Genomic DNA, 138,744 nt, shown 5'->3' with positions numbered 1-138,744 from the left:
GGAAGCACCAGAGACTCAAAAGAACACCCCAAATCCCAGAAAAAGTGATTTTTTTCATAATATGGGCACTTTAAATCAAATCTTGTTTGGCGCTAGTGAGAAAGTGAAGTTCTCAAATTCAAAATGTCTCTTGTTGAATGCCTTTTTGTATGTGTCGACTCCTATACGCAGCGAGAAAGCGAACAGCGTACATAGGCTGAGTGGAAGAGTCATCGTGGTGCTCGTGGGCTACGGGTGACGAATGATCTCATGAACTCAACAGTGCAACATTCTCTTTCTTTCTTTTTTTTTAAACCATTTTGAGAATTTTGCCAAAAGAAATCAGCACTGAACCCAGCAGGCACTGATAGTCTTTTCTCTTCTCTCATCTGGATGAATGTGTAAGTGGCGTGCGCAGTAATGTGTTTAACAACGGCTGGTGTGTTTGATTTCGTGTCACTGCGGTGTGCCAGCCGGGGTGGGGTCGTTGGGACCGGGGACAAATGTGGGCGTTCCATCTGTCCCCTGGTTGTTCACGGGGTGACATGAATCCATGGTTCACACCGCCACTGACATGAGTTACATTTTAAGATTAATTTAACATAATTAAATGCCTATGTTGAGCTTAATGTACGTTAAATTAAGATTGTAAATTATGTGAACAGTATGTCAATCCACCTCTCAATATTTGAACAAATATTGATGCTATATCATCCTCATCATCGAGTCATTGCAGTAAGGTTGGCTGACTTTGGACCTCACATCAACTTATGCCAAGGAAATAGACAATATTTAAAATGTCATTAAAACCTTTGTAATTATACAAAACGCATTTAATGTCTTTTTTTTTTTATATGTAAAAGTGGACATCTTTAAGATTTCAGTCCGGGTTGATTTTGCGAACCCCTGGTGGTAACAGCAAATGCGGTTTAATACTACGAAATAAGTTGGGCATTTTTCCATCATTCTGTGAGCGACCGCGATCAGATTTTATGCAAAGACAGTGACAGAAACGGACACAGCGATGCCATAGACTTCGACGGAGACCAGTGAAGTCAGTCAGAAGCACTTTTCCGGTGATGGCTGAGCGTTACTGCGCAGCCTCAAACTGAGCTTGACGACGTAGATGTGACGTGAGCAACCTGTCTGAAATGTGTAAGTCTTCTGGTAGCTGTGCCAAGAGAAATCGGTTACTTATATGAATTCACTTGCCACATACCGAAGAATTTCCAATCCATCACGTTTCTGAAATATTTTGTTCCGATGCTTTCATGGACTCTCTATGGGCTTCTCCCTTGACTGCATGCTTCCACGTCCCCCCGGTTGCCTGCGAGCTTCTCCTGACTATACAGTAATTTCTCTAGTGTGTGACAGAAAGTCGCGTGGTGATGACCCAATCAATAGCCTATTTTTACAAAAACGTCTGCTACCAGGCCATAACGTGAGATACAAGGTAATGGAACCTTTTATGCACACGGCACGACAAAGTGAGAGTTGGTTACCTCGCTGAGAAGTTGCCGGTGTGCCGCCGGTCGCCTGCTGCTCCTCATCTACCAGCTCACTCTGGCTGCTCTTTAGTGTTCCATTTGTCCCTGCAATACTTCAAACTGAACTGCTGTCAAAAAAATGCCGAAAATGGTCGTCTTGTTTTGTAGACTTATTACAAATGGAAAAATTAAAGCCAACTCGTGATTCACTAGTTAAATGCTTTTAATGTGAAGCTGCAGCAGGAGAAAATGTTTGCATTACTTCATACGGCATTTTTTTCGGGTAATGTTGCCACAGACACGCAATTTCGTAATAATGCAAATATATAAATATTGCAATAGGCCATAGGCTCAATCACCTCAGTTGGCGATAGTAACATATGGCTTATTTTAATTAAAATCTTCAAAATGAAAACCCTTTAAACAAGAAATATCAATGTTTTATTAAAAAAAAAAAAAAAAATCTAACTGGAGCACAGCTCCCATTGGTTACACATGATATCGCAGCTATGGCAACTACAGATCCAACCCAACTCTCATTACATTATTGATTCTGGGCTGAGAAATCTGAAAGGGAATTACAAATACATAAAATGACATTTCACCTTGCCTCATTTTAAAGGCTAAGTAACCAAACAAGGCACACAATTTATTTATCAGTGTCAAAGACAGAAATGTTAAAGACGATAAAAATGAGTGTTGCGCAGGTTTATTTTTGCCTTGATCCAACCTGGCAAGTAAGCAGAAGATCCAAAAACAGAAGTTTAAAAGACCTCCCAAAAACAACAGCGAAAATATTGTTGGTGTAAACCTATGGTGTACACATGCAAAGGTAGTCAACCTTGAAACACATTTTTTTTTCAAAAATAACATTTAAACAATCACACGACATTAACATTTAAAATATGTTTTCATCTCACAACTTGCCTCCCATTAAAGCCCCTGACTCACCAACCCGACCGCCGACCGTCGGCAGAAAAGCCAGTCCGACTGATCAGTACCCCCCCCCCCCCCACCCACCCACACAATTCAGTTGTGTGCGCGCTGTATTAATGTATGAGAATGCGACACATAGGACCTTTTAATACGCTGTAACTGCAGGCTCTGGTGTTCTCCAATGCCTCCCACATTACCCTACCCCCCCCATCCATCCCATTACCTTACAAATGACTTGTCTAAAGAGGATGTAGTGGTGGTGCAAGGCTTTTAGTCCAAGAGAAGCGCAGAGTCTTTGTTGTCTTTACAAAATGGGTGGGAGAGAGCTTTGGGCTTCCCAACAATGCTGGCCAGCAGCACCATTTATAAATCTTAACTCGTCAACAGCGCTGCAGCCGCAGGCTGACGTCGGCTGGTGGCAAGGTCTACGATTAGACCCACTGTGCAAGGATGACTGGAGACCGCTGGGAAATGATGACGGCTCCCGAGACGACCAATCACTGGGCGGTTCTTTCCATGTCCAGTGCAAATACCAACACGCAGCAAAAACAGTGTGTGTATTTGTGTTAACTACAAAGTTTCTTTTTCCTCGTCAGATCATTGTTAGCTTCTCCTCCTCGTCCCGAGCTGGTCACGACAGCGTAACACATTTTTCATATGGGTTAGAGAGAAAAAAAATAAAAATAAAGGCTGAGGATTGATCAGATGGCCATGGGGTCCCTTCTGGTGAAGGTGCAGTCCCACACGATGCCGTCCCCGTTGGGAAGATGGCTGGAGGGCAGGAGGACCCGTGTGAACCAGTGACTGGGGAACACAAGAACACATTACCTGAATTCATTCCATTTAAAATCAACCATTTTACCATCGTAAGACACGCTTCATTCAAAAGCCGTCTTGGTTCGTCCTTCTACTGTTCTAACAATCACGACTGGTTTGGTTAGTATGAACCCATAAATTCAATAAGCCCTTACTTCACCCATTTACATGTGAAAATATACTGGCTCCATACACGCGAAAAAGTATTGTTCATTTAAATGAAGCCTGGTGAGTTTGGTGATGGCTAATTTTTGGGCGGTTTCTGGTTAAACAAAAAAAGGATCTTACTTTCTCTGTCTACTCTTGTCAGAAACTTAATAGTGTACATCCACGACGTTCCACTTCCGGATTTCGGAGTTTTCTGTTACACGACTAAAACTACTTTTGAACGTACACATGTTCCACCAAAACAAGTTCCTTCCCGAGGCTATTTTGCAGCGGCACCGCTTAACACCGCCCAAGACGATTGTGATTGGTTTAAAGAAATGCCAATAAACCAGAGCACGTTTTTCTCCCATCCCGGAATGCCGTGTGGAAGGTCTGGCAATGCGATACTAGACACTTAATAACAAGAACAATGTGAGTAACTGTATCTACAGTCTGTAGTTACTGTAATTACCTCTCTATATAGCAGCAGTTGTATTTCTGCACTTTTTTTCCCCACCATTGTTGCCAAATCAACCACGACTAATATATATATATAACATTTTTACACGCACCATAACTGAACTCACCTCCTTTTTTCCACGCCCAACAGTAACTTCCAATTGTTTATCGTACCATGATGATATGGATTTTTGAACACCTGCGTTAGAACAGAAGAAAAATTAACAGCCGTTCCCGTGCCACTTTTATTTCCATACTAAATAACTTGGGAGTTATTTAAGCTTTTAGTCTTAAAATCCACAACTGTATACGCTCCAACGGGGGTCCAATAACGATTTGCATGCGGGTGTGCGTACCTTGCCCTTCTCCCGGAGTCTTGTGATCTCTTTTTTGTTGATGTGGCGCTCCACGCTGCTCTCTCCTCTGCTGATGAGGATGATGTGCCACAGGGTGAGTCCTCCGAGAGCCACCGCCACCGAGCTGCGGGGAGGACATATTACAACCTCCGCTTTCTGCTGGATGCCATCAACCTTTATCTGATTGAACATAAACGCGCTGAGGTGTTTTATTACCTGGTCAGCACCCAGAGGAAGATGATACTCTTGTAAGCAGTGGTCTCTTGGACAGCGTCGGGCGGAGGAGGGGTCTGATAGTATCTCTGAAGGGCACGGGAAATAGTAGTCAGCCCTTATTACTCATACGGACGCCAAATATGGAGTTATTTTCATTTCAGATCTGATCCGAGGAGGTTTCAGCTCACTGCTGTCTGAGGTCGTTTTGGCTCAGGATGAAAAAAAGGCTGCTTACAAGTATGTTTACATGTCCAACGTGCTGGATCTTGTTCCTGGTTAAGTGATCTTTGGGTGGCAAGGAGTTTCAAACTAATTGGTGTTCAAAGCCTAGAGTTGTTTGTTCATGCACAACCACTTTTGATACAAGACCCGTCCTGGTCAGAAGTGAATGTGAGAGCACTAAGCAAAGATCCTTTTCACGTCTCCTATTTCACTCTCTACTTGCCATCTGCGCTCCTGCTATGCCATCGTGCCACCGTCCGGCAGGTGCCACTGTACTAAACATTTCGTCACAGCTCCTCCCTAAAACTGGACACAGCCTCTACTCGTACCACTGGCAGCAACAAACTAAGATAACAGCTGGGTAGTAGTCTAGAGCAGCGGTTCTCAAACTGTTTTTTTTATTTTTTTTTATTATGTAACCCTTATGAAATATTTTTCAGCCAAGTACCCCTGACAGCACACAAAAAAAAAGGCCATATAAAGACATTACAGCGCTGCACTATCAGTGTCTGATTTATTTCATGTTTAGAATCACTAAATTCATCGAGGTCTAGATGTTAAAGAAAAACTCCACCCGCCGGTACTGGTGGTCATTTTTGTGTATACGTCCGATGTCCGAGACCCGGTGCCTTAACGACCGTTATCTACCAGACCGAATTAGCAACGCGGATTTCGGTGCCTTATTTAGGTGCCACTGAAATGCCTGCGCTTCTCTCTGATGCTCCGAAAACGGACGTTAGAACTGAAACATCGCCGCACGGGACGCTAGTTAACACTACACACTTCACAGGTAACGTTAGCCTACCGTTAGCTAGCAGCTGGAGTTATCAAGGTTAAAATACTGACCGCTAAACGGTGTAAAAGTGCGTCTGTATTTCACTGGAGAGGATTCCAACAACAGTCTGTAGCTGCCGTTGTCTGAAAAACAACACAGATGTTGCGTTCACTTGAAACTCGCCTCGCCAGCCTTGTGCTGCATTCAAAGTTATTGTAAAATACCCTTTTCCCATCCAGTGGTTGTTTTTGTCATTTAACAAGAATTTAATGGTGAAATAAGTTATTGTTATAAGTTATTACATTTTAATAAATCATTTAATTTTGACCTTGTGGCCTTAGCAATAAACAAGCCGTTCTTTAATGTCGCCGACTGTCGTTTTGTGCTCCTTTTTTAAATCAACTTTTTATGTGTCACCCTTTTCAGTCCTGAGTTTGCAGGTATGTGTCTAGACGTGATGGTGCAGCGTGAGAATTCTTCCGGCCTTACCTCTATAGCACTGTAGGCCTCCAGAAACAGTTCCTTGCTGCTGCTGCTGCAGTAGATGCAGCCCAGGGTCATGTATAGGCAGAAGGATAAGAAGTAGCGGTGGTTGAAATGGCCCACACAGTTGTTCAACCAGGCTGGAAGCATGTTCAGTTCAATGTGTACAACGTGGGGAATTTAAAAAATAAAAATAAAACATGAAGCTTTTATAAAACAAAAAAGTAAATTGGCTTTTTCCATGCATTCTCTTTTAAGCTTTTCTATGAGTTGGCTTGGTTGAAGGATACGACAGTGGTGGTCCATCTTCAAAACACACCTGGAATAAAGCCGAAACAGTTCAAATTAAATTTAAAAAAAGACAAAACTGACGAACTCTGTGCATGAGAACTTAATTTGGATTATCTTACGTGTTGCAGATGCTGCAGTGGTGCGTCCTGGGCGGCTTTGGAGCGATGCATTTCTTACACATGGACACTGAGGGAATATGAACTTTGCCCTTAAAGAAAAAAATGAAGATGATGTAAGTCAATCTAACAAAGAAGTAGACAGACAGCAGGGATACACACTAATATTTTTAAGCACTGGCCAACAAGCCCCTAAATTTGTCCATTTAACAAAAGGAGTAGACCGAGACATTTGATCTATATGGTTCAAAAGCACAAGTGAGGAAACATCTTTTTTTGTAAAACTCCTGATGGCTTTGAGGACACCTTTTACCCTGTGGTAAGCCAACGCGCCGCAGAAGGCAACCACCACGTAAACAATTTTTTGCGCTCCTTTAGCCGAGATGTGTCAGCGTTTTCCTCTCAACCTTATGAGGCGTTTGGTACCTTGGGCGGGTGTCCGGGGGAGGTGGTGGTGGCCTTGTAGTAATGGAAGACCACCATGAGAAGAAGCCAGTGGCCACAGCAGAGGTGCCAGACCACCAAGGGCAACGGGTAAGTTCTGAGGATTGTGGGTAGGACGAACAGGTAGATGATGAGCACAACCGAGGTGGTCAGCAGTACGACTAGACAGACAAACACCTGAGAGAGGAAGACAGAGGACATGAGAGGGTGAGGAACGTAGTTTGGGCTCGGGCTGTGCCAATTATTCAAATTGTAATCGCAATTGCGAGAAACTAAATGTGACCGAGAACAATTACTTTGCACATTAACCTTAGGGGATCACCAGAGGCCTCACGATACCATATTATTGCGATTTCAAACATATTGCATATATTCTGCGATATATTGCAATTTATTACCTTTTTTCCCCCAACTTCAAATTATGTTTCCAAAAGGAAACTCCCCCACCCATCTTAACTTTTCGGGGATGTAGGAAGAAATAAAAGCACCCAGACTAGAAATCCCAACGGCTCACCACTCCGAACCAGCGGGTGACGTTGTCCACAATCCAGTAGACGGGTTCAAACGCGCAGTCCAGCAGCGTGTCGCCGTTGCTGAGGCTGTTGAAGTACAGTGACCTGAGCAGCAGCTTGCTGTAGCTCCACAGCTCCACAGACCTGCCGCTGACCCACGGCTTGAATCCCCAGCGTCGGCCTCCTTTCTGCGGGCGGCACAGCCGGCACCAGCACAGCGCTAGTCTCATGGCCCGGGAGAGCTGCCACCTCCAGCTGCTGCTCACACGCATGCCACCGCCTCTCCTACACACTCTGCCGTCCAGACACACACACACGCACAGAAACGCACACCATCCGTTACAAACGCAGGCCGCGTAAAAAAACAGCTCGTCGTAGCGCAGCCTGATTGCTGCGGAGTTTTCCATCGTCATTCTCTGCCTCCTTATGGAAAAAAAGTCAGTTGTGAGAGCTCCTGGCACATTTCAAAAAGTTAACAGACGGCCAAGAAACAAGAGCACTGGTCCCATTCTGTGACAGAATCCCCTGTGTGACACACGTCGGTCCAAGAAAAACAAGGACGGGGTAATGAGCTCCGCCCATCAGCCCATCAGCCCCATACAAATGAACTTCTCCTGTTAATAATTCACAGCAAATCCACAGCTCCAGGCCAAAAACCTCTTAGAAACATGCAGGGGAGATGCAGAGTGGTAACCCTGGAAGAGGGAGATGTGACGAGTTGAATATCTTAAGAAGGAAATAAAGTAGCTACCTGATCCAGGGCATCATTTCATGAAAGGGGAGGATTGGTTACACAGATAAGGCTTGATCAGCTGCTCCAAAATAGTATGGCATTAATAATGAGAGATGCTAACCAGGGACCTTTGGTTAGACCGTAACGTTAAGTCAACAACCTGCCCTCGTTCAACTGCTTCTTAACTACGTATCAAGAGGTGACCGCTGCAAACACATGGAAAAGCCTGTAAGTAGAGGTGCAAAGATTAATCGATTAAATGTCAACTATCAAATTAATCGCCAACTATTTTGATAATCGATTAATCAGTTTGAGTCATTTTTATATATATATAATATATATATAAAAAGAAAAGTTTTCTCTAATTCCAGCTTTTTAAATGTGAATATTCTCTAGTTTCTTCACTCCTCTGTGACCGTAAACTGAATATCTTTGAGTTGTGGACAAAACGAGACATTTGAGGACGTCATTGAGGGAAAACACTGATCCACATTTTTCACCATGTTTTGACATTTTATAGATCAAACAACTAATCGATTAATTGAGAAAATAATCGAGGGATTAATCAACTATGAAAATAATCGTTAGTTGCAGCCCTACCTGTAAGGGCAATAAGTGATGTAGCATAAAAACACACATGAAGGGCGCTGTTTTCCATTCTATCTTCATTAAAAAGGTGCTACATCCAACATTAATAAATCATGATGACCACATTCATTTTAAAACAGTGTAATTATGCAAATGTAGAGAAGCCCATTTCATCAGGGAAATATGGACACACACACACACACACACACACACACACACACACACACACACACACACACACACACACACACACACACACACACACACACACACACACACACACACACACACACACACACACACACACACACACACACACACACACACACTCTCTCTCTACAGGCCAAAAGTTTGGACACACCTTTTCATTCAATGCCTTTCCTTTTTATTTTCATGACTATTTACATTGTAGATTTTCACTGAAGGCATCAAAACTATGAATAAACACATATGGAATTATGTACTTAACAAAAAAGTGTGAAATAACTGAAAACATGTCTTATATTTTAGATTCTTCAAAGTAGCCACCCTTTGCTTTTTTATTAATAAGGGAAAAAATTCCACTAATTAACCCTGACAAAGCACACCTGTGAAGTGAAAACCATTTCAGGTGACTACCTCATGAAGCTCATTGAGAGAACACCAAGGGTTTGCAGAGTTATCAAAAAAGCAAAGGGTGGCTACTTTGAGGAATCTAAAATATAAGACATGTTTTCAGTTATTTCACACTTTTTTGTTAAGTACATAATTCCATATGTGTTCATTCATAGTTTTGATGCCTTCAGTGAGAATCTACAATGTAAATAGTCATGAAAATAAAGAAACACATTGAATGAGAAGGTGTGTCCAAACTTTTGGCCTGTACTGTGTGTGTGTGTGTATGTGTATGTATGTATGTATGTATGTATGTATGTATGTATGTATGTATGTTATATATATATATATATATATATATATATATATATATATTTATTAGCACAACAATGTTTAATGTTTAGGGCTGCAACTAATGGTTATTTTTTATTAATCTGCATTGATTATTTTCTTGATTAATTCATCGTATAATAATTTTGTCTAAATATACCACCACCCTATGTATATAGCACATGCAGCCACACCTCTGCTTGTGTTGCACAGACATTCATTGTTGGCTGACCAAATAGGACCCTCATTATTCATTTGTGTGTTATGTACCCGGCAGTGACCGATGGACCATGAGAGAGTGGCACCGCGCCACTCTCTCATGGTCTGTGCCACTGTGGCACACAGCCGGGCACCGCAGTCTCTATGGCAACCCGCTGTGCCCTAGCTCTGACCTTTGTAGAAAGGACGATCACTGCCAGCGTGTCTCCCATAGGGGTCTCCTTTTACTTAGTCCTCTACCTCTGTGGTGTGCCAGTCGGAAGTCAAAAAGAAGGAAGAAGCCCATTTCAGACTGGTTTTAGACGTCAACAAGCTGCTGGTTCAATATGATGATAATATAATACGGACAATATTTTGATGAGAAAAGCATGCAGATGCATTTTACGTGTATTGTTTTTAAGTCATGCAAAAACATGCATTACATCGCCACATCTGCTGATCAATAGCATTTTCTTTCTCTAATAATTAAGTTCTAAAACTTGGCCAAGTATTGATGAAGAAATGCAATGCAATGCAAAGATAGACTAATTACGTTCATATTATAGGGTTATGGTTATTAGAAAATTGTTTAGAGCTGAAACAAATAGCTGGTTATTAGACAAATCAATCAAAAATGGCAGACAATATCCTGTCCCAGCAGCTCCAATATGATGATTTTGCTGCCTTTTCTCTGCTTTACTTCATTGTCAATTAAATAGCTTTGGGTTTTGGAATGCTGATGAGACAAAACAAGACATCAGGGGACTCACTTTGAGCTTTGGAAAAGTTCAGTAGCCATTCCCACTATTTTCTGACACAGATTAAGTTAAGAATTGTGGAATACAGGAAATGATCTGCAGATTAATTGATCATGAAATGATTGTTGCTTCCAACTAGAGCTGGGCAATATATCGATATTCTATTGATATCGTGATATGAGACTAGATATCATCTTAGATTTGGGATATCGTAATATGGCATAAGTAAAGTGATGTCATTTTCTGAACTTACCAGACTGTTGTAACTGTTCTATTATTTGCCTTTACCCACTTAAGTCATTATATCCTCATTACTGATGATTATTTATCAAACATTTCATTGTGTAAATATTTTGTGAAAGCACCAACAGTCAACACTACAAAGGTATTTGGTCAAAACTATCTTGATATTTGATTTTGTACATATCGCCCAGCCCTACTTCCAACCCTAATATTATGAATTCATAATTATTTACAAGTAATTTATTTTCACAGTCTAAAAGGTCACATTACAGAAGTGTCTGAGTGAAATGAATACAACGTTCCACCATTTGGAAATCATTTTGACAGTTATTAACATTAGCTCTAACAGCACACAAAGACCACAGAGAACACTACATCTGTCGAAATGGGGGCTGAAGAATTCAATATACCGAATGAGATAACGTTAAAAAAAATTGACAAACTGACTGACCGATTGAGTACTACTATCCAGTCTTAAAACTAAATATGTAACGTAAGCGTTTAGTCTTGTCAACCAGTAACGTTAGCTAGAAGACAACATTCCACCAATTAGCTAGCTAACGTTACAATCATGGTTACAATATATCATGCTTTACCGTTAGCTAGCTAACTGCTAGCTGCCTCCAGCTACCTTCAACCGGCCCACGATTAAGAGTCATTTTTAATAAATAAAAGTAAGTTCACACCAACTCGGAACAAACTTGACATTGCTGTACCTGGTCAGGTGAAGTGGGCGGACAAGCTTGCAGGTCAGGTCATAGTCAGGCTAAACTGTTAGCCACCACCAGATTGCAGCAGCAGACCCACGCATCAAGAGCGGCGATGCTCACGAAGATTGTCTATTGAACAGAAGTTCCATTAGCAAGCGGACATATCTGTCCGGCTAACCAGTCACTAGATAAACGTTTTTGTTGTTGTTGTTGTTTTGGTAAATGTAGCAGTGGAAGGTCAACTAACTGTTCCACCAGGGGTAAATAAGTTGGTGGTGGATTGGCTCCAAGTAGCCTGTTGTACACCGGAAACTTCCTCTAAAAAAGTGTCAGTGCCTGAAAAAAAACTCCAAAGTGGGACCTCGTCTTCTTTATTGCAGCTCACTTGAGAGAGCGCAATGTGTCCTGGGAAATGAAGTCGTATTTTGCTGTAAAAGTTATTTAAAACGTATCTCAATTCACACTGTCGTTGTTACAAGTGGTAAGATAACACCCTCTTCTGCATTCACAGTACCAGTCCTTACAGTGACAACAATACATATTTAACAGACCGCCCGTTTGAATCCAAAAACAGCGCTTTCCTAAAATCTGCTATAACCAGGAAGTGCTGAGGGGGTCATATGATTGTAGAAAAATGGCGGCGGTGCAGTGGTAAGATTGCTCTTTTCTTATTTAAAAAAACTCCGTATCATCGTTATAAATCGGCAAATCGTGTATTTATTGATATTGTGCTAGTTCTGAGAATGTCCACGCATTGCAAACGTGTGTTTTGAGAGCTCAATGGTAATGTAACGTCCCAAAATAAAATGCCAACTTTGTTTTGCATGTTTACATAACATGACCAGTCAACTGCAGGAATTACCAAATGGTATTCTATGGCCTTGAATGAAGTGCCCTCTTAGGCTCGGGTTTGGTTGTAATCAGGCAAAGCCTATATATGAATGTGTCAAAGTTATTACACAGGTTTTATAGCACTCCCATTGGGTGACGTTTGCCACCACATACCTTCATATTTGCGTTCCATGCAAGATCTCAGATCCTAATGGGACAATACAGTAGTCAGTGTTTTCAGACGGAAGAGTGTTAGCAGCATCAGTCGTAAATAAACCGCGTGCTCTCTCCAGTGAGTGTTCAGAGACCTCAGGCTGAATGTAACTGACCGGAGGATGTCAGTAGAAACAGCTGACAGTCTGTCTGTTGTGTACCAAGGCGATCCAGAGGGCGCAACTATGAGGCAGAGCTGCAGAGATGTCGTCCTGAGGCTGCTCTGGTTGAGTTTGGAGACTACCATCCCCTCAAAACCATCATGGTAGACCATCTGCTGTTACCACTGTCTTCCTTACCGCGCCCCTCATCACAAACACCGCTATCAGCTCTTTGTTGTCTCTTAAACAGCTCTGAACCCCTCTCCTCTCCACCCAGGTGACCGATACAAAGACCCGCCGCGGGGCTCGTAAAGGCAGCACCTCCTCGTCTTCGTCCTCCTCCTCCTCGGCACCCCCGGACCCCCTCAGCTCCATGCTGGATGGGACCGACCCCCTCTCCATGTTTGCAGCAGCCTCGGCCACTGAGACTCCTGCCATGGCACACAGCGCCTCCGCAGGGGTCAGTAACACTGCAGACACACCTGTCGAAACTGAGACAAGTGCCAAATGCCGTTCCAGGAGCTTTTCTACTCTCCGCTAGTCGATATATATATATATATATCTATCTCTATCGAAGACGTCTCATTTCCGGGATTGTTCAGGTGTCGCCAGAAATTCCGCCGGATGCCCCTAATTTTCAGCCAGATGTCCCACACTTTCCAATTTCTTTGTGTTGGCGTTCTAAACTCTGGTGGATTTCTGAGGACTATGGTTAACTGCTCCTCAGATCTCTGCAGGGTAAATCCAGACCGCTAGCTAGACTATCTGTCCAATCTGAGTTTTCTCTCGCACGACTAAAACTACTTTTGAAGTACACATGATCCACCAAAACAAGTTCCTTCCCGAGGCTATTTCACAGAGGAACCTTCATTGTGTCCGGGGCTTAGCGCCGCCCAAGATGATTGTGATTGGTTTAAAGAAATTTTGGTTTAAACCAGAGCACGTTTTTCTCCCATCCCAGAATGCCGTGTGGACTAGCATGACCCTCCTCCGCAGCGCTGTGGAGGAAGGTCTGGCAACGCGAGACTACTCTCTGATTAGAACCAATTAAATTGCACAGAGAAATGGGGAAACATCAGCTTCGTCACACATTTATTGGTACCGACCATCTTCAGAAACTAACATGAGTGTCCCTCGAATGTTATTAACCACACACAGAAGTGGAAAGCAGATGATGCCCAAACCTGTTTTTTTTAAGGAGAGATGATGTGCTTCCAGGAACTGGGGAGGAAGAAGTGGGAGAAGGAGAAGGAGGAAGAGGTGGTGGGACCAGACTTTGAGCCCTGGTCCTTAAAACGAGGAGAGATCCTGGCCAGGTTCACCACCACTGAAAAACTCTCAATTGTGAGTAGAAGGGACAAGTTGTTCTGTTACTATAAACTAAAGGAGTTGGCCTAATCAGTCTTTGTGTACCCAGCCATGCTTTGCAAAACAGAAACTTAATTCAAATTTTTTTTTTTTTTTGTCTTCGTAGAATCTTTTCATGGGTTCTGATCGAGGTAAGACCTGCGTTTATATTCATCGTAATGATTTAAAGGTCCCATGACATGACTCTTAGGATGCTTTTATATAGGCCTTAGTGGTCCTCTAATACTGTATCTGAAGTCTCTTTCCCGAAATTCAGCCTTGGTCCAGAATTACAGCCACTAGAGCCAGTCCCACAATGAGCTTTCCTTAGTATGTGCCATTTCTGTGTTTGTAGCTGTTGAGGAGGGGGGGGGGGGGCAAGGTGTAGTGTGGGGGTGTGGCCCTGACCAACCGCCAATTTACACATTTGAAAGCCATGATGTCTCTCTCTTTCTCATGGGAGGGCCAAATTCTCTGGGAGGGCAAAGCAGAGAAAGGGGAGGTAACCTTGCTCCTTATGACCTCATAAGGAGAAGATTCCAGATCGGCCCATCTGAGCTTTCGTTTTCTCAAAGGCAGAGCAGGATACCCAGGGCTCGGTTTACACCTATCACCGTTTCTAGCCACTGGGGGACCATAGGCAGGCTGGGGGAACGCATATCAATGTTAAAAAAACTCAAAGTGAAATTTTCATGCCATGGGACCTTTAATTCATACTTCACTTAACGGCACAAACTCACATCCTGATAAACACAGCGGACATTCCCCGCTCAGCACCAAACAGACACAGGCAGACAGACACAGTTAGCAACTAGCCGGGGAACATAGTGGAGCATTTATTATTATATTGTGCACTTATATTGTAGGTGGTGGGCGTTTTCATCGCGGTTTGAGCGGAATTGATAACAAATTTGTTTGCTTCACCTGTTAACCTGGGTTTTTTCGGGCTTTGACAGAGAGAGGGGGGTGTGCCTGGGAGCGAACACTTTCTGTTGACCGCTGCACTAACGCACTTATTTCGACTCACAAAGTGACTTTACATTTGGTAACTGCAGTGCTAGTTGTATTTTACGTGTGGAGGAATAAATCATCGCAATGCAGTCTCGAGCGCGTCACAGTGTGTTTATGCCTCTCTCAGTGTTTAGTCCCTCGCGGCAGCACTTTGTTGGACTGCTTAGAGCCGCAACGACAGAGTCTGTGTGTGTTTTTCCTCTGGTCGAAAGCTAATGTCACTTCTGTTGTCGCTGTAGGAAAAGCTCCAAGTCCAGGATCCTCTGCTGTGTCAGAGAAAGTTCGAACTCGCCTCGAGGAACTGGATGATCTGGAGGAGGTACGTTTTTTTTCAAAATAAATGTCTATATATATCAGAGTTTCAGCTCAATTGGGAGCATTCGTTTTAAAATCATATGCAATCCTGGTACTGTTAGAATGAAATCAGTCACAAAATGCTTTATTATTTGTGTTTGTATGAATACACATACAAACATTAACACATTAAACACACAATATGTCATTTTCTGCCGCTAGGGGTCTCTCAATCAAAACAATACCAAAAGACGGAGCAGTGACGGCATTGCAGTCAGCTTCTCCCGGTTAGGATTCCTTCAGTGTTCATTGTTCAGGAGGTTTTTACCGGGAGTTATCTGTTGACGAATTATACGCAAAAACAAACTGACCCGGTGATTTAAAGCTTTAGTGCGTAACTTTTTGATATTAATGAACGTCCGTTACATTCAAGCCATTGCCAAATGAGTTGCTACAAAGCTGATTAAGACTATCAGCTCCACACAGCTCTCTCCTTATTTCTCGGTATGGGCATGTTCAGAAAAGGGTGTCGTCCGGCGACTTCCGCCTCAGCAATTCGAGTGAAGATAATGACATCTTCTTTTATTCTTCCGTGTCCTCCTTGGCTACTAGCCTCTAGGATCGTGGAAGGCTTCTGTCATGTGGACGCGCCGACAGTTTAGTTGTCATTACTTAGAATTCCTCATGAGGGTCGACCAAAACTACGCACTATAGCTTTAAACCGACCAAAGCACTGAATAAAACCGTTTCGCTATAAAAATCGGTGTTTCTCCGACACTGTTCGGCAGGTTAGCGGAGGGGGCTGCGAGCCGAGCTGCTACCAGCTCATGTTGTTTTCTCTGATAACTTAAGATCCAGACGTTCCGATGAAATTTATAGTTAAAAATAACCAAGATCTAAAAAGTCTTAAAAATGTGGCTTCACACTAGATAAGAAATGTCAATAAATGACAGCTTCTGGCAGACAACCACAACACTGACGCGTGCACAAAGGGGATATGACGCCATCGACAGGCGTCGGGGACCAAATGATGCGGACTGTGTCCTTGATTAAAATGACAGATTTATCTGAGTTTGGGTTTGGTGTGTGCGGTTGTGTGTGTGTGCGTGTGCAGGGTTCCCAGAGAGAGCTGCTGAACCTGTCCCAGCAGGATTACGCTAACCGCATCGAGGAGCTGAACCAGTCCCTGAAGGAGGCCTGGGCCTCGGACCAGAAGGTCAAAGCCCTGAAGATCGTCATCCAGGTGATCCAGCAGTCGAAAACACTCAATCCCCCCCCCCCCCCAAAAATAGCAAAAACACTCACAAGTGCAACATAATTTCTTTATGTTCCTTCAGTCACAATCAGTGGTGGAAGAAGTATTCAGATGCTTGAAAGTACTAATAAAAACACTAGTACTTTTACAGTACTAACACTGTAAAAATACTCTGTTACAAGTAGAAGGCCTGCATTGAAAATGTTACTTAAGTAAAAGTATTCAAGTATCATAAGGAAAACGTACTTAATATTGCTGGGTAGTTTAATTCATAATAAAACAATGTATTTTATAAACTATGTGTGTTTTGTGTGAAAATATTCTTAATTTGTAAAGTAACTAGTAACTAAAGCTGTCACATGAATGTAGTGGAGTAGAAGTAGAAAATGGTATGAAAAGAAAAGACTCAAGTAAAGTACAAGTAGGTACTTGAGTAAATATACTTCGTTACATTCCACCACTGGTCCCAATACCCACCTGTCTTACCTCTGGATTTGGATGTCCTCTGTGTGAAATCATAAACACTGATCTGTGATCTGTGTTCCAGTGCTCAAAGCTTCTGTCCGACACCTCAGTGATCCAGTTCTACCCCAGCAAGTTTGTTCTCATCACCGATATCCTCGACACTTTCGGTACGTAAAGAATCCTTGTATCTGTCTCTCCAGTAAAAAAATAAATAAAAACATTGCAAGTTTTCTGACTTTAGTCTCGCTTGTCTGTAGGCCGCCTGGTGTACGATAGAATCTGGACCATGTGTTCAGACCCACGGCCCCTACCAGGTACAGCGAGGATCTTGCATATCCAGTCGGATTGAATTTGAGCATTTTAGATTTTTTTTTTTCTCTAGCTTCTGAGGTGATGGATATATTGTCTGTGTGTGATTTGTCCGCTTGGCTCCCTCCTTCCTCAGACTCGTTCACAGTCGACGATGTGAATGACACGGCCAAGGAGACGTGCCTCAACTGGTTCTTCAAGATCGCGTCCATCAGAGAGCTTCTGCCCAGATTGTATCCTTTTCTGCCATCAGCACAGCTTCAATGCTTTTACATCTGATCTCGAGGACTCTTCGCCGACGACCAGAACTAATGTCAGGCCTCTTCTGATCCCTCTTTCTCTTGACTCTAAATTTTCTTTCCAATCCTAAATTTGTTTGTCAAATGGTTAAGTCCAGAGTCCCTGCGTCAGTCTACATCTCTTCTTTTAATATTCCACATTACATGTGGAATGATTTAAAGGGATAGTTTGGATTTTCTTAAATGTGGTTGTATGAGGTACTTCTCCATAGATAGTGTATCACCTACAGTAGATGGCGTTCGGCAGTTCCGCCAGTTCGGAGAAGCAGGCAGGAGTACCGGCACAGAAGCTAAGCAATGTACTTAGTTAGTTAGTTAGTTAGTTAGTTAGTTAGTTTATTATTTTATTTCTGTGTCATGCCAAACATTTTGGCCCATCCCACATGGAATTACAAGACACAACAAACTCATTTAGCAAACGTCTTCCAGTCACATATACAAATCATTCAGAGAAATACAGTACATGAATACAAATATATATATATATATATATATATATATATATATACACACACACACACACACAGTATATAAAAACAAAAAATCCTCATCTACAGATCATCTTGGTAAAGAGCTGTTTTCCTCTTCTCCCAGGCTTTCTCAAGATAAAGATAACTGGCTAATTTATATGTTTCACATGTGAACAGCCATCTCAGCCTTTGAGCATCATCCAGATTTACCAAATCAATCTCTGCTTTTATCTTACTAAACAAAAAAATCACACTGTTCACAATTAAAAGGACAGTAGAAAACAAAATGGAACTCATTTTCTATATCATTCAAACAACACATGGGACAGATCCGTTTTTCCTCTTCTAGATTAACATGTCCTGTTTCAACAGTCAAAGGTACTGCTGTGGATGGGGGCAGCAGCTAAATGTAGTTAAGCCACCTAAAAAAAAATCTATATCGGTTTAAGTGTACACTATATTTAGAAAATTTTTATTTTTATTATTTTTTATTATTTATTTTATATTTTTATTTGTCATATCCATCTATGCTCTCTTCAAAGCCACCAGACCACCAGAAAAAAAAACAGTTATTTTACCTCGCAGAACATCTGGGTTGCTGGTCTACTGCCGCCTCGATTGGTTCGATTTTTTGTGTTATTGTGTCACTTTGGTGTTTTAAAGGGTTATTTCGGATTTACCAAAGTGACACAATAACACAAACAAAACTAACTGATCGAGGCAGCGGTGGACCAGCAACCCCCTGTGTTCTGCAAGCTGAAGTGAATGTTTTTGTCAAAAGAGTCTGGTGGCTTTGAAGAGCGCATAGATAACGGCTTCAGTTTCCCGGTCGGAAAGGGCTGTCTGATGGCAAGGTGAAAAAATTGTAAATAAAGCGTACGCTTAAACAGCAGTACATTGCTTAGCTTCCGTGCCGGTACTCCTGCTTGCTTCTCCAAACAGGGTGAGTCCCCACTGCCATCTACCGTAGGTGATACACTGCCTACGGATACCTACATACACACAACACTTTAAACAAATCTGAACTATCCCTTTAAAGGACAAATCCGGCGCAAAATGACATGGGTACCGAGTCGACCGTTCTCTGGGATATGTTTTCATGCTAATCGAATGTGACCTGTGTCATCGCAAACCGCTAATTAGCTTATAAAGCTAGTCGTTGGGGCACCGGTAAAGTAAAAAGAAATCGCTATTTCTATACCACTAACAAGGCTCAAAACAGAACCACACTTCCACGGTAGCATAATGAGGATCCCTACGTGTAAACCGAAGCATTGAGAACTTAAAAAGATAGTTTAGAAAGGCCGCACCGTTGATGTATACGGACGAGCGCCATCTTGGGAAAGCAGTCACGACCAGTCGAACGCCGTGCTTGAGCTGTGTTACTGGTTGCACGGCGTTCGACTGGTCATGACTGCTTTCCCAAGATGGCACTCGTCCGTATACATGAACGGTGCGGCCTTTCTAAACTATCTTTTTAATAAACTGTCTGTACACAGTTTATTAATCAATGCTTCGGTTTTACATGTAGGGACCCTCATTATGCTACCGTGGAAGTGTGGTGCTATTTTGAGCCTTGTTAGTGGTATAGAAATAGCGATTTCTTTTTACTTTACCGGTGCCTTGACAACTAGCGTTATAAGCCAATTAGCAGTTTGGGCTAAAACTGGTCACATTCGATTAGCAGGAAAACATATCGACTCGGTACCCATGTGTTATTAACCCCTAGGTTCATTTTTGCGCTGGAATTGTCCTTTTTAAGGTTGTCTCCATGACAACCTCGATCATCCAGGACGCACTCCTTACCTCATGTAGAATTTTGACTCTTTGACCCTCTGTGAACAGATACGTCGAGGCTGCTATTCTCAAGTGCAACCGCTTCCTAAACAAATGGTTAGTTTCCCTTATGGGCTTTATTAGTCAGTCTTTCACTTGTAAGCCTACCGTTGAATACATTTAGCTTCAGTGTTCGTCTGATATTCTGCCTTCACTTGCTCCAATGCCTTAGTTCAGCAATATTAGCTTTGTAGCATACTATGCACTTTACTCTTCTAAATTAAGAGTGACATTTTTGGGTTATTTGAAAGATTTTGTTATTAATACTTGTTACAATGGACCAACTGAATCGTCCTCTCTGTTTATGAGGTTTTTTTTCTCCCTCCACCCTTCACAGCGGTATTCAGGAGACGCTCCCTCGGCTGACAGCCATGATCAGAGGGATCGGAGACCCCCTGGTGGCAGCGTACACCAGAGCTTACCTCTGCAGGGTGGGACCCTTCTCACCTTTTTTCTTGTTGTTTCTGAGCCATTTCTTACACTATCTGTCTGCTCATTTTCACTGTTTGTTTCTGACGCTCCGACAGTGTTGTTGTCATTACTTAAAATTCCTCATGGGGGCGACAGAAACTACACACTAAGTGTCTTTGCTAGTTTAAGACCGACGCAGCTGTCAATTCCCCGTCCAGCGCCCGCGTCGTTTAAACAGCAAATGCACGTGCGCCCATCTTTGCGCCCATGGGCGTGCTGGTTTAACAGAGTGGTGTGTTCAGGTGCATTCTTGGCGTATTGCTATCTTGAGGCAGCGGGAAGTGATCGCGCCATTGACCAAAAAAAACCTGGTCTAAAGTCAATAACGCAGCATTTCATTGTTATTTTAACAGTGAATTAGTAAAATGTGCCTAAGCTTGTGCACAGCGCGCCCACTATACTTGTTACACACACACAGGGAAGCGCAGCAGCACACAAACATGCAAAAGATTACAAATAAAAATATTACGCTGCAAATCCGCCATCATAATAGCAATGCGCCAAGGTCCAAACGCGCCTGGCTTTTAAAGGGAATGGGAGATGACACTGATTGTTTTATTGCATGTTACGCCCAAAACACACCTATGAATTAATGAAGACACTAAGTACAACCCTTTTGAACCAGGCGCCTGGCGCACAGAGACCCTTTTATCCGCCATTAAACTAACAAAAGTGGATTTGGACACGCCCTAAACGCACCTGCGCCAGGCGCTTCACGCCGTGCGATTAGATCGTTAAAATAGGGCCCTAAATGTTAACCAATAAAAGACTAATGATTGGTTATGGGGGGAAAAAAACGAGATGTGGAGCGAGAGATAAGAGTGCGCTCTCTCTCCCTCCAGGTGGGCGTGGAAGTCGCCCCCCACCTGAAAGACAGCCTGAACCGCAACTTCTTCGACCTGCTGGGCGCCTTCCGGCAGATCAGCAGCGAGAGCGTCCAGAAACAGCTGGTCCTGCAGAGGGTGGAGGTGCCCGAGTACCTGACGCTTTATTCCCCCGCCATCAGCTGGATCCTGCAGTGCATCGCCTACAGAGCTCCAGAGGCACGCAGTCACACACAACACAACTTATTTAGCTTGCATTTTTTTTCAAACTGAAAGATATTGAATGTATTGACAGAAAATGGCCAGCTTTCACTAGCTTTAGTGGAAAAGTCTCGCTCGGTCAAACCCCTTCTAAAGACAGAGGAAGTGTTTTTAATGCTGTTTGTGTTTCCATCTTAGCCTCTGCTAACGGAGATGATGGAGAGATGCAAGAAGCTGGGGAACAAGTGAGTGCTTTTACAGACAGTCATACTGAGGTGGTGTTGGTGAAAGGTAACATGCTACTGTACCAGAAGGACATGGCTTCACTTTTTTCAGGAGCAAAATATGCGTATAAATATACAATAATGATCTTAGAGCCCGACCGATAAAGGATTTTTTAAGGCCGATGTCGATACATATTTGGTGATTTATTATTCCGATATATCGGCCGATATATATTTAAAAAAAGAAATCCAGAAACGCGTAACAAAACAAACAGATTTCCCTAACATTAGTTATTTATAGTTTATTTATGAGTCCTCACTAAAATAATATGACAATGCAGTTTAAAAATCAACTTGTTTGTTTTATCAAAATATATTAAAGTTCTGATAAATAAAATGTATAAAACATACAAACTTACGATATGAGTTTTGCCAACAGGGATGTTGTAGAGTGCCCTCTGGTGGACAAACTACGCAACGCCAACACTCAGAACATGGTTGAAGGGTGTTTAGTCCGTTTTTATTTAATTTTTTTAATCATTTATTGGCCATTATAAATGCCAATACCAATAGTTTGGAAAATGCCTAATATCGGCCGATATATTGGTCAAGCTCTAAATGATATATAGTCTCAGTTCAATTTAATCAAATTTCCAATGGTCTTTAATATATATTTGTTTTTCAGATCAGTTTCATGGTAAGATGATTAATAGGAAAGGAACTGCAAAAGATTTCTGCCCACAAAATAATTCTTTCAGACTTTAATATAATGGTTGCTTTTTTTATTACAGATGATTTTATTTCGATGTCTAAAATTATTCATATAAAGCACAAAACAAAATACAACTTTTGGTTGCACTGGTCACAAACAGTGGATATTAGGGGTGGGAATCACCAAAAGCCCCACGATACATATTATTGCGATTTTAAACCTATTCCAATCCAATATTTTTCCAACTTCGAAAGACGTCCCCAAAGGAAAACGTGGTCAACATCTGTTTTAGCTAAAGAAAGATCAATTTCTCTGTTTGTTCATCTCACTTCGGTTTTATTGTCCCGCCCATCTAGTTGACTGAAAAAAGACATTTATTTTATTATTCTTGTACCACAAAGTTAAATTCTCATGTGCAATGAATATAATAAAAGATTTATACAGTACATTGCAATAATTCGCTGCATCAGTTTTTTGCTGCACCTCTAGTAGATATATGCAACCACTGACGAGGGTTCTCACGACGACTTCCTTTTTTATGGGCTCACAAGTCCAAAATGATTTAATGAAGGTCCAGTTTATGGATCCAGAAAGTGTTTAATATTAATAGACTGCCAGCAAGTAAAACACATTGTACTTACCATCAATTTTACACAGCTTTTACTCTTTGTTTTAATGGTTTCTGGTAGTAGTATCACAAAGATCCAACACAAAGTGTTCCTGTTTCCCATAGTGCTTTGCTGCTGAATTCAGTTATGAGGGCGTTCAGGCCAGAGTTTGTTGCAGCCAGAGCCACCGACTTCATCGGTATGATCAAAGACTGCGACGAGGCCGGCTTCCCAAAGGTCAGGAGACACGAACAGTTGTAATACTGTAATGATCCAATACATGTAAATATGTAAGATAGCACTATCATTACCTCATTAATTACAATATTGCACTAAAGCACAAATTGCACTCATATGTTTACTTCGACTACAAATGTTTATATATATTCTATATGATTCATATATACCATGTATGTATGCTGGTTGTACATTTTTATTTTTCTCTTGTACATAGTTTTTTATTGTTTTTATTTTTATTTTTTTTATTTGAATAGATGTTCTGGCATTTTTATTGTATTATTTATTTATTAATTATTATTTCTTGTTATTCTGTGTGGATTGTTGTTTGTCTTACACCTGCTGCTGTCACCCAGTAATATCCCAATTTAGGATGTCCGTCTGTCCGTCTGTCCGTCTGTCCGTCTGTCTGTCTGTCTGTCTGTCTGTCTGTCTGTCTGTCTGTCTGTCTGTCTGTCTTGTTCGTCTGTCAGTCTGTCTGTCTGTTTGTCTGTCCGTCTGTCTGTCAGTCTGTTCATCTGTCTGTTTGTCTGTCAGTCTGTTCGTCTGTCTGTCTGTCCGTCTGTCTGTCAGTCTGTTCATCTGTATGTTCGTCTGTCAGTCTGTTCGTCTGTCTGTCTGTCTGTTCGTCTGTCTGTCTGTCGAAATATGAATGGAAGCTTGATTGTGGTCTTCTCTGCAGCATCTGTTGTTTGGATCTTTGGGCCGCAGCGTGGCCTGTGCCGACCCTCCAGAATCGGAGAGACTGACGATCCTAAATGAGGCCTGGAAGGTTGTAACCAAAGTCCGCAGTCCTCAGGTACCGTGGGAATGATGCTGCTTTCACACAGCTGTTTGTTTCCATGAGACAATATTCCGGTTGTGACTGTGTGCGTGATTGTTTGTGGTTTCTAGGATTACGTCAACTGCGCTGAGATCTGGGTGGAGTTCACCTGCCGACACTTCTCAGTGAGTACAGATCTAACTCTTTTTATTATGTGTTTTTTTTTTTTTTATATGATTACATTTTTTTTTAAACAGCATACAAAACACACGAACACATCCCCTCCCCCCCCGAATGAACGCCACCATTTTGTCACCACTACTTACTCAAAGAAAAAATAGAAGACAAGCCAACGGAACAACCATAATTGTTCAATACAATAAAATCATGACTGAATAAACAGCTGTAAACATTGTACACGTCTCTCGACAGTACATGGCTTCTTAGGAGCCCTCCAGGAAGCTCGGCTACTTTCCCCATTTTCTCGTGTAGACCTTCACTCTGGAAAACCGTTTATATGCCGCCACCCTAGCCATCTCACAAGCCCACTCTTGGATTGACGGCACCCCTTCATTCCTCCATCCTCCTAAAAGAATCGGTCTGGCTATCATTAAACTAGTTTTAGTCTCGCATTGCCAGACCATCTTCCACAGCGCCGCGGTGGACGTTCCGGCATAGGAGAACAGCGTGCTCTGGTGTATTGGCATTTCTTTAAACCAAATCACAATCCGCAGGTACGGTGCCTCTGCAAAACAACCTCGGGAAGGAACTTGTTTTGGTGGAACGTGTGCACGTAAGGAGGCGAGCTCTGGGATTGAAATGGCTGTCGAGTGTGTGATGAGAATTTTACTTAAAAAAATATATATAATTTGGATTGTCGGTTCTAGCTCTGTGGATCGACCGGGGTTTAGAATGCCAACACAAAGAAAGCGGAATGTGAGGGACATCTGGCCGGAGCTCTGGCGGCACCGGAACAATCCTGTAAATGAAACGTTGATCTAGACTAAACTAGTCTGGACCCAGCTTCTTATGTGCTCATCCATCTGGCTTAGGATAATCTTGGGCTGAATGGGATTGGCACGGTGTTATGTCGGTTAGCCTAATAGCTGGTTTGATTTGCATTGAGAGACGATTTTATGGAAAGTATCCCATGCCAATCTCTAGGTATGGTGAAGGGTATGTGATGATGTGGGGCTATTTTAATTCCAAAGGCGAAGGGAACTTTATCAGGATGCATAGTATCCTGGATCCATGAAATAACTGGCCTTTAAAAATAAAAATCTGCCTCCCTCTATGGGAATTTAACATAGGGGTGTACTGACTTTTGTTGCCAGCGGTTTGGACATTAATGGCTATGTTAAGTTATTTTGAGGGGACAGCACATTTACACTGTTATACAAGCTGTACACTTCATACTTTACATTGTAGCAAAGTGTAATTCCTTCAGTGTTGTCCCATTAAAAGATATAATGATATATTTACTAAAATGTGAGGGGTGTACTCACTTTTGTGAGATACTGTATGTTATCATGTATCCCAGTCCAGAATTTCCTGGACCTTATCACAGGACCATAGGACATGAATTAATTGGCCATCCTCTGTCTATTACATTTCCTATTATGTAGACATTTCAAGTTTCTAATCACCTTTCCTTTCCCTCTTGCTCTCAGAAACGTGAGGTCAACACGGTTCTGGCTGACATCATCAAACACATGACCCCTGACCGGGCGTTTGAGGACGCTTATCCTCAGGTTAGCAGCTCATTGGCTACCGGGACAAATTCAGCCCGTTCCCTTGGAAGTGAGGCGTTCCCACTCCTCCCGATGTCTGCTCTGTAGTGACTCTGTGTTTTTTGTTCTTCGTCCAGCTGCAGTCAGTGATCAGGAAGATCCTCACCTACTTCCACGACTTCTCCGTCCTCTTCTCCATGGTGAGCAGCAACCACCGCTTCACAAACGCACACACACGATGGAACGGTTTACACTCTGGAGACCTGAAATAATCAATGACACGTGGCTTTTATCACGCCGCCGTTCCACAATGTCCCCCAATGTCCCCCAATTGGTTTCTGTTTCCCAGGAGCGTTTCCTGCCGTTCCTGGACATGTTCCAGAAGGACAGTGTGAGGGTGGAGGTGTGCAGATCCATCATGGAGGTCTTCATCAGGTAAGAGACACCTTTAGACCTTTAGAATGGAATCTGATTGGTTTGCTTTGTGACAAAAAAAAGTGAAAAAAAAACCCTACATTTTGACATGTAATTGCTCTGCATCTCCCGGCAGACACCAAGTGGAGCCCACCAGAGACCCGGTCATCCTGAACGCCATGTTGCACATCTGCAAGACCATGCACGACTCTGTCAAGTAGGGTATTTGTGTGTGTGTGTGTGTGTGCGTACATGTAATTACTTCCATAGTTGTTGTCTTTTAGGCTCTTCAGAAAATATTTTTTAATGTGTAATTATAGTTTTTCATAACTACTTTTTTTATAGGTTTCTTTTGTATTTTTGATTGAAGTTAATGTCAGTGATTTTGAACACCTAGTTCAGTTATTTTAAAGTCCCATTTTATGCTCATTTTCAGGTTCATACTGGTATTTTGGGTTTCTACTACAATATGTTTACATGCTTGAATGTTCAAAAAACCTTGAAAAAGTCCAGTCTGCTCTGATTGGTCAGCGCTTCTGTGTCTTTCGCATCTGCGCTTTTGGTGTCTCTGCACTGTCATTGCAGCCGGGGAATGACTGTAGCGGCACTTTCTACCTATACTTAGTATAGTTGTGACATCACAACCGTACAGAAGTGCTGACGGCTCATTTAAAGGCACAGTTTCTGAATACGGGCTCTGTGTATTTTTCTGTGTAATGAGCGTTTTGATAGTTTCCCAGTATTTATACAGCACCTCGACCTGCTTTATAATAATAATAAAAAAAAGACATGGAAATCTTACGTTTTACGATGTAGATTGTTAATAAAGACAGAAATGTAATCTGACGTTTCTTGATCTGCCCGGCGACAGCCTTCAGTCAGTCACCCATCTGCTCTCTGTATTGCAGCGCTCTCACTCTTGAGGATGAGAAAAGATCTTTGGCTCTGCTGATCATCGGCTTCATCCGCATGGTGAGACTCTGGAGACTTTAGTCCGTGGTTTAGAAATAAGACCAATGGTGGCCGGGTTGGCTCAGTGGAGCAGGGACACAAATTATGCCTTGACGACCTGTGACGATTTACTGCATGTCTTCCCCCTCTCTCTCCTGTTTTTATTGTTTTAGAGAAGATAGAATGCACAATATACAATGCAATATTACAATGTCAATTATAACAAGACATCTTTCTATTAACCCCATCCCACCCACAACAAACCCTTATGCCGAGGAAAAGAGGATAGGAAGAAACAAATAAAAACAAAAGGAAAATAATAAAAAATAATAATAATAATAATAATAATAATAATAAAAAATAATGATAAAAAACTATCACTCACGATATAATAACATTTAAAAAAGAAATAAGACCAATGTTAATTTTATATTTTCTTTATTTAACTTTCTAACTTCCATACTCATAATATTTTCAAACGGCTCTGAATTACACTTTTTTAATTTTTTTAAAGTTATATAATTTCCTTAAAAAAGCTGGGCATGGTAGTTTTTAGAAATCATTACTAAATTTGGAGGAAACCGTGTATTTGTTGAGGACTATTTTCTGCTGCGGAGTAATACACATTTGGTGCTCTTGTGAGTACTTCCGGCAGCAGGTGTGTGTGTGTGTGTGTGTGTGTGTGTGTGTGTGTGTGTGTGTGTGTGTGTGTGTGTGTGTGTGTGTGTGTGTGTGTGTGTGTGTGTGTGTGTTTTTATTAAAATAAAACTACACTGCCCACGTTTATGGTAATGAGGAAACATGTCACTCGGCACACATCACTGATGTTTTCTCACTTTTTTGGGACAACAATTGAGCTCTATGGCACATTATGAATACAGTTCATCATTTACTTTGATTTCTTTAAGTAAATTTCATTTAGTTAAAGAACTCTTTTCTCTGTTCTTCCACTCGTATAATCTGTCTTTGTTTTCCCCCCATTGTGTTTAGGTGTGTTTTGGTCGTGACTTCGAGCAGCAGTTGAGTTTCTGTGTGGAGGCCAGAGCCACCTTCTGTAACCTGGAGTCAGTGATGGTGCAGCTCATCCACGTCAGTCCTGCACACACACACACACACACACACACACACACACACACACACACACACACACACACACACACACACACACACACACAGGCGTGACATTCTCAATGTTCACCTTGTTGTTTCCAGACGGTGAACCAGCTGGCAATGGAGACCAACAGGGTGATGAGAGGGAGTCACTCCCGCAAAACGGCGGCCTTCGTCAGGGTGAGTCAACACACACATTTTAACCATTTATTTATGTCCACGTGAAGAACAATGGTACAGGGACACACATATTATAGATGCAGTACAATGCATAGGCAAACTCATGGACCAGTGGCATGCCAGCAGGTCTTCACAATAGCACTTAAAGGTCCCATGGCATGAAAATTTCACTTTATGAGTTTTTTTTAACATTAATATGAGTTCCCCCAGCCTGCCTATGGTCCCCCAGTGGCTAGAAATGGTGATAGGTGTAAACCGAGCCCTGGGTATCCTGCTCTGCCTTTGAGAAAATGAAAGCTCAGATGGGCCGATCTGGAATCTTCTCCTTATGAGGTCATAAGGAGCAAGGTTACCTCCCCTTTCTCTGCTTTGACCGCCCAGAGAATTTGGCAAACCCATGAGAGAGAAACTATGGAGGAAATATTTATTCATAATTCAAATTGAAAGTCCAAAGAGAAAACAAAGCGAGATCAAATTAAAAATATATATATTTTTTTAATTTTCCATTTGGCTTTTGAATTTAATATTTGGCTTTTGAATTTCAATTTAACATTGGCTTTTAATTTTCATTTAATATTTGGCTTTTGAATTTCAATTTAACATTGGATTTTCATTTGGATTTAATATTTGGCTTTTGAATTTCCATTTAACATTGCCTTTTCGTTTGGACTTGACACATGTCAATGTAAATGAGGAGGCGTGGCCCAAAGGCTGGTGGGAGGGTCTGAAACGAAAGGGGTGCAGAGGCACCTTATGAGCAGCAGGGGGAGCAGACTGCTGAGGAGCATCTGTCTGCAGCTTCACAACCAGGCTGGCTTGGCCTCTTATTTCCCATGATAGAAAATGATGATGTAGGCTAAACACAAACGACATTTCATGCAACAACTGTGAAGTTTTCATGTAGTTACTATAATTGGGCCCGTGTTAGTGAGGACTAGATTAGGACTGGATTTAAAGCTGATTCTGGTTCCCAACTTCGCCCCAGGTGTGTCTGTTTAAAACACGACTCAGAAACTTCTCTCTTTTGATGTTTTATTTAATTAAGCAACAGTAGAAACATGGGTGTGGGTAGCTCTGCTTACGTGTGTTTGTGTGTGGTCAGATCTCGAGGACACACACACGCACACAATCTCAACCGGATCGTCATCGTCCGAACTGCGACCTCTCCTTTTTCTTTCTCTCACTTTTTTCTCCGGGTGGTGCGCGCGGTGTGAGGTGCGCGTGTCTAATTTTGAATTATGAATACATATTTCCTCCATAAGAAACAACAAGGCTTTCAAAGGAGCAAAGTGACAGTTGGTCAAGGCCACACCCCCACCCTCCACCTTGCCCCCCACCCCCCCCCTCTCCTCTTCAATAGCTACAGACACAGAAATGGCACATCCTAAGGAAAGCTCATTGTGGGACTGGCTCTAGTGGCTGTAATTCTGCACCAAGGCTGAATTTCGGGAAAGAGACTTCAGATACAGTATTAGGGGACCACTAAGGCCTATATACAAGCATCCAAAGAGAACCATGTCAAGGGGCCTTTTAATAAGCATAATACTAAGTCCTTAAGGGTATAAGTAGCAACGTCTCCGCCATATGTGGCGGCTGCCAATAATAACAGATATGGCACAGTACTTAGCAAGCTGTTTAGCCCTCTTTTTGGCCATCCCAAGTTGTTGCAGCCCTCTTACTACCAGCCTGTGTGTGTGTCTTAGGCTACCAAATATGAAAACGAGTAGTCTGCACCTAATAGCCTAGCTCTGAGATGGTGTTTAGGAGTGGTTGGTATTTAATTACCTTGGTGTAGGAAGCCTCCTCCATGCTGGAATCAAAGGTGCAGCCTACCTCCAAAATGTAGGACTCCTCATTGACAATAACAACATCTGGTGTGTTGGCAACCAGATGTAAGAAAGTACTAGGGTTACTGTTGCTTCAGCATTGCCCCTTAGGTACGAGGAAAAGTTGAGTCCAGTGTTGGCTTCGGATGTCCGCTCCTACTTCAGGGACTGCTCTCTTTCCCCTCTCCTCCAGGCGTGCGCTGCCTACAGCTTCATCACCATCCCGTCTCTCAGCAGCATCTTCAGTCGTCTCAGCCTCTATCTGCTGTCTGGACAGGTTGCGTTGGCAAACCAGTGTCTCTCCCAGGGTGAGCCAGCCGTTTGCTTTCACATTTTAAACAAGGAGTCAAATTCAAGGGCATGTTCAGCATTTTGTGTTTACATTTTTGAGGCGAAAGATAATTCATTTTGCTTTGTTTCAGTAGGCAATTACCTAACAATTCTACTTTTATCTTCCCTCCTTTCCCCTCATTCCACTTCCCTTGCTTCCTTTCTTCTGTTGTTTCCCTTCTCTCCTTTCTCTCTCCTTTCCACGTTACCTCCCGTCCTTGTTGTGTCCTTGTTACCTCGCTTCCTGCCTCCCTAACCTCTCTTTTCCCTGTCTCCATCCTTCTTTCCACACAATGCAACAGCGGATGCTTTCCTGAAGGCGGCAGTCAGTCTTCTCCCGGAGGTCCCTCGCTCCATCAGCGTGGAGGGGAAACTTCGAGGGTCCGAAAGCTTCCTGCTGGACTTCATCAACAACTTCCTGGCTACGCTGCTGGTTGTACCGGTAACACAATTCCTTTCCTTAGCCTCTCAGAGCAGAAAGATGAGGGAAATCATCCTAAGGGACTGTTCGTTATTTATTTCAGGGGCCACCGGAGGAGTTTTGGGACCTCCAGTCAAAATAGACCTGACCATCCCCTCGCCACTAATAATTTTACTATGACCCTCCAAAACGATTTGGAAAAAAGGCATGACCCTCCCCCAACAATTTATCAATACCTTCTGTACTGGTTTGCGCTTGGCAAAGATATACAGATTCCCATTGATTCCCAAAAATGTTGGATGACCCTCCTCTCAACAAAGAATAAAAAGACATGACCCTCCCCTATTTTCCTCCGGTGGTCCATTCCATAAATACCGAACGGTCCCTAAGCTGAAACTTTTGGCTTTTCCTCATTCCTCTGTTCCTAAAAGGTGTGTGTGTGTGTGTGTGTGTGTGTGTGTGTGTGTGTGTGTGTGCGTGTGCGTGTGCAGGACCATCCAGAGCATGGCGTGCTCTACCTAGTGCGCGGTCTGCTCAACATGATCCAGGATTACACCTGGGAGGACAACAGCGACGCCAAGGTGCGGGTCTACATCAGCACTCTGCCCCTGCTGGCCGCCATGAGCCAGGAAACCTACCTCTACTCCATCCCTAAAGGTACGGGCAGTAGGCGATCTAAAGGGGCGGTGCCATCCCCCCCTTGTTAGCATCCATCCATCTTCGTCCGCTTATCCGGGGTCGGGCCGCGGGGGCAGCAGCTCCAGCAGGGGAGCCCAAACTTCCCTTTCCCGAGCCGCATTAGCCAGCTCTGACTGGGGGATCATGAGGCGTTCCCAGGCCAGGTTGGAGATATAATCCCTCCACCTAGTCCTGGCTCTTCCCCCGAGGCCTCCTCCCAGCTGGACGTGTCTAGAACACCTCCCTAGGTATAGAATATTTCACTAATATCCCCGTGAACATGCAGCCGTGCAAAAAAAAGAGGATATTTTCAAAGTTTTCCACCGATGTGAACACAAACCCCGTCTTTCCTTCCCCTTCAACCGCCTTCTTTAAAAAGGTTTGCTGTTGCGATATTTGCACATATTCAAAAATCCGTGGATATCTCTTTCATAATGTTTCAAGGTAGCTGTGTTTCTTCTTTCGACCAGAAATGCTGGCTTTTCTTTAGGCCACGCATCTCTACTGCAGTCTTGCAAACTGTTGGCTTGTGTACAGCAACCATAGCAACGCGCAGAGATGACCGTAAGCAGTAAACAGGCAAGAGTCTGAAACTGCGGTTAAAAAAAACAAACAATTGAGACCCATATTCCGAATGCGCTGTATACATCTCCAAAAAATGCTTCTAAAACCTGAATAATATCGGCTTAATCGGAAAATGCTATATTCGGAAAAAGGTCATATTCGGAATATCCAAACAGAATAAGCTGTGACCTGTCCGATTCAGAATATTGTCATATTTGGATAATAGTGTGATATTAGTGTGCATGTATACCTACTCCTTGATTCTTCGTCTGACTGAGGCTTGTGCAAGTTCTCTGCAAGGCTCTGAAATACCAGTCACCGTGCTGCGTGTTGATAAATCCACGGAGCCCAACACATCTCTTTGTTAAAGCTACATTGTGTAAGAATTTCTCCCATCTAGCGGTGAAATTGTGTATGACAACCAACTGTACATTACTTTCTAGCCCCTCCCATTCCGATCGCGTTTGAACTCCTACGGTGGCCGAACCGCGAAATTAGCTCTTTAGTATCTCCATCGTTTACACGCAGCTGTTCTAGCCACTCCAATATTAACTTTGGTCAAGCTTTGCCTGGCGCGTTGTCGTTTTAATTCGCTTTTTCGCTTCCCTGGCGAGTAATCTCCCCCTGGCATTCGTCACGGTGCCACTGAGTATGTTGTATGAGTTGTATTCTTATTAATGGTGGATATATGGGACACATCTATTAATGTTAGAAAAAGAAATAACAGAAATTTCAATCACACACCCTATTGCACAGAAGACTCTGACATTTTGTTGACGAACAAGCCTATCATATATCATATCATATACTAATAAAATGGGAGTACAGTGCATGGGTTATGCGTTGATTATGTAAATGACCTAATTTTCTTTCCCACGTTTGTTTGAATTTCTTTCAACATCCAGGGGGTTGAAAGTGAGCATTCCTCCAGCTAAATTGCTCTTTTTCCCCTTTCCCCTGGTCTCAGTGGACTCCAATGAGACTCTTTACGGAGGAGACCCCAAGTTCCTACTGGAGATCAACAAGCTGAGCGAGACTCTGATTGGACAGGTTCTGGACCATCTGAAGGCGCTCGGCCGGGACGAGGTGAGGCACAAACGGCTCGCTGCCCCTGGTGACACTGCGGCGTTTCATTTTTATTTTCTCATGCCATGCTTCATTTTTCCTCAGAAGCTAATTCCGATCTCATAACAAAACAGAATCTGCAGATATTATTATTTTTTTTTTTTCCAGAGAGAGAAAAGCTGCAAAATTTAGCGGGCTGTTTTTCAGCTTGGGGTAGAGATGTGTTAACATTCTGAGTTTAAAAAAAAAAAGTTTTTTAGATGTCTTTATTTAAAAGGCACAATGCACATACATTAGTCAACATGAGTACAGAGTCCATCATGTAAATGTGCCAGATTTAACCATACAGGCTAATTTTCATCTGCATTCCCTAGCACAGTGGTTCCCAACCTGGGGTCCGGGCACCCCTTAGGGGGGCGGCAAAGATCACAGGGGGTGCACAAGTCTTTATCTGGTTTAAGGTTGAGGTAAAAAAAAAAATATTCGCACATGTTAAACAAATTATGATAATACACTAGAATATATAATGTATACAAAAGTCTGTATAAAAACTATATATTTTTTGTTCTCGCTTAAAATTGGAGGCAGGCTACTTAGTAGGCCAAACCTCCGGGACCTCTTACCCTGGGACCCTTGCTGTCATCAGGTCAGCTGCTAGCTGCTATCATCCTCGTTTTTCCTGCCGCCACGGCATCACTATTTTATGAAGGAAACATGGTGGAGAAACGTAAAAGTGCTGATAACTCCTTTGCTCAGCTTTTTTTTAGACATAAGTAGGGGGGGGGGCGCCAAGGAAAAAAGGTTGGGAACCATTGCCCTAGCAGGTTAATGGCTTAAAACGATAGATACGCTACAACAATACAACAAATGCACATAAAACAAGACAGACATAGGCATATACAAGTAAAATGACACAACTACTGTTCCAGATCATGACTACTGGCAGGTTGATGGCATGAGGAAAACATAACGCAAGTATCATACACAGTAGACACAGGTAGAAGTGAATAGACGCACGTTAGAACGCATCAACAACACATAAGCCCACACAGAGACACTGCTGTAGCGATAAAGACAAACACATTATTCTGGATTATGGCAGCATCATTTTATGTTTTAAATAGTTTAAATTCTGCGGAAAACTCTGCTGGATTCTGCGTCTGCAGATTTCCTGTGGCCCTGCTGTTAAAGGTACTGTAGTTAGGATTGTGAAGATCCAGGACTTAGCCAAAAAATATCAACATCGACAGCTTCTCAGTTCCTCCCCCCTTTCTGCTAAAGCCCAAAACGTTCTCCTAAGCCTCTCCCCCCACAAGGGAGAATGAATGAGTGATTGACACGCAGTTAGCCCTGATTGGTGCATCTGAACAGGGAGCGGTGGATTTCTGCTTCATGTAGTTCTACTGGAACATAGGGTCAGTTTCAGCAAATATGACAGAAAGTTAGTTTTATAAGACTTACCTACTGCACCTTTAACTAAAACGCCTCCTTCTTCTGGCCCGCTTGCAGCAGAGCACACGGCGTCAGGGCGCTCTGGCCTTCTCCCTGTTCGGCGTGCTGCTGGCTCACGGCGACCTGAGGAACAACAAGCTGAGCCAGCTGGCCGTCAACCTGTGGAACCTCAGCCACAAACACGGACACTGTGAGACCCGCGTCTCGGTGAGTCCTCGACCCATTTCTCAAGCAGCTGCACCCTGATCAGCATCACTTCTTTGGGGGCATCTTCAGTTGCTTCATGTCCCTTAAATCAGAATAACCGTAGCTGAAAGGTTATGTTAAGCCAATAAACCATAATCGTTTATTAAACGATTGAAATTGTCATACACAAAGAAAATAAGAAACTTTTACTAAATATAAACACAAAACCTTTCGGTCCAAAATAAAAAAAATTTTAATGTAGAAACATGAACAAATTCTATCTTAACGCTCCATAAGTTATTTGAAGTATGTACATGTTTTTAATATATTCATATGCAGAGTGTAAAGGCGTTTTTTTGATGTCACCTGCAGTAGAATAATGCCACATGGTTTTGCACCGGACGTCACGTAACACGATGTCATGACGTGTACGACAAAAAGCCTTCGCGTTCTTTTGCAAAAAGATGACTGCTCTAGCTGTTGTGGTTTTTGTGTTAGATCGATGTAAACAGGATCGTGTAAACAATAAATAATGTTTAGATGTTCCGATACCATTTTTCCTTCCAGATACCAATTCCGATACCTGAACTTGCGAATCGGCCGATGCCAAATACCGATCCGATACCAGCGTTTTAAAAACACGTATATTCGATTATGTTTAAACAGCTGAATACTACTATCCCTGTATGGCTGTGATTTGATTGCTGTGTTTATTGTTCAGCCTGGCTCGGGTTAAACTCTTTGTGAAACATCAACAAAAGCTAACGGCGAACGTCCTAGAGCTCTCTTTCATTATCTAGTTCGACACTGAGCCATAATGGAAAAAGAACGTAAATAAACTACGTTAAAGTAGTTTTTTCGGGCACCTGGTAGCTCACCTGGTAGAGCAAGTGCCCATAGAGGTTCACTCCTTGCTGCATGTCATTCTCCCTCTCTCTCCCCTTTTTATGTCTTCAGCTGTCCTACATAAATATAGGCCTAAAATGCCCAAAAAGGAATCTTTAAATAAATAAAGTCGTTTTTCTTCTGGGCTAAATTACGTGACATCGGATCGCTGCTTAAACTCCAGTAGGCTACTTGCCGAGGCCTTTAGGAAACCTCTCTAGTTAAATGTATGCTGCACTTGGTTCAAATTAAGGGCCCTATTTTAACGATCTAAGCGCACGGCGTGAAGCGCCTGGCGCAGGTGCGTTTAGGGCGTGTCCAAGTCCACTTCTGCTAGTTTGACGTTGGAAAAAAGGGTCCGTGCGCCGGGCGCATGCTTCAAAAGGGTTGTACTTAGTGTCTTCATTAATTCATAGGTGTGTTTTGGGCGTAACATGCAATAAACCAATCAGTGTCCTCTCCCGTTCCCTTTAAAAGCCAGGCGCGTTTGGACCTTGGCGCATCGCTATTATGATGGCGGATTTGCACCGTAATATTTTTATTTGTAATGTTATGCATTTTTGCATTAGTTTGTGTGCTGCTGCGCTTGTGTGTGTGTGTGTGTGTGTGTGTGTGTGTGTGTGTGTGTGTGTGTGTGTGTGTGTGTGTGTGTGTGTGTGTGTGTGTGTGTGTGTGTGTGTAACAGGCATAATGTGCGCGCGCTGTGCACAAGCCTAGGCACATTTTACTAATACGCTGTTAAAATAACAATGAAATGCTGCGTTATTGACTTTAGACCAGGTTTTTGTTGGTCAAGGGCGCGATACCTTCCCGCTGCCTCAAGATAGCAATATGCCGATAATTCACCTGAACACACCTCCCTGTAAGACCAGCACGCCAATGGGTGCACAGATGGGTGCAGGCGCATTTGCTGTTTAAACAACGCGGGCGCTGGACGGGGAACTGACAGCTGCGTCGGTCTTAAACTAGCAAAGACAGTTGCGTCGGGTGCGAGATAGGGCCCTAAGACATTTATTGATCACGAAAGGGTAATGACATTTTACAGTCTCACTCATTTCAGCGAACATGCTTAGCCTCAGCGACTTCCTGTCTCGTCTCGGCGCTGCAGGTTCGGACCCTGGAGTTCATCAAACACCAGGCTCAGCAGGCGGACATGAGCCACCTGTCAGACACGGTCCAGCGGCTGGCGCTGCAGTCCCGCACCTGAACCTCAACCTGAACCTGAACCTGAACCTCCACGACCGCGGGAGAATGTTTCTGCGCCAAGGTTTGTGTCAATAAAAGATAACAAGAAGCACAAAGAAGAAGAAAAAAATGCCCGAATGTGTTTGGCGTGAGGACACTTTGTGAACATTTCAAGGGGGTGTGAAGATTCCATTTTACATTTCAGCACTAAATATTTACAATCAGTTTGGACCAATATAAAAAGAGAGAGCTCTTCTTGTGCCAAAATGTCTTGTTTTTTTGCACTAAACCTTAAAGAAAACTCTTTCAAGTTGAGTTCATTGCTGCTATATTCAGTGTCAAAATGTGTGTGTGTGGGGGGGGTCCATTACATAAACTACAAAACCCCTAAATGAATGATCATGTGATTCAAAGTTTGCAAAGGAATGGAAAAAATGACATTTCTCTGCATGTTTTCTGGCCTTCTGTCTCGAGTCACATGAGGGCGACAACCGAGCCAATAAGCATCAGATCTTCAGCAGACTTTCAGCCCAGTTCTTGTCGTCCAACTGAAATGGCTTCAAAGTCTGAAAACACGCCGCCACGGTGCTAAAAACTAATATTTTAGCAGTGGTACGTCTTTGTCACTACTGCACGTTTTGCTGTAATTTTCAAAGAAAACTATCAACTTATGCCACAACGGTTCCGCAAAGTATCGCAACATCATCTGGCATCACACACAGTTTCTATCGTGTTAATATTATCGGTTTAATAATATCGTTTAACATGTTGTCCTCCTCATGCATTTGTAGAAAAACATTCATCCTGCTTTGTATTTACAGTAAATGACCACTAAGTATGAATCTATTTGTAACCCTGTCGTTTAAAGTGCAAAGCTAATGTACCAATTGCTTATTAAATATCTTAACTGGACTGTTTTTGTAATGTTTTACCACATGCAGCGACTTTAATACTCAATGATGCAATAAAAAGTGGACAGGACAATATTTATTTCATGACATTGTCAAACTCTTCTCAGCTGTAGTTTATTTACTCATGTAGTGAATCATGAAAAAAAAAAAAAAAAAGCAAAAACTCCCCTTTTAGTCCTGAAAGGATCAAATCTAATCAAAAACTAAAAAGGTGTGATGACACAGGAGCATTCGAACAAAACTTACTTTCAGGTTAGCAAAAGAAGTTACAGGGTTAAATGATTGACAATGAGTAACAGAACGTGTGATATGTGGAGTAGAGCAGGTTGTGATATTGTGTAACCCTTGCGTTGTCTTCCCGTCAACCATGAACTTGTCCTTCCAGGTCACAGTTGAAATCTTTTGCGCTTTTCCGATGTTTCGGTCACTTATTCCATGCTTTTGGCGCTTTTTTTTTAAACCTGAGCTGGTTTAATAATAGGTTTTACACTTATTCTTGGAATTCATGGTCAACAAACCTCATTTATAATCAAATTATACATACCTTTTTAGTTAAAAAGGCAGAAATGATGAACTATTTTGATTAATAGTCAAGATAAGAGGATGTTGAGTGGATCACAGATGGGTATATGTCAAAGTTTACTCTGGATACGGTTTTGAAACCAATAAGAAAAAAAAATGCTATAAGATTAAATAACACCCGAAAAATTCATTGAAAGTAATCATTAATTTTACCTGAAGAACGTATGGAACCATCCACATTATTTTTGGGCAATCGGATATAAAAACACTTTGACCCGAGGACAACACAAGGGCTTAACTGCCTGACATCTTGGGAGATGTGAACTGCTGAGGAACCTAAAAGTCCATTTTGCCCGGATTGTAAACGCTCACCAGAAATCGGGACTTTTCACCAACGCAATACTGTTAAGGGCTGTTCACACCAAGAGCGGTAACTAGAACCATCTCTATAAATATATAGTTTTGAAAATCGTTCTAACTCCAGTGGGTGTCAAGAGTCCGCGCCGCAACTGTTACGACAATGGCCAACGCTGATCGCTGGGATCACTTTCAGAGCGATTTGATGAACGATGGAAACAAATCAGAATCCATCTAAATTAACATCATGGCACGGCAGGGAGAGAGAGAACGCTGCGGAGAGATTGGTTTAATACAGGTAGTGGCGCCGGTAGACTCTTTTAGTTGATAAAATGGAGCATATTTGATTTCACGAATATGTAGGATATTACTCCTAGGGATGCACCGAATCCAGGATTATGGTTCGGATTCGGACAAATATTGGGCTTTTTGACGGGATTTGGTTTCTGCCGAACCTTTTAGAATTTTTTTTTCCCCCCCACTGAATCGAACCCTACTCTTGCACTACGCTGGTCGACGTGATGACGCCGCCGTTTATTACGGGAAGGTGTTTACGTAGGTGGAGCGTTCAATGCAGTAGGCTGTGAGAAAGTGAAAAATGGAACTCATGAGCAGAAAGTGTTGGCAGTACTTTCAGTCTAAAGAAGGTGATTCAAGTCCAGCCACATGTTCAATTTGCAATGCCGATTTGTCTCGTGGTGGCGAGGGCCCTAAACAACACACAACATCGCCGCTGTTAAAACATCCGAAAGAATACGAGTTGTGCACGAAGGAATCTACAGACAGCAGCCAAAATGCAGCGACTTCAGGTACGGCAAAGGAAGGACAGTCCCAGCTAAAAACTGGTGTTAACCATTTGTTTACTTCATTAATGTGTTTACTGTGTTAATGGACCGAGGATGGGAGTAGGATTTGGTATTCGGCAGAATGTTAACCAGTGGATTCGGTATTCGGCCAAACCCCAAAAATCTGGATTCGGTGCATCCCTAAATTGCTACAGACGTTCCTGTAATCCTACGTTGCAACGTTTGCTGTATCAGTGGATTATGCAGCATCAGCTGGAGCGCGCAGCGCGGGCTCGACGCCACGGTTTACAGAACGTTATCGCTCAGCAGTGTGGAGGCTCATGTTGCCGTGGTTAGCGTTCTTGGTGTGGACAGGCGTTTCAAGCGCAGTCATTTAAATATTGGCAGTTTCTCACTTGTTTTGTTATCAATCGGATGACCGCTGCGGTTCATGCGCATCGACAACTCAACACTGTTCCGTCTGTCCCTCTGTAGCACGGCCACGTCGAGCCAGCCCAAAATGGCCAATATTAAAGTTTATGAAAAACAAGCATGTCACTAGGAGTTACAGGTTTAAAAAGGAACCAATTAACCTGTGAGGTATTTAAAAAAAATAAGTCCAAACAACTAATTTTCATGGAATTATTTTCTATTTTTCCTTTTCCTTTGACTTTAGATTTTCTTTTCATTTTTTCCTAAAATATAACATTCCCAAAAAATGAGTTGAGTTTTACCGAGCTAGTTTGGTTCACACAATTATTTATTTTATCATCACTTATTTAGTATTGGCTATTTTGGAGTTTCACAATCCAACACAGATAATTACACAGAAGTGAATAAATATTATTCTACGTTGGAAGACCTTTGGACTTTCCTTGTTTCCTAGTATTAAACAGAAATTTGACCTGGACTGATCGAATGTCACCAAGACCATAAAGAAGCTGAAGTTGTGAGAAAAGAAAAAGCTGTCGAGAGAAAAGGAGCAGAGCGAGTGTGCTTTCTGTGGGCCGCTGATGAATGTTAGGCTACTGTAGGAATCACACTTCTGATGTGCACTGGCTGAACTGATGTTTGACTAACTTGTTTAAAAATCAGAAGAAGAAAAAAAAACGAAGAAAAACAGAATTGAACAAAAGCCAGAAATTGTCAGGTACCTTGAAAAGCAAGATTCACTCAAACAAAAAGGTTTTCACAGTGTCTCACTTCCCTCCTCTAAGAAAGATCACTTTACAGACTTGGAAGGTATAACCCCAACTTTGACTTTTTATTTTTCACAGCGACACGTAGACAGGCACCCAGAGCCAGCAAAACACAAACGCTTTAAGTGCTTTCAACACCTTATTGCCAGAATTTATTTTTTTAAAAAGCCCAAATTGGATTTTTTTCACATAATTCCCCTTTGGAGATGCAAACAGCAGCAGTTCAGCGAGTGCACGGTAAAAAGTGGGACCTCTACAGTGGAGCTATTTGTATACAGACAGCTGTATGTTTGCAGTAATTCACTAGAATAGAAGTTACAGCCCCCCCACTATAATCCGTGGGGGGGTGGGGGGAAGGTTTGTTTGGTTGATAATCGAGGTGCTTAATGACCTCTGATAATAACTTACAAAGAGCTTTGTTGTCTTTTTGTCCATATTGCTAAAAAGGACAAAGAGCACGAGAAACTGACAGCTCGCTTTGACTACATGTACAATATTAAACTTATTACTGAAAGAACAAGAGTTATAAACGGAGAAAGCGCCAACAGCAGCAACGCCACGGCTATGATCCGAGCTCAGTGTGGCTGTCGGGCAAACAAAAGCAGTTAAGTAGTTGTAGGGCGTTGACTAAACCCTCTTGTAATGACGTCGTTACCAACGTTATGAAGAGAACTTTCACTTGCGATGCCATCCTCTCCTCTGGGAGACTCCGACCCGTTCCCCATCTCTTGGGAGCAGGTTTTCACAGGGAGAGGGCAGTTTGTTAGCTCTGGTTTAAAAATCCTACACCCTAATCAGAGAGCAAGAGTCTTAAACTAACAAAACAAAACAAAAAAATGGTTAAAATAATATAATATAATAAATCTTACAACAATTCAACACGGGAAGAGTTTGCAGTTTGGGCGCAGTCAGTCCCGGCAGTGCTGAGAGGGATGTTTGGGCGGCCTGATACTTTTGGATTCTGGGATTTTAAGACTGGATGGGTGGGAAGAGGGGTTTTTTTTGGAAACCGCACGCCTCTGAAAACATGGACCGGCGCCTCGCCCCCCCCCCCGCCCTCTGTGTGGAGGTGAAGGAGGGAGGCGACGCCGTCTTCCTCTTTTTGGGTGTGTATGTGTGCGTCTGTGTGTGTGTGTTCGTTTGTTCTCTTTGTCCCGGGGGCAGGCTCAGTCCAGCTCTATGGGGCTGCTGTCCTCCTGGGCTTCTTCGGCGCCGTCATCCTCCTCGCCCGAACCCATCAGGCTGTTCAGCAGGTTTCCTGCAGGATGCAACACAGTCAGCATCCCTCTGTGCATACAGTAGTGCAATGGTCTACGGTACAAAATTGGGAAATGCACTCCCTCACTTTCTTCCAGAGAGTTCGGTGACAAGATTGATACCACACTCTCGTATCTATCTTTCTATCTATCCATCTATCGCCAGCAGCCAGTTCAAAAAGGTAACTAAATCTTCCTCCCAGCACATTTTAAGCTCACAAAACCTGCAGCACAATCTAACCTACCTGACAACAGGAAGTCACTGCCATATTTGCCATACAGACACGAGAGTGGTCAATTAACTTAGCAAGAAAGTGTTCTTTAATATCTATAATAAACCATCATACACAAAACTTGAGACAATATTACGTTTGTGTATTTGATTAGAACAATTTATTGCGGCACATTTGTAAAACCTGAGGGGTTGAACAGTGGGACTCAGAGTGAACAGTGATGGAAAGCTGAGTCACATCAAGACACATACAGGGAACAAAACTTAAAAAAGGTCCCATGGCATGAAAATTTCACTTTATGGAGGTTTTTTTAACATTAATATGAGTTCCCCCAGCCTGCCTATGGTCCCCCCCCATTGGCTAGAAATGACAATAGGTGTAAACCGAGCCCTGGGTGTCCTGCTCTGCCTTTGAGAAAATGAAAGCTCTGATGGGCCGATCCTTATGACGTCATAAGGAGCGAGGTTACCTCCCCTTTCTCTGCTTTGGCTGCCCAGAGAATTTGGCCCACCCATGAGAAGAAGAGACATCATGGCTTTCAAACAAGCAAAGTGACAGTTGGTCAAGGCCACACCCCCACCCTCCACCTTGCCCCCCCCCTCTCTCCTCCTCAATAGCTCCAGACACAGAAATGGCACATACTAAGGAAAGCTCATTGTGGGACTGGCTCTTGTGGCTGTAATTCTGCTCCAAGGCTGAATTTCAGGAAAGAGACTTCAGATACAGTATTAGGAGACCACTAAAGGTCTATATAAAAGCATCCAAAGAGAACCATGTCATGGGACCCTTAATACAAAACACGCACAACTTCAGTGACACAAATACAGCTGATCAGTAACTTTTGTGTAAATTATCCTCAACGTCGGCTCAAATGAACAACGTCTTGGTTCACTCACCTAGCAGTCCACCGTACGATGGGGACTGTTTGGGCGGAACGCCGAAGAAAACCTGTCCTATTCTGTCGAGATACTGAGGAAACGGGAAGATGTCCAAAAGAAGAGATGAGGAGGAGGAGAGAGAGAGAGAGGGGGACACGGTTGTGAAAGACGTGTTACAAAAAACAGGAGGGAAATATTCCATCACAACATCGCAAGCATAAGAAATATTTGACATACAGTATGGTGTATTGCAGCTGCACTCACATCAATGAAGGCCATTTCATACATGATTCATGGGAGGAAATAACTTGAGCATCAGCTGATTTTTTTACGCTCACCTCATTATACATGGGGTCCCTCTTCAGGGAAGGTTGATATTGCTCACATAACACTGTGAAAACTGTTAATTTACCCCTGGAGAAACAAAGAGAAGAACGGAGAGAACGCTCTCCGTTAAATTTGCTTATTACATGCTCAGGGCAGACTGCTGAAGGAGTCTGTAGAGACGTACGACAGAGTAAGACATTAGGTCATAATACATTCAATATATATTTTAGGCAAATACATGTTATCTATACCTAGGTTTTTGAGGGTGTATACAAGAAATACAACTCACCCATCCACTGCCAGCAGCAGAAACCAGATAAAGTTTAGTAGGGGCTGGACGAAGGGAGGGCCCTTCTCTATGGACGGGTGTTTCTCTGTGTATGTGCTGAACACCACGGAAGCGCTGTTTTTGTTCTTTAAGCATAGGAACCTGGAGGGTGGAGGTTGAGAGTAGGGAAAGGACAGAAATAGAAAAAAGGGACAGAGGATAAAGACAAAAAGGAGAAGATGGGACAGAAGGGACATTAGAGAGCCGGCAAACCAGAAAACACCGAAAGATTAACAGATACTTAAAAATAATAAAATAAATACTGCTGACAGACAGAAAAGGGATATGACTGCAGACCAAACATGCTGGAGGAGGATGCATCAATACCACTATCTCCACAGATTGTGAATACAACCCCTTAAATCCAACAAAAAGTTCAGATCACATTTAGTATCAATACGGACTACTGCTGTACACATTTCCAGGTTAGAAGTTTGTTTAACTAACGAATATTGGCATTTCACTTACTGTAGGACGGCCTGCGCCACAAACATGTCGATTTCGCTGCGGTAGCCTCGTGCCGCTGAATACTCCACCAGCATCTGTGCACAGCCCTCCCCGTCAGACGAATGCAGGAAGTGGTAACGAGACTCGCTGTAGTTTTGCTCTGGACACACAATAAATATTTCCATAGTCAATAGTTTAACTGTAATGATATTAACACACAGGGACAGGGCAGCTTGTAAAATAGTAATGGCAACACACCCCCCTCGCCCGTAGCACACAACGGATATGGCATACTGACGGAAAATGCTGAAAGCTAGGATGTGACAATCTAGGGGATGAGTGGAATACAGTCTGCGCTTTCCTGGAGGGGTAAGGCCTCTTTACAGTCGCCGTTCCTGACCTGTCGCGCAACAACGTGACGCCAAAATAACTTTGATCTCGCTGGTGCGCCAGGATTTAAAGTACACGACCAGAGGTCGTGCACCACTATTTTTTTTAGCAGCGCACGACAAAGCGGAAACAGGAAGCATGGACGAGTTAGAGGGCAAGCTTTCCGAGCAAGTGCGCCAATAGCAACTGCATTCTGAGTAACTCTGAGAGCCAGGACTCAAGAGTTCTCTTCTAAACTTACTGGATTAAGGAGTTCTTTTACGGTGAATGAAAGGCTCGAATCGTTGTGCAGACATTCTGAAGTATTCAAAGAACTTCGTCTATCGTTCTCATTTGTTTCACAAGGATATTGAACTCGCCATATTTAGGTCTGGCGTTATTCAAAAGGACGAACATTCCACCTTCATTTTCTTCGTTTCTTTGCAAGCATGCTCAAAAGCAGTTGTTCTTCCTCATCCATTGACTCCAATATAGCCTTAGCCACTGGTAACATTGACGTCCATGCTGTTGCCGCTGCCAGTTCTGCCGTTGTTTACCTTCTTCTTGTCGTCCGTAGAAAAAGCAAAGTCGGTAGCCTTTCCTCATTAGCAACCCATCTGTTCAGGAGAAGACTGCAACTAGTGTCGCGACCACCACACACGAGAACACGAGTTACATCACACTGTCGCGCGACAGGTCGGGAATGGCGAGTATACTCAACACTTTAACATGTGTCAATGCGGAGAAAGAGGACAGTTCCTAATATGACGCGGGTTGACACACCATCATGAGGCTGCTGGTGTGTGAGCTTACAAAGCAAACAACTGGCATGGGTGTTTTGATGCACATAATATGCTGCCTTTGAGTGTATGCTTCAGTTGCATATGTTAGGATGGTAAGCATGTTGATGACTTTGACTGCTATAGATATTTGGATAATTGATGAAATTATTTGAGAGATTCAAATGCTTTTAGTCAATTACTAAGTAAAATTGCTGTTCCCAGCCTCTCAACTATCTGTTTGTACATCATTACATTCAACATTTATCACAACTTGTAATAAGCATTTTCCTCTACACTTTATAAACTAAATAAGTCAGTCATTACCTTTCCACAAGGTGACAGCTAGCAGCTGGTGTAGTTTTGGGTGACCCAACTTGCCAGACCCTCCTGTGGACCATTTCAAGGCTCTGGACACAAACGCTACTCTCTCTGGAGAGTTCGGGTCCATCCGGCTGAACAGCTTAGCCAGGCATTCTGCTCCACACACACACACACACACACACACACACACACACACACACACACACACACACACACACACACACACACAGTCAGAGAATGTCCCTTCTACCCTTCTTGTGGAAGGTGGATTTCTGAATATCATGACAATGTAATGCTGCAGCGTTTTTAAATGATTACACAGACAGATCCCAAACAAATCCATGATATGACTACAGTATCAAGGCCAATCAATACTGGATCTGTATTGGCTATACATGTAAAGCCCAATCCATCACCTACTTTGATCTGGGTATGCCAGGTGTCAAAAATGCAACCGCATTAATAGAATGGTTCTTTTTGATCAGGACATACTGTAAACAATGTATAATGTATATCTTTTTACATTTCAACATTGGCCATTTTTTCCAATGGTTACATTATTTTTGTAAAGCATAATTCAATTCCATAAACAAACTGAATTGTACTGCCATTTAATGGCACATTGGAGTCTTTTAAAGGCTCAAGGCTGCCACTTACCTAATACTTCATCGTCGACTTTAGTCTCCGATTTCTCAAACACCTCCAGGACCAGCATGGACAGGTCCGCTGCACTGTTTTGCTGGAAAGAATTTGATATTTTACATAAGCGCATCGCAGGATGGAACAGCTACTTGGAAATAAGACATCATAATTTCCCTATCTGGGGTGTTTTCATGGACATGTGCACACATGTCACATTTAACACTTGGTGTGGGATATACCAGGCCAGCTAATAGAGCAGAAATCTAGTACAGCATGTACCTGGTTATAGCTGAAGAAGAGCAGAGCGCCATTGTACATCAGCTCCCTGGCCTCAGCATGTTTCGCCTGTGACATGTACCTGATGGAAGACATGGGTGTCACATCACACATGAGATCTGCTTATCGAGACACACACACACGAGTTTTTTTTTTACGTCACTTAAGACCATTTTGGCATTGGGCCGCAAGATAAGATGCACTTAGGTTTTGCTTAAGATACAAAACTCATTCTGTGCAATGGAGAAGGACCGCCTTTAACTGGACTGGATTCAGAACAAATCACCTATTTTGGTAAACTATGTGTAGGCAGATAGCCAACCAACTAATCTATTCATTACCCCAAACAGCATCTAACGTTAAGGTTATATACTGCATTAGAGCAGGTAGCTACAACGTTATGTACACAAGTAGCAAAGTGTCTGAACGTCCCTTATGAAACAGACAGATACTGGAAAACAGATTACACTGATGATGACTACTTAGCTAGACTTATTTAAAATTCGTGACGTTGAACATAACTAGCTGTTAATCAAGATTTAATTTTTTTTACTAGGCAGTTGACAAAAACGTGTCTAACGTTAGCCTTCATAGTTCAGACTGCGGCTATTTGGCTACATGCTATCACCAGCTGTACCTTAGCTAGCTACTGCTTCAACACACGTTTAAGAAACGACAACGGTTAAAAAAGCAGTAAGCCGCTATAATCTGTTCTTTTACAGTTCAAGTATATTTACCACGGTATTAACACTGCCTTGTATTAGCTGTCCAGCTAACTCGGCTTCGGCTAATGCTATTATCACTTCTGTTGCTAAACACATAGCTAGCTTGCTAACTAGCCCTAGTTAGCAGTCCCATTTTGTGATTAGCTATAGATCGACAACACAGCTGTCCAAACAAACAGACGGACCAACATGGGTGGGCGGGTCCGCGGTGAAGTTTACCCAATCACAAACGGCCAGGCATAGCAGCAAGGTTGAGTGTAGAATGATCTGGAACAGAGAGGCCCCAAAGCCAACTGACAATTACAACTGCACCTACTGACATGAAACGAATTCTTACCTAAAAAATAAAGTCCTGTACATCTGATGTGCTTCATAGTAATCCCCTTTTTCTACACTGGCTCGCAGTTTTCCTTCGACCCTCTGTACGCCTCCACGGTTTCTGGCACTTGAGCACTTCAGAGACTCCTGCTCCGACATCGTTGTTGCTCTGCACAGCAGCGCTCGAGAGCCAAATGTTGACAGTGGAAATCCTGAAAGCTTTAACAGACCCTCTTCGCTTGCCGTAGCCGGCGTGTTGTGGTGTAGGTGTGTACCATGGCTGTTTTATATTAAGGTGAGTACACAAACTGACACAGTTCATAAATGCGTGATTTGGCTATGCTAATAACGCAGAAGGCAGCATTATTATGGAAAATAAAACTACTCGGTAGTTAGTGAAAGGTGCTTAATGTGTCGAAACAACACACCTTCCCTGTAATCCAGAGAATGTCTTCTCATTTAAAAGGGGAACGCCACCTAAATTAAGAATTCGAAAATGTTATTTCCAAGGCCTAGGAAAGTTCAATCAATATTTGTGAGCAAAGCCAGAAACCAGAGAAGTAATGGTGTGTTCCATTTAAAATGAGTTCCCAGTTGGAAATTCCAACTGTAGCTGGAAATGTTAACTGTACTTAATCCTTACCCTCACCAGTTATACAAAATGAACATGAAAAGATATTCAACCATTTGCATCTCATTTTCTTCTTACATACGACTGCATTGACATATTCAAACATTTAACTGCCAGATAAAAATGTTCCATTTTCTGTACAAGGACACGTAGCAACTCATAATGTAATACCTGCACATGATGTAATAATTTAAATGTAATAAAAGCTCATCATGTTCTAATCAAAACATAGGCTTAATGCAAGAAAACCATGAGCTCATTACATAATAAAAGTTGTGTGCATAATGTAGTAGGCCTAATAAGTTATTACATAATGAGAAAATGATTACATTGTAAACTAAGCACAAAAACTTGAATAATGTAATACATTCAGTGCATAGTGTAAGTACTCTCCTCGTCTTCTTAAAGCATAGAACCCTTGTAGTTTTACATGACACAAGTGGAGTCCTTAATTTAAAGCAACTGGACATTTTCATCAATCAGTTCCAAAGTGATGAAGCCTCTTGGATGTGCGACAAAATTCAGGACTACAAGATATCCAGTGACCTGGACAAATAAGAACCTTAACAGAGATGATGCTGAAAGGCATGCCCTATCTCTATGTTAACATTCCGGACTTGAGGGGATGTTCACATGACTTTTCCCAGTTGGTAACTAGTTTATTTGATTATTCCATCACCTCATGAATGGAGAACAAATGCCACATCTCGCAATGTTGACAAAAGTAAAATAATAAATCTCCGTGATTCAGATCCCCTCCAAAGTTTAATGGACTATCCCAGGGCCAATGCTAAACCCTTCCACCAAGTTTAATGAAAATCAGGCCAGGAGTTTTTCTGTAACCCTGCTGACAGACAGACAGCCTTCAGACAAACAGAGCTTTGAGATTGATACGAGACTAGATATCACCTTAGATTTTGGATATCGTAATATCATAATATGGTATAAGTGTTGTCTTTTCCTGGTTCGAAAGGCTGCATTACAGTAAAGTGATGTCATTTTCTGAACTTACCAGACTGTTGTAACTGTTCTATTATTTGCCTTTACCCACTTAGTAATTAAATCCAAATTACTGATCATTATTTATTAAAAATATCATTGTGTAAATAGTTTGTGAAAGCACCATTAGTCAACACTACAATATCGTTGCGGTATCGATATCGAGGTATTTGGTCAAAAATATCGTGATATTTGATTTTCTCCATATCGCCCAGCCCTAAGAAAAGGTGTGGCAGACAATAGCAGACCGTCTGAATGATAGTCTAAAACATACATTTTAAAGGTAAATTTTTGGGGCATTTTTTGGCCTTTATTTATATGATGAAGACATGAAAGGGGAGAGAGAGGGGGAATGACATGCAGCAAAGGGCCGCAGGTCAGAGTCAAACCCGTGGCCGCTGCGTCGAGGAGTAAACCTCTAAATACGGGTGCGTGCTCTACCAAGTGAGCTACCCAGCACCCTATAGTGTAATTCCTGACTGTGATCCTGAAACTCTTTTTTATTATTTGTATAAAAATCAACTGTTATTTTATCTTAGTGGATTTGTGATTCTTTCTTGGTTGGTCACAGAAACTTACAGATCCCATAGTTTTGGGTTAATTTCCTAGGATGTAACTGTTGGATGATACCTGGAAAGGACTTTGTAATTTGGTAAAGGAAATGGACAGTATTCAATTGGCACCATTCCAATTAATTCTAGCCAATTTGTTCCTAGAGAAATTTGTCTAGAGGCAATTAACAATTCAATATAGTATAATACAGTTTAAATGGAGCAGATATTTTTAAGAAAACTCCTTTGGAAAGCAACTTAGTCTTTCCCTTGTCATTAGTGCCAACAAGACATAATTCTTTCATGGAATCTTGCAAGGAAATTGTTAGAATATAATGACCCGAAAACAAAGCGTCTCCAAACTTTCTTGGTCACAACAGGAAAGACCTTCAAGAGGTCAAGACTGTCATTCTTGAATTTCTGTTTGTGATCCTGTTTCATGGTGCTGCCTTTGAGGGCATATATATTCAGATGACAGCAGTGTGCTAACCTCTATAATTCTAGCATACAAGAACACTCAGAACAAGGCTTAATCATAGACCACCTTGTTTTTTTGTCATTTCCCAAACTGATACACTCCCTAAATTCCTGATCCACAGAGAGAGAAGAGCATTCTTAAGGGAGGGCAGATCTGGTATGTAGGGCGTCTGTGTTTTCCTTTCCTCCTATCTTTTATACTCTCTCTGTAGTAACAGAGAGAGTGTAAAAGATACGTGGCCTCTTCTGTTTCGGTCTTCACCGTGTCGGAGAGCTCTGTGAGGCAGGGAGGAAGACAGATGTGCATGGTGTGGTATGGTCAGGGTGCGGGGGCTGCATTAGGGAGTTACCGGAGCCATGGGTCAGGCTTTTCAGCGTTGCCAAAATGTCTGGCAGCATCCATCATCGGCATCCGCTTATCTGTGGTCAAGTCGCAGGGGAAGCAGCTCCAGCAGGGGAGCCCAAACTTCCCTTTCCCGAGCCACATTAGCCAGCTCTGACTGGGGGATCATGAGGCGTTCCCAGGCCAGGTTGGAGATATAATCCCTCCACCTAGTCCTGGGTCTTCCCCGAGGCCTCCTCCCAGCTGGACGTGCCTGGAACACCTCCCTAGGGAGGCGCCCAGGGGGCATCCTTACCAGATGCCCATACCACCTCAACTGGCTCCTTTCGACGCAAATGACCAGCGGCTCTACTCCGAGTTCTTCACAGATGACTGAGCTTTTCAACCTATCTCTAAGGGAGACGCCAGCCACCCTCCTGAGGAAACCCATTTTGGCCGCTTGTACCCTGGATCTCGTTCTTTCGGTCGTGACCCAGCCTTGATAACCATAGTTGAGGGTAGGAATGAGAATTGACCGGTAGATCAAGAGCTTTGCCTTCTGGCTCAGCTCTGGTGCGGTGTCTGGCTGCAGGTTGTTACAATTACATACTGCAGTTAGTAGTGTGCAGCCACCAGCCTGTCAAGAGGCCTTTTTCCGAATGAGTTATAAGCAGATGCATTTGGGTATGAACAGATTATCAGTTGGTTTCCATCAAAGCAGAAGCAAAACAAACGGTACCCAGTGGATGATGCTGAAGGTGTGGATACTCTTAAAAACTCCCTCATGAACTCACTTAAGATGCTTTTCGTTCCACAATAGAGAGATTATATTTATTAATTTCTTCTTTAAAATCTTGGGAAACGTTAATTGTAGCTCTTGCCAGTCTGTGACAACAAATGTGGGCTCTTATTCCTCCATGACATCGTGGACTACTTTTAACAACTGCAGCATGTGCTCACACTATGATTATAGTGCATTTGCATCATGCTACGCTCATCCTCTGTTATCGTAGCCTTCTATAGTTCATTTAAAAAAGTTAAATGAACTATAAATAAACAAACAAAGCACAGAAAGCCGCTTTCATGCCTGCATTTTTATTCATGATACAAAAAAAATCAATAAATAACACAGTATTACAGAAATCTAACGTGCAGATCCTTTCTTACCTTTTTGGTGACCATGGCACCTGATTTAGGAATCAGTCAAATAAGGAACATTAGGGATGACTAATTCCGAAGTCAATAGCCCCTTTCCGACCGGAGGGATTTTTGCAGTTCCTAGAACATAACGTTCCCAGAACCCTTTTTTTTTTCTCCTGTTCCGACTGGACCAATTTGGGGATTATTAACTTCCTCTGGCCACAGTTCCTGTAAAAGCCGGTACACACCAACCAGACGGCCGATCCTCGGCAGAAAAGCCAGTCGAGATGATCAGTGGGGTCCCCGAGGTCCAAAAAACTGCCTCGGGACACACTGAGGCGACACCGACATGAGAAACGTAATACGTCTCCATAGCAGCAGGCGGCGCTACTCTGTATTGTTGCCCAAGAAATGAAAACCGACAGCTTATTGGACGAACGCGTCACATGGGTTTGTTTTCTCCGGAAATTCAAGGCCAGACTGTCATGGCGGCTCGTTCAGAATACGATCTCATATTGGACTAAAATAGTTCACTGAAACCGGTTTCTGAAAACATTTTAAGCGAGAAACAGGCCATTGCTGAATCTGTCTTCATTTCAGCTCAACAAAGGTCAGTTTAAAAGATTTTTGTCAGATTTTGAGAGACTCTAGTCGGGTGACTCCCGACTGCCCTGCCGCCGACTGAACATGTCAGGTCGGCCAAAACGAACGCCGACAGCCCCCCAGACAGACACGGCACGGGACACACTGAACAGACTCGAGTCACTGACCTCGCCAGACTGTCCAACGGCCGATAATCGGCCCTGTGTGTCCCGGCCTTTACTCTTTCAGCTCCTACTTCAGGGCAGGGTCATTTCCCTTTTCCGCATAGTGGTGCAGGCTGTGGGCTGTGATTATAATAACAAAAGGTCAGTTCCTATGGCCACTTGGCAAATGCAAATGGCAAACCGGTTTTGGGGGAGAGTAGTTAGTAGAACTGTTTTAGAAGTCGACTGTTGTTGAATACGTTCCTGTAACTACTTGGTCGGAAAGAGGCTATAGTCCCTATCCTAAGATAGATAGTAAAAGAGTATTACACAAGAATCCTAATTTCCCCAAATCCTAAAAAAAACTTTAGGGTAACCGTTGAGCTGTCCCAACTTTCACTTTTCCTCCAGGTATTGTTTGTTAAAGTCAGTCTATATGTATAGGAATCTTAAAGTGCTCATATTATGCTTTTTGGCTTTTTCTTTATTGTGTTATATATCTTTTTTTGTGCATTTTATAGGTTTACAAAGTGAAAAAGCCCAAAGTCCACCCCAAACGCTGTTCACAAACTGCTCCAAACAGCTCTATTGTAGTCCAGCCTTTACTTCAGAGACAAACGTGCGTCACTTTGTAACACACGTTATAATGCTCGCCTAGCTGCTGGCGTGGCACCCCCTCATACTCTGCTTCTGACTGGCTAGTAGTCCTTACCTAGGTACTGCACATGTGCGACTCCCAACAAAGATGGAACAGAAGTGCGATGCCTCACTCTGTAGCTAAAACAGAGAGCTCAACACACAGGGTGAAAAGAGGAGCTGCAGCAATGTGCAGTACAACAAAAATATGGTGTTTTTTGAAAATTAAACCATGTAAACCTATTCTGATATTCTCTAAATACAATTATGAACCTGAAAATGAGCAGAATATGAGCACTTTAATATCATAAGTATACTCTCTACAACCTTTACACGTCCTGCCAAAATGAATGAATTGCAGTCCCAAAAACTATGATAATATTTGGAATTCACAAAACCACATTGTCTGCAGCAAGTGAAGTCCTCTCATAAACTTTTTTTTTTCTTCTATGGAAAAAGTGTATTACATTCTTCCAGCAATAATCTCTCCACTTCAGAAAGGCGGTTGTTAATAATAAATAAAGACTCTCATGCTTTCTCTATCAATGTTAAAATACATCATTGTTCCCATTTCTTCTTTCACATATGCTGTAGAGATTGCTTTCTGGTTCAAAAATCCATTGTAGATTTTAGAAATAAATTCTGTTAGGCTTTGTGATCCATAAGATGAGTAAAATGCATTCATTTTGCCCTTTTGTGTTTCTTCTATATCCACCTATGATTACTTAATAAAGAAAAATGTAGAACCTTTTTATCACATTCCATGTTTTCAGAGGTAGACTGGTCCAATGTGTTGTCCTCAGTCTCATATTTTGAATTAGGGTATTGTCTGTCAGAGCAATCTCAATATCTTTCAATTGTTAAATTCATACTCTTATTGGGCAGCCCTGTGATAGTCTCTCAGGCATGGCAGTGCTAAACCACAATTTTTTCTTGGCAGTTGGAGAGTGTTATAGCTCCTCTTAGTTTTTTTGCCCTGCCACAGGTACCTTGATATAAGTCTGTCTCACTCCACAAATTGCTTATCTGGAATATCAACAGGCAAGGTTTTAAACGGATACAAAAGACTTGGTAATGAGTTCAATTTAGAGATTTAGGAGATGGGTCTGTCCAAATCTTTCGGCAGAAACACCCTGAGATATTTCATTGATTCTGCCTGCCATTAAAGCTTATAATCAGACTTTATGTAATCAGGAGGGTCTTATTTATATTTATTTATATATTTAAATTGAAAGAGAAAGAGGGGTCACTTAATTAAATGTTTAATACCCATTCCTTTTAATCCTAGCAGATGACTTATCATATACATTCTTGATAATACTTATAGCATCATCATGAAACATTTTCCTAAAACCTTGTATAAGTATGAACAGTTCACCGAATCATAAGCCTTTTCAGCATCCGGCCCAAAAATAACATTAATTCAACTCTGTATTCATTTTGAATCTTAGCAAATTATTTTTATTGAAAAGAAAGAAACAATTTCATTTTATCAATGTAAATAAGTAAAGGAAAAGTCTATATTGGCTTGACAACAAGCTCAGAACCCCCCAGGACAGTGAAAAATTCATGCTTGAGTAATAATTGGTGATGTAGGGGAAAAAGCCAATAGGGGCAATTGTTTTTGCAAGATGGATGAATGATGACATTTAACATGTATTATTGAAAAAAACACACACAGAGCAAAAATAATTCAATTCAATATCTTTAGTATTGTAATTCGACTTCATTTATTCCAATTGAATGATCCAATTAAATCCAAACATACGCAGTTCACCTGCATGTGTGGGAGGAAACCGGAGCACCCGGAGTAAACCCACGCAGACATGGGAGGCTGCATTCACACAGCCACCACGCCACCCTAAGAGTGAAGGTAAATCAACTGCAAAACATCTGGGAACATATCTTATAGATTTGTGTTTATGAATCCTTCCCTCAACTAGTGGAGGCAGATGGCCACCCACCTAGACTCGTGTTCTGTTCAAGGTTTCGGCCTGTTAAAAACAAGTTTTTCCTTGTGTCGGCCGGACTAAATGCAATGGCTCTTGGGGGAATTGTTGAGTCTCTATAAATTATAGAGTATGGTCTAGACCAGTGGTTCCCAAACCTTTTCACGTCAAGGACCCCTTAGTCTGGATCAGCGGAAGTACATTGCCTCTTGCCTTCCGCTCTCTGTGTGTTGGCATTCTTAAAATCCCTTCAATACGGGAAACAACAACAAACTTTGAGCTAGCAAGCTACATGCTCAAATGGCTAACTAACAGCTAGTCTATATCCTTGACGTTCCACCTCCGGGATTGCTCCGTTTTCTCTCGCACGGCTATTTTGCAGCGGCTCTGTGTGGAGTTTACCACCGCCCATGACGATTCTGATTGGTTTAAAGAAATGCCACTAAAGCAGAGCACGTTTTCCTCCCATCCCCGAATGCTGTGTGGACTAGCCAGACCCTCCTTCAGCCAGCTTTGGAGGAGGGTCTGGTAGGACACCGAACATCGATACTTTTATGGCACTGAAAAAAATCCCCAGATCCTATGAGTATCGAAAAAATAATTTATCTTTCGGTGCCAAATTTCCGTTCCAAAATCGTCTGAGCGCATATTTGACATGCTTAAATCTAATCTTTTTAGCTACAGGCACTTTATTTAGGGTTTCAGCCCTTGGTTGCATATTGTGGCGCCGTTTGTTTCCCCTCGGGTGGGCATGGTTTTTAAAGTATGACGCGATGTGCTCTGAGGATTCTTTAGGGCGTGGCTACACGCCGACCTGTCAATCAGGACAGAGGCCTAGCAATGCGTATCCATGGCACTGTGTACATTAAAATATAATTTATATTTCATGTGGTGTTTTCTTTTGCGGGGTGCAAATGTTCCACCAAAACAAGTTTCTTCACGAGACTTTTTTTGCAGAGCCACCGTCACAGCGTCCAGAACTTAGGGGCGCCCAAAACGATTGTGATTGGTTTAAAGGAATGCAAACTTCCCAGATCGTTTTTTTCTCCAATCCTAGAATGTATGTGTGATGTAGCCAGATCTTACTCCCCAGCGCTGTGGTCTAATGGCAATGTGATACTAAGGACCCCTAAACCGACACAAATTAGACCACAGACACCATTTAATAAGATTTTGTCCCAGTGTCCCCCCATCTGATAGGACTTTTGCTTTTAGATGTTCATAAAGTGTATAAAACCTATGACCAAAATAGTCATAATTGCTGTTATTGTGTTACTTATGGATGGAACTGTAGTAAAAATAAATGATTCCCCTTTTTGCTGGGGACCCCCTGGAGCCCCCTAAAGGTCCGGACCCCACTTTGAAAACCACTGGTCTAGACCTACTCTAACAGGAAAGTGTCCTGAGATATCTTCTGTTATCATTTGACACTAAAATGAAATTGGTTTGAATTGAATCGAAATTCTAGTCACTAAAATATAGTTTTTCATATTTTGTCCACCTCCATTTACAATATGTTTTAAAATGCTGATATTTTAGTTTTTACAAATTAAATTACACAAAGCTAGATTCAGGCGAATTCAGGTGTTTGCGGTTGATTTACCTTCAGCTTCAACAATCTTACCGTGAACCCTGAAGCTGTACAGGCAGGTGTAGTCTATGTTTCCCCAGTTGCTGTCAATCTGTAGCTTCACGCATCGGAAGACTCCTTTGTCTGGATTCTGGTAAGAGACAAGAGAGAGAAATGAACAAAGAGAGTCAGAGAGAGAAATGATGAAATCCACCTCTATAATACAGTTAGTTTGACTACCACAGTTTGCAGCCATTAACATGGGAAGGGAGAGCTTTCATTCTCAGAAGAATCTCTACTTATTATCCTATAGCCTACATGTTCATGAGAGCTCTGTCATATCATACTCACAGGCAGTTTAAAGGTCTGAAATGCTGCGCCGTCTTCGTCATAAACCAGTGTTCCCAAATAGGTTCCTTCCTCGTCAGTGGTCCTCATTCCCTGGAGAAGAAAAAGAGAAGAGCTGAGCCTTTTGTTGTGCACTGTGTGAATAAAACTGACAAGTATGCTGGATATATCCAGGCATGGAATGTAACTAATTACATTTACTCAAGTATAGTGTTGCAAAGGGGCGAAAATTTTCCGGTAAATTTCCGGAAACTTTCCATGGAAAGTTTAGCTGGGGAATGTTGGAAACATTCCAATTTGGAAACTTTCAAGGGGATAATGGAAATTATGGGAATTTGGATGAGATGTAGTCCTTGGGCTCAAATGCAGTACTGTCTTCAATCTGTCTTCAATCAGCTTCAATCTGCTGTAAAATGTTGGATTCTAGAAATGATCTGTGCAGTGGGTGTGGCCTCAATAACCCTGCAGTAGGCTAGTAGTAGCCCAAACCACTGACCTTTAGCTTAACATGAAGGTAGCTAGCATCCTGCCTTTGATTTACTATGATTATGGTTATGGTTATATGCGTGCTAAGCTAACCATCAGCGCTGTCTATTGTTTCCAGCCTATCAAGAACAAGTTGGCTATACAATTAACACACATAGGTTAATAGCAATGAGTTATGTATTACCACTCCCCCCCCCCCATTCAACATTCAGGACATTCAACTGAAGTTGCATTAAATCAGGTTGTTTTAACCAGGATTATGCTGCAAGATTTTTTCAACTAAATTTAAGTTCCCTGTTATAGACTAACAGTATTATAACAAGCAATATTAAAAATATTCAGTTTATTCCCATTAATTCCCGTTTATTCCTGTTAATTCCCATGGAAAGTTTTCAACTTTGAAAATTCCCGGAATTTTGCAACCCTACTCAAGTACTGTACTTAAGTACAAATTTTGAGGTACTTGTACTTTACTTCAGTCTTTTCATGCCACTTTCTACTTCTACTCCACTACATTTCAGAGAGAAATATTGTACATTTTACTCCACCACATTCATCTGTACATCATCACAGCTTTAGTTACTAGTTACTTTACAAATTAATATTTTTGCACACAAAACTCATGTAGTTTATCAAATCTGATGTTTTTATATAAATCAAACTACCCATCAATATAACGGCCTACAAGTACATCTGAAGTATTAGACGATTAAAACACAGAACTGTTTGGATCATTTCCGGTTTCTAAAATAGGAGGATTTTTCTGCATTGAGTACTTTTACTTTTAATACTTGAAGTACATTTTCCTGATGATACTTACATTATTTAACTTAAGTAACATTTTCAATGCAGGACTTTTACTTGTAACAGAGTATGTTTACAGTGTGGTATTAGTACTTTAACTTTAGTAAAGGCTCTGAATACTTCTCCCACCACTCCACATATCGAGGATAATAACAGAAACTGTGTGACTTACATAGGTTGAAAACTGCCTCGGTGCACTGGCGACGTGTCCATACGGAGACTGGCTCTTTGTGATGTGGCCGAGTGTCACGCTAGTGATGGAGACTGGGTGGGACAGGGCGATGAATAAATGCCCTTGGTCGCCTGAAAAGGACCAGCATTGTCCCGGAAGTAATGATTCATGTCCCTGAGGGGAGAAAATGTAACATTTTAGTCTCCACAGTTTATAAACTACAACTGTTTCTCCATGTTATTTCATATTAAATAACAGAAGTTTTGAAAGTGTGATTACAATACAGTGTTAAACTATCTTTACATGTTCCTACCTGGATAACTCTTCGCTGCGCTTTGGATGAATACAACCATTTGTATATTTGATCCCATATTGTTTCAAGTCCTGGAGGCCAATGTGTGTCCGAAGATAAATGATGTAAAATTCTGGCACCTGCATTCACACAAATCAAAGACACACATACAAAGTTAGAAATCGAGCTCCAAACAAATTCCACCATAAAGCGCATGTATATAAGTCCTTATGAGACAGATGAAGATGACTCACCTTGCGATTCTAATGCAAAGTTTGATGCCGGAGGAACAGACATGATTGCATGTTGTCTGAGTATCTCCACCTCCTGCTGGACCTCTTTCAGTTGCATGCTCATCGTGATCATTTGTTGCCTGAGTATTTTCACCTCCTGCTGGTCCTGTTTTAGTTGCATACTCTGTATGCCATGTGTGAGTCCTGAGGGACACAAAGCACAAAGGTTAGAAATAAAGTTTGAGGATCTGGTCAAATTTAAGACTGCACAAATAATTTAAACCAAAAAATATACTGCTGCCTGGGAACATACAACTGTTCACAGATAGAGAGGGGGGGTTATAACTTAAGCGGGGAATTCAATTTAAAACAGCAGTATGCTCGGACCAATCGCAAAAGTATGTTTTTCAATTTGCAGTGTGGTTTTGTGGAATGGTCTTGACGACATGATCAAACAGTATAAATATAATGCAACTGTAAAAGAATTGCAAAAATGTACAAAAGATATATTTTTGAAAAATACAGAAGTGACCAAGGAGAATGTCAATCAAAATGATGCTTGTTTTTTGGTTCTTTTTTTCTTAATAAGTAGGACGGAAACTGGAGTAGTATGTTCGTATTGTTTAAAAATGGTCTGTTTAGTTTATCTTATTGGATTGTGCCCTTGCCTGTGATAAAGACTGGGGGTAGGACTTGACATGCCTAGGCTTCCTATACCCTTTTTTCTAGTGTGTGTTATGTTGAAGTTTTTTTTAATCTTTTTTTTCCATTATCCTTTTATTCATTTTATTTATTTTTGAAGCGTTCAAAATAAAGCTATTACCATTTCTATTGACTAAGGGTGTAACCATACATGGATCTGGATCGATATATATCGATTCAATCCACAGCGATCCAATATAAGTGGAACTATCACTACGTATCCTCATCTTTAAGATGCGCTTTTATTTTGAAATTCACTTTACAAGAGTAGTTTTTTTTTTTTTTTTTACTTTCCTTTATTGCTTTTTAAAAGTATAGTTAAAGATGGAAAGAGAGCAATAAAAATAAAGAATGGAAGTTGAGAAATTAAGGAAGAACATTGTGAACAGCGCCTGTTGGGGGACAATATACACTACATACAAGCAATATTTTACTCTTATGCCTTTTTTTTTTTCGAGTACATTTGCCATTTAGCCCAGCCTTCAAAAAATGAGTCTTCCATAGTTTTTAATCAATATGTGAGTTTCTCCATTGTTTGAATGTCACTGATAGTGGTCAGCCATTGTATGTGTTTAGGCGCATCAGTCTGGAGCCAGTTCTTAGTGATGGTCTTTTTTGCAGCCGCAAGAAGAATCTTGACCAAATATTGGTCTCCCTTATGCACAGATCCTTCCAAATATCCAAGGTATAGAACCAAACAGGTTTGTGGTATGTTGTAATCTAATACCTCACATATCACAGTGTGTATACGAGTGTATACGATTCCAGAAAGGTTGTATTTTCATGCAGCTCCAAAACATGTGTGTATGATTTGGATCCATATAATTGCATTGTCTCCACCAGGGTTGTTGAGTATTTATGCGTTTGCTAGTAATCTTGGGTGTGATGAAAAAGCGAATTTGGTTTTTCCAAATGAATTCTCTCCATCCGTGTGACTGTGTAGTTGTCTGGTGTACTTTCCACATCTCATACCACATCTTGTCCGGGGTCTTCACTCAGTTCTTTTTCCCATTTAGCTTTGACATATAATGTTGAATAATTTTTTGCTTCCATCAAAGTAGTATACAAAGTCGACACAGCTCTGGGTATAAGATCCTTTTCTTAACCCTTTTTGTATAATAATCCCTCATTTGTAGGAACCTGAATAAATCCTGATTATTTAAGCCAACTGTATTTTTTATTTCTTGAAAGCTTCTCATTTCCCCCTTATGAATAACTGTGCATATGGCTGTTACGCCCATCCTAGTCCATTGTTCAAATCTGGTGTCAGACCTTCCTGGTGTGAATTCATTATCAAAAGCTATCCATTTTAAAAGTCCTAGTTCCCTTCCCACTTTCAGTTGTTTAATAATGGAATACCACGTTTCCAGGGTGAATTTTGTAATTATGTCTAATTCTTCCCCATCTTTAATTTGGGCAGGGATTTCTCTTTGCCCTACAAGTGGTAGAATCAGGGGCCCCGACCCAGAAATTTCGATTTCTTTCCATCGTGCTACATATTCGTTATTGCACCAATAGATAAGTGGACGTATTTGAGCTGCATGGAAGTATTCCTTTAGGTTTGGAAGTGCCAGTCCCCCCTTGTCCTTAGGTAGCTGGAGAGTGGTATAGCGTATTCTTAGTCGCTTGCCATCACATATAAATCTAGATATGGATTTATCCCATCTATGGAACTGGACCTGTGGTATACTCACTGGCAAGGATTGAAACAGATATAGTAAACGTGGCAAAATGTTCATTTTTACTGCGGTGATCCTGTCTATAAAACTCATCGGATAAGTTGACCAGTTTTGGATATCCCTCCTTATGTTGTTATCAATATGTTCATAATTATTTCGGTATAGGTTTGATAATTTTTTGGTTATGTTTATACCCAAATATTGAATTGATTTAGCTTTCCAGTTTAATTTTAGTTCCTTCAATTCTTGATTTGGAGAGTAGTAGAACATGAGAATTTGTGTTTTAGACATGTTTAGTTTGTAACCCGAATATACTCCAAACTTTTCTAAAACTTGCATAAGTTTCATAAAGGAGCTTAATGGGTCTTTTAAAATGACCATTACGTCATCTGCAAACAGGCTTATTGTATGTTCTTGGTTATTGATGTCTATTCCTTTGATTGTTTTATCCTGCCTGATCATTTGGGCTAATGGTTCTATATAAAGAGCAAATAACGTAGGGCTGAGGCAGCAGCCCTGTCTGGTTCCTCTCTCTAAAGTAAAGCTGTCCGATAGGGAGCCGTTAACTTTAATTCTAGCTGTTGGTTTGTTATAGATAGATTTGATACATTTGATTGTTTTCTCATTATAGCCAAATTATTCCAAGGTTAGATATAAGAAATCCCAATTGACCCTGTCAAATGCCTTTTCCGCATCTAGGCTGATCATTGCTGCTGGTATTCTATGTTTTTGTATCCTATGTATAATGTGTAGTATTCTTCTAATATTATCTTGCGTTTGTCGACCTGGGACAAAGCCAGTTTGGTCTTCTTCTATCAATTCTGTTACTATAGACTGGAGCCTGTTTGAGATTATAGTGGTATATAGTTTGTAATCTACATTTAGGATTGATATTGGTCTATAATTTTGGCAGTATTCTTTATCCTTTAGTGGTTTGGGGATTACTGAAATTATTGCATCCTTCCATGAGGGTGGAGTATTCTCTCCAGTCATGGTCCAATTAAAGGACCTGAGTAATAGTGGCGACAGTTCTTTTTCAAACTTTTTGTACCACTCTGATGGGAACCCGTCGCTACCGGGTGCCTTATTAGTCTTTAGTTTCCCTATTGCTTTATGGATTTCATCTATAGTTATCTTTGCTGTTATATGTTCATTTTGCACTTTACCTATAGAAGGCAGATCCAGGGAGTCTAGAAATATTTTAGTATCTCTATGATCCATTGTTGTTTGTGAGTAGAGTTCTTTGTAGTAATCTCTAAATATTTTTTCTATGTCTTTTGGTTCATATTTTGTTTGATTGGTCTTGGGATCATGCAGTTTATTGACTGCAGTTCCTGCCTGTTGTTTTCGTAATCTTCTCGCCAAAAGCTTGGCAGCTTTGGGTCCTGACTCATAGTAATTTTGTTTTAAATACATTGCTTTTATCTCCATTTCCTGTTGGAGTAATTTGTTTATTTGGTTTCTCACCTCTTTCATTTGTTGTTGTATCTTTAGGTCTGTTTTTTCTTTATGTTTTTGTTCCAATTGCTTCCACTTCCCATCATAACATGACTAGCTAGATTATCATTTTCTCTTAATACATCAGTGGACTATAATAACTTTCACCACTGCTCATTTTATAAAGGCTGCCGCAAGAAAACGTGTCTTTGTTTACGTTGTATAATGTGCTGTTGGATTGCTTTTTATTTTGCATGATTGCAGCGCGCTAGCAGCGAGCTAACGTTAGCGTGCTAACATTCGCTAGCTCTAACATCGGCAGTCAAACAAACATCAATGATCAATGAATGATGTCTTTTTAATAATCTATACGTTTTTCTTGCAGTAGCCTTTCTACAATAAGCCGTGGTAAAAGTTACTATAATCCGTTCAGGGAGTTGATAAGCAGACAGATTAGCTAGCTAGTTGATAAGTTATCTACTTCCACTTTATAAACAGATAGCCATAGCAGCTAACGTTAACGTTACTTCGCTGCTGGAGCGGTCAGTTACTTTAGCGATGTTTAACGTTGGCTACATAACGTCAGCAATATATCTTATGTAGAATCCAGAGGGAAGGGTCAGGGAGCAGAGACACAGTATTTAGATGAAGTGAGCTGGTTTGACCATGGAGCTGGGACATGCTCGCTTAGCTTCACCGCAGTTGTGTGCGTCAGAGGCCGTGGGAGAGGGTGTAAAAGAGGGGTGTGGCGATGACATCATCGATACGGATCCGTATTTACCATCCATACGAAGCCAAACGAGAGCCGTTTTCGGATTTTTTCACCCTGAGACCAGGTTTCAAAAAAGTGCGTTTTCAGGCAGTGCGTTTGCAGGATTCGTCTGGACAGTCGGCCCAAACGATGCAAAACGTGCGTTTGCACAAAAAAGCGTTTCCGTGTGGACGGCCCCTTAACCCATAAAGGGTTGATCTGTCCATACTAGGTCTATGTTGTAAGTAGCTGTTCTTCTGTTTCCTTTAAACCAACACGTCAGTTATCTGTTTCCCTTCAGGTCAAGTCATACTTAATCCTAACATTTTCTTTTTGACTCGTATTACACTTACAATATCTATTCATCTCGTTTATACTTAGACAGGTCTGAGCAAGTGATCGTCATGCGTTGTAATCCTTGTGTTGGAATTCTTGCAGCCGTCCTTTCGCCCGTCTGGCTGTCAGCTGGGATCGCTCTCTCCCGACGCATGTCCAGGCCTCCCTCCCAGTCGACTGGGTCCCACCATGGGCTGGGGTGTCTCCTGTATCGGTGGCATCCTCTACTTCATACCCTCTTCTCCGCAGATCGCTGGTCGCCTCCTCCGTGCTGCTATATGTCTTCATTCCAGTAGCCCAGTGGATGCGGATCTTACTGAGGGGTGTCTGGAAGCGAATGCCTTCCCTCTTTTAAAATCTTCTTAACATTCCCGTACGCTTTGCGTTGTTTCAGCATCCTCATAGTGTAGTCGTGGTCAAAATAAATCCTACTTTCCCTGAGTTTGATTGTTTTCTTTTCCCACGCCCTTTTCAACACCTTCTCTTTTATATCAAACTGCAGAAAGTTGAGGATAATCGACCTTGGTGGTTGTCCTGTCTTAGGCTTCGGTGTCAGGGCTCTATGGGCGCGTTGAATCTGGAGGTCTGTTTCCATTGAAAGCTCATCTTGCAACCATTTGGTCATAAAAGTCGCAACCGAGTCGCTTTTCAACTCTGCGTCTTCTGGGATGCCGTATACTCGCAGGTTGTTTCGTCTGGATCTCGATTCTAGATCATCTAATTTATCCATCATTATTTTCTGTTCTTTTATTATGTCCTGCAGAGTACTTTTTGCGTCAATGCTCCACAGCTCGACCTCCTCAGTGCGAGTCAATACGGCGTCTATCTTATCATTTTGCTCTCCTACCTTGGCGTTTATTTTTGCCAGCTTCTGGTTTATGTCCTCTTTGAATTCAGTCAGCTCGTTTTTCAATTGGGTAGCGATGTCCTCTTTGAACGTTTTCAAGTCCATTTTCAGCTCGTCTTGCATGGCTCGGATTTGTTTGCTAATGCTATCTAAGCTCGCTTGTGATGTAGCCATAGCGTTAGCTTCTGTTAGCTGGTCTTTTCCCTTTTCATCACGATTTATTTCTTTACCTTGTCCATCCGGGATTTTTTTGGTCTTTGCTTTAGTTATCCCTCCGCTCATTATCAACAGCCCTGTGTCTCTCTGCGTTTAATTATCGGGTTTTGGCGGAGTTTATTGTGTTGGCTTAAAGGAGCACCGTTCTCAAGCAGCCATACTGTTCTACCGTCACCGGAAGTCCCCCAAGAGTAATTTGTTTTTAATTTAAATGAATGGAAGAGTTTAGTAATGAAATTATCAAATGTTATTTTATTTGCTTTTTGTCAGTGAATATAAATGTAACTGATTGTGTTAAATGGGCTTATGTATCGTCTTGTATCAGTTGCAGGCCTCTGAATTGAATCAAATCAAAATCGTATCGTGGCAGACTTTGTGATATCAGTAAATATTGTATCGTTGTCTTAAGAATCAATATATCATGATATCGTGATTGTTTTATTTACACCACTACTATTAACAAGGAACCTCTTAAAAACTTGGAGCAGGGACTAAAATAAAAGCAGCGGCCCCAGGTTTTAGTGTATTAGAAATTACGTTAGCGTAAGATTTGGAGGAAACTCACCAATGGCCAGAAGGAGCAGGACGCAGAGCCAGCTGATGATCTGTACTGCAGCGGTCCGAGTGTGATTGGCCTGAGTGGGGACTCCGGTCCATGTCTCTATGGCCGGAGTCTCAATATTCAGATTTTGTGTGTCACCGGTGTTACTGGTGTTTCCGTCATGGCCTATTGACTTGTGGTGATGACCACGGTGACCTTTCCTCCTCTGAAAGATCCTAAAAGACACAACAGAAGTTAGTAAAGACTGACGTGCGATATGTCGTCGCTGTCGGGCAGAAACCTTGTATCTCCATATTTCGTCATTTTAATTTCTTTTCATATATCAATGATACAGTATTGATCACCCTTTACGTCTATCTGTGGGTTTTACAAATATTTTAACAGTGATGAGACAATTTCATCAGACTTTGTCGGTGGTAAACAGTTCAATATATTGTTTTGAAATTAGCCTTTTTGTCATTTCCTAAAATTTGAGAGCGACGATAATAATAATAAATTGAATTTATATAGCGCTTTTCATAGACTCAACGATGTGTTCAAGGTGCCCTGCCACACGTATTTCATTACTTTGTGGTAATGTCTGAAGTTCTACCATGTACTCTGTAACATTTTTTGTGGAAAAAATGCCTTGGTTACCTTGTTTCAAGCCATTCTAGCATGGTGTAATGCTTGTTATATGTTGTTTGTTAAGTTTCTATCTGTTTTGATAGTATTATCTGTATTGTCTATATTGTCCTTTTATCTCCCTTGCCCATGGACCACAGATGTAAATTAGCTGTATAGCTAACTCTGGTACAGGGCTTGGTCCCTGACAAATAAACAAACAAAATAAAAAAATAAAGTATAGAAAGCTTGCAGGAAGACTCAGCTCGAATTGTGCCAGTTCTCATTAATATTCAACGAGCTAAGCTGCTTGACTCTGATTGGCTAACAGCTAGCCAATGAGAGCCTGGCTATCAGCATCCTTTACCCAGCGCAACTGGGCGAGCTCATGAATAGTAATGAGCTCAGGCAACATCACGTCAGACTGACCAGCTTTTGTAATTGGCCTGATTTCTACGCTTATTTCAGTGGCTAGAGCTGACAGAGGAGGTAACATTCACGACATAACACAAACACATATGGACCTAACATATTGAAAAAAATACAAGTAAAAACGGTTTTGTGTGGCAGGGCACCTTTAAGATTTTTGAAGTGCTGACCTCACAGCATATGCACTATACATGACACAACCTGTGCACACAAACACAGTCCGCTACTTACCTGTGCAAGATCTCCCTGTAGGAAATGATTGGAGTCCCCTCCTCCGTGTAATAGCCAGCTTCCTCCAAACGAGGACTTCTTCTCGACATGACTGGAAAATGGTAGAAAGACCTCCAATGTTGAAATGAAATCTACGTCCTTGGTCATGGGTTTGGTTTAAATACATAGCGTTACATTTTAATATCCCTTTTTGTTGCAGCAATTAAATATTCATTCCAGGCATATACGTATTTGATTATTTGCAAAAATTGTCTTTTTTTGAATGCTGACGACAACATCGCTGAGTTTTCTGCCTTTATGCCTGCGGCGTAAAAGAATTTTAAATTTGACAGCCTGAAATGTGTTTGCCCTCTGGCCAGCTAGTCTCAGAGGTCCAATCTAAAATGCCTTCAAGACTAAAAATAAACTTCATGGTTTCAAATTGGAGAAAATGTCATGCTTTAGCTAAATGCACAATACTTTTCAGGCTCATCTTTATATTGTCAGTACGAACAATAGAAAAATGTAATTAATCCCAGCTAGGAAATACAATTGCTGGTAACTTACCTCTTATTTTTATGATGCAAGAAATGAATTAGTCAAAATCCTTGATGACGCGAGTTAAAATGTTTAGATAAATGGGTTCCTTCATCAAAGATCCTGTCTACACTTGTTAATGTTGCAAACAGTATGAAAAAGTCAACTCTGAAGATGATTCTAGAAGGGTCATTATGATTCTAAATCATAATGACTTCATAATGATTTTATGAGGTCATGGAACATTCCTGCATTCTATATGTTAATTAGGTTTGAATCACATATGACATAAATGAATATATTTTTTGATTTTTTTTGACACATTATCAATAACGTTTTAATCACTGGTATTACTTGCCCCATAGTTCCAAGTAATTTCATAAAAATGAACTGATTTGTAACTGTTAAAACTTTGTACAGGAAAGCAGACAATTAAACAATTATGGAGAGCAAAGTTTTTCAATAAAACTAAAAATGACAAAATATTTGTTGTTTATTGGCTGTTTGGTTAAAAATGTGTCACTGTTAGCATAATTGTAATCCCCTGGAATCCACTTTATTTTTGAAATATGATCAGTAACAAAGGCAGGCACAGTGAGCTTGTTTAGCCTCCTTAAGTAGACTACATGTAGTTTGACACTAGATGGAGACAGAGACTGTGCAGGGTGTGTGTGTAGCTGGATGTGCTGCATACATCTACCTATAATTTATTTTCTTCAAGTTAAAGTTAAATGCTACTTATGGGCTACTATTAGAGACATTGTTGTGTCAGACATATGCGGACATGACTCTGGTGTATACGTCCTATTACAGAGAAGTAACTTAGTAGTAAACAAGGTGTTGTGAAGGAAGTGGGTCTCTGCGTCCCACGCAGAGGAGGGTTTTCCGGTTAAAGTTTTCCTTTGTGGTTCGGAAGTGGCGGTGTGATGTCAACGCCGCTTATCCTTACAGACACAACACACAAGTGGCGACCATGAAAAGTAAGCGTAAATACGCGTAATAACTTTACATTGATAGCGTCGGGTCATTCGTTAGCTTCCCCATCAGAGAAAACCGTAACGTGACAGACAGGAACGACGCTGAACAGCTAGCGGTTTGTTGTAATGCCTGGGAGATGGAGCATGCTAACGTTTAGCTAGCTAACTTGGGATGTCTGGCTGTCTGCAGTCAACAGGGATGCCGAACAGCTTTCAAACGTAGCCAGCGCCAGTATTAAGGACGTTATTCTGTAGTTGGTAACCTTTCACGTTCATTGTGTCGTTTGTTTGCGAGTTTTACCTAGCAGCCTCACTTTAACTTGCGTTTAGACTTCAGGTTAACTCCCACCCAGACAAGCTAACAATAGCTTAGCATGTCTGTGTTTTGGACAGTGACAGCTGTAGGCTGCTGCCCCATGGCATGTGTGGAAAGGCCTCCTGCAACGTGGGCTCGTTTAGCCCATATTATCAGTATTCATTTTTTTTTTTTTTAACCTCTTTTACTCCATGAGGTGCATTTTGCACATGCCATGGTTACACTGATAGCGACACTGCTGCTCAACATTATCAGTGGGCTAGAATAAAAAAAAAATGGTTTGTCAGAATAAGATATTGTTATTCTTTGTTGAAGCTGTGCTTTTTTAATTTTCTTTAACAGAACCGTTCAAAGCTCCGTCCTGCTGAAATGGGAAAACGCCCCTCCAAGATTTAGTTCTACAGGTAAGCAACAAGCCTGGTTCCCATACAGCCTAGTTTATCACAGGCCAGGTGGGAGCCACATCCTTTACCTTGCTGCTGCTAACTGGAATGATGTGGTAATTATTGGTAGTGTTTGTGTTTTGTGCTGTGTAATTGTGATACATATCTGTAAGGCTAGTGTGGGCGTGTAGAGAGGAATGCTGGACTACTTTGTGTCTCTCTTCAATGCATTGCACCACAACAGTAAACGCTGCATGTCTGAACAGCAGCCCTCTGTTGGGAAAGTAAGAATAAAGTTAGCATCATCTCTGGAAAGCCATCTATTTGAAATGGTTGGGTGGATTAACACCTTATATCTAGGTCACTGTGGAGTCCTGGGCCCTGCTAGGCTACATTATCTGTCTATCTATTATATAAATAGACCGAGATATAAAGCCACACATACTTTCAGATGTCTTGTGAACAGGAGATATGCATCTCGAAGTGATGTGTCACACAGAGATCACATGCGGTCTTGAAGCCACTACAGACATGACCTCGCTGTCAGTGTCGAATCATGACATCTTGCACTGTTATCAAGCATACAGGATGTCCTATGCTTGTAATGCATTATTCAGTGTTAGTCAAGGTACTGGCTAATTTCTCTCCAGAAATGGTTTGCCATACTGCAGCTGTCTGACCCTCATTTTTTATTTTAGCGCCACTAAATTTCACCGTCATGTTATTTCCTTCTCTTTCTAAACCAGTTTCCTCGTTTGTTTTTCTCAGTCTGAGCGGAAAGACTTGTGACTTCCTTTGTTAGACTTGTTTTGGTTGTTAACATCTGTAACATGTGATTTCAAGATTATGCTTGGGCTGAAATGTACATGCAGAACTCATGTCTGTATGTTTTTGCCGCTCAGTTAGAGCTCTTTTTTTTTTTGAGGATATGCTCACCGCTGCTGTTATGAGAGTGCAAAGGCCAAGGCTTTGCATCAGAAAACATGTGTATCAATATTGTGATAATGAAGTGTATTTAAACAATGTAGGAGGATGTTATGTCACTTGTATAAACCAAGTAGCCTGAGCTAAACAACATGCAAATCATTTAGCTAAAAGCATGTATTGGTTGTTGTTTTAAGTTGTTTAAAGGGGATTTTTCAACCTGGACCCTATTTTCCATTTGTTTTTGTGTCTAAGAGACTGATGGGGACAAAAATCTTTGACGTTGGTCCAGTATTAATCAAGATCGCTGCAGTCGGCAGCGGCGAAACAAGCTACAATGCAAGTTATGGGGCAATTGTGCAGATTCTATTAACGTTCACAAAAGTGCTTGTTTTGCTACCGACAGTCACAGATTAATATTCTAAGTGTCTGACAACATTATGGAAATGATTTTAAGGAGGTCGACCTTTCTGTTGGAGCAAAAGATCCTTTTTTAAAACATAAAAACATCCGCGAAATTGCGTTTGCTAAAGCCACCAGACTCCATGTAAATAAACAGCAATTTTAGCATCGTAAAATACACTTCATTCAAAGTCGACAGACACAAAATATAACTATAAAAAAGCCGTTTTGGGTCATCTTTCCACTTTTCCAACAATCACAACTCTAGTTATGGTTGAAATAAACACATAGTTTACCGATTTACATCTGAAAATACGTTGGCTCTATACACGCTAAACGTATTGGGGCAGGACTTCTTAACCATTGTGCTTCTGCCTGCTCCTTCTCAAACTCATCCTCTCTTTGTTCTTTGAAAGAATCTGATTGATTTGTATATTATCGTTTTATATTTGTGTTTTATTTTATACTCTTTTAAAGTTGGCTGATTGTTCGAGATAAATAAATAAAATAAATATTTTCTTTTAAATGGGGTCTGGTGGGTTTAGCGCTAGAGACCTCAGAGCTGTTTCTGGTTAAACAAAAATGTCTTAAAGAGGTTTTTAAAAGGCCTATCTCTGTAGGGATCCTTTCCATAATGTTGTCAGACACTTATAATAATAATTTGAGCCTTTTAGCTAGAAAAAGCACTTTTAGTGGACCAAATTGACGATGCACGTTTGCCCTATAGCGTTACATTGCAGCCTGGTCTGTGGTTGCCAGTTACAGCGTTCTCGCTTAATACTGGACCAATTTCAAAGATTGTTGTTCATATCAGTCACTTGCACAAAAACATAGGAAAATAGGGTTCAAAACCCCCCCGAAATTACCCTTTAATTTCATGTTGGATCCAACACATGTATATTAATGTAGGCTACAAAGGAAAATCTACATTATTCATATTGGACTTGAGCTCAGAATGACGTGATTCCAAGGAGAAGGCCGTAACATATGTAGCTGAAAGTCTGTAACTAGTGGTCTATACTAGGCTACCAAAGGTTCTCTGTGGCTTTGTTTATGGAAGTGATTTTGTCATTTTTCCTTTCAATATTTTAGTTAGTCTCTGAACAGTGAGCCCCATTTCAACTTTCAACTTTACCATAATTGTCCCCAACAGGGGAATTTGTCTTGCAACACAAAGCGCACACAGACATGCACTTTTTGTTGTAGCTTGTTTTATGAAACCCCTCCAGCTCTGAGGGTAAGTTGTTACACAGGGTTTAAAGGTATGGAAATTGCACTGAGGTTGTTAAGAAGTAAAAAAGGGGGAAAAGTTCTGCCTTTTGTTTTTTTTTAAAGCAGAGGCCACAGCAACAGTTGTAAAAGCTCAACCATTCAAATTCTTCCCTGCTGGCTGATTTAATTCCCTAGCCTCCAGCCCTGCAGAGAGACAAACACAGACAGAGAGGAGAGAAGTGACATGCTCACTTTCCTTGGACCAGCTTTTGGACTTGTAGCCTGTAACAGTGCCCCAAGTACCATTTATCTTTCTTTTTTTTGTTTGTGGCTTTGTTGAATACTTGACTCTGATTGGCTAATAAAGACAATCTGATGTATTACATTTCCAAATACATAACAGTCTTCAATGATGAAGTAATCAAACAAACCCTTTTGTGGGAAAAAAAGCAACAAATGGAACAAAGCAGGGCCTAAGGTTTTAGAGATTAGATCCAGTGTTTCTTCTAGGATTTTTTTAGCAGTGGGGGCAGATCTGTCGGAACCCCCCCTCCAGTCCCGCCGCCAAATGTTTTACGTATTAAACGGAACTGACACTTCGCAGCAACAAAAACAAATATATTTATTCACCTCTATTCACACACAATGAGGCATATTTTCATTTCGTTTTGATTGAACTGTATTTTTGAGGAACTGTAGGTCTACAACATGAATTTTACAAGAACTTCTTCATAGGGAAACCAAAACCCAAAGTTGGCTATAGTATGAAACCATGCATAATGAAACTAATTGCATATTTGCCTCAGTGGCAAAGTTGGCAGCCTTGCTGTGTGCATTTGACTTTTCTTGGCTTTTGGAAAAATAACTCCAAGGCTCGGTTATAGGGGAATTCAGAAAGAGGTGGCCCATTAATGCTGAGTAGCATAAATGCTGTAGATGGTCCCCCTGTGGCCGGTTTAGCGCTAGAGACCTCAGAGCTGTTTCTGGTTAAACAAAAATGTCTTAAAGAGGTTTTTAAAACTTCAATTACTTTAATTTCATGTTGGATCCAACACATGTACATTAATGTAGGCTACAAAGGAAAATCTACATTATTCATATTGGACTTGAGCCCAGAATGACGTGATTCCAAGGAGAAGGCCGTAACATATGTAGCTGAAAGTCTGTAACTAGTGGTCTATACTAGGCTACCAAAGGTTCTCTGTGGCTTTGTTTATGGAAGTGATTTTGTCATTTTTCCCTTCAATATTTTCAGAATTCAGAAAGAGGTGGCCCATTAATGCTGAGTAGCATAAATGCTGTAGATGGTCCCCCTGTGGCCTGGATGGTCATTTTGACCGTTTTGAAATTTATATGTGTAATAACTTTGCAAAATAAAAAAATACAATCTTGCATACCTGACTTTTCCTAAAATAGTCTGTATTTTCATTTAAAATTGTTTTTAGGCTATATACATTACACAAAAGGCAAAGAAAATACAATCACTTTTACCTATTTTGGCCATTTTCGCGGTTTTGTTTTTAATCTTTTGCGTGGTTGAAGATGCATCTTGGTTGCTTAGTAATAATCATAGTCTCTGTCAGAGAAACGTAACTAGCGGTCTCGAGTAACAAGTGTGGGCATTAAGGTGGTAGCCTAAGTGGGCAGAAGAGAGATGGAGAAAGAGGAAGCAGACGTGTTGTAGATGCAACCGGAGCAGAGTTGGTGGTTATTCATTTTAGAACGTCAGTCCTGGAGGTAACGAGTCTCCCCTGGTTTTCTGATCACGGTCGGAAACGAAGCGATCAGGAGAGATTAACCCATTGAACATTTTAACAGCTTATTAATGTGCGCTTGTTGCCCCATGTGCGCTGATGCGCTCATCTGTTGACATTTTCGAATGCCTTCCTACAGTTGCTTAATAAAAAAGGGCTTTCCACGCAAACAAACGTAGCCTACATGTGTCATTAGTATGAGGAAAAAAATGAGATTTTAACTGTGTCGGGCTCGGACACAAATTTCTTAATGCCTGTGGGGCTCGGGCCGGGTTCGGTCACGGCTCTGTTGGACGCGGGCCGGCTCGGACAGAAAAATTCAGCCCGATCCGGACTGGGCATCACCGATGGGCCGAAGGCAAAGCCAGAGTCTGTAACGCAGTGGCGCACGGTCCGAGCAGCGCTGCGCACCGCAGCGAACACCAAAATGGAGGCAGTGCCAGTTAGGTTATGTTCAAATAACATAGCCTACTTTTAATTGTTATTTGGCTGGAATTATGTTGAATGAATTTCCCCCAATATGTTTCGGGACATGAATGTATGAAATAATCACGGTTTAGCCTACTATGCCATGATATGATATCAAGGGCGTTGTATTGAATCAACACCCACGTGCAATTTAGCTAGCAGGTGAAGGTGAAACTAAAAATGTGCAAGCTCTATAGACTAATACAGGCTTAAATGAACTGACAATATAGGCTATACGACTTACAGTTCTCAAGGATGCACACATGCCAATCTCAACCGGGGGCCTGTTTCACAAAACCAAGATAAGGGATTAAGCCGGGATTTCCCAGTTATCCTGGATGAATTAAGCCTTGATTCGGTTTCACGAATGCGGAGGCACATAAATCACCATGGAGATTTATTCTGTACCGCTAGCCTGCTCCTGATCAGGCTAACAGTCAGGATTTATTTAATCCTGTAGCCTTTTCTGATCACCCAGCAGTGGTTTTACCCTATTGTTATTTTCAGCCTGGATTAAAATACAACAGGTGCATTTAGCTGTTTATTTAAGTACTGTTATTATTTAAAGTTGTGACCATTATTTTTTTATTTATAATTATTCATGTAACAGTCATTGTTACTGTTATATTGCTGTATGAAGACTGCTGTTCATATTGTATGTAGAAGTTTGATGAATATATTATGGCAGTTGAGATAATTAGAAAAGGCTGATCAAATTTCAAATGTGTTTTAAATGAAGTCTGTTACTAAGGGCAATACATACAATGCTGTACATTTCTATAGTTGACCAATGCACCTTGAATTATTTCAGTTGATTAATCTTTTTTAAATTCTTTAACAATAAGGATCATGTTTGTTCCACTTCCATGTGCATTGTATTTGGTATTCTTAGCACACAATTTATGTTGTCCAGTAAACTGGGACTATAATTTGGGAGGATTGTACAATTTTAAGAACATATCCTAATTGTACAATCCTCCCAAATGATAGTCTTAGTTCACTGGACCAGTAACTATCTAGTGATGTGTACATTCATGGAACAACAGGGAGAGGACACCTCAATGGTTTTTGACCTTATATTTGGGGGGAAATAACATGTTCATGTTTACAGTGTGCATGGAATTTATCACTTAATTATCTTCATAGTTTCTAGATTTTAGAGTCCAATTTCTTCAGTGTCTTTATTTTCTATGTCCATATATACAGGGAGCAAGGCATATAATATGTAGAGAAGGAAACTCGGCCTCTATAAAAAATAAAAAAATGAAACGCGAGAAAAAGCGTGGCAGATAATAGCAGACCGACTGAATGATAGTCTAAAAATATACATTTATGAAATACTGCTCTTAACTGAAACCATTCAATGAGTCACTGTCATTTGCAAAAACGAACCGTTGTACAATTTGCATTAAAAGCGAGCAGTGGAAGTTAATGACTTAGGAAACTTATATTTTAGCCCATGAGAGAGAGGGAGGAACAGAGTGAAAGAGATATTTACACATCATATTCTAGCGTTGTAGAAAATTGATCTTCATTGTAAATTTCCTGAGTAACATTATCTTCTGCTTACTTTTAAGGCAAAGAGTACAACTGTTAATTTGTGAAAATGATTAGTAGCCTAATCCTTGAATGGAATGATTATGACGGTTTCAATTCAGAGCCGTGGTCAGTTAATGTATATATTTAGGCTACAATTACGCATTCAGTCGGTCCGTGATCGTCTGCTACGCTTTCGAATGCTGTTTCATTACAGCGGCCGTGTTTCTTTTCTTTTTAAACAAATAATGTGTTTCACGTTGTCATACTTCCACAATAAGCTGCTGCTCACTCTGTATAAAGTATGTACAATGCGTATTCTCCATGTTGGCATCAGTAAATCTGTGATCAACCTCGCGGTCTTTTGAGGAAAGCCGTGGACGCGCATCTATCTGAATTACTTCAGCCTGGCTCGACCTAGTCACTCCTCCTCAGCCTGGCTTGGCCTTCGTGAAACGCACCAAGCCAGGATGCACAGATTAGACCAGGTCAAGCCTCGCTTTATCAGTTATCCTGGATTTATATATTCTGCTTTTGTGAAACAGGCCCCGGGTCCTCCTCCGGACAGCCTGTCTCTTTTTTTCTTTCTCCCTTTTCTCACTCGCGTTGTGAAGCGCGTGTCCGCGCTATTCTGCGACTCTAACAATCACTGCTGATAGACGGCTTTTTTCTGATACCGTGGCGGGAGAAATCTAACCGTGGCGGACCGCCACTTGCCAATCAACATAGAGGAAACACTGAGATCCATATCATAATATTTACCAGCGATACTCCATTTTGCACTGGGAAAACAGTAAACAAACTGGTGCCACATTGCTCAAGCTAGCAGTAAAAGCTATGGCTTTTTCCTCTCGAGTTCCATCTATGGATGGACTCCTGTGAACTGGCAAAAGGCTATTAAGACCAGTGGCGGCCTAAAGGTTAAAGAAGCTTGTGACCGGGAGGTCGCCGGTTCGATCCCCAGACCCACAAAATCTGTATGGGGAAAGTGTCCACTGAGGTGCCCTTGAGCAAGGCCCTTAACCCCCAACCGCTGCAGTAGAGCTGCTCAGTGGCCAGCAGGTCAGACTGTGGTTGTACCAGGCAGCTGTGTAACTGTGTGAATGTGACAGGTCGTTGTTGCAAATGAGAAGTTAAATAAATAAATAAAATTGTTTATGTGATTCTGTGATGACCTGATGTTTGCTATTTTGCATCAGAGACAAACATTACCCAGCAAGATTATGTGCTCAATAGCTAGATCATAAGCTGCTTAGCTGTCAGATAATAAAATGGTGCGTCAGTACTGAAGTTTGTTTATGTCTGAAGTCCCCGAGCCTGTTAACTGCTACGCTGATGTTTTAAATTAGATATTGAAATGAAACTGAACCAAACCCCCAGCGTGCGGTGCATTTTATATTTCAGTTTATTTTTGACAGCGAACCAGAAAAGTATTGCTGATTGCACCTTTTATAGATTAACAATACCAGTTCATTCATTTTTGTCTTAACAGCACATGTAGCCTTTTGGTGAGGAGTCATTCAACTAATAATGTCCTATTTTTTGCTACAGGTCTCCCAGTCACCCTGGCAACACTACACCCACAGAGAAAGGAGGAGCCGATTTGCGGTAGCATGGAAGTCGCTGGGACGCCAGGCTTGGCCCCGAGCCCTCAGAGCGAGGCAGTGGCCAGTGAGCTTGAGGAGCTGTCCCTTCAGCCTGGACCCACCCCGCGCCCTCTGCAGGAGAGAAAGAATGGTGAGGCCGTAGTGCACATGCACGTTCTGTTCGCTACAATCACCGGAGCTTTAATCTTGGGCTGCACGATATGACCGAAAATCAAAATCACGATTAATTGCACATTTTACCTCGATAACAATAAATTAACGATAATTAAATTTATTTGTGATTCGTTTTTTTTTTTGTCCTCATAGTTCATTGGCAAGGTTTGTCCAGTAAATAGGCTCAAATGTTGAAGGTGACATATTTTTTTTCTTATTCAAAAGTGCTTATTTTTGTTATTTAAAAATAATTGAAGGAAACACAAAGTGGGAACTATTATGGCTATTTATTGAAAATGTATACATTTTTAATGAAAGCACAGATTGCTTGAAATGAAAATCCCTTGTGAAAAAAAGTCACATTTTAGTTTTATAAAAACGATTTGAAATTATCGTCATGGGAAAAATATTTCTAACAGCTTCAGAATTTTGACGTTGATACATTTTCGATTAATCGTCCAGCCCTACTTTAATCCCATATTTTGTCATCCTGGCTAAATTGTTTTTGCAGCGGAATATTCCAACCTCATCTGTAAAGCGCTGTGATGACCACACAAATAGAAAATGTTAATGCTACAGTTTACAAGGGATGGTATGGAGGGTCAAACTATGACTGGCCTAGTAACGTCCCAGAGTTGTACAGACTGCTGGGCAGGGCTTTACCTTCCGAAATAACACATCAACAAAATACAATATTTATTTTTACCCTTTTTTTGTTTTTAACCCATTCACTTATTTGAATGTTTACATCTCAACATACCGACTATTAACTACTATTTCTCAACCGTATGAACAGAGGGTGATTTATAGGTTGTATATTTATAATTTTTTTCCGGCTCCAGGGCAGTTTTTGTCTCAGCTGATCAGTGACATTGTAGGCCAATGCTTAAGTTAATATTTTGGTATAGCAATACTCAACCTAGAGGTGGCTTATATCCAATCCTCCAAGCTAAAAACATGTGCATGGAGGGCATGTAACAAAAGTTGAGGCTAAGTAGAAAGTGGGGAAATAGCACTTATCTGAGAGACAGAAGTACAATTTCAGATATGTGTGTGTGTGTGTGTGTGTGTGTGTGTGTGTGTGTGTGTGTGTGTGTGTGTGTGTGTGTGTGTGTGTGTGTGTGTGTGTGTGTGTGTGTGTGTGTGTGTGTGTGTGTGTGTGTGTGTGGGGGGCTTTGTGCAGTGAAGGGAGTGAAGAAGCTGCGGCTCCTAATTGGCTTGCTTCTCAGCGTTGACCTCTTGTTACAGTAGATTAGACTGCGCTGCCCGTTTGCTGTGAGGACATAAGACTCTGCAGGCCTGCAGGACTCTGTAGCTTAGAGTACTTGGCACTCTGTGCAGCAGCTTCCTTTGGTTTGAACCGTCGTGGATAAAGTTGACTTTGCTGCAATTATGTGTTTGGTTTGTTTAGCTTCATCAACCAGATAACAAGTGAATTAGAGCCTATTAATGAAAGTCACAACCACTCAAAGACTTTTATTGGACAATGTTCATATGGAAGACGGGAGCTTTTGCCAACAGGTTCAAATAAATCTGACTTAAAGGGGTGATAGAATGATTATATAGGGTATTTCACACTGTTCCTTATGGTCTCCTAATGGGGAATGTAACATTGGTTGGGCTGAAAATGGCCCAGGTGCTATTTTCTTTTTGGCCCTTATGCATCCCTGTGTTTTGGCTCTATTTGGAACGACAGCTTTTCTTCCAAATATGGTATGCTCATGAATATTTAGATGAGCTGCTCGGCGGATTGGTTGGTTGAGGAAAACCCCAATACACACATGCTGAGACACGCGCTGATTGGTTGAGCGAATCCAATACACTCAAATTCGAGACACACACACACACACGTACACACACTGCTGCCCTTCGCACAGCGCACACACACAAACACAGACACACACACACCGCTGCACAGCGCACACACACAAACACACACACACACTGACACGCTCACACACTGCTGCACAGCGCACACACACAGGCACACTGTCTGTTACATGCATGCCCAGACATGCCCAGGCGAGAGCCGCAGCGGCTAAAACAGCCGAGACAAAATTAAAAAAAGTTTCGACACTTTTATTATAACTATAGTGTTGTTCTAACGTTACTCTTGCAACATAAAAAAACCTCCACCAAAGAATTAACTCACCTTTTTAGCTGGTAAGCGTGGGGAGAGGAGAGTGAACCTCTGCAAGCCTGTCCTCTGCAGCGCTGCGTTAGAGCCACAACTCCCTCTCGTCCGATATACTCGTTCTAAACCCTTTTCTCTGGGCCAGTAGGCTGTACCGTTGTACAGTCTGGAACACTGCATTTACGACCATGGTTCATTTTCAGTATTCTTGCAAAACCTCCAAACTTTCTTCTTTTCTAAAGTACACAGCGCAGCTCATGTGTGAGATCCTGACAGACCTCCAGCTCAGCGTGTCTGTGAAGGGGGAGAGGCCGACAGGGAAGGCAGCAAACCCGGCCATCAGCCGCCGCCTGTCTCGGCAGATTGTGGAGCTTGTGAAGTCCGACACCGACTTACCAAATTTGCAATTAGCCATCAATTTTCATAAAACGGCCCATATTTGAGTTTTACATAGTTGATTTCTCCCATAAAAAAGTCTCAGACGTGAATTTTGTAATGGGATAGCAGAGATCTGCACGACCTAGATTTTGAAGACTAACTGACCTCAGATCAGTTAGTGGCCTATGTAAATTTGGGGGCGTTACAAAGATAGAAGGTTGAGCCAAATGAGGAGGATTTGGGAGGTTGACGTCAACTTCCAGCTTTGTTCAGATTCGCCCGTTTTCAGAGGCAGTTTCAAATTGTGAGATTTGCAGAGGAAAGGGGTGTCAATGGGATTTTGAGGTTCTATTTATGTCCTCCATATTCTATATATTACCCTCCAAACTAGGGATGGGCGATATAGACGATATGCAATATAAACGATACAAAATTGGCCTACGATAGAGATTTTAATTATATTGCACTATCGCGATAATTCATGTTGATGACGCAATCTACCTGTGAAGTTTAGAGCCACGAGCTGCAACGCGTCATCTTGAGTAAACATGACTAAAAGCGAAACAAGGAGCTGGTGAAAAAGACCGGTGCAACATCCATAATTTGGTCTTGGTTTGGATTTAAGCCGCTACAACGGAGCTGTGGTCGAGCCATAGCCTACCATGGAGCCTTTCACCAGCCTGACAATTCACTATATAACGGACAATTGGAATCTTGGCAGCCGGTGTTTTCAGACGTTGTACTTCCCCGCTGAACATACAGCAGTGTGTGCGTGTGTGCAGCGGCGGAGTGGGACCAAAAATATTACCGGGACGTTTACGGCCCCTGCCGTACGGGTTGAACAGAGGCTGCACCGTTTGACCAGCAGGCAGCGCGCCCGCCGGATGGTGTTGCTAACAACTTGCAATGTATAACTATTATCGGACCGGCCCACCGGGAAAAGTCCCGACGTGTGTGTGTGTGTGTGTGTGTGTGTGTGTGTGTGTGTGTGTGTGTGTGTGTGTGTGTGTGTGTGTGTGTGTGTGTGTGTGTGTGTGTGTGTGTGTGTGTGTGTGTGTGTGCAAATGCGTTACATTAGGCTGCAGGTAAGAAACTTTGTTTGAAATATGTTTTTATTTAAAGTATTTGTGCATCTTTGCCTAATACTGAAAGTATTTCCAGTACAGTGTCTGTTCCTTAACTAAACAGACACCAGTTTGTCCTGTTCTCTGGATCTTGGGTGGCATTTAAGAACCAAGGACTTAAACTTACTAAGTGTAGTGCCTTTTTAGAATGGTTTGCACTAAAGAGAAGACACCCAATACTTTAAGCTTTTTCTTTGTCAAAGTCTCTGCAACTAGTGTACTTGAATTTTATTAATCTGCAACATTATGTTGTATAATTACAATTTTGAACAATAAATGTTCTCAAAACTACATACTACGTTTCTTTCTCTTTAAAAAAAAAAATAAAAAAAATAAATGCATTTAGCAGTTTGGTTTTCCTTAGGGTCTATGTAACCTGGTCTGAAATGGTTCTATTATAATTTATATATCGCGATATATATCGTTATCGCAAGAGGCTGCAATGTATATCGCAATATGGATTTTAGGCCATATCGCCCATCCCTACTCCAAACTGTCGTTATTCAACTATGACAGGGTAAAATCGGTTTTGCATTCTATCATCTCTTTAAGTCTTTGTAATTGAAGCAGAACACCTTTTGTCTGCTATCAAGAAGTAATAGCTGAATATAGGCATATAAAGCTGCACAATTAATCGATTTTGTTAATTAGCCATAACTATTTTGATAAACCAATAATTGTTTAAGTAATTTTTCCATCAGAAATGCCAAACATTTGCTGCTTTCAGCTTCCTAAATGTGTGGATTCGCTGCAATTTTTGTTTTGTTTTATATCATTGTATGCCGTCCTATGTAAAACATTTTGAATTGCCTTGTTGTTGCAAGGTGCAATACAGGGTTAGTACAGATTAACTTGCCCTGCCATGCAAATTCAATATCTTTGGGATTTTGACTGTTGGAGAAGAGGACATTTGGAGATCTCACTTTGATCTCTGGGAAATGATGGTGGGCATTTCTCACAAGTTGCAGTTGCAGTTAGTCCGTGGTTCTTCTTGTTATTATGTTGTTGTTATTGTTGTTTTCCCAAGCACCAGGAACTTCTGGCATGCAGATTTAAATATCTGTCTTCTTGTACTTATAAAACATGTTTCCTGTTGTCGGTTCTGATTACTTCATCACGTCTAAAAAAACAAAATGCACACCACAGCTGGGTTGGTAAAAGATCAAGACGAGCACTTTCAGTTGACTTGGTGCAGCTATGTAGTACCACATAATGAGATTAAATAGGATCTTTCTCACCTGACCAGAGGCCTGTACTACGAGTCAAGATCAACATGCCCTGGATTGATTTCAGTTACCCGGCTTCACCTAACCTAACAACCGCGGTCCGGCATAAGCTGTGTCACGACGGTGGTTAACAACTAGTTCAGTCAACCCAGGGTTTCCCAATCCAGCGTTCACATAAAAGAGGCGCAATCGCAAACCTCTACCGCATATGTTACATAAGAAGAGCAAACTATAATTCTACATAAATATGAAGAACACCGACACGGTTTTACAGGCAAAACGCAATACAGTCGCTGCTTCCTAAAACGGGAAGGAAAGCTGGCAAAATAATAGCCGATGCTATAAATAAGTAAATCACAACGCTTATTAATATCACTTCCCCATCAGTCAGGCACAAGATCTGACCATAATTACACTTGTGCTTTCCATAAACTGTCATTGCTTTAGCCTATTATTTCATCAGTTGCAACCCTAGCAGTGGTAAGCCATCGCGAGAGCAAATAAAAAATCTGAAAACATAATTCAAACCGATTTGCGCATTGGCAACACACGGCTCAAGAAGCCGACAAATTGATCTCTAATCTCCAACATAACCTGCTGTAGTGAAGATAATGAGTAGACGCTCAGTCTAGGGTGTTAGTTCTGAGTTTATCACCAGGTTCACGCAGTCATTGAGAGATGATTCTTATTCTGTTTATTTCTTCCTCTTTCTTTTGTGTGAGTTTGAGTGTGAGTGTGGTTTCTATAAAGAGAGAAACAAAATACAAATGAATAAAGGAAACACGTGTATACACTCATTCCTCCTTAAGCACTAATATACATTACCAAACATAAAATAAACAATTGTCAGAATATGGCTATATATCTCTTAAACTCTAATAATGTAAGCAGAGTAAAACGATTCAAACACTTATTATATGGGATTCTCAGAGATTTTCTCCCATCCGTTAAGTTACCGCTCACGTAGACACTTCCTGTTATCTATGATATGCTTAAAGATCCCATGGCATGAAAATTTCACTTTATGAGGTTTTTTAACATTAATATGCGTTCCCCCAGCCTGTCTATGGTCCCCCAGTGGCTAGAAATGGTGATAGGTGTAAACCGAGCCCTGGGTATCCTGCTCTGCCTTTGAGAAAATGAAAGCTCAGAGAATTTGGCCAACCCATGGGAGAGAGACATCATGGCTTTCAAACGAGAAAAGTGGCAGTTGGTCAAGGCCACACCCCCACCCTCCACCTTGCCACTCCCACTCTCCTCCTCAATACACAGAAATGGCACATACTAAGGAAAGGTCATTGTAGGACTGGCTCTAGTGGCTGTAGTTCTGCACAAAAGCTGAATTTCGGGAAAGAGACTTCAGATACAGTATTAGGGGACCACTAAGGTCTATATAAAAGCATCCAAAGAGCACCATGTCATGGGACCTTTAAAAGCCTCCAACTAAACTAAACTGCGTAATGCGTTTATTGTGAAAACCCCGTTCCGTTCGAGCTAGCAAAGCCCTGATAGAGAACCCTCAATAGCGGTACAGATAACAATATTTAACACTACTTACTTGTTATTTACTCAACCACAAAGTACTGAACAATCCTAACAACAAGTATAAAAAGTATCAACATGTTTAAACACAATAAAAAGAAGTTACATATTTTGACCCCGACGTACTGAGTTTGGTGAGCCGAAGGCGATAAACTAGCTTGTATGAACGTGGCTATAATTAGCACAATGGTTGCGTAGCGTGGCGACCCCTTAAACTCCTGACTCTCATCCACGTCAAATAGCAGAAAATACAGCTGGTTTAACAAAGAAATGCAATGTCACGAGCGATGCAGCAGATATACTTACTCTTCTCACTTACGCACGCTCTGAAGAAAGATGCTGCTCACAACTACACTCCAACTGACTAACTCTATCGTAGTAAACGTGAAACATAAAACCCAATATGGTCAACTGTACTAAATAATTGCAACGCTAACATAACTTTGGGGCCTTTTCTACACCTGCTCTCGAGCAGGTTAGGTCTTCAGCATAAGTTACCACGGCGATTTAACCCGATAACAAGTGATCCACCGTCGTGATACACCAAACCTTGGATTGAACCCGAAGTTACCTCGACGCCAAATCTTGCTTCGTAGTACAGGCCTCAGGTTCTACTAAACTGCTCTAAACGCATCTAGTGGGAACGCACCCTCAGTGTTGAGCCAAAACTAAGGCGTATAAAAGTAGGTGCACTTTGGCATGTACTGCTTAATGTCTTTAATAAAACAAAGCGTCCAAATGTTTCTGTCGCCAAGTTGGACACAGTCATTTAGATAAGCAGAGCTATCAGAGCATTGGTCATACCTCGGATCGTATAACTTTTAACTTTCACACCTTGCATTATCAGAGGAGTCAGCTACAATGGCCATTGTTACCAGCTGGGCGTTGGCCGTTTTGTGGAATCACAGTAGGTTGACCTGTCAGGAGAGGAAGGGTTAGGCAAGGCTGGGCCAGTAAATGATTTACCGTCTTTAGGGGGCATCCAGCAGTTGCAGAGATTAATGCACAATAACACATACAATAAAAACCAATGGTAGAAAAAGAAGTGGAGGCACAGTACAGCTAGCTTTAACCACTGACTGCAATGGAAGTAACAATGAGAAACCTTATTTATGTTACATGAACAATAAATCAAGTATAGTTTACATCATTGAAGAAATGTTTAAGATTGGTCCTGGGACTACTTGTCACAGGACCCTGTTTACCTCCCAGACACACACAAAGGCCCGGACTCTCTCACACAGCCTAAGGCCACCACTCCCGAATTTAAACTACCCCTGCTCTTGTTGGCCATTACTTACACATTTCATTCTGCTAGCCAGAAACAGACATGTTGCTGCAGGCACTCCTGCAGCTAATCTTACATGAAGATGCTTTCAGAGCACTGCAAAAATGTGTTGCTTGTGACTGCATGTGCATTTCTGCATGCATACATCATTGGCAGTGAATGATAGTGGAATGCCCTCATAGTAAATCTTATCCACACTTTATCTCTGACACCAGGTTGTGCAATGTGTTTATTGCACAAATGTTCCTTCCTCAATCCTCATAGTTATCGAAACTTTCATGCCAATAAAGGGTGACGTTTGTTTTCAGGATGTTTCAAATGTCGAGGTCCATATGCACCACTGTGCATGAGTATGTGTGTGAGAGCGCCAGCTTTGATTCAGGACACAAGAGGCTTTACATTTGAACAACCCATCATGCCCACCCATCACAAACCTGCCTCCAAATTGTTCCGCAGCAAACCAAAGCAGCCACTATGATAATGTGACTGAAACCATTCAAAACTTTGAGGTGGAGAAGCCAGTGTGGGCGTGTGGGCCGCAGCAAAAGGAAGAAGGGAGGAGGGGGAGGCCATGTCCGAAATGGCAGTATTGCATAACCTTTCAGAGAGGGAAAATAAAAAGAAAGAATAAAAAAAAAGAAGGGGGCGGGGTGTGTTACTTGTACTTGAGGAGGTGAGGCTTGGCACCAGCTTGCTTTGTTCTTTTATTTTATTTTTTTTAATTTTTACTTTTAAACCGGCTGATAGAGTGCAGAGGAGTGACCCAATGTTTTTAATTGTTAAGCCCATGGGAGCAGGAGTGTTGCCACAGAGAGATAGGAAACCTTTGGGTGGACCTTGTTGTTATCCAAGGAGCAAAAAGGGGCTGACACACACAGACCTACACACGCCTTCTCTGTCTGGGCGTGCACACACTCGGAGACAGACAATCCTGAGAAAGGGAATGTGAGGTGCACTGCTACCTGAGGAGTACCAGCTGCCGGTGAGAGGAAAAACGTGTTTAATGTGGCTTTTTCTCTTGCTGGACTTCTCCTTCGCCTGCTGCCACTGTTGTTTTTTTCCCCCACGTTGTTCCTTGTGCTTGTGTCGGGAGTATGACTCCTTAATTTGGCCATTTCAGCATGGTGCAGAGGGATATGGCTATCACATCAGGTAAAGTTCATTTGTCTTCTGCTGTCATGTCTTTGTGTGTGTTAAAAAAAGTTCTCACGATGAACTGAAAGTTACTTGTCAAGTATATCTTAAGCTGAGCTTTGGTTACTGCAGGTGTGGTGTGAGCGCTTGCATGTATCAGTGCTTGTTAGGTGTATTGACACTGCAGTCTTAAGTGTTTGTGTACTGTTCTGGTTTGTATGCGAATGGCCGCTCTTTATGGACAGCTGCAAAATTGTACGTAGTAATTGCAGACCTTCTTTTCCGTGAACACATACAGCACCAGAGAGAGACTGATCAGCTTTATCCCAGTTTTGTTGGAAACTTGCATAATCAGGTGTAGAGTTTAACAGCAACAGGTGAAAACTTATATTGGAAGAAGAAATAAACTGCAAATGTCAAGATGTTACCAACTCGTTTCATGAAGTTCACTGTAGTGCAGTTCCTTTTACAAGTCTAAATGAATGGCAAATTGGCCATTCTGCATGTAGTGTGTAAATGTAAATGTTTTCTGAGTTTCACCTCAGAGGGCCCTCAAAACAAAAGGGAACAGGCAGGGCAGGGAGGACAGGTTAGTGGGGAACTCTCCTAAGGCTGGGCGGATCAGGGTGTTGAGCTGGTCAAAAGGGGTGGTTGATAAATTGGGCTTATCTCTGAAAGTGACACCTACGTAGGGCTGCCGATTATGGGGGAAAAAATCATAATCGCAATTAGTTTGGTCAATATTGAAATCCACATTGTTTAATTTGATTACTCACTGACTTTTGGTAAGATGTGCATTTATTGAACTTAAAAAACAGTGAAACAAGTTAAATAAATCAACAGTGAAAACACATTGAACTGTAAAATGTTCCTAAATTCTTTTCACGTTTTTAACTTTTTTTTTTTTTTCTCCATTCAGAACACAGGAAAAAATAAATAAATAATAAGCTTTCTTGCAAAACATGATGTGCAAAATAATAGTTTTTCTCAATTTACATTGTTTTCGTGATCAAAATTCGATTAATTGCACAGCCCTACGTCTACGGCTTCTACTACAGAGACTAGAGAGAGGATTGTAAATGATAAATGAAAGGAGACAGGGTTTTGTGCCAGCACTGTCCCCAGGAAGCCTCAACAGTGATTTGTAATCATGTGCCACTGCAGCTTGAAGTTCCAACCAAAGCAAACGTCTGATTTTCCTGATTATTGCACCTATTGTGTGCAACCAATGACAGAGACTGATCAAGAAATTGGCTGCTTGTATTGAAAGCTTGTTGCAGAAACACAGGATAGATAGATAGATAGATAGATAGATAGATAGATAGATAGATAGATACTTTATTCACCCCGAGGGAAATTTTAGTTAATACCAACTAGCGTAGACTATGAATTAGGGATCCACCGATACTGTTTTTTTTCTTTTTTTAAGGCTGATACCAAATATTATTAGTTAATAAAACCGATTTTTGGAACCAATGTGCATTTACAGTGAAAATTAAGATTTTGGAATGTTACAAATTCCAACACAAAACTTTGTTAAAATGCTTTAAGCAATTATTTAATGAATTAGAAACTTTCAACATAATCCCCAGTAACAGATAGTCAGTCAGATAGTGTTGTGGGCGGGACATTAAGTCAGACTCAGTGGGGAGTGAAACCGAAGCAGAGGGACAGGCACAGAGCTGTAGCCGAGCCAAACTACCACAGTTTAATTATTAATTATTTTATTTGCCTGATAACTGAGAAAGTTATTAACTTTATCGGTTATCAGGCAAATAAAACATACAGATAATCTGCAAACTGCCAAAATAACGGCCCGATAACCCTACTAAGAATGTCAAACTCTGACTGGACTACTGTGATTTTTATTGACTGTTTTTAGCCTTGACAGAGTAAAGAAACTATCTTGTAGGCAACGTGGCATCATGACTTTGCATAAACATACACGCCACTTTCCTAAAGCCAGATGGCGTGTTATCTGTACGCATTTTGAGCTATCCACGTCTGTCTACGCTGTATACAGCGGATGTAAACATACACACCACGTGGCGTCGCAACGTTGCGTTTTATTGTGAGAATGTGCCGTACTATCACGAGAACAACGTCACACACACACAAAAAAAAGGTTGGGTTTAGGGAAAGAACATTGGGAAAGGCTTTAGTAACACAAAAAACACGACAAAGACACGACGGTGACCAACGTCACACGCCTAGGAAAACAATAAACGGTTGGGTTTAGGAAAGAAACATTGAGGAAAGCTTAACAAAAATAAAGGTTGAAAAATGCCACATGCGGAACGCGATCCTGGCTCTCCTGGGTGAAAGTTCTGTGTTTTACCAATCCACCACTCCAACCAACCTCCCTTCATACTACTCGCTACGGCGAAAATTCATACGTAATGTAGGTCAATGGCGGCCGAACAGCGTTGATAAACATGCTAAAAAGCGAATGTGTCTTGATAACACGCCAAAACGGCATACGAATTGGCGTGTCATACATTAGCCACTTTATGAGATCAGTCTGTCAGGGGACACGATTCAGAAAATGTCATGATTCGATTCAATATCTATTTTTTTTTTTTATTTAATTTAATTTATTTTTTTAGGCTCAAGATTCGATCAATTTTCGATTCAAAAACTTTTCTTAATTTAAAAAATACGATTCATGGTATGCAAATATAGTTACTTTTCCCATGTGATTGCAGTAGACATACAATTTAAACATTTAAAAAAAAAGTGTGACTGAAGCGTGACTGGATACTTTTTATAAATTGTTGAAGAAAAGAAATGTGACCAGAGACTGTGTGGCTAAATGTTGTGGTGTAGGAGCTGTTAGAGTCAGGCTAGGTTTGGCACTTGGTTGACGACATCATCCACACTTGTAAACAGAGAGAGATAAAGATCACGTCCCTCTTCGTCCCCACCCTTGCATAATGACAGTAGATGGGCCAAAGCTTACACTGCAATGTTGTGCGTTGTGTCACAGTGGTGTGCTCTGCTCGACAGGCTCCAGAAATGATCAGTTAGCCTTCAGAAATAATAAAAACGCACAAGTAATCTGAACCCACAGACAGACGCTTTGCTGTTGGGCAGTATTTGAGATAGCAAGATATAGAGCCTTGCCGAGGCTAGCCTAGTTCAGCAGTGATTCAGGGAGGCTGATGGTACTGTTATGTAACAGATTGGGAGGCAGCCAGCCAGCAACAGAGTCCCAACAACACACTGTCAGGCTGAGAGTAGGAGGAGAGAGAGAGAGAGAGAGAGAGAGAGATGGCAAGAAAAAGAAGGAATAGGCATGGAGAGAAGGGAAGAGAATAAATAAATGTAAAATGAGAGTAGAGAGAACTGAAGAATTAAAAGATAAGTCCATAAAAAAGTACTGTAGAACTGGATGTGGTGAAGGAAGGAAAGAAGGAAGGAAGGAAGGAAGGAAGGAAGGTCTGTCTTTCAATCAATGTCTTATCCAAACACAGCAGCTGCAGCAAACACAATCCAGCTGCATGTCTCCTCGTCACTCTGCCTCTCACTCTGTTGTGGCTCTAGATAATCTCCTTATTCCCAAGACAATGTTAATTCGACTTTGAGTACATACATTTACTTAAAAGAATTTGAACGTGTATTTGATGATAAATCGATGTGTGGGCGCATATTCAACTGCAGCACTAATCTCAGCTTTCCAGAAACATTACGAAACGGGCTGAATCTAAACAGCAGAAGAGAAAATGTCATCGTTTTTGGTGAATGTAAACAGCTTTCAGTCTAATACTGTAAACATACAGGCGATGTATTTATGCAGCGGAGGCTTTTTTTGTTTTGCGAGAGACCTATATCTTAAATAAAACACACACACACACACACACACACACACACACACACAGACGATGCATGACTGACCAGTACACACGCAGACACACAAAAACTAACGCACTATACAACTCATGTCACTGCTGAGACCTGGACATGCACTTACAGGCTTTGGTAGCCTTCCATTTTCACAGTGTGTCCTGACAGCACAGTATTTCAGCAAGCGCTAACCCACTTGCATCTCTGATTTGTGATCCAGTAAATTCCTTTTTAGATAATGAGAAGCGAGAGAGCCCAGCCAAACAGTCTCACTCAGATATGTAGCCTTAAGCTAAAGAAAAGCGCTTTATCAGCTCCGTAGGTCTACTCGTAGCAACAGGAGCACGGGGCCTGCACCACCCACAGGTACAAGCCTACTCATGTAGCTCAGTGATCTTTAAAGACGCACAAGCGCACACACACATATCTTATAACATGCATGCACGCTACAGTCTTAAAACATGGAGCAGCTGAGCATTCAAGCACACATTTCCCCACACTTATATTCACAGATATCACACTACACACGTTTAAGTCTGTAAACATCTGTATATTTCATTTTTATAAAGGTTGTGGCATGTGATTTGATATGCACTTTTTTTTTTCTTTAAGATGGGTATTTTAGGCCTTTATTTTAATAGGACAGCTGAAGACATGAAGGGGGGGGGGGGATGACGTGCAGCAAAGGGATGCAGGTCTGCGTCGAACCTGCAGCCGCTGCGTCAATGAATGAACCTTCTATATATATATATATATATATATATATATATATATATATATACGCGCGCTCTACCAGGTGAGCTACCCAGGTGCCCATATGCACATTTCTAATCCGTGTTGTGGGTAGCAAGACTGTAGTGCCACAGCTTGTTTTTAAAAAGGGGGGGGGTTAGGGAAGGTACTGGACTTTGTTTTTAATCATTTTGTAGCATACATTCTCTACTCTTCTGCTTTTTAAAGCAACAGTATCCACTACAAAGCCTCTTCTTTTAAAATATGTGAATGAGGGTTTCTGAGGTGTATTCATGCACACACACGGTTAAAAGTTCCTGCTGTCACAGGTACAGACCTGGCGCTGCTCAAACCCCACAACCACACTAACCGAAGGCATGTATGCTCTAGCTGGTTTACTTGGTGCCTTGTCTCCAACTCAACATGCTCTGGTGTTTCTGAATAATACAACAGCCATTAGCCTGTGACTCACCTGATTACGCCAAATAAGGCGCACTTCACATTAGCTGATGAATGTAGCAGGGGTCACTGTGAGCTGGTTGTGCCGTTAGAGTGACTCAGATGCCAAGCGATGTGCAGGAGGGAATTTGGGATTGATAGCATGAGGTGGAAGCAATGCGGTGCTATAGTTATCAAGAAGTACTTTATTTGGGCTACAAGTGAAACTTATTCATTCATATGTAAAGATTTGTTAGGATAAAACTGAGTTTAAAAAAAATAAAAAATAAAATAAAAAACGAAGCCTCCTGGGGCGGCCTCTAGCTCACCCAGTAAGAGTCCTTTGCAGCGGTGCGTGTTTGAGTCCGACCTGCTGCCCTTTGCTGCATGTCATCCCCCATCTCTCCCTGTCTATCCACTGTCAATATATAATAAAGGGAAAAGCCCCCAAAAAATAATCTTAACAAAAAAAGCTTCCTATTTTAACAGATTTAACAGAGCAGTTGGATGTCCTAGTAAGCGTAGGAATCAATCTGTCTTTGTCGCCCACAAACAGGAAACGTTGATAACAGTAGATAGCATCAACAGTGTCACCAGATTCTAGAGATTCCAAGGGAAACTCTGAGGGCTCGGCTCATCAGTTTGTCGAGAACAGGGTTCATACGTTTTGAAAAAACCTGCAAATTCCAGGCCTGGAAAGGTTTTGGAAACCTAAAAAGACCCAGAAAGTTTTGGAAAAGTCATGGAATTTTTTTTAACACAGCATAATAATATGTCATTAATAAATGGATTTTCACATCGTCTTAACCTCAACGTTCTATTCGGGGAGCGATATTATGAATCCCCCTATGAACCAAATAAATTGTCATTCATTTTATAGTTAAACCTCTGAGGGTAGACTTTAACACAGATTTGTATTCGTTTAGTATAATGTCGACTGACATTTTCAGGAACACAGTCATGGAAATTTGCCAAAAAGTCATGGAAAAGTATTGATTAATATGCGTATGAACCCTGACTCTCCCTCGCCAGAACATGGCCACCACTGTGTGCCCGCTGTCCGACCAGACTGAAGAACACAGTTGTTTTGTGCTCATGGTCATCAGGGACTAGTCATAGCCACTCGATCGCTCTTCATTCTAATGCTTACGTTTTCAATAGGTCTGTGTCTTTTGTTTTTGTGCTTCAGTAATGTGGTAGCTCGGTAAAAACAAGCCAACTTTCATGTTCTGTGTCTTTGATGTAGTTACTGTGAGCGAAGTCTGTCAGTTAGATAGGATAGGTTTATTAGTCAGATGTATCAGAAAGTGATAGACAAACCATGAGTTGTCTTGGAGGCAGAAACAAAGGTGTGGGCAGTACCTTGAAAAGATCAACTTTGTCTAGATTTCTGTAAATATAGAGAGAAGCAATCAATATGAAAGGAGGGTGGAAAGTATGTGTTTTTAAAAACTTTTTTTCTTTCTATGACATTCTGTTTCAAGTACACGTCGTTTAGTGTCAGCATCTCACTTTAACTCTCTGATAAAATAGAAACGTGTGTCCCCATTAAGGGTCAGTGTCTATTAAAAACTCTGTCATTTTGGTCGTTGAAAGCAAATTAACAGCCCGGCTTTTATTAGATGTTATACACAGAAACAGAAAGAGGAGAGGAGCGGAAGGCAGGAAGAAGAGGCCTATAAAACCACAAAGAGCAACCTGAAGGAAGACCCCAGCGAGAACACACACACATACAGTTCAGTATCAGAGAGATTCTCTCATATTCACGGCAAAAAAAAACATCACTGCCTGCCTGCTGTACACATGCTCTCACCCTCACTTCAACTTTGTAGTTGTTGTCTTTATTTCTCTTTTCTCTCCTTTTTAATTGGCTTCGGCCCGGCTTTCTTTGCAGCCAGTCTGCCCAGGAGTCTGTTGTTGTAGGACTGAAATGGAAACCAGTCGTAAAGGGGAAAAGAAAGCCCTGTTTCCTCTCTGAGTGGGGCAGAAGTTTAGGGGCTTTGTTACAATACAAATGATTTTCAGATGTTCAAGTTACTCAACAGTCTGTTACAAAGCCGTCATCACTGGACAGGGAACAGCCCTCTCTGGCTCTGACTCTCTGTTTTTCTTCTCTCAGCCTCTATTCCTCTCTGAAAATCTCCTTTTGCTGAACACGACCTCACCTCACCTCCGCCTCCTCCTCCTCCTCCTCCGTCCCTCCTTCAGTCCTTTCTGGTTTACAGGGAAGGTTTATGTTACCAGATGCCAACAGCTGCCAGCTGGCCTATGCCTCTCTTTTTCACTCAACAACAACGCTTTTCTCTCCTTCAACAGTATACAATTAGAGCATAGTTGGACTACTTTTTATTGACAAGGTGCAACGCGGTGACGGGTGCTGCTGCAGACTGGTCAATGGCTACTCAACAAAGAACCTTTAACTATGTAGAAAGGTCTCTGTTACTTTGCCTCAGTACCTTCGTTCTTTACTCACAACCGTTACCAGTGTTCATATGACTTTAAGTGTTCTGGGTGTGCACATGTGCTGTAAGCTCAGTTGTTATTGGTGTGCTTGTTTTTAGCTTCCTAAAACCGTACTATCCCTGTGAAGTTTTCTTTAAAATAGCTTTAAAGTAGTTCTGTCAACGATTCAAATATTTAATCGCGATTAATCGCATTAATGTCCTAGTTGATCGCGCATTTTTATCAATTCTAAATGTCCCTTGATTTCTTTTTGTCCCATTATTATTTTTTTTCCCATTTTTTAATGCTCTTATCACCATGGAAAAGTGGATTGGCTTGCTTTGTGCTTTTGTCGCCTGGCTTTGACGAGGGGGGCGGAGAATTGGCATCAGCTATGTGCTTGGCCATCAAGTGGTATTTCAGACTGTACGTGCTGCGATGATAGCTCAGTTCACAACGACAAAACGCACGGATCACTTTGGTCTTGTCAATGGAACCATTTGGCAACTTTTTAAAAGTAAACTTTCCATTCAGAATCTTATTGGCATCCATTTCGGCGTCTCGCGCTCGTCATCCAATCAAAACGTAGCGTTAGCCTACTACTCTTTGGCCGGCTCGCAAGCCCAAACGAGTGTGTGCGGCGTGCCTGTTGTTTAGTTTCCGGTCTAGCTAGATCCGGTGTGGTGTTGTAGATCTCTAACGTTACTAGTTGTTGCAACAGCATGTGAAAAAAACTACAAAGTAGGCCAAAAAGAATGTTACTCTCGTGATAAAAAAATTTACCGGGTTAAAATGGGTTTGCATTAACGCCGTTATTAACACATTTAACTCACAGCACTACTTTAAAGTAAAATTAAAAAATCTATCTGCTTGGTCCAACACTACATGGAAGTTAGATGATAGATAAATGGAGTAAAAAAATCAAACCCAAGATACCACACTATGGCCAAGACATCAGTATGAAATGGAAAAATGTGATATGTCTGTACTTAGTATCTTTGGGAAACATCTTGACTAGACTATACAAAAAGTTACATTTTTGTAATAATAGACAATAACTAACAGCAGTGTTTCCTTTAGGATTTTATTAAGCAGTGGGCGCAGGTCTGTCCGAACAACAACCCCCTGCCAAATGTTTTATGTATGAAACAGAACTGACACTTCGCTGCAACACAATCAAATATATTTATTCACCTCTATTAACACACAATGAGGCATATTTTCAGGTGTGATTGAACTGTATTTTTTGAGGAACTATAGGGCACTTAACATCTACAACAGGTCTACACTTAGAATGGACCCACCGCGGTGAGGTTTTTGGTGGAGCTGTACGTTTAATAGTCGACTCGGAAGAAAGCGAACGTTTTGACAATAAACTACATCAACACAACAGTATGTGGCCCAATAACCTCTGAATAGTTCTACTTGTTGTTAAATTGCAATGTGAGCGGCAGCCAACCCCCCTTGTCGGCAGGATCATTTAAAAGGCAACTGCGACTACATTTTTTGTACAGCCCTATTTCTGATACCGTGGTGGCAGAAATTTTGCCATGGTTAAAATCAACATAGAGGAAACACTGACTAACCGTTTTATTACAATTTAAGTTTTATTTTCAGGGCTTGGATTATCACTTCTATTGGTTATGACATTGTACTCACCAAAGCAATTGCTGCGATCTATAAACGGAGTACTAAAAATAGGTCCACCGTGAGCAGTCAGACGATCATATAGGAGCATACTCGCAGTTTTTCTGTACAATGTGGGATTATCAGCACGGCATTACAGGTAAGATTATTTTGAGTTTTACCTCCCAACTAAAGTGGTAGCTAATCTGGCAAAACATCAATCTTATTTACAACCTGTCCCATTGTGCTTATTGGTAATGGTAAATGGACTGCATTTATAAAGCGCTTCTCTACCTTACTGATGACCGCTTTACAATTTGCCTCTCATTCACCCATTCACACACAAACACCGATGGTGACCGATTGGATAAAATATAGTTTTCCTTAAATTAGTCTAAATCTCTAGACCCTGGACCTCTACTAATGAAGTGCGTTTGAATATTCCTCCCAGTTTGTTTTTGTTTTTGTCATTTTTCATGCATATTATGCGACTATTAATTCTAGAAGATATTGCAGTAGTTAATAAATCTGCACATAGCAAAGCAGAACTGTAGTTGAAGCAGATAGATATGGTAGCAGACCATTCTTTAACTCTGACAGAATAAAACAAAAACTAAAGTACAGCATTGGGTCAGCTAGGGATTATACATCTGATATCCCAGAAGGAGTTGTACAGTTGCTTCATGTGCAAACGCATGCAGAGTTGGCTTAAAAGCTTCCAGTGGTGAGTTTGCCTCTTCCAGTACAAGCACAGAGTGAGTACAGTACAGTAAGTGATTAAGTGATGCTTGCTATACATTAGGGTTTTGTTCCAGATTCCAGATTCTTTCCCTATGATTACACACATGGCTGCCATGCCGCTACCAGTCTTCTTCGTCTTCTCAGTGTGAGCGCCTCGGTTCAGATAGCATTAACTAGATACCTCAGGCTGTTTTTCTGTGCAGTTCAGTGGATTAACACTAAGACGTCCCGGGCCTGATGTCAGTGTTGAGTCACGGCCAAATGCAAACAGTGCTGGTAAATTCCACAGAAGAGTGATTGTGGGGGAACCAGGAAGTAAAGGAAAAAACACCTTCTGTTTTCCCTGCTGGAATGTTAATGACCGGTCTGACCTGTGGCAGACTGATGCACGGCCTGACTGGTTTCTCAACAGGTCAGCTTTTTGTTTGGTCCATGTATTTGGTGCATGCTTTATCCATCTGTCTTTTGGTAAACTTGCTTGTCAATAGAAGGTCAAAAAAGTCAGGGCAACCTGGGAAAACACAAGTGAGGAGTATTGCTGGGTGTATTGCCACTATGTTACCCAAGTTTCTGTACAGATAACAATACAATACCTAACGCCTTAGTTTTGGAAATATATATATGTATATGTTTAACCCTGAACAGGATTGGTATGCAGACATTTTTATAGCATTTTGGCGCTATACATATCCTATAGCCCAGCCCTAGAATAAGGTAAAAGTTTCCTCATTTATATGAGTAAATATCTGGAAAGGAACGATTAAACATGCTTAAGATTCCAAACAAGTATTTGATGCCACCTCTGGATACTTGACACTTTTTGATTACAGGTGTTACTGCCACATGTTGGTCAGTACTGAGTGAAGAGAATGAATATGTCATTTTTTCCCCATTTCTTTTAAAACTGATGCCAAGGTACACAAACACTTGGCTCATTATTTAGACCTTTGTGATTTACCACCGTATTGTAAGGGAGAGACTGGTTTCCAAAGTACATATTCATTGACTCTGCCAATGCAATAGATTGCCATGTGCAAATGTATGTGTATTTATTTGTGTGGTTTACCTGAATCTGGCTTGTCTGGTCTTGTTTGTTGGTGGTGATTGGGGGAGGTTTGCGGAAACAACTAATTGTTGTCGGAAGGAAAATGGAATGTGGTAGGTAATTGTTTTGGGCAGGTCCTGCTGAAGAACACTCTGTGCCAAGAGGGTCATGGTGTTCCAAGACCAGGGTAGAAAATAAAAAACATTTAGGCTATAGTAACTTTATAGCCTTAACTTCGGCAATTTTTGAAGATATAAAACTAACATCACTTGAAGGCCATGTTTTGCAGCTGCTGGGCTATCTCATTACCAAAACCCAGCATGATTAGATGCAATTTTAAAAAACGAAAACAACCAACCAATGTTTAAAGTTGTTAATGCCCCCGATGGTCCAGACCGACTGGAAGCTGCCCTCCATTTATTTACACATCCACAGGATGTCTTTGAGTCACTTTTTCGACAAGACCTTCATAGAGTCATTATATCCTGTCTGCTTGCCCAAAAAGCAGTGTTTTCTTTTCTTTTTTTTGTGACCGATAAAGAAAGACCAAAATAATGTCCAAGGCCGAATAGCTTCACTGGAATGTTGTTAAAGCCAGAACTATGACAGTTAATTTCTCTTGCTAAAGGTTAACATCACTGCTAAATGTAATGGTTGTGACTACAATCCTCCAGTGTTTCCCACAGATTACAAGGCAATTTGTGGCGGGGGGTGGGGGTGTAACTTATTTTCGTAACAATCAAGTATCAAAAACTGAGGACATGCTGTTGGATGCTGTCCTCCTTTCCTACTTTAATGCCTAATGAATCTATCTCTTCAGTGTAAGAGTAAAAAAAATGACATTATTTATAATACGTTTATTTGATTCACAGCTGCTATATAGTGTTTTGACCTCGAAAACCCGACTGCATTTTACCGCAAACTTGCGACTAATTAACTTTCTAAAGCAGGCACAATCGCTTGTTTGCTAAGAGTCGGGTTGGTGATTGTGAATGTGTGATTGTGTAAAGGTGTTCACGAGATAGATACCAACCTTTCGTGAACTTGTGAATTTCGCCAGCCGTCTTCTTTTCTTGATGGAGACAGACGCTGTGTTCACAGTGGTCTCAATGGTGTTTTAAGCCCCCAACGTTGCCTTACAGGCAGCTTACCCTCACCTAAAACATTGACAGTATATATTAATGGACCGACAGATCCCGTTGGTCTGGACGGAGACCAGTGAAGGATATTAGAAGCACTTTTCCGGTGAGCACTGAGCGTTACTGCGCAGCCTCCAACTGAGAGAGACAACGTAAGTGTGACGTGAGCAACCTGTCTGAAAGTTGTAAGTCTTCTGGTAGCTGTACCAAGAGAAATCTCAATCATTCCTAATCTTACAGAGACGGAGAGCGTAGGTATATGTAAGGAGATAACATAGGCACAGGCTAATTATTGCTAAGTAAAATGCTAGTTAACATTAGTAATTAAACTTAAACAGCTCATGTAAGTCGAAACTGCCTGCAAGCTTCTCCTGTACTATACGGTAATTCCTCTACTGTGCGACAGTAAGTCGCTTGGTTATGACACAATCGTTAGCCTATTTTTTACAAAAACGTCTGCTACAGAGCCATAACGTGAGGTACAAGGTAATGGGAGCCTTTGTGTTTCTTTAGAAATAAACCATGGACAAATGAAGTTTTTAAACACTTCAAATGTAACGTTATTCGCTGTCAAAGTGATGCCAAAATGAATGGCAGTCAATGGGATGCTAACAGCAGGTGGGCGCTTGGTAGCATCAAAATTGCGCCATAGGAGCTACGCATGTGGAGGGAGGCTTACCCCCTTGCTAAAACCTTAAACCTGCCTTAAACATAACCATAGCCGTGCTGCCTGGAAGGCGACGTTGGGGGCTAAAAACACCGAAGTGTGTGTGTGTGTGTGTGTGTGTGTGTGTGTGTGTGTGTGTGTGTGTGTGTGTGTGTGTGTGTGTCTGTGTGTGTGTGTGTCTGTGTGTGTGTGTGTGTGTGTGTGTGTGCGTGCGAGACACAAGTGACAGAGAGACAGAGGAGAGCAGGGAAAGGAAATGCAGAAGCACGTGTGTTAAATAGTGTTTAAAAAAAATAATTAAATGAATAACTAAACACAATGTGTGTCGGCCGGTGTTGATAGTGAGGCGCACCACCACACAATAGTCTATGTGACGAAACACTGTCCTCTACACAAACAATATGCAAAAACATCATATATTAATAGTACTGGTATCAGAGATGGGGACTCGAGTTTGAGTCTTGGACTTGAGTCGCACTTACAGTAGGTCACACACACAGTGACTTCAGACTTGACTTGAGACTCGTCCTTAAAAGACTTTAGACACGACTCGGACTGGAGATGCGGGGCTCGTGAACAATCTTTATTTTTAAGAAATGTCTGATGAGCTGAATGTTGTTCCCCTCCCTGCGTAACCTATGAGCCACCTATGTAACACCTAACATATCTGCTGCGCGCGGACACCGGCCACACACGAGAGAGGACAACAAACTTGTCGACCGCGCTGTCAGCTGCAGTGTCATTCATCAGAAGCTTTGGCTTTAAAAACTTCAGAATACAATGCCCAAACAAAAGAATTGCTGAATGCTTAATATGTGGTATCAAGATATAGGATTCGGGCTCAAACACACCTAATTTTATCAGGCACCTGAAAACGCACCCTGATAGGTTAGCAAACATGTTTAGCTCAGCATTGGCCATCTAACGTTAGCTTGCTTCTTGCTTTAGCTACAACCTATGGCCGGTTAACTTTGACTTCGCTAGATGTTATGAAAAGATGAATGAACGTTTGTTTGTTTGCCACAGTTTTTCGGGGATTTAACGTTACGTAATCATTGACGTCCCGCTGGCTGCCACCGCGTTAATAATTACGGTCGGCCGCAAACAGGTTTAATTTTGATCATAACGCTACAGTTTTATTAAGTTAACGGTACACTGGGTTTGAGCGTCTGGGGGATGTGTTGACTTACAGTAGTGTATAGGCTGTCAGTGGTTGTAGACGCAGTGCACATTACACGGTTGTGCTCTGTAAGTGAAAAATAGTGTTCATTTTAGCATTATTTTCCTGATACCTTGAGTACCTCAATATTTGGTCTGAACTGTATGTTCATGTTACAAGGCAAAATACAGTTACTAACTTGAAAGCATTCCTGCTGTTTTTTGTCATATTGCAATAGCCTGTTTACACTGATTATACACCAAACAACTAATCAAAGCTGATACTGTATGATAATAGGAGTCATAATAACCTATTACATGCTTTAAATGCCTCATATATAGCTATGAGTGTTCTTGACTTGGACTCAAGCTCAGAGACTTGAGACTTGACTTGGACTCGAGCTCAGAGACTTGTGAGCATCTCTGACTGGTATACATTTTAAACATTGGCAACCCTCCTGGAAATCAGGCATGTCATAGTTCATGGTCTTTGTGCTGTTTTTAGCCATGCTAGCGTCACTAGCTATGGCAATGTTAGTCACTTGGTTCACGACTTTGGTTCCAGTGTTTCCCACACATTCATTTATTTGTGGCAGCTCGCCACACTATCAACATTTGCCACCACATATTGATTTTCTATTTTTGGGGGCAGGATCTCTCTCTCTCTCTCTCTCTCTCTCTCTCTGTCTCTCTCTCTCTCTCTCTCTCTCACTCACACAAACACATTGGGCGCTTTTGAAAAATACGGTAGTCACTTTGAGCGGCAGAGCGCACTCTGGCACAAACTGGACCATTTGTTAACTGGGAGCGCTGTTGGAATACATACATATACCACTTGGTTACACAGAACACCACCTCTGAGAAGGCGGAACAGCAGAGCGCCAAGCACAGTGAAAGAAGAACTCTACTTTGCATTAAATGTCTTGTTTTTCCAACCTACTTCGGATAAACAGTCTGCGTTCCCATTGAAACCGCGCACCCCCGCAGTCAAACGCTGGGTCTAACCTGAGTAACTGCAGCAACAGCCCTATATTTATATTTCAACAACGGTTTCAAGAGGTTGAATAAACATGCTAATCATCAGCATGTTCAATCATTAAAATCATGTAGCTCAAAGCCCAGCTGTGCCTATGTGCAGCCCCACAGAGCTGCTAGCATGGCTGTAGGCTCTAACAGTTCCTAGATACTTAGTCCTCCATCCACACCTAGTGCTAATTTAGGTGTAGTCAAGTCACGAGAAAGAACATAACTGTACTTCCCACACACTGTGCCCACTAAGCCCTAAAACGATAAAAACTCCCCTGCAAACTGCTGCTTTACCCTGCCGTCGGTCGAAGGTTACAATGACAGTTATCAAACAACACAGACTTTATATGGGCGTCCTCTCATGATGTTTATATATCCATTTAAATCAAGGCCCAATGTGTTTTGTTATGTGGAAAGCACAGATTGAATCGCAGAATTAGAGTTGTAAAATTACAGCTGCAAAAAACTAAAGTGAAAATTCAGGCTATTGTTCCATGAAGATGAAAACAGACATGTTTGGCATGCCGAGTGTCAGTTGTTGATTGTGTGTGTGTGTGTGTGTGTGTGTGTGTGTGTGTGTGTGTGTGTGTGTGTGTGTGTGTGTGTGTGTGTGTGTGTGTGTGTGTGTGTGTGTGTGTGTGTGTGGGGCTGAGATTGGCTCAACCCACACGGCGACATCCTAATCCTTGTGCGTTGTCATCTCTTTGTTTCCTGCCCAGACTGTGAATCATAGCAGCAGGTGGACTTTAATCACACACACATAACAGACAGTTATTGTAGAGACCAGTCACCGTTTGTTCAAGGTGCTGTCTGTGTTTTCAGGTGCTGTGTGTGTGTGCGTGTGTCACCTGTGTGATAGAGGTGTTCTGTACTGGTCAGCCATGATATCACACGGTCTGCTGAGTTTAGATATTTGAAATAATAGTCCTTTGTGTTATTAATAGGTTGACCCCTCTCAGTTAGGGCTGCACAATATATCGTTTTTTATCGTCATTGCAATATCATCTGGCGCAATATTCACATTGCGAATGGCTGTGACATATCGCTAAAGAACCAGATTTTTTTGAGTTAGTTGAAAGAAAATATCAGCTGAAAAATGTAATTGTCATTCTTTTTTAGCGGTGCCTTTTATATTCAATTCAATGTTCAATTTCTTACAATAAAATGTTTTTGGAAATGATTTCCTTTCATTTGTTTTAAACTCAATCAATTTGTTGTATTATAGCAGAACACAGAGCAGCAGAACTGAATAGGCTTTAATATCTGTTTATTTAGCGCAAGTAATATGTTATCGCAATATTCAACAACGTTATTGCATATCGCATATTTTCCTCATATCGTGCAGCCCTACTCTCTGTGCTGTACGTTTAGTGAAATGAAAGGTATGAATGCATTGTATCTCCCGTTGTGTCATGTCTCATAAAACATTGATTCAGCCCGGTGAAAGCGGCTTAAAAAGTTTGCGTGTGTGTTTGCAGGCAGTTGTGTGTGTGTGTGTGTGTGTGTGTGTGTGTGTGTGTGTGTGTGTGTGTGTGTGTGTGTGTGTGTGTGTGTGTGTGTGTGTGTGTGTGTGTGTGTGTGTGTGTGTGTGTGTGTGTGTGTGTGTGTGTGTGTGTGTGTGTCTCAGAGTAACCTTACCCTGCGAGCGCACAGGTGATACTAAGCTGAATATAGCCCCCTTATGGCCAGCTGGCCTTGCTATTTAAAACAGAGTGGCGAGAGGGGGGAGGGGGTGCGGCCAGGGACAGGGTTTAACATCAGCATTCCGCAGAAGCCACAGACAGTTTGGTGGTGGGACTGGACCGCAAAAAAAAAATCTGAGTTTTCCCGACAGGATTATTTAGGATGCATCAGCTTTGATTCTTCGGTCGCACCAGTCCAAGGAGTCTCATTCCCTCTCAGAACATATTTCATGGAGTCCCTGTCTGAATGATGCCTTTCCTCAAGGGCAGACTGTTCAGAAAAAAAAACATTTAAGAATTGCAGTAGTGATTGGGTATCAGTCAATCACTCTAAAAGAGTGTGAGTGTGAGAGAGAGAGAGAGAGAGAGAGTGTGAGAGATGGTGTGTGCGTGATTCATCCCGGTATCCGATTTACCCAAGTATCTTTGACAAAGGTCGATTATGTCGGATGAGGTCATCACTGACAACAGTTACTGCTCTTTACACTCATCCAATAAAAACGGTTTATAAATAAATGAGTCACCATTTTCGAAAGCAAAACTAATGTAATCTAGAAAGTGTTCAAGAACAGATTGTCTCCTTGATAATGCTGTGATTATGTTATCTGTATGCTATGTTTGTGTGCATGTGTTTGACAGGGAGGAGTTAGCATGTGGCTGCCATAACAGTGAATGAATGACAACAGCTGAGCAGGAGAACTTTATCGGCAGGTGTGTGTGTGTGTGTGTGTGTGTGTGTGTGTGAGAGAGAGAGAGAGAGAGAGAGAGAGAGATCCAGGAGGAGCTGCAACCAGAGCAGTCTCTCTGGGCAATCTGTCTGCCAAGCTCCCTCTCGCCTCTTTTCTGCCGCCACTGGCCTCTTTTCAGTTTCCCTTCCCTCCACTCCCTTGTTCTTTTCATCCACGACTCGCCCTGTGGATTTCTCCCCCGCCCCTGTCTCTCTGGGAAACCTTTGCAGAGCAGCGCTGTCGTGACTCGCCGGCTGCCACTGCAAGGGAAGGAGAGAGCAGGAGGAAGAAGAGAGAGAGAGAGAGAGAATTCGAGACGGACTAATCGATTTCTCTGATACAGAAGAGAGAGAGGCGCTTGGAGAGAAGAGGAGAGGCAGTAGCAGCATTTTTCCTTCACGTTTTGATTTAAAAGGAGATTTTCTTTGACTTGTATGGGGGTCTTCCGAAGCATTTTATTCCTGTCCTTCCCTTGGAAAGGGGACAGCTAATTGAAGGGACAGCTGTTGCAGTTTGGACACATCAAGGACCCTTCTTTCCTCCCCTCTTCAGCCAAAACTGCCAACATTTGAGATTTGAGGAGGAGGACCGCTTTTGAATGAGGAGTTAAATGTTAACCAAATAATTTATCTCCATTCTGAATGATAATGCTGGACACCAACCATTGCCTGTCCTTTGAGCCCTCCCCCCCGGGCTCTCCCCTAATGGGAGAAGACATGGAGAAGGCAGTACTGATGATGGATCATGACAGACTTGTCTATCACAGCCTGAAAGAAGGTGGGCGATCTGGAGCTGCACATAGTCAGTAGAGACACAGGATAGCTAATGTGATTTGTGTGTATGTGATTCAGTCTGCAAGTTCATACCAGGACTGTATGGCTTCTCTTTAATAGTTAATGGGGCTTTTCTAAAGATAAGAGATTTGGATGACTTGCGTAGGAAGGAAGGAAGGAAGGAAGGAAGGAAGGAAGGAAGGAAGGAAGGAAGCAGAAGTGGATTCTGTTGTCTCTGATAAACCTATTCAATAGAAAGACAGACTTGACCGCTATGTCAAGTTAAGGAAGTGTGGGCGACCACAGGTGTAAATGACTGAGCATGTGAAGTCACATCACATATTACTTCAGTCTTAAAGTGCTCATATTATGCTTTTTGGCTTTTTCTCTTTCCTTTATTGGGTTATATATCTTTTTTGTGCATGTAATCGGTTTACAAAGTGAAAAAGCCCAAAGTCCACCCTAAAGGGACTTACCATCTCCAACAGAAAACACTGTTCACAAACTGCTCCAAACAGCTCTACTGTAGTCCAGCCTTTACTTCAGAGACAAATGTGCGTCACTTTGTAACACACGTTATAATGCTCGCCTAGCTGCTAGCGTGGCACGCCCTCATACTCTCCTTCTGACTGGCTAGTAGTCCTTACCTAGCTACTGCACATGTGTGACTCCCAACAAAGATGGAACAGAAGTGCGATGCCTCACTCTGTAGCTAAAACAGAGAGCTCAACACACAGGGTCAAAGGAGGAGTTGCAGCAATGTGCATTACAACAAAAATATGGTGTTTTTTGAAAATTAAACCATGTAAACCTATTCTGATATTCTCTAAATACAATTATGAACCTGAAAATGAGCATAATATGAGCACTTTAAAGGTGCCCTGTGGAGTTTAGTTGTAAAGAAAAATGTTTATGCACCAAAAGTCATTGTGTGTATCCTGGAGACCAAAACAAATCTGTTGAATGCATTCGTAAAACCAATTTTTATTTTGTATTGAATCCTCCATTTTGTGCCCATCTTTACATGCGTGCTGTCTTCTTCTTCCCTGCTTTTGCTGGCAAAGAAAGAAGTCTAACCGTTTGTCTTAGCATCGATCTTAAAATGTGCAAATACTTGTAAACTTAGCTGCTGGCTGAGTTAATCCACATGGCCAGTTATTACACACGTCAGTGATGTCGTCGGACCTTGCCAGCACAACAACATCCACCACTGTGACTTGATAAAGTTAAATCAGCTGATTAATGGGCGATAGCGGAGGTAAAAGCCTGTGTCGCGCCAATACAGTTTGAAAGGGCAATGGCCAATGGTGTAACTTAAAGCTGCTGTAGGTAAGATTGTGAAGATCCAGGACTTTGCCAACAAATTTGAACATCGACAACTTCTCAGTCCCTCCCCCCTTTCTGCTGCAGCCCAAACCGTCTCCTAAGCCCCTCCCACACAAGGGAGTGTGACAGAACTAATGGCATGTCAGACAACATTTTCAATAACTAAACACCAACACAATGTTACCTTTACTCACCAACAGTAAAACGATGCTAACTAGCAAGCTAACGTTAGCCATTTCAGCATCATATCAGACCGACCACTGTGCAAATGTTACTATCATGCTCACCAACGTAGCTTTGTGGACTTTTGACTACTAATAACCAAGTTAAAGATAAATCATTTATGGTTATTATGTTACCTGTCGAGAAGAAATGTGGCTACATCTGCATCGTTCTTCAGATCTTTAAAATCCCGGAGCTCACGCCACCTCTGAAAAGCCACTCCAATATTCACCCGCGTTCTGCAGCTTGTGCGCGGGGAAGGGGAGAACGCTATATATGCGTGTACGTGCCTGAGCAGTGATTGACAGGCAGATAGACACCCCCCCCCCCCTGTGGCCCTGATTGGAGAAAATCAACCTTTTTTATATTACATAATTCATGTAGTTCTACTGGAACATAGGGTCAGTTTCCACAAATATGACAGAAAGTTAGTTTATAAGACTTACCTACTGCATCTTTAATCACTCAGTCACAGAGGGAAAGAGTTTTGAGGTTGTAGTGCTGGTCCTACAGTCCAGCCAAAAAGGTGGAAGGAATTTTGATTGTACCATTAAACATTACATTAACAGCCGGCATGTTACAGTGTCACTGCATACATGACACCCCAGCTGTCAGTTATTATTCCAGGTGCTTTTTGCTAACTGCTAACCTTTGCTAAATTCTTCAAAGGAGGCACTCATCATGTCCAGAGTAAGTGTAAGTGACAGGAATTGCATAAAGCCATAAAAAGCTCTGGGTATTTGACTCGTCCTTCTTGAACTTTAAGATAATTAGTATTCACTACAACCCCTCTTGTTGTCATCTGCCTTCCCAGCACAGTGTAGCAGTGCGAAGGCCGTGGAAGTGACTCTGAGGTGTGAATGGCCTTAACCTTGTATTGTTTCTGCCCTCTAGCCTCTTTCCTCTCTCACTGATGTGTGAAACATTTGCAGTGGTCAGGCGCTTCGCTCATCTCTCTGTTCAACAGATGCAGTCGAACAGAGCTACTGTGCAAATGATGAGCTCATGCAGGAGAACATTTTAAACAGGCTTTCCAAATAGAACATTTCCAACGCCAATGCCAGGCACAGTGTCTGCGCACAGCGTCTGTGGGACTTGTGTTTGTTAGCTGAGCGTGTGGCAGTGTGATCATGTACGTTTCCTTCCTCATGTGTTCAGTATTTCACCCAGTGTGGGCATGGAGCGTTCTGCCTTCATGTGTGTTGCTAATGCCCGTGTGTGTGTGTAGGCTTTACTGTGTCAAGCCTGGGGGTCTTTGGGGACGGTGACGAACTCGGACATGTTTAAACAGATCTCATGACGAATAAGCAGGATTAGCCTACTTGGCCACTAAGAACTTGGCTCTACCTCGCTGACCTCTTCTTCTCCCCCCTCTCCAATGCCTCTTGAACCTTGCACCTATAACCCTTGGCTGCTTCTTTCCCCACTACTATTACATTGTCAAAGGTCTTGTTCAAAAGTGGACAGTGACCTCTGTGTCAGCATATGCACACAGAATTTCCTAACGTCCATGTTTTACTACTTTTAGTTCTGGACAATATTATTTTATTTCCTCAACTACAGCAGATTTTTGCTGTGTAATAAGACATGGTTTGTAGCTGCAAGACTGCTGTGTTCAAATGCTGAACTTGATTACCTCATCTAATCAACAGAAACTTTATCAGCTGAAGATTTGATCTTTGGTTGTGTATTTTTTTTTATTTATCAGGTTAAAAAATATGAAAGGTATGCTAGTCTCACATTGCCAGACATATGTAGACAGACAGGAGAAACAAAATGCTCTGGCTTGTTTGTATTTCTATCAGAATTTGATCTGTTCATTCTGATAACATTTGAAAAGTCTAAAAGAGGCGCACGATTAAATCATTTGGTAACACTTTACATAATTGTGACACGACGCTGTCATAACTATGACATGACACTGTCATGAACGTGTCATAAACGTTATAAACGAGTCATGAACCTTTAGACCTCTATCATTAAGTGTCATTCAGTTTTTGTCATGACAAATTGACATTGTTTGGGTTATCTTGATTATGACAAGTTGACATTAATCAAAGTGACCTTACCAGAGGATGTCTTTGTCCTGACAACTTGATATAATGTCATCCTGTTTAATGTCAAGTTGTCTTAATAAGGACACTCCAAAGAAATTTAATGTCAAGTTGTCATTACAAAGACATCCTCTGGTAATGTCATGTTGTCATTACAAAGACATCCCAAACAAATTTAATAAATTGTCATAATCAAGACAACCCAAACAATGTCAACTTGTCATGACAAAAACCGAATGACACTTAATGACAGAGGTCATAAATGTTTATGACTTGTTTATAACGTTTATGACACGTTCATGATAGTGTCATGTCATAGTTATGACAGTGTCATGTCAAGATTATGTCGATAACTTCAAGTAAAGTGTTACCAATCGGGTAATCCCCATTCAAGTTAGCAGAGTGCTAAACAGGAAGTAGCCGGCTCGGCCGGGGAAGTTCTCTAGCGCACCTGCTCTGAGGGCCCTGTAGTGTGGAAACGTGCCGCTGAGCAACTCTCATAGGAATGAAGGGGGCTCCACCTTGAACGCTGTATCCAGGTTTTATTATACATCAATGGCCCATGCAAAATAAATAGCGGAGGGAGTCTCTCAGGCTTTATATCAGCAATGCACATCCGTATGCTGGTTATGGAGTATAATTTGCTTGCTTTTCTTTGTTATGTACTTTTTTTTTTTCTACTTTTTTGCTTTTTCACCATTGTTCCCCCTTGCTTCATCTAAAAACTGTAAATGCTGCCCCAGTGTTTCTCCCTCTGTGTTCCTTGGCTCTAACTTTAACTTTTAAGTGCAGAGGCCAGTTTTGGCTGTGGCCTAGTATCCCAATAAAACTGCCCTGCCCTTTCATCCTTTTGGCCCTCAAACCTGGTTTAGATAAGGGCATTGTCAAATTGAACTCATTTTTTCAAACACCAATCCACACTGACGTTTCTTCAACTTTAAGATTAAGAAATCAGATAACTGCAGATAGATGAAAATAGCTAGGTGCCTCAACTGTGCATGTACACACACTCACTATCAGTACAAAAGTTGTCATTTACACTTCTAACCCAAATGCAGAACTTATGGTTATGATTCCTGTACTAACAACTCCGACCTTCATATGTTATTTGTAGATAATTTTGTATGATTTGGTTTTCCCACATCAGCCTACAGTTGTAACACCACTGCAGCATTTCACACTTACCACCTTCGCTGGAGTATATGAGGTGTCGCTGGGAAACTTAAGTCTTTTTCAAACCACTAAGAAAATTATAGCCGATGCTTTATCATTTTTAAGTCTTTTTTTATAAACTAACGTCTCTTTACTTTGTAATTCAGTTGGTTGACAGACTGGTGATAACAGCCATTCCCATCCACTATGGCCACTGGGCTAAACAGCTTATGCAAGGACTTCCAGTTCACTTACTGCCAGAGATGGGGCATAAAGAGAGGAATGAGAAAAAGAGCGCAGGGGAGAATAAATAAGTTAACTGGAGTGTCCTGTCTGTGTGAAAGAATATGAGGAGGGAGCATGGAGATGTGGGGCTGGGATAGAGGGAAGTGTAAGATTCTCTTTCCCAGAATAAACCTCTTCCCTGGAAGTGCCAAGTGGCTTGGCATCTTATCCTGCACTCTCTCATCGTTCAGGCAACATGTGAGTCTCTTAAGTGTTTGCCCGTGTGCATGGCGCTGTGGGAAAAGGAATCTCTCAGCTCCTGGTGCAACATATACATGAACTTGCCCGGCTATGTTTAGGTCTCTGTGTTTACGTCGCTGAATGTGAACTGACATGTTATTGCTTCCAGAGGCGAGTCTCTAGTGCTAGCCTGATCCCTCACGATTTAGAGCACGCACACTTGTAAATATAACAAAGAAGAGCTGGGATCACCAGCGAGGATTTAGAGCCAAGGAATGACATTTAGGTGCACAGGCTCTGACGTAAATTTCTGGAACTCGCCTGTCCAGGCCTGGATTGTTTGTCATAACAAAGGGCTAACACGGCAGCAGCTACGCAGGACGGCTAACTCGTTAGCTAGCCCGCGAGCACCAATGATGTCACTTGTTAGTGGGAAGGAACAGGTGCTGCTCGTGTAGCAGACACAACCCCGAACCAGAAATGCTCGGGAAGCTTCAGTGGCGTGTTACACTTTACACATGCGCGCGCACACACACACACACACACACACACACACACACACACACACACACACACACACACACACACACACACACACACACACACACACACACACACACCCCTTCATCAGGGACAGCTGGTACATATAAAACAAGAGTCTCAGCTCAGTGGAGCTGAGCTGAATGTCGGTGAAAATAGCGTTTAGTGTCATCACAAAACTTTCCTTCCTCTGATTTTTAATAAACACTGTGAACTTAAAACGAAGATGAACAGTAAGTGTACCACATCTTCTTTTTGTAAATGGAAACAAGCTGTTGCCAGGAAGCACAGGGGGAAGTATAATGCCATATTAGTTTCTTAACAACCTTAAGAAAACCCATCACACCACAAGTGTCTGCAATGACCCTGTAGCTGTTCTTAACTGCCTTGGCATGGTCAGTGATGTGTTTGTAGTTGGTTAGTTGTCTGTGTGACTGGCTGGAAGGTCACTTCCCTAAATTACTTCTTACTGTGTTGCAGAGAATCTGATACTGCAGCAAACGATGAAATACAATGCACTTGCATGATCCTGCAGCTGTCCATATTTGAATTGTCATCTTGCCTTGGTCTAACTTGGTTTATAATTTAACAACAAGCTATGCTCATGAGGCTAGAATGAGCATTCAGCCCAGGGGTCCATTCGTTCAATAAGTTTGACTTTACCAAGATGAGAACGACTGGGCTACGCAATGCACGACAACTGGAACTTTGTGTATGCAGAAAGTTCAAACACGGTCCTACTCGTTTTGTCCAGCGCTGTGTTCCTTAAAACTCTCTAACGCGACCTCTGCGTTATGTAACAAGCGCTTCCTGTTTTAAAATGACGCTGCAATCAGCCCATATGCGCTATTCATTTTACTACTCTCTAATCGAGGCTGGTCTTGTTTCAGTCTGCATTCTAACGGTTCCTTTTCCCTTCCTGTGCTGGTTTCTCTCACCCTTTTTGCTGTGCTTGCTCTATGTATCTTACACATTCTTCTAGTGATTACTCTTTTTTATTTTTTTATTTATCTGCACAGAAATGAAATAAAAGGCCCAGAAACAGGAAGTGTGTAGTATGCTGATCACACCCTCCTTGTACCCACCTCCTCTGTCTGTTAGCTTAAAAAAAAAAGAAGAAAATAGCACGGAAGTAGGGTGAAATGGGAGGATGAATTGGGTGCCAGAGAGTGCAGGTCCTCTTCATGTCAATTCAAATGCATATGGGTTCCTGTGCGTGGTTATTTATGTAAACGTGGCAGATGGACTGCTGATTAGTGGACAATAAGAGACAATAAGAAAGCTTCAGGGGCTCAGAGCTCCATCGCTGCAGTTTCTTATTCTCACCGGGCTGTCACTGACTTTCTCTTCTTCTTCATCTCCCCCCCTCACCTCTGCTGTCTCCATGCAGTCCTCCAGCTTAAACTCCAGCAGAGACGTACACGAGAGGAACTGGTCAGCCAAGGGATCATGCCACGTAAGTCTCAGTCTTTGAAATCAAATGAACTGTATTCTGCAAACTTGTTTCGTCGATGTGGGTAGTTCCCTTTTAACATGTACATACATATGGTATATTGTTACATCTACAGGGATGCGCAGGGACTCAGTCTCACCTAAAGATGTAGTGTTGTAGTATGCAGAGTAGTAATGTAGTTTCTGTTTAGTGTATGGAAGTTCTCAGTATTATGATGCCTAATAGAAACTTTGTGTGACAACTAGGGCAGTGTGCCTGTGCCTTTTGAGCTTAGGTCAAAATGTTAACTCTTTCTTGGTGTTACAGCATCAGACATATAAGACCCTGGCAGAGAGATTAATTAGGTTGTTACATAATACTCACGCTGAGCTATATGTGTACGGCCAGTTGAGTCACAAGCTAAATGCGATATCTGATTATTGTCCTATACAGGATATGTTTAGATGTTGTAAACGTAGATGTGTTTCTGTGTGTATGTGATTTCAAAATATCTTTAGGTAATACAACATTCTGACATTTCTTTCGCCTGTTTTTTGCTGAAAATGTCAGCCCTCATCTGCATGTGTTAAGGGTATGAGTGTGTTCCTTCTGCATGTCTCATATTTGGAGGTGTCTTTGCACCACTTTGTGTGTTATCAAATAGGGCAGCTTCCTCTTCTTTTGTATCCACTTCCTGTTTCACAGTTCCGCACATCACAAAAGGCAGATATATGTTTTTCTATTTTCCTTTTGTTTCAGTGTAGAATGTAGCTATGGGCAGTAAGTACCAGGCCTGTTTTCCCTTTTGATTGAGCCTCATACAGTATATAGAGTATGGTAGTTTTGCTGCTATGTCCAAATGATTGTAGAGTCGAAAAAAGGTCTCCAAATTAAAGTAGGAAACCCGGGAAGGTGACTGCCAGGCCCCGTCCAGACAGAGTAACTAAAGATGCACTGAATATTCTAGGTTAATTTCAAGAAGGAAAGATGGAGTCATTTGTCCAAAAGTATTTAGTGTTTAGTCATTTTTTTCTAGATCCCTTGTCACTCAGTGGGGTGACACGTGAAGAAACCAAAACATGCTGCGTGTCCCTAAATGTTGGGATTATTTCCAGCTGTTGTATACTATCTCTGTTGGTCTGGGTAATTTAACACCTGGGTGAATTAGTGCATATCAGTCCACTAACAATGCACTTAACCTGGCTCTGTTTGCATTAAAAGCTTGGACTAGGCATGAAAGAATGTACTAGAGTGGACACTCAGACCATCTACTTGTTTAAGTGGGCAGCATGGAGTCTCACATTTGACCAGCTAGATAGATAGATAGATAGATAGATAGATAGATAGATAGATAGATAGATAGATAGATAGATATTGATCCCAAAAATGGGAAATTACAGTGTTACAGCAGCAAAATATCAGTCACACAGCACAGAATATACATGAAACAATAGGGTACAATATACATACATACAATATACATGAAATAATAATACGATAAAATACAAGAACGAATATTTAAAATATATACAAGTTGGGAATACAAAATGTACAACTGCTTAATGATAAAGATGTAGATCACATGTGTCAAACTCGAGGCCCGTGGGTCAAATCCGGCCCCTTGCAGATTTAGATCCGGTCCGTGTATCGATTTGGGTTCACAATAAATTTTGGCCCGCCTACTTGTGCGCCAAACCAAAATCACAGGAAAGTGTTTTTTAAACTGCAATTACCTGAAATTCAAAGCAGAATATGACATATTTGCCGACTCTGAGACTCAGAAATTCCCCCAGAAGAAGCTGGGGGAATGTTTTTGCTTGAATTGCTAAATTCTGTGATGGCTAAGGAACTCTTTTGATGACTTTTGTAGGGCTTCATGTCAGCAAAAAGCATATAAAAATGTCGGAAAAAGCAACAAATTTACAAAAAGGTGACATATGTCGGAGAAAGCCACAAAAAAGCCGGAACAAAAACCACAATGTGTGATTATATTTTTTCAGTGATGAGGTGTTAAAAAGTTTTATTGCCTGTGGTAGGAATGATTTCTTGTAGCAGTCCATGCGACAACAAAGCTGTCGGAGCCTCTTAGAGAAGGTGCTCCTCTGTTGGACCAGTGTGTGGGGGGTGGAGAGGGTGGTCGGGGTTATCCATGATAGATAACGGTTTGTTCACTGACCTCCTCGCCACCACAGCTTCAAATGTCTCCTGTTTGCAGCCAATAACGGAGCCAGCCTTCCTGATCACTTTGTTAATTCATTTAGCAGTTACAGTAAATCTGTTTCCTCCTCATGCAACAGGCCTCATGTTGAACTGGGATCAGCATGTACTGGAGGAATATTTTACTCTCATGCTACTCTTCTGTGGAGATGCAAAGAGACAATAATACATAAAAGAGGGGCAAGGGAAGGAACGGGTTTATAAGAGATTTATCAAAGATTGTGTTTGCTGTCGAGATGTTTTCCTCGAATATAGGATTTTTCAAACAGCCCATATTTTGACTGTTGCCTCGAGACACAGCAAGGTATAGAAAAGTCTGTTCAGCTGTCAAAGCCCCCTGTTGAATTATAGGACAGTGAAGATCATTTGAACTGCTAAAGAGCAAGCAGGGTGATTGACTTGTGGAATCAGTGGACCGTGGAATCGTACCATGATATGTCCAAATTGTGATGTGTATATCAATAATGGTAAGATATTTCAACCATGTTGTCCAGCTGCAGAGCAGTTGGAATGATGGGAAACTGATGAAGGGTCCTCACACTGGTTTTGCAACTGTAGGTGGTGTTAATGAGTAACTTTCCAGCCTTCCTTTCTCAGTAACCACAGGGGTGTTGGCCTTGACTTCCCACCTGCTACGGTGATGCTCCTACGTTGCTGTTGGTGCAATGTGTCAATATCAACTATGTAAGTGTGAAGCAGGGTGTTTCTGGACAAGAGAATACAACCGAGAGCTAGAAGGGCACTTAGAGAGTGCAGACTTCTGCCAAGGCCTAATGCCCGTTAACAAAAGTGACAAATAATTTTTGTCTCTGCTCCAAAATGTTAATGGCTTCTTCCTTGGCGCATGCTTCACCCTCCCACCAAGTTTCGTGAAAATCAGGCCAGTAGTTTTTCCGTTATCCTGCTGACAATCAAATGTAACCTCCTTAGCGGAGGTAATAATTGTGCTAGATTAGGAGATGTTAAATGCATAGATAAATGGGTGAACAAGCAATAACGATGCCCCTGTGTCCAGAGGTCAGTCATGTTTTTCATATGATGTAGTAATTCAACAAAGAAATCATAGTATGCCTGAGCTTCTGGCTAATAATGTTGACTACTTTTTTCAAAAGTCTTTTTTCAAAAGTCAACGTTTCTTAATCAGCATCTGACATTTTAACAAAAAGAAATTACAACATTTCATATTACGGTACAATTTGTGTTTTTTATTTACCAGCTCCTTTACACCCATGTTACACACACTGTAGCCAAGCCTTTCAAAATACATCAACACACACACACCCGTGAGCCCAGACTCTGTGCATAACAAAGAGTTGTTCCTGCTTGCCTCTACAACGTGTAACATTAGACAGCCAATCACCAGCATTATTAGATCTCGGTACAAGCATGCTGCATGCTTATTGGCTCACTGACCCTATTGAGATTTACTCCTTAGGTATTGAAATTTGGTATTGAATGACGAGGCATTTTTCAATACTCAATACTACAGAGGCAATTTGATCAGTAGTATGAACAGGGGAGCTGTGGATTTTTTGAACTACATGGTTCTACTTGAACATAGGTTCAGTTTCAGCAAATATGACAGTAAGTTAGTTTTATAAGTCTTACCTACTGCATCTTTAAATGCATATTTTATTTTCATTGCACCATCTTCCAATAATCTCAGTGAACAAGGTAATTCCCTGATATTTGATTCTCAACAAAAGGCCAATAGTCTGATATATTCAAACTGACATCAGTCAAACCCTTATTACGTGAGCAAGAATTATTTTGTTGACTTTCAGCAGACGATAATGATAGGATCAGCTGACCAGTTGCCTGTTTTGAGCTGTTTTGTTGTGATCTCGAGTGTTGGTCATGTCACAACTGGTATGTAGGTCTTCTTCTTTGAACCTCAGGGGTTGTGACATGAGGAACGCGGCCCACCCCCGCCCAGTCATCTGTAGCACACATGACGCCCCACTGTAGCCAGAATGTCCACACTCCTACTCCTTTAGTAGGGATTTCACCACCTCTTAAGTTAACCAATCCAATGAATGCTGTGTTTCATCATCGTAACTGCCACTGTCCTCCAAATATCCTTCCTCAAATACAGCAAACATCTTTGTGTGTGTCTGTTTACCTTTTCTAGTCATGCTATTAAATTGGAAACTGCAATATCTTAATGGGACCAAACCATGTTACGTTCAAAATGTCCATGAAACTATCCCGCGTTGATTTTTTTTTTAACAAAACTTTAGATATTTGAAGTTTTTTCACTAACATTTTTGTGTCAATAGTTTTACTCTAACTTTTCTTTTGAGGCGTTAACTCTCTGGCTTAAAATGCATGTGTTTCCATTCACACATACCACGTAGACATGGACATTTACACCCTCACCCATATACTAGGTACATTGTAGGGTTGCACGATATTAGCAAAATGTGATATAGCGATATCGATATTAATTTCTATTTTTTTTTAAACATATGTAAAATTGCAAAAGTTACGGGAAAACGCATCGTAACAATATTCATAGATTCATAACAATATAGTGCACAGTGAGACTTATATACGGCTCCATAGTGCGGCTGGACCACAGGTCGGTCGTGAATGGAAAATATTCAATCTATCCGACTCCAAACTCTGCCTCCACTGCCTTTTAAAATGTTGCGGGATAGCTACCTGTGAGAAATAGGTGCGGGATGGGATTTGGTACCGTTTGTCTAGTTCATTCAGAACTTGTTGAAGGCTTTTTTTAATCCACTGTGTGAATGGGCATCATATCTTTGGCCAAATAGTACGTTATAGCATTGGTGATTTCGGTACGTCTCTTCGAGTTCTTGTCGTACTTTGTGCCACTAGCAAAAACACTTGCTAGCGAGGCTTGTTTGACTAGCTCTGGCGTATTAAACGCGACAGTTCTTTTTTGGGGATAATATCATGCATTCATGATTCGTTCCGTTTTGTTGTCTCTATCTATTTCTTCCCTTACTCTGTTGCAATATGCACACACGTCACGTGTTACGCTCCATAGGGTTTGTCACGTAGTGGATCCGTGCGCTGATGTGCACTAACATGTGCAAGTGGCACAGTTACTGGCCAATGAAACATGATCATTATAGCATTTCAAGCGGGCTCTAAGTCAAACACAACTAATCCACACAGCCAACAGATGGGATGCATCGCTCCACAAAATAAACAAAAATATTGCACACTTTCGATATAATATTGCGCAACGTGATATCGCGATAACAATATTAAGTCGATATATCATGCACCCCTCGTACATTGCAGGCAGTCACGGCTGAGTGCCGTGATGAATGTAGATTTTCTTTATGTGCAGCGGTCTATCCGTGAGTCCGCACTCTCCTCGGTCTCTATGCTCCTTTTTAACGATCCACTCCAGACGACTAGTCTTAAAGAATTTATGTTCAAGCTACTGTCCATCTCTCAGACTTCACACAGACAGTTGGTCTTTGAAATAGTTTTAAAAGTCTGCTATCCACAAATCTCAAATATGTCCAAATGTAGATTCAAACTTCTATTCTCAGTTTAAGCTAAGAGAAAGTGTAGAAAAAAACTGTATTGAAGGCAGCATGGTTACATTTAGGCTAATGAAACGGCCGTTAAGGTTTGGGAAAGCTTATGGTCATGGTTACAGCCTTGAGGTTTGTCTGAATATTTTTTCCCCCCTAAAACCTAATTTACCTAAGATAAGCCACCACCATTGGCTACAACTCAACACTTCCCATAGCTGCTTCAATGTAAAAGCCACAATGAGCACAATGATAACATGACTAAGGTCCGAACAACAGGCCAAAGAAATGGATTGCAGGTGCAGTTTAATTTGTAACAACTGAAGTGGCTTTCACTGCAGAAAGAAAGGTGCTGCTTTATTCCTGCACACAAAGCATGCTGCAGTGGCTCATCAGCCTACTGAGCTGTCATCAGAGTGTGTGGTTAGAATAGCACTCCTGACCCTCTCGTCCTGCAGCCACTTCTGCTTTGAGTCTGTCTTCCTCTATACTGTAGATGTATCTGTTCTCACAGTCACTTGCTGAAAGGAGCATCACAACGCTCTTTAGAGTCCTTGTGAGCTGCATTCATCCCTCTCTCTTTCTCCATCCCTCTCTCCATGCAGCACTGAAGAGCCCGGCAGCCTTTCACGAACAGCGGAGGAGTCTGGAGCGAGCGAGGGTGAGTATCTTAAGTACTGAGTTTCCTTCATCCTCAATGGACTTGCTTTGTTTAAGCTTTGCAGGGGAAAATGCTTACAGTATGTTTAAACAGCTTGAATGGCAAAGCTCTATTTGTAATTGAATTCTACGGTTAGTTTAGATACTTAATATTATGCTGACAGGAAATGACAAATCAAAACTTTAGGTGCCATACGTATAGTAGTAGTAGTAGTAGCAGTGTTTAGGTAAGGAGCGGCACAAACCAACAGGGTGGCTCAGCATTATTAGCATGTTATTTTACATTACCCAAGGTCAGATCTACCTCTCGCTGCCATCTGGAGCGGCCATCATACAAAGTTGCTTAATTTAAATTCATAATTCATAGTCTGTTGTACTCTATTACTGATTCATGTCATGGAATAGTAAAGATGGCAACTCAATAATATATGTGATTTACTGTATCAGTTTATTGCATTTAACAAGTGTCCATTGAGAAATGATTTAAATCTAGCTCTGTGTCATGGCAGTGGGGGCAGATGAGCTGTTTGTGGCTTTTTGTGAAAGACGGCCTCAGCAGACCTTGGCTTCTCCGAGCTCCGTGCACTGGCACCACGGAGAGAAGCCAAACACTGTTCATCTAAACACACTGCCCACACAAAGATGACACAGAGCTGGATTCAGATCTGCTAAGCAACACTTTGAGGACTTGGTGCAGCTGTGTTGCCTCTCTCCTGTGCCCCTCACATTGTCTTTATCTTTCCCCATCCTCTTTATTGTTTCTCATCCTTTTGCTTGTGATCTTCCTTTTTTCTTACACACCCCAGACCGAGGACTATCTAAAGAGGAAGATCCGGTGTCGTCCTGAGCGCTCTGAGCTGGTCAGGATGCACATCCTGGAGGGTGAGTTTCTAAGTGGAACTTAATTTTTTTAGGCTCTGAAGAATTGCCTTAGTAATTTCAGTAGTGTAGAATGAAAAGTTTAGGTCTGGTGAAATACATGAAACTTTATTAAAAAAGGAACCATACAGTAAACAAAACGGAACCAATTCCATGCGATAAGGTTAAGGTACAGTTCCTATTTTATATTTATATGTGGACTGAGTAAAAATGAGATTTCTTAGAATCAAACAGCCTTAAAACTCAGTATCTATGATCTTCAGAAATTTTCAGAAAGCTCAGTAACTATGACTACTTCCTGTCTTAATGACTCTCCTCGACATGTTTAAAGGGATTATGTCGATATACATCTTTTGTTTACAAAGCACGTACCTGATGGTATCTTATACATCAAAATAAATCCTTTGTTTATAATTTATATTTTAGAAGTAGTAGTTTAGTATATGCATTTTGTATTGTAGTCTAATCTTATATTGTGTATTCTCTCATATGTTATATTTATAGAGTGCAAATGTTTTTTTCTTGTATTCTGTATTGAGATATGATTTGTATTATTTATTGTCTTTATTTTCCATTGATATACAGTATATTTTTCCGTGCAATGCCTGGATTACCTGCTGCTTTAACATAGGAATTTCCTAATTTGGGATCAATAAAGTAAAGTATATCTATCTATCTATCTAAACTACTTGATGATTGAAGTTGCATGCATGCATGTTGTCTTCGCTGTGTCCTGCACAGAGACGTCTGCAGAGCCGTCCCTGCAGGCCAAGCAGCTGCAGCTGAAGCGAGCGCGACTGGCCGACGACCTCAACGACAAGATCTCCCACAGACCAGGTCCCATCGAACTGGTTCACAAGAACATCCTGTCTGTCGACTGCCCTGTGCACTCACCGCTGGGTAACTACACACACAGATTGCAGACCGCTCTAAATGTCTTCAAAAAACAGTACATGTGCACACTTTTTAATAAGAACATTCAGTCACTCATAACTCCCATCAACACACATTACAGTCACACTCAGAGAAACGCATGGACACTAAAGAGCAATTAATAACCAGAAATTGCAGAAACTGTTATGTATACACACAAATACAAACACACATTTGAACATAATATCAGGATCCAGATAACCAAAATATACAGTACACCTGAGGCCTGTACTACGAGGCAAAATTTGGTGTTGATGAGGTAACTTCAGGTTCAACCCAGGGTTTTGTGTATTATGACGGTGGATCACTTGTTACCGGGTTAAATCGGCGTGGTAACTTATGCTGAACACCTTACCTGCTCAGGAGCAGGTTATGTTGGAGATTAGAGATCAACCGGTGTAAAAGCACCGCCTACTGACCAATCAATACTCGACTGATAACGGCGTCACCATTCTTAGAAGATCAGGTGGAGCTCGGTAGAGAGAGAGAGAGAGAGAGAGAGAGAGAGAGAGAGAGAGAGAAAAGTTAAAACATTTAGAGACTAACAACACAGTTAACATTCCCGATGGATATTTTTATGAAATATAAAGATTTTCAGCGGAGGGAATTACATATAGGCTATTTGTCGGCTTTTGAGCCGTGCGTTGCCAATGCGCACATCGGTTTCAATTATGTTTTCATATTTTTTATCTTCTCTCACGTTTGCTTACCATTGCCAGGGTTGCAACTGAAATAATAGGCTAAAGCAACGACAGTTTATGGAAAGCACAAGTGTAATTATGGTCAGATCGTGTGCCTGACTGATGGGGAAGTGATATTAGTAAGCGTTTAAAGTTAAATTTACGTATTTATAACGTCTGCTATTATTTTGCCAGCTTTCCTTCCTGTTGTAGGAAGCAGCGACTGTATTGCGTTTTGCCTGTAAACCGTGTCTGTGTTCTTCATATTTATGTAGAATTATAGTTTGCTCTTCTTATGTAAAATATGCGGCTCTGGTAGATGTTTGCGATTGGTCGCGCTGTGCGAACACCGCCTCTTTTATGTATATGCATCGCTGGATTGGGAACCCCTGGGTTGACTGAACTAGTTGTTAACCACCGTGGTGACACAGCTTATGCCGGGGTTAGGTGAAGTCGGGTAACGGAAATAAATCCAGGGCATGTTGATCTTGATTCGTAGTACAGGCCTCTGGTACAGATGCAACTAAACAATGCATTCAAACAACCAAACAAACAAAAACACACACACACACACACACACAAAATGCCGCAACACTCATAAACACACCTGAAGGTTCATGATGAGTTGTAAACACAAAACACCGGGCTCTTTAAGGTACGTTCAGACTGAACTCAGCTCGTTTGTTGACAGATTACAGTTGTACTCAAGTTAAAACCTATTCAGCTCTATTATTGAGATGCCATTATACCACTGACTTTGTGTGCAATTGCCCCACCTCTAAAATCTCATTTTCATTCAATCTGAACACACCTTAAGATGTGTAATTGCAACATCCAGGTATCAACACACACTTGCAATACAGTACTTTAAGGGTGAGTGTATCAACATACACACCTTAATAACTACAGGTTGCATCATCCTACCATGAAAACTAAACTACACAACTTTTGACTAACAACTCTGTCACAGAAATCACACAACTATGTTTGCACATACTGTGGTCCTGTTTCGAAACCTGCTAGGACATTCGGTGTTGTTTAACTTCTCTAAAATTAGTCAGCACTGTTTAGCAATCAAACATGAATGTGTTTGACTGTAACATGAAGGCTATCACGCCCATCGCAGAGTCAAGCTTATCACCGCGTCACATCTGTTTTGTTTTTACAAGCAAGTTACTGTCGATAAACATCGTTCTGCCTGCGTTTGAATAGTGTTCGTCCTTGGCGTTCTACTTCCGGGATTGCTCCATTTCCGCCGGAAAATCCGCCGGATTTCACTCATTTAGGCCGGATATCCGCTACCTTGTTCTTCCTTTGTGTTGGCATTTTAAACTCTGGTGGATTTCTGAGGACTATGGTAAACTGCTCCTCAGATCTCTGCAGGGTAAATCCAGACAGCTAGCTAGACTATCTGTCCAGAGTTTTCTGTTTACAACTTTTAAACATACACAAAAACAAGTTCCTTCCGAGATTTCTTTTGCAGCAGCACCACAGCTTTCCCAGTGCTTAGCACTGCCCAAGACGATCCTGATTGGTTTAAAGTGCTCATATTATGCTTTTTGGCTTTTTCCCTTTCCTTTATTGTGTTATATTTTTTTTTGTGTGCATGTAATAGGTTTACACAGTGTAAAAGCCCAAAGTCCACCCCAAAGGGACTTACCATCTTCAACAGGAAACACTGTTCACAAACTGCTCCAAACAGCTCTATTGTAGTCCAGCCTTTACTTCAGAGACAAAGTGTGTCACTTTGTAACGCACTATTTATTGTTATAATGCTCGCCTAGCTGCTAGCGTGGCACGCCCTCATACTCTGCAACTGACTAGCTGGTAGTGCTTACCTAGCTACTGCGCATGTGCGACTCCCAACAAAGATAGGAACAGAAGTGAGATGTCTCACTCTGTAGCTAAAACAGAGAGCTCAACACACAGGGTGAAAAGAGGAGCTGCATCAATGTGCAGTACAACAAAAATATGGTGTTTTTTGAAAATGAAACCATTTAAACCTATTCTGGTACAACCTCTAAATACAATTATGCACCTGAAAATGGGCATAATATGAGCACTTTAAAGAAATGCCAATAAACCAGAGCACGTTTTCCTCCCATCCCAAATGCTATTTGGAGTATCCAGACCCTCTTTCAGCGCGCTTTGAAGGAGGGTCTGGCAAAGCGAGACTAGCGTTTCAATAACTAATGCGTGTCTCCCAAATGCATGTGAGCGGAGTGGAGTCTGATGCAGACCAAAATTACTGCAAAGTCGGCCTCCTAATGACACCACTGGAATAAAGATAGACATTTAGATTATACAGTACTGTGCAGAAGTGTGGAAAAAATACTGCAAACTAAGAATGCTTTCAAAAATATAAATAATGATTGTTTATTTTTATCAATTTACAAAATGCAAAGTGAGCGACCAAAAAAACATCTAAATCACATCAATATTTGGTGTTACTACCCTTTGCCTTCAAACCAGCATCAATTCTTATAGGTACACTTGCAACAAGTCAGGGAACGTTGAGGATCGTAGACGCAGTGGTCGGCCAAGGAAACTTAGTGCAGCAGATAAAAAACACATCAAGCGGATCTTCCCTTCGAAATCGGAAGATGTCCAGCAGTGCCATCAGCTCAGAACTGGCAGAAACCATTGAGTCCCAGGTACACCCATCTACTGTCCAGAGAAGTCTGGCCAGAAGTGGTCTTCGTGGAAGAGCTGCAGCCAAAAAGCCATACTCCGACATGGAAACAAGGCCAAGCGACTCGACTACGCACAAAAACATAGGAACTGGGATGCAGAAAAGTGGCAGCAGGTGCTCTGGACTGATGAGTCAAATTTTGAAATATTTGACTGTAGCAGAAGGCAGGTTGTTCGCCAAAGGGCTGGAGAGCGGAACAATAACGAGTGTCTGCAGGAAACAGTGAAGCATTGTGGAGGTTCCTTGCAAGTGTGGGGCTGCATTTCTGCCAGTGGAGTTGGAGATTTGGTCAGGATTAATGGTGTCCTCAGTGCTGAGAAATACAGGCAGATACTTATCCATCATGCAGTACCATCAGTGAGGCGTATGATTGGCCCCAAATCTATTCTGCAGCAGGACAACGACCCCAAACATACAGCCAAGGTCATTAAGAACTATCTTCAGCATAAACAAGAAGTCCTGGAAGTGATGGCATGGTCCCCACAGAGGCCTGATCTCAGCATTATCGAGTCTGTCTGGGATAACATGAAGAGACCGAAGGATCTGTCTGTAGGAGGAAGCCTACATCCACAGAAGATCTGTGGTTAGTTCTCCAAGATGTTTGGAACAGCCTACCTGCCGAGCTCCTTCAGAAACTTTGTGCAAGTGTACCTAGGAGAATTGATGCTGTCTTGAAGGCAAAGGGTGGTCACACCACATATTGATCTGATTTAGAGTTCTCTTCTGTTCATTCACTGCATTTTGTTAATTGATGAAAATAAACTATTAACACTTCCATTTTTGAAAGCATTCTTAGTGTACAGCGTTTTTTCATACCTGCCTAAAACTTTTGCACAGTCCTGTATATGCTATAGATGATAGACTATTATTACAGGAATGAATGCATTCGAAAAGTTAATTTAGGAAAAAAATTTTAACACCTAGGATTAAAATAATTGTTTATGGTGATAGCCGCGGCAGTTTGAATGACTTCACAAAATGGGTGCGGTACAAAAAAAAACCCTCATCATTACCAGTACAGCCCTTCTTAACACATTGTGTGGAAGCCAGGAATTGAGTTGTTGTTTTACTGGTCACAGCAGTCTGTCACAGAACACCATGAGTTGCCTTGATAACTTTTTTTCCACTAAATCTGAAAATATTTGTTCTCAGAGGGAGAGAGCTCGTCTTTAGATGAAGACAGCAGCGACGCTCTGTCACCAGACCAGCTAACCAATCACGACTCTCCTTCGAGTGCCGTCCCTCAGCTGTCCCCCTCCGACGTCCTCACCCAGAACGGGGACATGTCCCCCACACAGGTACCAATCCCAGGATACAAACAGAATTTCGATTTGAAAGAATGAATTGAAATGAATAAAACAAAGCAAGTGATGGTAAACTTGATGGGGCCATTAACCAGAGTAATATCTTCTCAGTTCATTACAGAGTCCCCACCTCCTCCGCCGCCTCCTCCTCCTCCTCCACCACCCCCTCCTCCCCAGGTGAATGGGTCAGACTCCTCCCCATTCCCAAAAGTGACAAATGGGACGACGGTGACTTTAATAAACTCCCGCCCCTCTACTGGACATTTCAAGGTGCGGGTAATGCTGGTTCTTTTTACTAGAGATGCACCGATTACAACTTTCTAGGCCGATTTCTGATTTTCTTTGAGTTAGGCCAGCCGATACCAATTTTAGCCGATTCCGATTTCATTTCATTCACCACTTTACAGCACACACAAATATTTTTCTGTCTTTTCTTTAATAGAACATTTTGCACAGAACATAGAACATTTTTTGAACAGATAATGGATCACTATAAAATAGAACTATATAAATGAATCCTGGTGTGGGAAATTCACACACATCTAGAGTGCAATGTTAGAACCATTTCCTTCTTTTCACATCCAATATCCCCCCAAAAAAAAATGTGATTTAGTTTTTTGGTGTCGTCCCTCCATGCCCTACTTTTTCCTTTTCCTTGGAAAAGTTGAGAGAAAGGAAAGAGAGACTGTGCTGTCGCGTGCGTGTGTCCTTGAGAACTGTAACTCGTATAACTTATGTTGTCTGTTAATTGTAGCATTGACCGGCATGAAATCGGCATATGTCAGACTGACCTGCCGGTCGCCGGTCATGGCCGAGCATGTGAAAACCGGCCAATTCCGGTCACCGGCCGGTCTATCGGTGCATCTCTACTTTTTACCATTACAGAACCATGACATATTTCCCTGTTCCGAGTTGAACATCCTGCACATTTGATGACTTATGAATACCTGACCTTAATCTCTATTTGTGGAGCAGCTATAACTGCTATAACTCTGCCTCAACTTGTCACTTTCCCACTTCCTCCTCCCTGACCCCATTTCTCACGGTTTCTGTCAGCAGGCCCAGGGTAAGACGAGTTCAGACCGTCCTCCACACAGACCCAAGAAACCAAAGGACAGCAAACCCAAGGTCGGCAAGCTTTTTGTTTCATTTTCACACGCGCTGACGCAGGAGATACGGGTGCAAAAAATATACACTCACCTTAAAGATTATTAGGAACACCTGTAAGATTTCTCGTTAATGCATTTATCTAATCAACCAATCACATGGCAGCTGCTTCAATGCATTTACGGGTGTCGTCCAGGTCTAGACAATCTCCTGAACTCCAAACTGAATGTCAGAATGGGAAAGAAAGGTGATCTAAGCAACTTTGAGCGTGGCATGGTTGTTGGTGCCAGACGGGCTGGTTTGAGTATTTCCCAATCTGCTCAGTTACTGGGATTTTCACGCACAACCATTTGTAGGGTTTACAAAGAATGGTCTGAAAAAGTAAAAACATCCAGTATGCTGCAGTCCTGGGGGGGCGAAAATGCCTTGTTGATGCTAGAGGTCAGAGGAGAATGGGCCTACTGATTCCAGCTGATAGAAGATCAACTTTGACTCAAATAACCACTCGTTACAACCGAGGTATGCAGCAAAGCATTTGTGAAGCCACAACACGCACAACCTTGAGGCGGATGGGCTACACCAGCAGAAGACCCCACCGGGTACCACTCATCTCCACTAAAAATAGGAAAAAGGGGCTACAATTTGAACAAGCTCACCAAAATTGGACAGTTGAAGACTGTAAAAATGTTGCCTGGTCTGATGAGTCTCGATTTCTGTTGAGACATTCAGATAGTAGAGTCAGAATTTGGCGTAAACAGAATGAGAACATGGATCCGTCATGCCTTGTTACCACTGTGCAGGCTGGTGGTGGTGGGGTTGTAATGGTGTGGGGGATGTTTTCTTGGCACACGTTAGGCCCCTTAGTACCAATTAGGCATCGTTGAAATGCCACAGCCTACCTGAGCATTGTTTCTGACCATGTCCATCCCTTTATGACCACCATGTACCCATCCTCTGATAGCTACTTCCAGCAGGATAATGCACCATGTCACAAAGCTCCAATCATTTCAAATTGGTTTCTTGAACATGACAATGAGTTCACTGTACTAAAATGGCCCCCACAGTCACCAGATTTCAACCCAATAGAACATCTTCTGGATGTGGTGGAACCGGAGCTTCGTGCCCTGGATGTGCATCCCACAAATCTCCATCAACTGCAAGATGTTATCCTATCAATATGGGCCAACATTTCTAAAGAATGCTTCCAGCACCTTGTTGAATCAAGGGCCATGAAGAATTAAGGCAGTTCTGAAGGCGAAAGGGGGTCAAACACGGTCTTAGTAGGGTGTTCCTAATAATCCTTTAGGTGAGTGTACATCCACAATAGCTATCTTTGGGAAGTTATCAGCACATATCTTTTAGGCTGTTTTATGACAGTAGTTCATCTTTTAGGAATTAAGACTGTAAGATGTGTAAGATTGCGTTGTCAGATTTAACCAAGGAACTGGAATTCGTCACTCCTCTAGATTGGTGTTGGTTTTGGTGTCAGTTCTCTCAGAATTAAAGAGCCAGGGCTTCCCTCTAGACTTGATGTTTTGACATTTAACAATCATACAAGGAGAAATCCATACTAGAGGAGGAAGAGATACCATGTTTTAGCATTTGCAGTATCCTTATTACACCAGAATATAGACTTTGTTTTCCTGAACTGGAAATACGTTGCCCTTTTGACTGTAGTCATGTTATTACGGTCTTTCCACCTATGTACATATACTGAATGCACTTTTTTTTCAGTTTTTTAAACTATCAATTATTATCTATTAAAGATTTGAGTTGCCTCTGAAAAGTTTTGTTTCCTGGGTGTAGGTGAAGAAGCTCAAGTACCACCAGTACATCCCTCCAGACCAGAAAGCAGACAAAGAGCGTCCACCCCAGATGGACTCGTCCTACGCTAAGCTCCTCCACCAGCAACAGCTCTTCCTGCAGCTGCAGATCCTCAACCAGCAACAGCAGCACTACAACTACCACACCATCCTGCCCGCCCCTCCCAAGTGAGTGTCAAGCATGACTGTGTGTGTGTGTGTGTGTGTGTGTGTGTGTGTGTGTGTGTGTGTGTGTGTCTGTACTGTATATGTATATTGAATGGGACATTCACATTCAAATTTAGGTATATTGTTGACTTGTACACCTTTTAGCACTTCCTCTTTTTGCCCTCCCATTCTATTAAGAGCAGTTAGTTGTGTGTGGTGTGGAAGTGAGGATGACTGAAGTGGTTTTATTCAAACCAAAGAAAGCTTCAACTAGTTTGACCTTCCCTTGTGTTTCTACCTCACATTAAACCAGTAGTTATTACTTGCATGATAGTTCATTTGTGCAGCACATCGTTTTCATTATTACTTCCTGTCTGCTCCCGAGCTTTTCTGCTGTGGTTAGTTTCTTCAGCATCAGTGGTTTTTGAGTGAGTCAGTAGAGCCTGGGGCTTAAAGCAGAAGTAGTCTTTGAATGCCTATCCCAGCTAAGTGGTTTGACAATAACAAATGTGTGACTTACGGAATATGAGTTTGAAATGAAACTTATAAGTTGTAGTTTTTTCTGTTTTGAAGGACTTTTCATTGGTTTGTCTAGAACCTGGTCTAGGAAAAGTAACTTTGGAAATAGAAATGGTACATTTCTATAATTCAATATTATTTTTCACATTTACCAACGTTTGCAAGACCCTGCCATCTGGCCTCAATCACAACATTCCCTGCTTTTTTTTAAATAAGGACAAACGAAATTCATACTTGACTGTTTTCTGCCTCCCCTCAGGCCACCAACTGAGCAGCTTCCCACAACCAACTCTGGCCCTTCCCCTTCCCGCAGCGTTCCCACGACGACAACCCCCACCCCCTCCCATCAGAGCGGGGCTGTCCGTCACAGCCAAGCTGCAGTGGGAGGAGCCAAACCAAGCACCTTGCCAGCAAACCTGGATGAGTTCAAAGTAGGTTAAACAGACATCTTTGCACAGAAATGTACCTGCTAAGAATATGTTAACTAAATGTCTCTTTTTACAGGGGGAAAAAGAAAGAAAAAAAGTCATTTAGGCTACAAGCTAGCTTGTTTTTAATTGCCATGTATTGAAGGAGATCAGGACGTGAGTTTTAATGATTCATTCTGTTTTTAATGATGTTTGAATACACCCATGGGTTTGGATGCATAAGGTCATAGCTTGTGAACAGGTTAACAGACACCCCGTCTAAAGTTGAATACATTTTTTATCATCTCAAATATTTACCACAAAAATTATATACTATTATTGGTTTCTTTGTTAAATACATTGTCAGACCTTGCTGCCCCTTTACATCTATATGTATATGCCCCTCCAAAAGTTTAAATCAGCTGTGCTTTAGGGGGATTTTTGGTCACAGCTCAGATTGCAAAGAAAGAATGAGACAAATGAGGCCTGGAGAGGTCAAAGTGTCCAAAACAGAAAATAATAATCAATGTCTGTGTCATCTCATCTCCGATAAATCCTGGGATGTTTTGTGGGGCCCCTGCCACTGAACTAAATGATGCTCCTCGGGGCTTTCCACTTTGTTCTTGTCTTTTACACGTCAGCTCCTCTCTTCTCTTTCACTCTGAGTCAAAGCCTGCTAAATGAGTACTCGTCTGCTTTCTCATCCTCCAGGTCGCCGAGTTGAAACAGGAACTCAAATTGCGTGGTTTGACCGTCTCAGGCACCAAGAACGATCTCATCGAGAGGCTCCGCAACTACCAGGAGCAAAACGGTGGCACCACAGCGGCTTTGAAAAATGGCATATCGCAGGCCAGCCAGCAGGGCACTATCACATCCTCTGCAAACACAACTACCACCCCTGACCACCAATCAGGGGAGGGTGGCTTTAAGTTAGATTTGTCATCACTGGGTCAGGTGATTCCAGGGCGGGTCATGCGATTTGGCAGCACCAGCTCCAGCCCTCCGATGTCACCCACTCCGTCTGAGAGGTCGCTGGCCGGGATGAGTCCCGATGAGACGAGCTGTAATGGAGACATGTTTGGAGAGATGGTGAGATCCGAATGTGAAGCAAGTAGCCTGTTTATTAGATGAAATCACAGTGTTTCCACTATACACATTTCTTAGCAGCGGTCCGCCGCTGCTTCAGCGTTTGGTGATATATATATATATATATATTAAGGGTGTGACGAGATCTCGTTTTACGAGATCTCGCGAGATTAAAACGTGACGAGATTTCTCGTCGAGGTGAAAAGTTGTCTCGTGAGGCGATGTGATGTCAGCGTGATGGAGCGTGAAATTACTATTGAAGATCCCCCTGCCACTTTTAAATCATTTGTGTTGCAACATTTTGGTTTTCCTGCGGAAATAATAAACGGCGAAAGAGTGACAGACAAGACGAACACAATATGTAAACATTGTAAGAAAAAATGCTGTATACGCGGCTAACACGAGCACTATGCAAAAACACATTTACAGCACACAGCGCTCTCTACTAACTACTGCACCCGCGACATTAAAAGGGCAAACAACTCTAAAAGCCTTTGCATCTCTGCCACGGTAAGTGCAAGAGGCCACGGCAATAACCAGGGACATAGGCGTTTTCATTGCAGCTGATATGAGGGCCATTTTCTGTAATGGAAAAATGTCATGTTATACAAAACATTTTGCAGTGTTTGCATGTCCTTTACTGCATATAATTCATTAAAATAGTAAAAAAAAAAGTTAAATAACATTCATCATTAATAGTTGATTTCCAAAATGCACCTAAATTGTTTTGCATTTTTGATTTTTTCAGTTGAATAAAAATACTATTTTCCATTCATATATTTCATCATTGAGGATTTCTTTAAATCTTTTTTAAAAATCTCGTCTCGTCTCGTTCTCGTGAACCCAATCTCGTGATGTGTCTCGTCTCGTGGAGTAAGCGTCTCGTCACACCCCTAATATATATATATGCTGCTTAGCCCCACCTTAGCTCTGAAGCTCTGAGAACAAGCAACAAACTGTGTAACAAAGAGCGCCCCTATTTTTTTTTTTTGCCCCCTTTTTTTTTTTCCTCTTTTTTTCCCCCCGCGGCTTTTTTTTCCTTTTTTTTTTTTTTGACATTTGCAGCTGATTGTCATATTTTGTTTACAAGTTACAGATGGTATATCAGTTACAGACTATATATATATATATATATATATATATATATATATATATATACACACACACACTGTATATAATAGCTTGGAAAATAGCATTTGGGCACTGGATTTGATGAATTTACTGTTTTTCAGACCCCAGGTGAGACAAAAAGCTGTTAGTGAACCCTGTGGCCTCTCTGCCTTTGACTCCCAGCTGCAGGAGACGTTGTATTCCCCTGACACGCTGTATTCACTTAACGTTACTGTCTAAAACTTTTTCCAGGAAAAATGTTGTCATGTTCCCTCAGCATTTCATTTTGTTGCTAAACTGTATGTAAAAATGAGCGTTGACGGTCACCTGTTGGATTTTACCTTATCGGTTGTTAGCTAGCAACCTTTCCCTAACATTCTCTTCTTGTTTCGTTGTCCTTCAGGTGAGCTCTCCCCTTACCCAGCTCACCCTGCACCCGTCTCCTCAGCACCCATCAAACATCTCTGCACTCTCCAAGGTCAAAGAGGAGATCCAGAGCTCATGCAGCCTGTCCAGGCCCTCGCCGGCCTCGTGTCAGCCTCCAGAGGTCCTGTCTGGAGGAACTATGGACACATCCTCCTTGGACAAGGACCAGATGCTGCAGGAGAAGGACAAACAGATCGAGGAGTTGACCAGGATGCTGAGGCAGAAGCAGAGGCTGGTGGAGACCCTCCGGTCCCAGCTGGAGCAGGGCAAGACCACAGGCGGAGTAGCGTCGGAGAAGGAAGGAAGTGAGAGGAGCAGAACATCCATGACAGAGGTGAAACTTCAAACTCTGATTAAAGCCTCTGCCATTCAGCCCCCCACCCTCCCCAACGGCGTCATGGTGAAAGTGAAGAAGGAGGCGGAGCCTGAGGAGGGGATGGAGGGAGTAACGGAGGCGGCCCAGGCAAAGCGAGCGCTCCAGCCGATGCAGTGCTCCCAGGAGACTCTGCTCAGGCTCCAGCAGATTCATCGGCTGCAGATCCAACAAGCCGAGCAGCAAAAACAGACCGCCCTGCAGCCCAAACAGCAGCAGAGTCAGGTGCCACTGCAGAAGGTGGCGGAGGCTGTGTCCAACCCTCAAAAACTACAGCAGCAGAAGAAAGAAGCACAAATCCTGCTCCATCAGCAGCAGCAACTGCAGCAGCTCATCATACAGCAGACCCAACAGAAACAGCTGCAGGCGCAGCAGAAGTTAGCCCAGCAGAAGTTAGCCCAGCAGAAGTTAGCCCAGCAGAAGCTGGCGCAGCAGAACCAGCTCAAACAGACTCAAGCTCAACCGAGCCAGCAGAAGAACCAGGTTCAGCTGAAGCCGGTTCATGTGCAGATCCAGAAGCCCGCAGTGAGCCAAGCCCAGCTGAGGAAGCAGCAGAGAGCTCTGCAGAGGCAGCAGCAAAGGCAGCAGACGGCAGCTGTCGCCACACAACAGGTAATGTCCCCGCAGCTCCGCAACACGCGTGTGAAACCGGTTTGAATTGTAAAGGTAGGAGGGCTGGGACAAATGCTTCTATCACCATTGGATTTTTTTCACGATACATGGGAGCCAAATAGATTTGTATTGCGATTCTAGAAGTATTACGATTTGATAGTATTGAGTATGGTGATTTTCTTTTCCTTCATTAACAAAAACAAAAGTTGAATAATAACACTTCTAGAGACAATATGTCATGAGACACTACTTAAAACTAATGGTATTCTACGAAAGAATGCACATCACAAGTCAGTCAGTCTGACATTTATTTCATTTAAGTACAAAACCTTTTATTTTCTGGTGACGTTTTGCTGGAAACAGATATGATGTAGTTGTATAAGCAGAAAATATTTAGGTAAATCATTGGTAAAAAACAAACAAAAATATTGATTCTAGGACAAAGGAATCGATTTAAAAAAACGATACATATACGATTTTCGATTATCCCCCACCCAAAAGGTAGGGTATTCATCACCTTGCAAAGAAACTCTCGCACACTGTCGAACTTTCTAAAATAAATGTAATAACAACAACATTTCTGTACTAGACCACCCTCAGGCAAATGGTGTTGCATACTGAGAAGCCATCTTTTGTAGGAGGTGACTGTTACACTGCATCACTTCCACATGAAATAATGCAAAATTACATAACATGTATTCACATTTCCATTACTTTAGTAAGTACTTTACTATAGCGCTTGAGCCGAAACACAGCACTCTCTATAGTAATAAGAAAAGATTGTCCCAGTAGATGGATGTAGATTTCTGTATAATGCATGCAAACCAAATGCATTCATAGATCTGACATGAGACAAGAGACCTCACAAGAAATGTAAAGGGCAATGACTTCATACTTCATTACCTTATGTGTTGAATAACAATAAAATGTATGTAAAAATAAAAAAAAATTCAATACCATGACTATTACTAATAAAACTTTACACTATTATTTAGGTCCCAAAATACATGATGAATGCAGCAACAGTGCCTACATATATTAATGGACACAATCAACATCATCCGCTCTCTTAGCCTGGTGGTTTTCCTCTATGTAAAATGTGCTGAAGTTTTAAATAAACTGAAACGTGCCGTTTGGTTTCCAGGTGAACCCGGTCTTGATCAGCCAACAGAACGGCACTCAGATCCACACCCAGGCCATTTCATTAGACCTCCTCAAGGCAAACGGCACGCCGACTCTGGTCACCGACGGCAACGGCAACCACTACCTGATCGCTCTAACCAGTCACACCGCAGACGGACAGAACGGAGGGTCCTCATTGGCCAAACCCAACGGACGCATCACACTGCAGGTACAGTACCACTCATGTTCTCTGGTGGACTGCACAGGGTCAATAATACTACTCTGTGACGGGAGGTTTCTCTGCAACTTTCTCTGCTTGTTGTTCTCTTTTAGAGGTTGCAGTCGACTCCAAGTAAACTCCCCAGCACTGACAGCCAATCAAAAGAGCCGCCAGTGACGGAGCCAATCAAAAAGGTATAACAAAGACTCAGTATATGTCACTATGACAAATTCTTTTTAATCACTTTTTATTGTATGTTTATTTATCTATTTAATGTTTGTTTGTTTTTGTATTGGGGCAATACATTAAAAAAAAATTATTTATATATATATATATATATATATATATATATATATATATATATAAAATAGCATAAACCAATGCCAGGGTGATGTTCTGAAAACTAATATGCTTACTTTTTTAATATATTCTGTTATGTAGGTTGTTTATTTGTTATTTTTGTAATAACTAATAAACTTTTTCTTAACACATTTTGCTTTTGCCTTAGTTTAAAAAAAAAAATAATATTCACTTGAATTTTTTTCCCTACTTCTTCTGCAGTGTGATTTCTAAGTGAGTTTTGAATGCTTTAACATACATCATGTATAATAATACAATTTACACTGATGAATAAGTTTGAGAAGAGGCTATCACAGAAACCGTCCACCAACTGAGGAAATCATCTTGGACAATGTACCACACAGTTTGGCATCGGTTATTGGTTTTTCACTTGTAGTTGGTGGTTCGATCCCCGACTTCTTTTAGCCACATTTAGTAGTGTCATTGAGCAAGATGCTGAATCCTAAATTGTTCAGAATGTGTGTGTACTGTAACTGTAACATACAGTGCAGCAGGACTGTCTGCATCGTCCAAGCAGTAACCTTTTCCTGCCACAAGGTGTCGCCACTAACCCAGTTTAAAATCATCAAAATCAAGCCCACTGGACTGATGAAATGTGAATCAGCAGCCTGTTATTCAGCGATAAGACTGAACTAGCCAATCACAGTGGAGTATTCAACATATTTGTGTCTGCCTTTGTCCAGTCTAAACAAGTCTTTGTCCCTCTCTTCACTCAGGGACAGAAGGCGGGGCTTCACCTGGACACCAATGGCGTGCCGCAACCCAGCCTGTCAGCCACCGCTCCGCCCAACCTGCAGCCTTTCTTTGACGACATGTCAGACAGTGAAAGCCAAAGCAACTTAATCTCATCTTATAAGGTAAACCCCCCCCCACCCCTGATAGTTCCCATCCTCATGTCATCTCGACTGCCCCAGGCTTCTCCACGTGTCGTGAACTTCATTAACTTTTTCTCCTTGTTTCTTCTCTTTTCTTTCCATTTCATCACTTCATCACTCCATCCTTGCAGAGAGAGGTGTGTCCGCCGTACGACCGGCATACACTGTTCACCCCTCCCTCTCCCAAACGCAACACCTCCCTTCCTACTCAGCGCTCCAAAGTATGTCTTCCCATACATCTTTCTTTCCATCTGTCCCTTTATGTTGTTCTGGTTCTGTCTGTCCCTCTATTTTCCATCTGAGCGTCTCACTCTGAGCGTCTCACTCATGTTTCCCAACTGAAGGCAGTTGGGCGATTTGGGGCAGAGAGGTTGCAGCTGTGTTGGGTTGGACTTACTGCGTGAATATTAGTGCTGTGCTCGATTAAAGAAATTCTTAGTCGACTAACACTCATTCAATTGTATCGACTAATCGATTAGTTGATTTAATCGACAGATCTGTAAATCTGAGTTTCTCCGCAAAGAGTCATGCAAAAGCACCACTTTAATTTACCAGAGATGTGCTCGTACGTTTCTTGGAAATAAGTCATTCAGCATGAAAAAAGCATAAAACATGACTAATCGACTAAAGAAATCTAAGTTGACTAAGACCAAAACGACCGATTAGTCAACTAATCGACTAAGAGAGAGCAGCCCTAGTGAATATGTTTTTTTTAATTTGTGTCTGACAGAAAGTCCTGTATTATTTAAGTCAGTTCAGAAGTTCGTCTTTGTTTTGTACTTACTGAAAGCCTTAAGTCTGCATATGCCGGAGAGGTTGTAAACCTGTTGCAGTCCAATGTGAGACATCTGCAGCTAGAAAAGTGTTTTAACATGGAGTTTGTGTTTTAGAGCAGGATTGTCTATTTGTGAAGAAGCCGCTGCTGTGTTTAAGTGTGTATTTGGTGGCTGACTGACAAAGTGACAAAGATCTTTTGGGTTGGCAGGAGAATGGCGTCAACAGTCAGCAGATGGACGACCTGTTTGACATCCTGCTGAAGAGTGGAGGTACTAAACTCATGACGCCACCTAGAGAAAGACATCAGCAGTCTGTCTCCTCCTGTACTGATGACGGGTTTTCTCTCTCTCTCTGTCCTCCTTCAGAAATCCCCGGCTTCAGGGCCAACCCGGACCCTTCCCTCGCCCCTCTCCACTCTGACCCGCCCTCCCCATCTTCTCCCCCATCCCCCCTCCACCTCTCCCCTCCCACCCCGACAGAGCCCCTCATCTCCCCTCAGCGCTCCGTGGGAGAGCCCTGCACAGGCAGCGGGCGTCTGGAGGACTTCCTGGAGAGCACCACAGGCGGCCCGCTGCTGGGCGTGGAGCCAGGCAGTGGCCTGACGCTCATCGACGACCTCCACAGCCAAATGCTGAGCACGCCCAGCATCCTGGACCACCCTCCCTCCCCCATGGACACGTCCGACCTGGGCTTCTCCCCCCACTCCGCGGGGCTGGACTTTGGCGACCCCACCCTGGACAGCATGGATTGGCTGGACATCTCTATGGTGGGGAGCGCCAGCGGAGGGAGTGGGGGCAGCGCGGGTAGAGGAGGAGGAGGGGGAGGGGGAGCTGGTGACGGAGACGGGGGGACGAGCCTGGCCCCGCTGGTGCCGCACACTCCGCCCAGTGTCTTCTCCACCGACTTCCTGGACAGCACTGACCTGCAGCTGCACTGGGAGTCGTGTCTGTAGCCCCGCACACAGACTCACTCACGGCGTGTACAGGCTCCGTCTTTACTTTATGCACATATAGAAACCTTTTCTATGCTGTCTCTACCACTGCGGGGGTCACTGGCACATGCAAATACGCACACGCACACACACACACACACACACTGCCGTCTTTCACTGGCTGTGAAAGAAAGAAACATAGAAGTTCAATTACTAGAGAGGACTTGGAACTTGGTGGAACTGAAGTGGACTTTTTGAAATTGAACTATGGGGATATGCTCACATCCAAGCTGATTTAAAAAAAAAAAAAAAAAAAAGGTCCTGTCCTAAAGAGAACCAGCAGGGAACTGTAGGTCACTGTAATACAGCATGTCAACCCTTGGAAACGGTTTGACAGAGTAGAGCTGAGAAGGGACTGTAAGAGACGTTAACTCGGGCTCCTCCTGATAGCAGAGTGTGTGTGTGTGTGTGTGTGTGTGTGTGTGTGTGTCAGTGCCTCCTAAACTTTGCACTTATGCTGAATCTGATTGGTTAAAAAGGGGGGGGGGTGTGTTCAGGTCAACTGAACCTGAATCCAAACGCTGTCTTGAGTGAAAACCACCATGTGTCATGTTGATCAGCTGAGCTTGAACCCCCACCCACACTAGTCACAAAACACAACCGTCATTGGTCGACAGTTGCTTTTGAAATGAACCATATCAGTGGAAACTGTTTGAACTGAAGCCTCAGTGGAGGTTGCGTATTATTGGTAACATTATGGTAGACCACTATGTATTGCTGTATATGGGGTGTATATTATCAATTGTCCATATGACTATTTTTCTTTGCTGGTTGCTATAAAGTTGAGCTAGCCGGCTGGGGAATATAGGGTGAGGGCAGGGCTTCCAAAGTACTTGGACCTTGTAATTTTTTAAAGAAAAAAAGTTAAAAAAATAAACATACTATAAAAACTCAAATGATGTCTGTTTTTCTTGTACATGGTCAGAACAATATAAAACACAGTGTCCCATATGAGTCAAAAGACTAGTTCACAAAGAGCTATATCTACATACATCAGCTACATAGATTAATCAATCTGGTGATAAAGAGAAAGACCACAAGAGAGCGCCACTGTAAAGAAATTGGTTTTGAACCATCATTTAGAATCCTTCTGCGTATCAACAAGTGGGGTTGGTGTTTTTTTTTAGTTTTGCTTCTATAAATTGCAAATACATTTTTGGCAAAGATGTGGTTTTATTTTTGCAGCACCAAACAGGACAGCTAACCGACAGTGGAAGAGATTAGATCACATGCTTGCATTTTATCCTTTATAGTCACATGTTGAAAAAACAAAGACTTTTACATGCAGGAAAACCGCATTTGGTGCCATGCCTTTTCTGCCGTTGTTATCCAAAACATGACTTTCCAACTTCATCTTTGAGTGTCCCAGCAACTCCACAGTCTGAAGTTTGGTTCCCTTAACTGCTTTATGCTCCAAAACCAAAGCACACGCCTGCTCCTTATACTGGGACTTTTTTTCGGCAAACTATACTGGGACTAATTTTATAGCTCAGTCTGTTAGAAGACTGGTTCAGAAGTCAAAGGTTGGGCGTTTGATTCCCATCAAAAGCTAAAATCATATACTAAACTATGACTTTTTCCAACATACTCTACTATGACTAATTGTATAGCTCCATCTGTTAGAAAACAGTCTGAAGATTGGGTGTTTTATTCCCATCAGTAGCTGGGCGCCTAAGCCCAAAACCCGCTGGCTTTGAAAAAAAAGCACATTTAGTTTAAACAAAAGAAAAGAAAGAAAAATGATTTATCCTAGAAAGAAGCTGGAAAAAAACTAATTGTTCGTTAAGCCAAAACAAAATCTTAAGGGGAAAAAAACTGATGAGAAAATGTCATTCTTCAAAAATTGCAAAAAAATAAAATCAACCATCTGCATGTTTATGAAGCTGTAAAATGCATAAACTTCTACGGGTTTTTAGCTACAAGAAAGCAGACACTGATATGCCATCTGATGAAAATGTATCAAATGTTTACCTGTATTGTATATACATGTGTACCCTTAGAGGAATTTTAATATCTGATTCAACTGTTTTTCAATTAAAAAAATAAATAAATGTAACTTACTTTTTTCCCCCTTTTTTAATGTTTTATGCCATTATAACTGTGTTATACTGCTTAAAAGACATTTAGGATCTGCTCCTACTTCTGGCCGTTGGTGGGCATGTTCATTTGAGATGGAAGACTTGCAGATAGAGTGAATAATTAATGCACAGTGAGAAATAATGTGATAGGAGAAAAAAAACACTTAAAAATGGCTTGGATTTCACATGGCTAAACTAGGACATTTTTCAACATACCGTCGTATGTCAAAAGTCATACTACACTATGACTTTATTATGGCTATTTTCGACATACTATACCGTCTTTTCTCGACATACTTTACTGTGACTTTTGTATCACTTTCTTTGACATGCTATAAAATTAATTTGAATCACTTTTTTCGACATACTACACCTTGACTTCTTTCGACAGACTATACTATGACTTTTATGATCTCTTCAACATACTGTCCTATAATTCTTTTCATTATGATATACTAAACTTGCTCTTTAGCTCAGTCTGTTAGAAGACTGGTTGAGATGTCTGAGGTTGGGAGTTTGATCCCCATCAAGAGCTCATTTCTTTATGTCAGATGTCCAGAGGAAAGTCACACCATACCATTACTTTTTTTGACATACCATATTGTAGGGCTTTGACTCCGAACTTCGTTATTCGAATATCATTCGAATATTTAAAAAAATAATGATATTCGAACGAATATTAGCCAGCCCTTAATATTCGAACCTGTTATGGGCATTATTTTTATGCGTTTGCTTGTAAACGTTGTCAGTTCAGATTCCGAGGCTTTTTCATGCATTTCAAAATGTAACTACACGTCGCGGCGACGCGCGTCTCTCGGCCGTGGCTCGGTAGCGGTGCATTCCCCGCTAATTCTCAA

General features: G+C 41.8%; 5 protein-coding genes across 9 annotated transcripts; 2 read left to right on the top strand and 3 right to left on the bottom strand.

Annotated features, from left to right (window-relative positions):
* Positions 1 to 2,482: 2,482 nt before the first annotated feature.
* Positions 2,483 to 11,531, bottom strand: zdhhc16b (zinc finger DHHC-type palmitoyltransferase 16b). Of its 3 annotated transcripts, XM_039787741.1 has the most exons (10): positions 11,400 to 11,531; positions 7,242 to 7,533; positions 6,710 to 6,904; positions 6,287 to 6,375; positions 6,167 to 6,195; positions 5,883 to 6,016; positions 4,397 to 4,482; positions 4,181 to 4,304; positions 3,953 to 4,023; positions 2,483 to 3,206 (listed from the first exon to the last, which is right to left on the bottom strand). In XM_039787741.1, exons 2-10 carry the CDS (start codon positions 7,509 to 7,511, stop codon positions 3,104 to 3,106), a joined length of 1,101 nt encoding a protein of 366 aa, XP_039643675.1. In that variant the 5' UTR covers positions 7,512 to 7,533; positions 11,400 to 11,531; the 3' UTR covers positions 2,483 to 3,103. The 3 variants fall into 3 exon arrangements, with proteins under 3 accessions (XP_039643675.1, XP_039643674.1, XP_039643676.1); XM_039787740.1 differs by lacking the exon at positions 11,400 to 11,531 and having other exon boundaries at positions 7,242 to 7,934; XM_039787742.1 differs by lacking the exons at positions 2,483 to 3,206; positions 3,953 to 4,023; positions 4,181 to 4,304; positions 4,397 to 4,482; positions 11,400 to 11,531 and adding an exon at positions 5,371 to 5,536 and having other exon boundaries at positions 7,242 to 7,934.
* A 213-nt stretch (positions 11,532 to 11,744) lies between these two features.
* On the top strand, positions 11,745 to 37,753 carry vps35l (VPS35 endosomal protein sorting factor like). The gene is made up of 31 exons (XM_039787738.1): positions 11,745 to 11,874; positions 11,968 to 12,044; positions 12,603 to 12,702; positions 12,816 to 12,998; positions 13,757 to 13,882; positions 14,013 to 14,037; positions 15,136 to 15,215; positions 16,305 to 16,433; positions 16,993 to 17,077; positions 17,168 to 17,224; positions 17,356 to 17,452; positions 19,834 to 19,881; positions 20,162 to 20,255; positions 21,138 to 21,338; positions 21,519 to 21,565; positions 22,990 to 23,101; positions 23,784 to 23,900; positions 23,996 to 24,049; positions 25,535 to 25,615; positions 25,732 to 25,794; positions 25,944 to 26,029; positions 26,145 to 26,225; positions 26,917 to 26,980; positions 27,950 to 28,048; positions 28,172 to 28,249; positions 30,269 to 30,383; positions 30,708 to 30,847; positions 31,318 to 31,483; positions 33,036 to 33,154; positions 34,643 to 34,792; positions 36,765 to 37,753. Exons 2-31 carry the CDS (start codon positions 12,028 to 12,030, stop codon positions 36,861 to 36,863), a joined length of 2,913 nt encoding a protein of 970 aa, XP_039643672.1. The 5' UTR covers positions 11,745 to 11,874; positions 11,968 to 12,027; the 3' UTR covers positions 36,864 to 37,753.
* Positions 37,754 to 40,155: 2,402 nt separating this feature from the next.
* On the bottom strand, positions 40,156 to 47,733 carry get4 (guided entry of tail-anchored proteins factor 4). The gene is made up of 9 exons (XM_039787737.1): positions 47,537 to 47,733; positions 46,478 to 46,556; positions 46,214 to 46,295; positions 45,560 to 45,709; positions 44,106 to 44,244; positions 43,599 to 43,739; positions 43,321 to 43,396; positions 43,001 to 43,073; positions 40,156 to 41,873 (listed from the first exon to the last, which is right to left on the bottom strand). Exons 1-9 carry the CDS (start codon positions 47,674 to 47,676, stop codon positions 41,782 to 41,784), a joined length of 972 nt encoding a protein of 323 aa, XP_039643671.1. The 5' UTR covers positions 47,677 to 47,733; the 3' UTR covers positions 40,156 to 41,781.
* Positions 47,734 to 56,548: 8,815 nt separating this feature from the next.
* LOC120551655 (SUN domain-containing protein 1-like) lies at positions 56,549 to 66,755 on the bottom strand. The gene is made up of 7 exons (XM_039789152.1): positions 66,667 to 66,755; positions 65,407 to 65,618; positions 58,895 to 59,077; positions 58,662 to 58,780; positions 58,349 to 58,522; positions 56,890 to 56,979; positions 56,549 to 56,689 (listed from the first exon to the last, which is right to left on the bottom strand). Exons 1-7 carry the CDS (start codon positions 66,753 to 66,755, stop codon positions 56,549 to 56,551), a joined length of 1,008 nt encoding a protein of 335 aa, XP_039645086.1.
* A 1,195-nt stretch (positions 66,756 to 67,950) lies between these two features.
* mrtfab (myocardin related transcription factor Ab) lies at positions 67,951 to 136,705 on the top strand. 3 transcript variants are annotated; one of them, XM_039787736.1, is made up of 20 exons: positions 67,951 to 68,162; positions 68,818 to 68,879; positions 76,706 to 76,891; positions 110,930 to 110,995; positions 117,312 to 117,367; positions 118,173 to 118,248; positions 118,987 to 119,145; positions 123,703 to 123,848; positions 123,966 to 124,124; positions 124,914 to 124,982; positions 126,768 to 126,952; positions 127,710 to 127,881; positions 128,569 to 128,946; positions 130,457 to 131,464; positions 132,609 to 132,815; positions 132,920 to 133,000; positions 133,883 to 134,023; positions 134,173 to 134,262; positions 135,027 to 135,087; positions 135,184 to 136,705. In XM_039787736.1, the coding sequence occupies exons 3-20, from the start codon at positions 76,768 to 76,770 to the stop codon at positions 135,768 to 135,770; spliced, it is 3,765 nt and encodes a 1,254-aa protein (XP_039643670.1). In that variant the 5' UTR covers positions 67,951 to 68,162; positions 68,818 to 68,879; positions 76,706 to 76,767; the 3' UTR covers positions 135,771 to 136,705. The 3 variants fall into 3 exon arrangements, with proteins under 3 accessions (XP_039643670.1, XP_039643668.1, XP_039643669.1); XM_039787734.1 differs by lacking the exons at positions 67,951 to 68,162; positions 68,818 to 68,879; positions 76,706 to 76,891 and adding an exon at positions 103,104 to 103,784; XM_039787735.1 differs by lacking the exons at positions 67,951 to 68,162; positions 68,818 to 68,879; positions 76,706 to 76,891; positions 134,173 to 134,262 and adding an exon at positions 103,105 to 103,784.
* Positions 136,706 to 138,744: the final 2,039 nt, after the last annotated feature.

This window comes from Perca fluviatilis, chromosome 21 (assembly GCF_010015445.1).
Source record: "Perca fluviatilis chromosome 21, GENO_Pfluv_1.0, whole genome shotgun sequence".
In the NCBI taxonomy this organism is placed as follows: domain Eukaryota; kingdom Metazoa; phylum Chordata; class Actinopteri; order Perciformes; family Percidae; genus Perca; species Perca fluviatilis.
Note: the sequence above shows the minus strand (reverse complement) of the source record. Positions and strands in the feature narration are given on the sequence as shown.

Bases quoted from the DNA above. Each gene is read 5' to 3' on its own strand.
- LOC120551655 (XM_039789152.1), bottom strand. From the start codon at position 66,755: ATGTCGAGAAGAAGTCCTCGTTTGGAGGAAGCTGGCTATTACACGGAG. The intron at 58,523-58,661 runs GTAGGAACATGT...TTCTCCCCTCAG, and splicing joins CGCAGCGAAGAGTTATCCAG to GGACATGAATCATTACTTCC. The intron at 56,690-56,889 runs GTGAGTATGATA...GTCTCTTACCAG, and splicing joins TTCAGACCTTTAAACTGCCT to AATCCAGACAAAGGAGTCTT.
- vps35l (XM_039787738.1), top strand. The intron at 21,339-21,518 runs GCACGCAGTCAC...TTTCCATCTTAG, and splicing joins TCGCCTACAGAGCTCCAGAG to CCTCTGCTAACGGAGATGAT. The intron at 25,616-25,731 runs GTTAGCAGCTCA...TTCTTCGTCCAG, and splicing joins TTGAGGACGCTTATCCTCAG to CTGCAGTCAGTGATCAGGAA.
- mrtfab (XM_039787734.1), top strand. From the start codon at position 103,649: ATGATAATGCTGGACACCAACCATTGCCTGTCCTTTGAGCCCTCCCCC. The intron at 103,785-110,929 runs GTGGGCGATCTG...GTCTCCATGCAG, and splicing joins CTATCACAGCCTGAAAGAAG to TCCTCCAGCTTAAACTCCAG. The intron at 135,088-135,183 runs GTACTAAACTCA...GTCCTCCTTCAG, and splicing joins CATCCTGCTGAAGAGTGGAG to AAATCCCCGGCTTCAGGGCC.
- get4 (XM_039787737.1), bottom strand. From the start codon at position 47,676: ATGTCGGAGCAGGAGTCTCTGAAGTGCTCAAGTGCCAGAAACCGTGGA. The intron at 43,397-43,598 runs GTGAGTTGTATT...TTGTTTCTCCAG, and splicing joins CTGCTGCTGGCAGTGGATGG to GGGTAAATTAACAGTTTTCA. The intron at 41,874-43,000 runs GTGAGTGAACCA...TGCATCCTGCAG, and splicing joins ATCGTACGGTGGACTGCTAG to GAAACCTGCTGAACAGCCTG.
- zdhhc16b (XM_039787740.1), bottom strand. From the start codon at position 7,652: ATGACGATGGAAAACTCCGCAGCAATCAGGCTGCGCTACGACGAGCTG. The intron at 6,905-7,241 runs GTGAGCCGTTGG...TTCCTCTCTCAG, and splicing joins TCACCCGCTGGTTCGGAGTG to GTGTTTGTCTGTCTAGTCGT. The intron at 4,483-5,882 runs GTAAGGCCGGAA...CGTGCCCTTCAG, and splicing joins AGGCCTACAGTGCTATAGAG to AGATACTATCAGACCCCTCC.